General features: G+C 40.3%; 1 protein-coding gene and 1 long non-coding RNA gene across 4 annotated transcripts; one reads left to right on the forward strand and one right to left on the reverse strand.

The window, feature by feature from the left end:
* Positions 1 to 23002: 23002 nt before the first annotated feature.
* On the reverse strand, positions 23003 to 27640 carry LOC132691587 (uncharacterized). Its single transcript, XR_009615878.3, has 3 exons — positions 27503 to 27640; positions 27020 to 27102; positions 23003 to 23170 (listed from the first exon to the last, which is right to left on the reverse strand). It is a non-coding gene; the product is annotated as an uncharacterized LOC132691587 (long non-coding RNA).
* A 133-nt stretch (positions 27641 to 27773) lies between these two features.
* Positions 27774 to 104057, forward strand: SLC7A2 (solute carrier family 7 member 2). Of its 3 annotated transcripts, XM_060653072.3 has the most exons (13): positions 27788 to 27898; positions 71506 to 71592; positions 78850 to 79240; positions 80046 to 80201; positions 83383 to 83548; positions 84956 to 85089; positions 86587 to 86809; positions 88688 to 88827; positions 91673 to 91775; positions 93435 to 93640; positions 94628 to 94794; positions 95538 to 95646; positions 98779 to 104057. In XM_060653072.3, exons 3-13 carry the CDS (start codon positions 78865 to 78867, stop codon positions 98973 to 98975), a joined length of 1977 nt encoding a protein of 658 aa, XP_060509055.2. In that variant the 5' UTR covers positions 27788 to 27898; positions 71506 to 71592; positions 78850 to 78864; the 3' UTR covers positions 98976 to 104057. The 3 variants fall into 3 exon arrangements, with proteins under 3 accessions (XP_060509054.2, XP_060509057.2, XP_060509055.2); XM_060653071.3 differs by lacking the exon at positions 71506 to 71592 and having other exon boundaries at positions 27774 to 27898; XM_060653074.3 differs by lacking the exons at positions 71506 to 71592; positions 88688 to 88827 and adding an exon at positions 89105 to 89241 and having other exon boundaries at positions 27775 to 27898.
* The last annotated feature ends 1254 nt before the right edge of the window (positions 104058 to 105311 follow it).

Raw genomic sequence — 105311 nt, forward strand, 5'->3', positions numbered from 1 at the left:
TTGGATGAACTTCAAGGAAACTGTGAAGAATGAAAAAACCTCTTAAGAATACATATTACAAGACTCCATTTATGTGACATTTGTGAAACAATATAATTATACAGATGGAGAACAGATAAGTAGTCACCATAGGTTAGGGGTGGGGAGGAGAGGTGGGTGTGGGTATAAGAGGGTGGTAGGGAGGAGTCTTGCTGTGACAGTATCGTATCATAATTGTGATGCTGGTTGCATGAAGCTACATGTGTGATAAAATTGCACAGAGTGGGGCGTCCGGGTGGCTTAGACCATTGGGTGTCCGTCTCTTGATTTCAACTCAGGTCATGATCTCAGAGTTGTGGGACTGAGCCCTGAGTTGGACTCGTTCGACGCTGAGTATGGACCTTGCCTAGGATTCTCTCCTTTCCCTCTGCCCCTCCTCTCCTCGTGCACACTCTCTCTCTAAAATAATGTTTAAAAATTGCACCAAGCTAAACACACACACACACACACACACACACACAATGCTCTGTGATTGTACCAATGTCAATTTCCTGGTTTGGATATTATACTTCTATAAAAACTTTCTATACTTATTCATGACGTTACATTGGAAGAGGCAGGGTGAAGGTTGCACAGGACCTCTCCTCACATTTCCTTACAGATGTCTGTGAAGCTATAAATATTTCAAAATAAAAAGTTTTCGAAAAACAAGGTGGTAGACGAGATGGGCAAGAAATAAGTGTAGCTGGTGCTCTCACACCTTTCTAAGGGCACTTCAAAGAGATAGTCTTTGGGGAAAAACCACTTGGCACACATTTTTTTCCAAACTTTTACCTAGAAGTCTCCGTTTTGGGACCTCTGGAGAGAGCATCCTTAATAAGAGAAAAGTATAAACAGGAAGAAATGTTTCATAGTGTTATTTGTAGTAACAAAAAAAATTGGATGCAATATAACTTTCAAGTATCAGTGGGAGGATTACTGACATACAACATGCATCTATCCAGTGAAACACCAGCTGTAATTCAATGTGATGGTTAAAAACACAAAGTAGCAAAATAAAAAGGACAAAATCAGGATGCCAAATAGCTTGGATTACATTTATGCAAAAAGGAGGGAACAAAAATAAGTAAGAATATGTGTGTTGGTATGATGAAAACTTGGGATTGTTTTTGCTCTTCTGCGTTTTCAATGTTTTTTAAATATAATGTTACCTTTTCATACTCAAAACAAACAGAGAAAATCTGCCACCTGCCAAGTTATACATTTATCACTTTGAGCAGACCCAAGTGCATAGCTCCTGGATAACATTATGGCTCTGGGTGTTTGGTGGGAATAGGTAGGAAGGACAAGAAAGAGCACAGATCACACTTGCCTACTTTCAAATTTGGCGTATATCAGCCTTACATCAGGAGGAAGATATTCTCTGCTTTCTATTTTCTATTTCACGCAACCCAGAACTCAACTTAGCACTAACGACAATAATGATTTAGCTATGCTATGGGTAATCTATGGCATGTGAGCTGGTCTGGGCCCCTCTTCATCACTCATTGCATTATTTCTGAATTCTCAGTTGCTGTCAACAAAATTGAAAAGGGCCATTGTACACAGTTGGTAGGAAGTAAATTGGTGGAGCCATTATGGAAAACAGTACAGAGGTTCCCCAACCTCTGTATGGATCGAAATACTGTACGATCCAACAACCCCACTTCGGAATATACATCCGAAGGAGATGAAATAACTCTCTTGAAGAGGTGTCTACATCCCCATATTCATTGCAGCATTATTTACACTAACAAAATATGAAAACAACCTGAAAGTCTATTGACAGATCAATGGATAAAGAAGATGTGGTATACACACACAATAAAATATTATTCAGCCTTAAAAAAAATCCTACCATTTTCAACAACAGAGAGGACATCAAGCTAAGAGAAATAAGTCATAAGAGGACCAATACTGTATAATGCCACTTATAGGAGGTATCCAAAGAGTCAAACTCATAGAAGCAGAGAACAGAAGAATAGAATGGCGGTTGCCAGACAATTGGGGTGGGTCGGGGTGGGATGGGAAGTTGTTCGATGAGTATAAAGTTACGGTTAAAAGAGATGAGTAAATTCTAGAGATCTGCTATACAACATAGTGCCTACGGTTAACGGTACAGTGTTGTGCACTTAAAAATTTGTTAAGAAGATAGATCTTATGTTAAATGCTCTTATCACACACACACAAAAGCAAAGGGGCACAGGAAATCTTTTGGTGATCATGCCTATGATTATTACTTTAATTGGGATGATGGTATCACAGGTGTGTGCATATGTCCAAACCCATCAACACGTATACATTAAATACATGCACTTTTTATATATAGAGTATATCTCAATAAAACTAAAAAAAAAACAACACTGCCTTTTTGGGCAATATAGGCTATCCTTAGGGCAAGCGTATCCATCATGTAGTCTTCTAGGCACAAATCTATTAGTAATTTGGCAGTTTATAATAAACGATGATAGTCTCTATATTGTTTGCATGTGTTCATACATGTCTTATAAACACAAGGATTTAAAACTTTTTTTTAAACGTTTATTTATTTTTGAGAGACAGAGAGTGGCAGAGTATGAGCAGGGGAGGGGCAGAGAGAGAGAGGGAGACACAGAACCCGAAGCAGGCTCCAGGCCCTGAGCTGTCAGCACAGAGCCTGACACGGGGCCCGAACTCACAAACTGCGAGATCATGACCTGAGCCGAAGTCGGACGCTCAACCGACTGAGACACCCAGGTGCCCTGTAAACACAAGTATTTACCCCTCCCTACTTCATAAAAATCGAATAGGACTTGAAAGCATCGCATGTGGCTGCAGCTAGGACCATGAAAATGCATTGGGTGTTATGAATCCTGATATTTGCCTGGAAACAAGCCAGCTGACCAGGAGGTATGTCTGGTAACGGTGCTTACAGATATCTACTGTTCCTTCACAATGTGGTGTAATTTGTAAATACACATTCATTTGTATGAGGTTTTAATGTTTCTCTCTCACTCAGTTGGAAACCCCAAGAGAACACGGTCACGTCCCTTACCTGCACTCCAGGGTTCAAGTGACCCGACAGACTGCCCAGCTTGTAGTTGGTACCTGACAAGAATGCCCTGAAATCATAAATACGCAGGTATAGGTGGTTGTGATGCTCTTTTGAGTGTTGGAATAGACAGGGAAAAAACCTAATATTTTGAAAGTCCATTATGTGCTAGGCACTGTGCATATTTTCTTATATAATTTTCATTAGAGTCCTCAAGCTGGTTATTATAATTGCATTTGAAATAACCGAATTTAAGTTCAAAGAGGTTGAACTATTTCCCCACGGTTACAGTTTCTTTGGGAATCCAGATCTGTCTGACCGTAAATACTTTGTTTTTGTCTACATCTCGCAGGCACCTTAAGCCCTGCTGAGAGGAGAGAATTTAATGGCAAAATTGCCTTTAGACGGCACTGGAAGATAATGGTGGGGCCATGTATGGAATAAGTTTAATGGAGGAAAGGGACCAAACTAGGGCCGAACTCCAGGCACCCCCAGGTGGGTGAAGACGTGGCAGAGAAACCCCCAGCCCTACAAGCACTGTCTTGGGAGAAAAACTTCTCTCTTGGGGTAGCATGGAAAGTCACTGACGCCAGAGTGAAGATATCCTATGGACTTTTTCCTTTTTTTTTTTTGTAACTCTCCTTAATCTCATTTTGGTTATATCACTTCAGCTTTGAAAGGCTGCCTGGGGAATTTTTGATGATATAATGATCTGAGTAGTTGAAGTGTTTTAAATCTTCAGCAAAACCCAGGATCAGAGTTACCGTTATGTCTTTACATTATCTCTGAAGCATGCCTACTATAAATAAATATAGGGCCACTTTTACTCTATCCAAGACCAAAGAACCAAAAGCAGGATGCCAGTCACCTTGACAAAACCAGACATACTCATTCCTTCAACTAATAGTCTTTTGTGTGGATGTAGGAACCAAGGCTGAAGAACACAGTCACTGGTTTCCGGCTTCGTGGCACTAACACTTTAAGTTATTATAAACCATAATCAAATTCTAACCAAAATTCCCTGAACGGAAGTCCAGTGAAGAACAAGAAATGAGAATTACCTGACTCCACAGCTGACAAGCATTATTGCTTACATGAAGAATTAGAGAGGAAAGCAAAGGAATATTTTACGTTGCTTGAGGAGAGAACAGATTTCTCTTTGCAGGCCAAATTCTTTCTGTTTCCCTTTCAAAATAATGCAAGCAAAAAGGCAGTGGGCAGAAGGGATAGTGAGGCTTTATTTGGTTAAACATTTTATACCGCTTGCCTATTTCCAAAAGATAGCATAATAATGTGTATTAAGCCACATGAGTTCAGCAAAATTCCTGAGATGGTTTAAAAATAATTATACAGTTAAATGCAATCCAATTTTGCCTTTGAGTTTTATTTCACAAGGATAAGCATGGTTGAGAAGCTGCTCAGACTTCAAGAAGCTCGCACAAGCACATTTTGATGAGTTGAGTTTCAATGTATCAGAAACATACGGATTTCATTTGCTTTGAAATACATATAAGCCTAAAAATCAAGTAGAACAGTGGTTGTCAAAACATATGCTCTGGGAAAAGCATGGTGCAGTGTTTTCCTCAAGCAGACTCAGTGAAATCCTTTTCATTTGTATCCTTTAATGGATTCTAGTCAAAACTTGGCACACGGTTGAATTTTACTTTTCCTCATTTTAATGTCTCATCTGAGAATAGCTCTTTTTTTTTTTAATTTTAGGCTTTATGGATCACCATTGTATTGCTTATGGATTTCTATTAAAAACATGAAACTAAAAAGGAAAAAAAAAAGTCCTGTGTTCAAATTTACTCATTTAAGTGGATGTGAAGTTAACTGTATTTCTTTCCTTTAGGAGTTAATGAGCCGATATGAGGGGAAAAAATTATTTATTTATTCTTTAAAAATTGTATAAGTTTACTTATTTATTTTGACAGAGAGCAGTGGAGGGGCAGAGAGAGAGGAAGAATGAAAATCCCAAGCAGGCTCTGTGCTGTCAGCACACAGCCTAATGCGGGGCTCGAACTCAACAACTGTGAGATCATGACCTAAGCCGAAACCAAGAGCTGGACACATCACCAACTGAGCCACCCAGGTGCCCTGGAAAACAATTATTTATATAAAGTCAACTATTGTGTTTGAAAGAAGGAGGTTCAGGAATGTGGATCTTGCTATATTATCTGTATTTTGCTGTAATGTTTCATATTTGAATTTTTTTTTCCCTACATGTTGATTTGATTATTATTTTCAACTGAAAGCTCTTGGAAAGTAGACTCTGTAAGTTTTATCTGCTTGTACGGTGTTTTGGGTTTTTTTTAAAGCCCCATATTTCTCTGTGAACCATATGGTGACCAATGCAATTGCCTTAAAGAATTTTCTAAGCATTATAAGACTTCATGATTATTGACAAAGAAACTCAAAACCCCAGTAACTCCTTCTTCCTTTATTACAAAGTTTACTTTTTTAAGTGCCAGGCATATTATCAGTTATACTTCAGAATCACACAGGATTATCTTTTATTTTTTTATTAAGCAAAAGTTTATGTGTACCCCAAAGGAAAAGAAATTGTCTATGTATGTATTCTCTGCCATTTTTAGAAAGGTCTACTTTTTTCCAGAGAAATGTAAAGGCATATTCTTGAAATGATTTTTTTATAACGAACTCTACGGTCACAGCAGATTAGGCATCATTTTTATATTCAAACCCCTGCAGAGGTGTCATAATATTCCCTTTTATGCTCACAAAATCAGGTTACCACTGTGATATATTTCCCTAAAATCATTGTTTCATGTTAGCCCAACCTGTGTTTTCATAATCACATTAAACTACAGTGCATGGGGGACGCCTGGGTGGCTCGGTCGGTTAAGCGTCCCTATTCGGCTCAGGTCATGATCTCACGGTCCGTGAGTTCGAGCCCCGCGTCCGGCTCTGTGCTGATGGCTCAGAGCCTGGAGCCTGTTTCAGATTCTGTGTCTCCCTCTCTCTCTGCCCCTCCCCTGTTCATGCTCTGTCTCTCTCTTGTCTCAAAAATAAATTAACGTTAAAAAAATTAAAAAAAAAAAACAACTACAGTGCGTGGTACAAAGCAAGGACTTTGTCACTGGCGGGTTTCTGAATAAGAAGGCACATGTTGCCTTGCACCGCCCCAGCCTAACCGTCAGCTGAGATGAAATGTATACCATACATGCAGCAAAATCCGATTAGTGTCTGGAACTTCCAGCGGGTGGACATTTACAGTCTGTTTTTCACTGTGTTTGCCTAAGAGCAGAAGCTTGAACTAAGTTATCACAAGAATTGCCCAACATCAAGCTTGTCAGCTGGTTTTTGACACCTACGTCAACACCAGATAGAAAGCAGTGATTGCAGCTCCCCAGCTACACCCCTCCACACACCCCCTCCACACACCCCCTGCTATCACTAATCACAGGGCTGCCAGACGGGACAATAAAATTATTTAGCCTTACTCTATTTTTCCCTAAGTTGTGTTTAAAGCTTTGCCTTTTGTATAATGTTCTCTTTTTAACCTCACCTAACTGTAGAGACCTACCCTAACCTCTCCTGACCATTAAAAAAGACGTAGCTTTAATTCTTGATGAGAAAAATCAAGCAATACATTAGAGATGGATAAAGCAATGTTCGAAAATTAGTATTTTTATAATTACTTACCCCAGGTACTTTGCTTTTTGTATTTGTACGGGCTTGTGGCACGTTTCAACTAGTTGACAAATGGTTTTGACAAATGCCTAGTCATTGTCTCACTGTCTCTCCACCTACATTTCCACTCACATCTCTGTTTGAAATCACAAGGTTAAAGGACAAGTTGTCCTAAGTATTGAAATCCCATATTTGTCTAGTGCTGAAGCATGTTGGAGGCAGGAACCACTCTCCTGCCAACTGCTTCAACCTTGACCCGCAGGACACCTATCATCTTCATTACAAGAGCGGTGATGCGTTGGTGGTGCATCTCCCCTGCCATTTACATTCTTCCCTGGAGTCAAGATATCCAGTGGACTGGAGAAATTCCAGAGAACCGCCCTACCTTACATAGAGGCAATGTCATGCAACTTGCTTTGAGAAGTAAAACGATACTTTGAGAAGCAACAAGATAGCAGAAAAACCATAACATCCACTTTGGGGTTTTTTCCCCTCTACCTTCCTCTACTAACTAGGCTTACAGCCTTGGGAAAGGAAATTTAAATTATCCATGTTTCTACTTTCTTTTGTGACAAATGAGATAGCTGCACAGGGTTAAGCCAGAGCCCCTCCCGCTGCCCCCGCTCCCCATAGCTCTAGCTTTCAAAGGTTCTATGACAACAGCGTGCTTTACCAATGGACAGGAAGAACACCAAACAGCAAGAATACAAATCCAGGTTCTCCACTACCCTACGACGCCTTGGGTTGCAACTTGCTTCATTTTCTTGGAGGTAGTAGTGAACCAAAGCATAAAGAATAATCTTAAGAAGTTACCTAATCCAAGCTTGGTGATATCCACTCCCCTGCTCACATAGGCACATACTTGTTAGAGTATTGAAAATGTTCCACATTTCACTTTTCTATTATCAGGGAAGTTCACGGAAGAGTAGACACCAGAGAAAAATGTGTGTGGGGGGGCTTTTCTTTGATGATTGGATTTCTTTTTATAATCAGTCTTGGTAGTGAAGACACCAAGGACGACACAGGTCATTCCCGACTTTGCTCTCCCTCACAAGAACAACCAACAATTATTCAGGAATGGATCACCACTGAATCCTAGAACATAGGGGTGAGGCCAAACATCTCCTGGACCCCAGAGACCAAGACAGACTGCATTATAAAGAGAAGCAGCTAAATGTGCCAGCATTGTCCTTTCCCCAGGCCAGTCTCATGGAAAGGTCTCTCCTGAGCCTCTGGTTCCCACAGTAGGAAAAGAACACCCAAGGGCTACCACCAGCCCTCTCCAGTATTGTGGGTCACTTTGTGGGAGCCCCTACTCTGATCTCACACCATGGGGATTGCAGAGAAACCTGGGATTTCAACCACTGAAAATCTGACTGTGAAGAAGAAGGAAGGAGGGTCTTGTAACAACCAGCACAAGGATCTTGGCAGATGGAGTTCATACCTGCAGTGCTCAGGTAATGATCCCAACCAGCAGCTTTGTTCCTCTGCACAACTGAGTCAGAGGTTCAATCTGACCAGGGAACTTGGCAAAGTGCATATCTACCTGGTTCAGATTTTCAAACAAGGAATTCTGCTGTCCTTACAGCCAGGTTTTCCCATGCCCAGGCAAGAAGTGAAGTCACAGCCCCACCCACTGTGGAGAGTGTCTTCTGGTCCTTTCGGACCAGAAAGGTTGGTGACAACTATTAGAAGCTGTGCAGCTCAGCAGCGTTCAAGGCTCAAGAAAAGCAGGCAGAGCTGAGAGTTTACAGAGCAAAGTCAGTGACCTTGTTTGGCCAGGGAACTTGGGGTTCAGGTTGGCTTGAGAAAAGACAACAAAGAGCTTTACTAGGTTTAGAGCTGCCTCCCCACTGTGTATGGGCAGGGAATCTAATCCATAGACACTCGAATTACTGAAGATAGCCTTTAGCTTCTCCCACAAGGGAAAATAACCAGAGCACAGGGGCAGCTGTGTAGCCAGTTCAACAGCCCTGTGTGCAGCAACATTTGAACGGAGAGTATATTGCATGGCTTCCCCCATCTGCAGAGCAAAACCAGTGGCCTCACCTGACCAGGGAATTCAGTGCACGCTCTGGTCTGATTCAGGTCCCCAAAAAATGAGTTGTACAGGCCCTGAGTCCTGTCCTGTTGCCCTGCCCAGGCAAGGAAGCTAATGTATAGTCTCATGTAGTCCTGAACCATCTAATAAGCCTAACCAGAGAATCCAACCAACCATGGAGCCCATCTTTCAGCTCACTTGGGTAAGGAATCAAGCTAGCAATCCTAGGCAAGTATTCTTAGCCAGTGGCATTCCCCCCCACCCCCACTCATTCCTGTCCTCAGAGCTCAAACAATTGCCTTGCACAAAAACAGACCATAATAGTAGTTCCATCTCCCCAAGGACATTACCAGTAGACACACCCAGAAATCCAAACTAAGCTGACTGGTGAAGAATGGTCTCTGCTAAAGCAAACCTGTGAAGTATGGAAGAGGAGTCCCATTACCCAAATGTGTATATATCAATATAAGGAATTAAGGAACACACACACACACACACACACACACACACACACGAATCAGATAAATATGTACCCACCAAATGAAATAATGAAGTTCCAATTACTGACCCTAAAAAGTGGGAATTTATGAACTATCAGACAAAGAATTCAGAATAATGCTCTCAAAGAAGTTTTGTGAACTACAAGAAAACACGGACAGATAACTAAACAAAATTAAGAAAACAAAGTATGAACAAAAGAAGTTTGACAAGGAAATAGCAACCATAAAAAAAAAAGAAACAAAGAAAAACAGAAATCCTGGTGTTGGAAAATAACTGAAGAATTCAGTACAGCATTTCAAAAGTAGACTCAATCATGCAGAAGAAAGAACCAGCAACTTGGAGTTGAGGACGCAAGGTGTAATCCAGTCAGAGGAGCAAAAAGAAAAAATAATGAAGAATGAAGAAGGCCTGCGGGGATTATAGGACACAATGAAAAGAAAAGAAACAGTATTCATATTACGGGAATTCCAGAAGAGAAGGGGATGGGAAGTGTATTTAAAGCAATAATGGTTGACAGCTTCCAAAACCTGGGGGGAGAAGTATACATCCAGATCCATGAGGCCCAGAGGATTTCAAATAAGTTGAACCCAGATGGAGCTACACTGAGACACATTATACTTAAATTGTCAAAAGTCAAAGACAAAGAAAGAATTGTAAGAGCAGCAGATAAAAGAGAGAAGTTATATGCAAAGGAACTCCACAAGACAACTGGCAGATTTCTCAACAGAAACTTTTCAGGCCAGGATAAAATGGAACTTCATATTCAAAATATTGAAGGAAAATAACAATCAACCAAATCCGATACCCAGAAAAGCTGTCCTTCAGAAATGAAGGAGGGATACCGACTTTCCCGAGCAAACAAAAGCTGAGGTAGTTCATTACCACCAGAACTGCCTTACAAGAAATGCTAAAGGGAGTTCTTTGAGTGGAAGTAAAATAATGCTAATTAACATAATAAAAAAACAATAAGGTAGTGTAAATCTCACTGGTAATGGTAAATGGATAATCATAGTTAGATTCTGCAATAAGGTAACGGTGTACATAATTCACTTACAACTCTAGTTTAAAACTAAAAAGAAAAAAAAGAATGTAGAAAAACAATGGTACTACAATATTCTGTTAGTAGTTACACAATAAAAAAAGCATGCAAATTGTGACAAAAATAACCTCAAGTGTGAGGAGAAGTACAAGTGTAAAGGTATAAATTCTTTCTGTTAGTTAATCTAAAGTTATGTTATTAGTTTAATCAATCAAAAATAGATTGACAGCCCAAGAATAATTATTAAAAATAAATATTTTGGGGCACCTGGGTGGCTCAGTCGGTTAAGCATCCAACTCAGGTCATGATCTCAGGGTTCAGGGGTTCGAGCCCTGCATCAGGCTCTGTGCTGATGGCTCAGAGCCTGCAGCCTGCTTCGGATTCTGTGTCTCCCTGTCTCTCTGCCCCTCCCTTGCTTATGCTCTCTCTTAATCTCTCTCTCTCTCTCTCTCTCTCAAAAATAAATAAACATTTCAAAATAAATAAATAATATTTTAAACATCTAATTCCAAGTAAAGTCATAACTGCAAATAGAGAACACAGCACATCAGCATGAATATAGAATATTCGTTGCATGAGTTGGGACAAATGAATCTGAAAGATGATTTTGTATAGAAGTAAATAAGAAGAATCTTACAAAAAAAAAAAAGGAGAAGGATCCTGGGAATATCTGAAAACTTTCTTATTACACTGTTCAACCCTGCCACCCATAGTCCCCAGGTCACTGTTTGTTATAAAACTTTGTCAGAATGGCAAAAAGCCATGGAAGCTCTCATATCCTTAAAACAAAAAGTTCAATGACCCCTCTGGTGAACCTATTTCCAGAACGAGTACAAAATAATACCTTCTAGTATAAAATTGATTAGTTTTGTTGCTAAAGATGGAGAAGAGAACAAAATACAAAGATATTCGAAATTGTACTTTGTAGAAGAGACAAAAAATAGGTAAGCCTCACATATGAGTCAATAAAGCTTGGCAAACCAGCTACGAAGTTGAAGGCAAATATTATGCTGAGAGAAAATAGAATTATCTCCTCCCCAAATCTCTACTAAATACCACCGGTGAATGGCAAATATTACAAAGACACTGTCTTATCTAGGGGTTCGGGTTAATAGGTAGCACAAAAGACAAAGCAATAGCATTCCCCTTGAAAATTTCTTGCAATGGTGATGTTGGGATGTCATCGGTCACCACACAAGAGACAAATAATCTCTTACTCATTACAAGACCAGTTTTTCCTCCAACACTGGGACAGATTACTCCTTTTTGGTTGGCACTGCATGAGTTGGACAGATTGCATTTAGAGACCATAGTATACAAAATATATGTACCTTTAAACCACAGAGTCATACTTGGTGGAACTTGCTAATTGAATTGTTCCCCTCTCTCTCACTTTCTGTCTGTAATAAGGTTGAATTTCCCTAAATTAAATGGGCCAGGGACACAACACTTTTGCATCAGTGTGTTTTAATGAAAGAGCAAATCTTGTGCATGTCTTCCTATCTGTCATATTTTGCTTCATACTTCAATAATTATGGTGAAGTTCTTGAAATATATGTGAAAGAAATGTTTTAGACAACTTTGTTATGGGGGAAGACACATTTCATTTTATTTTATTTTTTAAATGTTTATTTTGAGAGAGAGAGAGAGAGTGAGCAGAGGAGGGGCAGAGAGAGGTGGGGCAGAGAGAATTCCAGGCAGGCTCCATACTGTCAGCACAGAGCCCAATGCGGGGCTCATGAACTGTGGGATCACGACCTGAGCCGAAATCAAGAGTTGGGTTCTTAACTAACTGAGCCATTCAGGCACCGCAAAGGAGATAGATTTCAATTAAAGGATATTTAATAAACTAGATATCAGCTGAAAAAACATGTACTGAGATTAGTGCTGATGTTAGCGATGTGTGAAGCAAATTAAAAATCAAAACAAAACAAAAAACATGGCATCTGAATGCCAATCCACTTATTTATTTACAGGGGACAGCAGCCAGCTTGATGCTTATAATGACATTTGACTCAGTCTATAATTCCAAACATTTTCTCAAGTAGCTCATCCCAGTGCCATATTAGTACCTGAACAGACAGAATCTTTCTCTCTTTCTCTGCACCTGTTTCTTTATGTGAATCTACTACAGTTGTCTCAGCCTTGGTGGTGGGGAGCAGTACTGAAAAAAATGAGGGGGAAATTAAGCTGTCCAGGTTCTGGTAAAATAAATTCAAATCAAAAGTGGAGGTGTAGAACCTTAGGTCCAAGTTAATTCACCAATTCAGTTATAATGAATCAAAGATAATATTTTGACCCCAATTTCTATTGGTGTCTATTTCTTGAGTGTCTCAGAACCCTGAGAGAAAATAAATGAGATTAATTCCTGAGCCTGAGCACATGACACATTGGCCAAGAGACCTTGAAAATGAACTGGCAGAACTAACGTAGGGTTATGAAGATACCATAGGGTAGTGGGGCTTTTGGGTTGGCTGTAGCATTTGGTGACTGCAAATGAATGGCTAGCTTTGTAACCAATGTGTATTGCAAAATTTCAGCTCACTAGACTATAAAGAATAGCAGTCCCCCCAACTGTGTTTGTTAACCTACTCCATTTCTGTCTGAGGAAGGACTCAATTCTCTCTCAGGCCAATTCCATAACTTTCCAATACCTTTGATTATTAGATAAGTCTCATTTTAGCTCCTATAGCTACATACAGTTCTTTATTTTTTTCTGCTTTATTGAGGTGTTATTGGCATAGAATGGGTTGCACATGTTTCAGGGGTAAAATTCAATACGTTCTGACACATATAAGCATCTGTGAAACTGTCCCCAAGGTCAAGGTAGTGAATACAACCATCACTCTGTAAAGTTCCCTCTTGCCCCTCAGAAACTCTCACTCCTACCCTTTCCTAACCCCTCCTTCCCTTAAACAGCATGCAGTCATTTTGTTCTCTGGTTTCTTACCCTCAGCCCAAATATTTTGAGGTTTAGCCATGTTGTTGTGTGTACCGATAGTTCATCTCTTTTTCTTGACTCGTTGTATTCAATTATATGGTTATACCACAATTTGTATCTCCGTTTGTATGTTGACGGACATTTGCGTTGTTTCCAGTTTGGGGTTATTACAAATAAAGCTGCTGTGAAAATTTGTGTACAAGTTTTTATATGGGCACCTGTGCTTTTATTTATCATTTTATTTTATTTTATTTTATTTTATTTTATTTTATTTTATTTTATTTTATTTTATTTTAAAGAGACACAGAGAGAGCATGAGCAGGGGAGAGGAGCAAATGGAGAGAGAGCATCTTAAGCAGGCTTCACCCTCAGCACAGAGCCCAATTCAAAGCTGACCCCACGACACTGGAATCATGACCTGTGCTGAAATCAAGAGTCAGACGCTCAGTTGACTGAGCCACCCAGGCGCCCCTTTTTAAATTTAGTTTAATTTAATTTAATTTTATTTTATTTTATTTTATTTTATTAATTTTTCATTGCACCTTTGCTTTTAAAATTTTAGATAAATACCTAATTGAGGAAAGGCTGGGTCATATTATAGGTATTAGCTTAATGTATTTTTTAAAAACTGCCAAATTGTTTTCCAACATATTTGTATAATCCTATCAAAAGGGTTGAGAGTTCCAGTGCCTCCAAGTCCTCCAAGCTAATGTGTGAAATAGTCAATATTTTTGATTTTAGTCATTCTGATAGGAATGTATTGGTATCTCATTTTGGTTTTAATTTGCACTTCCATAATGACCAACAATTTTGAGCATCTCGGCCAAAAGCCCCATCCAGTTCATTTCAAAACTTTAATCTCATATCTATTTCAAAGCTAGCCACCTCTCTTCACCCCAACAGAGGAGCCAGTCTAGGGAACAGAGGGAGGCACGAGATGGACTTCTGACTTTGGAGAATCAGAGACAGACAGACATTTCATTACTATAATCTGCAGGGATACGGTCCCTTTCTGTAGACCATCTCAACTGCCACTCTAGTTCACTGTCTTGGTGGGAATAGTTGAAGACAGATCACTTTGGAGAAACTTCCTTAGTCATTGGTAGCCCCTTTCAAGAGCTGGTCATAACTTCCAGCCAGCTGGTAACCTCGTATCAAGTTGCTCTAATGTGTCCACCTCCTTGTCCCCAACACTGCCACGGTCCTGGCAATGCCGACAATCTACCCTGCAATGCTGTTCTCTGGTCAGTGGGCACATGAAGGTCAAGCTCTGTCCTCTTCTTAAACCAAGAACTCAGTATGGTTTCTGGTGGGATTTTAGCTCCCTGAGCGTCTCAGCCCCACACCAACATTACCTCTTTATTCTCTTACGCCAGCAGCCAATCAGGTCGCCCAGTTTGTTGACCCAATATATGTTAAATAGCGAGCTTCCATGCTAATCTCTCCTTCCCATCTTTAGAAATGATTTTCCTGGGTCATCCCCATCCTTGGCTCTAGAGAAGGTTGGGAATCACTTGTTTCCATGAATGTCACATCCTGCCAAAGCCCACATCTCTCACCCAGGCCCCAACTGCTGGTGTCTCTGAACTTAGAATGTAGGATACTCAGCCCCTGTTTGCCGCAGGCTTGGCTTTAACAGCAATTCTGACAACAAGAAAAATCCCACTTACTATCTGTTACCCTGCCACAGCGGCAGCAGAATTCGAGGCATATGGCTGTTTTTAATAGACATGAGTCCTTGTACGCTCTGATGTGTGAATTCTGCGGCTGAATTTAACCTCACCTGAACTGGGGGGAACTTGCAGTTGTAGATGAGGCAGGTATTATATTTCGAGTAAAATGGTATTTTAGTTGTGTGGACTTTCTAGATTCTTGCTTTTTGCTGCCTATTTATTAGCAAGGAATGTAATTTAGGACATTACATTTCATGGGATATAGAACTTTAATGTCTGACATTTGAGCTCATATTTACCCTAAAACTGCCTTTTTCCTTTATATGGTTTTGATTTTTGTCCAGTTCCATTTCAAGAACTACATGGGGGGTTAACCACTCTGTTTCCTGCGGCTTCTGGAGGATCACTCTGTCACAGGGTCACGTTGGCTCTGGTTTGTTAATTCGATAAGCTCTAATCATATCTATAGATTTCAGGGGCTGAAACAATGAGTTCAGCCACAGAGGAGTGACAGATTTCAACCAGAACTGGATAATAAGAAGTCTTTTTCATTTCTTTGGGCTGAAGAGATTCATCTCAGTTAATTAAAACCCAAAAGCTAAAAAGGAACTACTAAAAAATGAATATAAAACTGTGCCTGGACCACTTGGCTTCTAGAAATTAGGTTGGTTCAATAATCACGATTGGGGCACCTGGGTGGCTCAGTCGGTTAAGCGTCCGACTTCAGCTCAGGTCATGATCTCACAGTTCGTGGGTTTGAGCCCTGCGTAGGGCTCTGTGCTGACAGCTCAGAGCCTGGAGCCTGCTTCGGATTCTGTGTCTCCCTCTCTCTCTGCTCCTCCCTCGATCATGCTCTGCCTCTCTCTGCCTCTCAAAAATAAATAAAAGTTAAAAATTTTTTTTAAAAAATCAGGATTGGATTAAAAATGTCTTGATCTTAGATCAGTACAGAAGCTATGACATAATTAAAGACAAATAATGGCAATTAAGCTTAATTACATTATTTTCCCCAATACTTTTCCTGATTTTATCATGTAAAAATGTGTTAATTATAAAAATTCAAGTAAAATCTAAAGAAAATTAAAATCCCCAAATTCCTATCACCCAGAAATAAAATAGCCAAAATTAAATAGTCAAAAGTAAGTAACTTCCAGCCATCTCTCTCTGCTGAAAGAAAAAAGGAAGGGAAAGAGGAAAAAAATCAAAACAAGTAAACAAACAAAAAAAAACACTAGGATCATGGTGTACATGTAATTTTTTTAAGTCAGTAATGTTTTTATTTGCTTATTTTTTGAGAGAGAATGTACATACTCACACATGGGAGGGGTTGAGGGAGAGGGAAAGGAATCTCAAGCAGGCTCCATGCCCAGCCGGGAAGCCCAACCCAGGGCTTGATCTCACCACCTTGAGATCACAACCTGAGCCAAAATTAAGAGTCAGACGCTTAACCAACTAAGTTACCCAGGCGCCCCCACGTTATTTTTTAATTAACGGTATTCAGTATAACTGTAATTCGACCAAAGAAAAAGTTCGTAATGAAAAACTGATAGAACTGATAAATTTGAGATTAGTCTTTCTTTATTAAAAATATTTCTTAAAAATGTCTCCAAAATCAAGAAAAAATAAAAATCTTTAAGAAGTTGGAATATTCAATATCACAATATTATTATGATCTTATCAGTACCTTTAGATACCTTATTTATTACCCATTTATTATTACTTATTTATTAATACAGAATTCCTTTAGATACCTACAGATAACTTTGGGATGTTTTGAAAGATGATGACCTCAGCACTTACAGTTAGACATTTGCATGTTTCCAGACCCACATACTAGGTTGGATTCATTACATTTTTGTATCATCAAGGTTTACGTCATTCACGTTCTATTCTGTAACCCAAATTCCCACATTGGCCAGTACAAGTTCGTACGTTCTTAAAATGGATACAAAACTCTGCCAGTTCAGCCCGGCAGTTTCTCAACTGGAGTCTGTGGGCTCTCCAATAGTGCCGTGTCCCTCTATGTGATGTAATTTTTTAAAATTATTTAGGGGCGCCTGGGTGGCGCAGTCGGTTAAGCGTCCGACTTCAGCCAGGTCACGATCTCGCGGTCCGTGAGTTCGAGCCCCGCATCAGGCTCTGGGCTGATGGCTCGGAGCCTGGAGCCTGTTTCCGATTCTGTGTCTCCCTCTCTCTCTGCCCCTCCCCCGTTCATGCTCTGTCTCTCTCTGTCCCAAAAATAAAATAAAAAACATTGAAAAAAAAAAAAATTAAAAAAAAAAAAAAAATTATTTATTAATTTTGAGGGAGAGGGAGAGAGTGCATGCACATAAGCAGGGGACAGGCAGAGAGAGAGAGAGAGAGAGAGAGAGAGAGGGAGAGAGAATCTCAAGCAGAGCTGTCAGTGCAGAGCCTGATTTGAGGCTCTGTCCCATGAACCTTGAGATCATCACCTACAGCTGAAATCAAGAGTCAGACACTTAATCAATGGAGCCACTGAGGGGCCCCTTCACCTGTGGTGCACTCCTCTTGATATCACACCTTTTAGCTGTTCCCTTTCCTTCCTCTCTTAATTCCCCATTCCCTTATTCTTCCCAAATAAATTTCTTGCAGTCAAATCCTTGTCTCAAGTGTTTGTTTCTGAGAAATTCCAAGGTAGGATCCTGGAAAATTGTCTTTTCTCTAAAGACATGTCAACAACATTCTTCAAAACACTGTTGAAGATGTCATCAACCATGCACACTTCAATAACCAGTGGGATAATATATATGATAAAACAGTACTCTAATTATTGATATGCTCCTAAGCCTGACCCAAAGGTATAAGATAATTCCTTCTGCATAGTCTCTTTAAGGTTCCAGGGAATTTTACACTAATTTAAAAACTCCATTAAAAATATATTATATGTACATACACCACATATGGGCACTTTAAATTTGGGTACTTAAATGGACAGATTTCTGTTCTGCTGTACCTATGCAGAAGAGCTTACTTAACTCCTGAATCATCCATCAATGAGGCTTCTGTGGCTGAGTAAATTGTACTCCAAATAGAGGGATGGCTTTTACATTGTTGTCCACGTGAATGGCACCTTGTGGGTCTACAACATATAACACGTTGGGTGGGTTTACAACTATACAACATGTAGTTGTAACAGGAATGCTTCCTCTTTTAGATATTACTGCCAAATTACTTAAATATAAAATGACGTGAAACAGTCTGTCAAGTTGAACACCCCCACCCGCAAAGTTAATGTTAAATTATTGATGTCAAATTTCCTTTTATTCAGTGCTCTTTTCATTGTCCTGAGTTGCTTTATCTGATGCCGGAATGTACTCACTGAATCATATTTCAAACCAGTATTCTCTATGATTCTATATGTGCCTCAAAGTATAATCACATTGGAACTAGATAAAGGGGCTCTGTCAAGTTCAATTTAGCCAAGATGACCTCCTCAACAATACTTCAAAGATTTTATTCACATAATTCATAGAGGCGGATTAGAATATGCACTCGGTTAAAAAAGATCACTTTGCTGTTCTGATGATCATGCACAATCTTACTGCTAAAAAACTCTGTTGTAAGTTTCCCACATGAACAAGTGGAGTTTCTCATGGGAAATGTTATGTAACTTTCTGAAAGAAATTTACACTAAACCTTGTATTCATCTAAAAATCAACAACTAAAACAGTACCTTCAATTGAAAACCGTATTAGAATATTACAGAATACTAAATATCCACTAAGCCTGTAGCGAATGGGGTTTAAAAAATAATTTTGGTCAACGATTTCAATTGTCTTCTTGATTATATAAGTAAACCTTAGAGCAGACGTTGAAAATTTGCAGCCCTGAGGTATGATTCAGGCTATATTTGTGTCTTGCTATCTGGCTCAGTGTTCTTCAATTTTTGTTTTGGAATGCTTTATTAGTTCCCTCGTCTTCCTCCCCAACCTCATTATGGTCCGATGCCCGTCTGGATTCACATTTTGGTGTTAGCTGCCTGGCCTCCCTGGAAGGCTGACATGGCAGCTTCTGCCATAGAACTGGGGGCCCCGTAGATTTTTTCGAGAGCCATACTTACATGCACATATTAACAAAATACAGACATCTCTTTGTGTCCTTTCAGAAACTATTACATACCAGCAGGGGCTCTGATATAAAGCTTAAAATATGTACATACACCACATATGGGCACTTAAAATTAAATGAGAGCTTAAAATTAAAATGTTGTCATTTCAAGATTTTTTTCTTCTCTCCTATTTTTCTTCTGCTAGCTGCTTTTTCACGAAGGTGCTCCACATTGTGAGAAGACTAGTAAGAAGGTCTACACAGGGCCAGGAAAAGGGGAAGCAGTGGGGATCAAGAGGTACAAACGTCCACTTATAAAATACATCAGTCATGGGGATGTAACACACAGACGGTGCAAAGAGTCAGGAATAATACTGTATTGTAAACTTGAAAGACGCTGAGAAGGTCAATCTCAAGACTGCCCTTTGCAAGAAAAAGAATTTTGTACCTTTGTACGGTGGCAGATGGTAACTAGACTTATCGTGGTGAGCATTTTGCAGTGGAGACAAATGTTGAATCGCTATGTCATACACATGAAACTAATACAATGTCGTCTGTCAGTTATACTTCAATTTAAAAAAAGAAGAAGGGGGTGAAGCATTACCAGCATGCGGAAGTCCTTTTGGCCAGTCCATGGAGTCACGGGTCATGCTGTGCAGTCACTGCTGCTGACAATGGAAAATGGTGCCAAAGATGGAACCATTGTTGAAGGGCTTATTTGGACAGATTAATTTGGTTTAAAAGGTCAGTTTCTAAAACCCTATTTTATTTGTCTCCATGTAATGTTAAAGATAATGCTACATTACATGCTTTACATGTATAACCTAAGAATTACGAGGTAGATTTTTTGAAATGTTTAGTTTTTTGAGAGAGAGAGAGAGAGAGAGAGAGAGAGAGAGAGAGAGAGAGGCAGAGCATAAGCAGGGGAGGGGCAGAGAGTGGGGGAGACAGAATCCGAAACAGGCTCCAGGCTCCGAGCTGTCAGCACAGAGCCTGATGTGGTGTTGGAACTCATGAACCCTGAGATCATGACCTAAGCCGAAGCGGGACGCTTAGCCAACTGAGCCACCCAGGTGACCCCAGTAGGTTTTTAATTTTAACTCATTTCTGGAACTGAAGTTTAAACTGATGGGGGTATGAAATGATGCAAGAGTAAAACCTCAGTGACTTAACTTGTTCACAGTTTTTGCGTGCCTGTGTATTTCCTCACAATCTTTTGAAGGAGTTAAAGTATTATGATTCCCATTGCTCAGAAAAAAGAAACTGAAAAAATGCAGTTGAGAACTTGTTGTTCAAAATTATACATTTAGTGAAGTCAGCAACCAATAGGATTGATTTGTACTTTTCACTGTACCTCTGTATGCAATTGTATCCTTTTTTAAAAAATTTTTTTAATGCTTATTTTTTGAGAGAGAGAGAGAGAGAGAGAGAGAGAGAGACAGCGCAAGCAGGGAGGGGCAGAGAGAGAGGGGGACACAGAATCTGAAACAGGCTCCAGGCTCTGAGTTGTCAGCACAGAGCCCGACGCGGGGCTCGAACCGACAAACTGTGAGATCATGACCTGAGCCGAAGTTGGACGCTTAACCAACTGAGCCATCCAGGTGCCCCTCAATTGTATCCTTTTATTTCATGATCTTTTGCCACAGGACTAAATTTGGGGAAGGATAAAAATTAACCTAAGCAGAACTGGAGTGCTTTCCAGATTAGGCCAGAATCCTATTCAGGTTTAGCCTGGTTATATAAGAGTTCTCTTGGGGCACCTGGGTGGCTCAGTCAGTTAAGCATCAGGCTCTTGATTTTGGCTCAGGTCATGATCTCACGGTTCATGAGGTCAAGCCCTGCATTGGCCTCTGCACTGACAGTGTGGAATGTGCTTGGGATTCTCTCTCTCCCTCACTCTCTCTCTCTCTGCCCCTCTCCCGCTCACGTGCACGCTCACACTCTCTCTCTCTCTCAAAATAAACCAAAAAAACAAGAGAGAGAGAGAGGGAATTCTCCCTCCAATTCCATGCAAAATCACAAAAGGTCAGGTTTCCTCTTAAGCATCTGGAAAAAAATGCACAGTTGCTCTGCACAGTGTGGTCTGATTTGATAGTTGAGATTAGGGGACAAGCCACTGAGAGTCAGCAGCTCCGACTCTCCCGTATAATTAAGGGAGAATCCCAGGTGTTCTGGCCCTCCCTGAGTGAGCCAGCATTGACTTGTTATGAAGAAGTGTGGTGGACCAGACTGCTCATCGTTAAAGCAGACTTTGCCTCCCTGTCTGGGACACAAAAGGGGGAAAAAAGACTAATGAGCCAAGAGGCATCAGTTCATGCCAATCCAAATATAAAAGCAAAACGGGTGGGATCTTTTGAAATATCCTCTCTGAGGCACGTAGCCCCTGAGGTCTCAGGACACATTACCAACTCGTGGAGCTTTTTAAGGAGTGGATCTTGCGAGTCTAAGCCAGACAGTCAAACACATCAAAGTCATGCTTCGCAGGGAGCCAACTGTCCATCCTTCCCTCTACCACCAGAGGCTCATTTACTTTGCATTGTTTGATCTCAAAGAATTTAAATTTTTTTTTAGGTTTATTTATTTATTGAGAGAAATAGAGAGAAAGAGAGAGAGCAGAGGGAGAGAGAATCCCAAGCAGGCTCCGTGCCAGCACGGAGGCAGACTCGAGGCTGGATCTCACAAACTGTGAGATCTTGACCTGAGCTGAAATCAAGAGTAGGACCCTTCGCCGACTGAGCTACCCAGGTGCCCCTCAAAGAATTTAATTTTTTGACAAGGCTACCAAGAAGCCCTGGAAGGTGCTAGACAGTAACATTTTCCACATGAATATTTTGAGACTTAAGTTTTGCAACTTAGAATTCACAGCCCTGTGCAAGAAGTTGTTGCTAAGTAGAAATTGGAATTTAGATATTTTTTCAGACTGATGCTAGCACTTTGGGGTAGGTGATTCTAAATTTTTTTTTAGTGTTTATTTTATTTTTTTAAATTTTTTTAACGTTTATTTATTATTGAGAGACAGAGAGACACAGAGCATGAGCAGGGGAGGGGGAGAGAGAGGAGAAGACACAATCTGAAGTAGGCTCCAGGCTCTGAGCTGTCAGCTCAGAGCCCGACTCAGGACTCGAACTCACAAACCATGAGATCATGACCTGAGCCGAAGCTGGACACTTAACCGACTGAGCTGCCCAGGCGCCCCTGGGGTGGCTGTTTCTAATACAGCTAGTTTTATGAATCTGTGACATGGGTGGTCAGTTCAGTATCTTAAAAGTTCAAACCCACGGCCTACCCTTTTCATCATCGTGGCTTCATTCCTTTGGACTTAGAAGTTTCTGAACCACGTAACCCTTTTGCTGCCACAACTTAGAATTGAACCTGCTTTTCTGAATTTCTTATCTAGGGGTTTTTCACTTCATTCTGATGCTGTCCCTTAGCTGATAGCCCTTGAGAACAAGAAAAGGACTTACATGAGAAGCATGGCTTCAGAGGTGCAGGAAGTGGTCCCAGGAGGACATGGAACTGACATAGATAATTAGGTTCCAATGACGAGATGAGTCTTGTTGCATGTAGGACTTCTGTTCCCACTTTTTGGAACTGAAATATCTCCCCTGATTTGATTGAGTCTATAACGCCTTTCTTCCTTACACTATGCAGTGACATGTTTTTAAAATGGAAGATGAATGAATTTAATAGGAAGAATGGTGACCCTCTCTCTCCCCCACAGAAATCACAAAACCGAGGTTAAGAAAAAATGTTGTCAAGTCAGCACTGGTGTGGCCAGAGAAAGCAAATTAGCAGGAGGCCAGGGACTAGAAATGAGAAACAAAGTCAGAGCCTGGAATATGGCAGAGTAGGTGAGGTGGACCAACCATCTCAGTTTCTCTGGAAATGGAGGGTTTCCTGAGGCCTAGGACTTTTAGTGCTGAAACTGGAAAAATCCCAGGCAAATCAGAATGGTTGGTTAACCTAGGTAGGTGGCAATTTAAATAAACACTGAGCCCTGTTCTTTACATGGGTGGGACTCTCCATTCAAAGGATTACCTGGTTGAGGAGAATGTTTCCTCAGTGAAAACACCATGCTGTGTCATTGTCCAGGAGCATGCATTTGAAGCACACATTCCAGAAGCTTGGTCAGAAGCAGGGTAAAGATCTGGCTGGCAACGTGCATATACTTTTAGTTTCTAGCTTCAAGTCCGGAGTATGGTACAGTCTGGAAGGAAGCAGTAGGACAGAAGTGGATGGAAAGCAGGCAGAAGTCATTCTGGAGGTGATTGAGTGCATCGAGGCACAGGAGATTGTGTGGACCTGAGTCCCTTTCAGGGCATAGTGCTCATTCCAGACAAATCGGTTGATGAATTTTACCCCAGGCCTACTCGGTGCTTTCTACCTCCTCTCTCTCCAAATGCCTTCCTCTTGCTTGTACAGCTGCAGAAAAGAAATACTATTTACCCTGAAAGGATCTTTTGAAATTCTGCTTCTTCAGAAAAGGTATTTCTGACCAATTCTCTCCTCTAAGCTCCCACAAGGGGAATCCTCTTGCCTCATTTGGTGTCTGCCTTCTGGTTGTATCAATGTCTTATCTCTTCAGCTGGGTTGTGAAAGGTGGGCTGTCTGAACTTTTCTTTCCTTATTAAAAATTGCCTCTGATCTGTTTCACAGTGTCCAGCCCAGAATTGGCTCGCCGATTATCTAAAACAGCACTGTCCAATAGAAACATAAGATGAGCCACGTTTGTAATTTAAAGTTTTCTAGCGGTCGTGTTGACAAAAAAAAAAAAAAAAAAAAAAAAAAAAAAAATTAAAAGAAGCAAGTAAAAATAATTTTAATAATATACATTACTTAGCCCAGGATCTCCCAAACATGATTTCAACATGTAATCAATGGGAAAAAACTCTTAATGAGACAGTTTTACATGATTTTGATTGTCCTAAGTCTTTGAAATTCGGTATGTAGTTAACTCTTCAGCACATCTCAATTTGGACTAGTCACAAATCAAGGGCTCAAGAGCTACATGTGGCCAATGGCTACCATATCAGAGAGCACAGATCTGAATGATAATTTGAGGAAATGTATTGAAGCAGTTGATGGAGACTTCCATGACAGAAGAGTTTAGTTTGGTTTTATCATCAATAAAAAGTTTTTTAAAAGACTACAATAGTATTTCTTAACATGATGAAGATAGAGATTAAGGATACAAATTCATAGAAGTCAAAAGAAAGGAGTGTTTCCGTTATAAAGAATAAACAAACAGAGGAATAGTAGCAGAACTTTGTGGATGACAGAACAAAAATAAATAAAGGAGAGAAACAAGTAAATAATAACTCAAGGTATTAAGCCTAGAGTACCAGGAGAATGGTAAGATGGAAGTCAGAGAGGGAGACGAGTGGAAGAAAGAGAGGGAATTTGTTTTCAACCACATAATTTCAGGCGCTGGGAAATTCACCTCACCAGAGACACAGTTTGGAGCAAGGATGAAAGATGAGGCTTAGTAAAGTAGCTTTTCGGATCAAGGCCATTAAGTTGGTTGCGACTTAGGATCTTACGATTGTGAAGGCAGATAGAGACAAGAGTGATTCAAAAATTTAATCTTAAGAGTTCCATAATTAGCAAGCAGGACAAAAAGTCATAAGAATGGTAGGAAAAAAATGAAGAGATCATGGAAGTCAGGAGGGTGGGGGAGACCACTTCAAAACAGGGACAGCAAGCAGGAGAGAATTTGAGGCAGAATAAGAACAGAGAAAAGTCCATTGGACGTTCTTAGGAAGCCATCTCTGAAGCAATTAGAATCTTGTTCAAGGCTGAAGGAACAAAGAGGATTTACATTAGCTGAGCTCTCTTCCAAACTCCTGGTTTTCAATCCTTAGACCAATAGGCCGACTGAAGACGTTTGGATTGAGAAAGCTGACTTTTTCCAGCAGATACAGTCCCAGCAGGAATCCTGGCAGAAGGAAACAGAGACCAGCACAGAGCGGGTGGAGCTCTGGGTGATTCTTGATTAATGGCCAATGTAAAGAAACCCCAGAAACAAGCCAAGTGACAGGATGCAGGGAAATTCGTAGGGAGAGCAGCACAGGACTGAAAAACCGTTGCGAAACCATTATTTGGTCTTAGTTAAAAGACAAGCAGAAAAATACAAATTTAAAACATAATTTTTAAGGATTTACTGTGGGTTTTTTCCAACCATTTTTTCAATATTTTATTGCTTATCTTCAGGGATGGGCAAACATGGAACGTATCCAGTGGAAAATTGCCTTTAAGTTTTGACACGTTTTTGAAAGGGGAATGGAGAACAACACTAGCCCGAAAAGTCCTGGAAACCCTAGCGGCCTGAAACTCAGATCCAATCCTTTTTGTCTTTCAAGCCAATTCAATTATAACAGTGTCCAGTATCCAAAGATCTAAAAAAAAAAAAAAAAAAAAAAAATGGGGATCTTAGCTTTTTGTCTTAGTTCAACTAGCTTCCAGATAATGGAGTCAAATCAGAACTTACAAGAATCAACTCAGGTCTTGGTAGTTGCAAGTAAGTCCCTCATTCACGGACATGAAATTTACTTTGGTTGTATTTGGCAAGTGTAGGAGTAAAGGGTGTGGAACTTATTGAGCCACAAAAGTCCCTTGAAATCCCCTGCAATTTCATAAAACTTAGCAGTTCCGATATGCACAAATGTTTCTGAAATCTTTGGAAGACAACAACCTAGATCACTCCTGCTGCTGAAAATGACTAAGCTGGGTTTTCTGTTTCATTCCTAAGGAGGAAGGTAGACGGATGAAAGTGAAAAGTGTGAACTCCAGACAGGATGAGCTAGAAGGAGGTGGGTGAAAACAGTATTCAAGGGGGAAGAAGATGCAAATTCCATTCTGGGTAGCAGGAACAGAGCAGTGCAAATGGAAACGCAGATGAAGTCAAAATAGCTTCACCCATTTCAAATGTTTTGTTTCTAACTCTTCTGTTTCCCTTGTCTCTCATAGTCCTTCTTAAAGACTCAAAATAATAGATCTGCGACTGTTCTATTCTTTCTTCATCTGAACACATTTTAAAAGTTGAGAAGTAACCAAAAATGAGATGTGAGATAAATAGTTAATCAATAACTTCAGACAGGAAAAGGAATACCTAAGTCGAACTCTAGTGCGTCAAGAGAGCTATCAAACATTGTGCTTCTTAGAAATGACTTGCTCATTTTTGCTTAGAGATGAAACAGCTTATTATTCATACATATGCACACAATGTGTTCGTGTTTCAGGAAGCACCAAAAGCAGATAGATTACTAGATAAACTCAAAGATTGGTATTCTGACTAAATTGGCAGTTTTTAAATGTCAGGTAGATTAGTTTACCTCAAATCATTGTCATGCAACTTCATCACAGACTGTCCCTTCAGGGTGTTTAGATAAAAACGTGTAGGAAAATAATCTCTTAAATTTAAAATAGCAACCCTTATTTATTGTTTTTAAGAAAACGGGGCAGAAAATTTTATATCAGATCCCTTGCCCTTAGAAATTAGACATACTCTCTTAAGTCTTCTTCACCCCTTGGTGCAATGCCTCCCAACCCTCATGGGATGAGTAAATTTGTGTCAGATTCACCACGTATCTCTTCCTTCTATATCACTAATGATTATTTGCCTGAGAAATCTGTTTTATACTGTAAAACTAAGTTTATATTGACAAAAACTCTTACTTAGGACATTTAACAGAACAGAAAACAAATATCCTTGCAGCCATGGTTCACTTTGGACCTTCTAGCTCTTCAATGGGCTCTGTTGCCTGGCTTCCTGAGTTGCTCAACAATGGAAATAGTCACTGAGCTTTTGTGCATGTAGCATTTTTTGGAGTGAAGCCCCAAATCTTTAATGAGATTCTGTTGGTAACACACGGCCGTCTTAAAGAAGTTAAGAATGATTTAGAACATCACATTAAAAATATGTGCAATGCATCAATATGAACCTGGCACTTCGCCAAAGTTAATAGCATTATTAGGTGAATAAAAAGGATGTTCACCATCACGTCAAACAAAATACGGTGGATCTTGCTCTCAAACAGAAATAATAACATATACTTACTGCTGACTTCAGGCCCATGTTTTGTCCCCTTTTGGGTTAAAACCAGCAGTTTCACATTGTGACTTCAATCTTATCAGAGACTCCTAAAGTAAACAATAGCGCAGTATGAGAAACCTTGATTGTGTAACTTCTGCTCTTTTTTGGAAAAAGCAAGTATCCTTTTCTTATTGCCCACCCTCAAAGTGTCATGACAGCCTATTCACATTACTGGAATTTTCAGAATAGCAGCTGCACATTTTTAGAAACTTTCATGCTTTTTACTGGTGAAGTAGTACTGTTTGACAAAGCATACCCGTCTGGGCTTCTATTTATCATTATCATTAGCATGTTATGATTACTCTTATTTACAAATTCTTCTCTGCAGGACAAGTAAACAGGGGGACAAAAACCCCACTTGGAAGAATTCCCCTTAGAGCTTTGGCAACGCCCCGGAGGTTGGGTCCCCCGAGGGAGGCAGGAATTCACTCTTCCCTGGAGCCAAACCTTGCTTCCCAGACCCGACGCCCCTGGAGCCGGCCGCACGCCCCGCGCCCAGCGGGCGGAGCCCGAGGGAGCGCACGGCCGCGGTGCCCGGGCTCGGGGCTGCAGAGCGCCCCCGCGGCGCTGCGGCCGGACGCCGCCTACCCCGGGGATTGGCCCGCGCGGCCGGGACGGGGGGCGGCCGGCGCGGGGGAGGGAGGAGGCGGCCCCGCCCTGCCCCGCGCCCCGCCCCCTGCACGGCTACACAGAGGGGCGCCCACGTGCCCAGCCCGCCTTCTGCAGCGCAGCGGCCCGGGGCGCTCCTCTCCGCGCGGACCAGCGAGGCGGCGGCCGCTCCTTCAGCCTCCCGGAGCCGCTCGCCCACCACCGCCCCCTCGGCGCGACCCTAGCACCGCCCCAGTAAGTTGCCAAGGGTCCGGTCGCGCGGAGGGACCGCAGGCGAGGGGCGGCCTGGGCTCCGGGGCCGGACGGGAAGGGCCGGGCTGGGGCGCCGAGGGCCCCGAGGCCGCGCCGCCGGGACTCGGAGATGAAGAACCCCGGGGCCGCGGGAGGGGGCTGCCGCCGCAGACCCTCGTCCCTGGGGGCTGCGCCTCGCCCTGGCCAACCCCGCGCGGTCGCGTGTGCCGCGAGGCGTCGGGGTCCGCGGGGACTGCGCGGGTCGCGGGGGCTGGGGACGGCCGGCACGGAGACCCTGCGGGGGCCCTTGAGGCGCTCTTGTCCGGGGCGGGGAGGAGAGGGGCCCTGGGCACCCGTCTCCGGGAGGGCACACTGAGGGGTCCCCGAAGTCGCCTTCCAGAGAGTTTTGATTTAAATATAGAACAGCGCTTGGAGCCCTGGAAGCCTTTCACGTCCTAGACCTGACCGGGACGGGTAGGACAGGTAAAATGGCCCGTCGCGGTGTGTGTTTGAAAGTAAAGGGGTGCCGTTTTAAGCCCGTCGGGGACGGGCTATACTCTTAAAGCCTACTGCCTGGAGTCTTCAGCTTTGAACTCGAAATGCCGTTCTTGATGCTTCGGCAGTCACCTAGCCCATCGCCTCACAATACCCTTCCAGCGGAGAACTTTCCAACACGTGTATCCAGACGATGGAGCAACGTGTTCAAAGACGGTATCTTAAAGGGCCTTAAAAGTACTCTCATGGAGTCCTGTGAGTCTTTATAAGTGGAAACAGTGCCCAGATTTCGGGAGTAAAAAGGTCCAACCTGTTGAGACTTTGAAGTATTCATGCAGAACTGCCTGCAAAAACGTTCAGGGGACTCTTAGGACTGGTAATAAGATTTATCTAGTCGCAAGTACAGAAACATTCATCCTTGAATGAGGGAGGATCGTCAGATTTTAGGAGCGTTCTGAACGTTGGCGGGGGCCTGGCATATCAAGTAAGTGCGTATGTGACCTCTGACTTGATACTTTGGCACTCTTGCAAAACCTCAGTCACCTCTTTCTCCACTGAGCCTTAATAATAATTATCTCCCCAGGAAATCACAAGTATTTGTGTTTGCGCTCTTTTGTCTAAGGGGTGGACAGGATAATAATAGTTTTATATGCTTTCTTATCTTGCTTTTTCCCTTTGTACTATTAAACCCTTTTTTTCTTTTAGTTGCACTGACGCTTGATATGAACTGTTTTAGTGCAGAACAGCATATGCATTTTCTTAATATTTTGCTTTACTACAGAGTTTCTACTTGGCTGCTCTGTGTTAATGCTGAGAGGCCACATTATTTATTAGGATTTTTTCACCTTTCTCCCTTGCCTCTCAGTTGTTTCCACATCATGCCTTGATTGGGGAATGTCATTTACCTTAAAGCATTTTCATCTTTAAGGGTGTGATGTGGCCTTGGAGACCCGAATAAAACTCTGTCTGGTATCTCCTGGGATTCAGTTTGCAGAATCCTCGGCCTCTTCAGCACATCGTCAGCAAAGTCCTTTGGATTCCAAAGTCTCTAAGCATTATCACTGGACTTAGAGTCTGTAAAAGAGCATGGAGGCTGGGAGTGGAAACAAGGTTGAAAAGACAGAATACTCTAACATTTTCCATCTCATATTCTCATATATTTTTGGGTTTTGGACATATGCACCTGAAGAATTTTAAAGTTCTTGCTTTCCACCGGAAGCCGGCTCCCCTTTGCGGAGTGGGAGTGCCTAGGCTCCATTCTACATGGCCCACCTTCTGTTGTCTTCTCATGCTTCCTTGCTGAAGTTGTCATTGCTTCTCTTGGCTCTTCTGGCCAGACCTGGGCCCTCATTCATGGCCATTTCTTCTTCTTTCAGTCCACTTTTCAAATGGGCTTTCTCTCATCATTTTTCTTTGGTGGCTTCTCTACTTAGCCTAGTTTCTGTCTTCTCTTCTGTTTTATTTGTTTGCTATTCCATATACCTTTACTATATACCTATATAAGTATTTTTTTTAAGTGTTCAAGGCCATCTGCTAGTTTTATTTTGATGCCCTTCAGTGACCAACTTTCAGAACAGAATATTGAAAACATCCTACCTTGCTGTGTGTTTTATTATTTTCCCAAACATAATATGAACACATTGATTCTTAAGGACTGGCTTCTTAGAGGTCACTTACTGGATGTTAAGCATTTAAAACAAAAGCCGAATTTTCAGTTGAATCTATTTCTCAACATTCACATGCTTAGTACTGTATGCTTCATTTGAACGTTTTGTCATCCAACTAGTACGGAAAAACTCATTTAACGGTAAGATTTCACTTACGTGAGACCACTCATCTAAATGGTTTGCAAAATCTGTGTGGTTAACCCATACTACACCTTTAATCTGAGTATTCAAAAACATACTGATAAAGCCTTGATTAAAAAAAAAACTTGGGGCGCCTGGGTGGCTCAGTTGGTTGGGCGTCCGACTTCTGCTCAGGTCATGATCTCGCGGTCCGTGAGTTCGAGCCCTGCGTCGGGCTCTGTGCTGACAGCTCAGAGCCTGGAGCCTGTTTGAGATTCTGTGTCTCCCTCTCTCTCTGACCTTCCCCCATTCATGCTCTGTCTCTCTCTGTCTCAAAAATGAATAAACGTTAAAAAAAAAAACACTAATGAGATCATTCTTTTCATCGTCACCTGTTGCAGTAACTTTTCATTCTACTGCCTAACAATGTCTGCACGTGACACATGCTCAATATGTCATTGTTGAATGGATGCCACTGATTTCAATAATTTGAGAAAGGGTGCTATTTATGTCTTTGACTGTATATTCCTTCATTAAGTTTCCTTCACTGAAAATCCCTATTCTGTTCCAGACACTGGACAACCAAAAATTATGTGTAGCTCCAGTTTTGGAAGGATTTTTCAGTTAGTTTTACATTAAGGAAACCTTTCATCGATGGATTTATGAGTAGGTTTTTTTGTTGTAATTTTATACGAAGTAACAATACCTATAAACAGATGACTTGGGTACTGTCTATACCAGAAAGCAAGTAAGGAACACGCTCTCTAATACATGAAAATGATGCTGCTTTCTATTTCATCATCAAAAGTACCTGTGCTTGGCGTTTTTGTTTTATTGGTAGTAACAAATTTGTCTTGGTTCTTCTCATATAGTCTCTTACTTGCCTTTTTGGCTATTGTTTTAGAATTGTTGTCCATGGCTGTGGCAGTGTTGGAGATGCCTTTTATAAAACCAAACCAACAGCTAGGGGTTCATTCTCAGCAGGCTCTAAATAGTTGACCAGGTTCTCAGTAACTTAGTTAAGATAATCAGAGCGTGATTGATCTATTAATTTTTCATGTCCAACTTAATAAACATAATATTAATCTCTGGAAGCAAACAGTGTACTATTGTTTTCTTTGTACTTATGGACTCAAACTTTGCATGTTTGTAGGAAAGCCCTCTGCTGTCATTAGTTAACCTTCTCATTGATAAGTACAAGTTGTATTGACTTTAAGATTTGAGATAAAGTGGTTTTTATTTAAAATGCTGGATTTAAATATGTGGGTTGCATTTCTTCTGTTCCTATTCAGACTTTTACTTTGGAATCTCTGTTCAGAGAAATCCATGGGTATGTATGGACATACATTATTGAAGATCTATTTTTCTGGGTGTGTATGGACATACGTGGTTATAAAACTTGGGGTTTCTTACATCTAAGATGGAATCATCAGGCTACAGTGTCCTATGTGATGATTTCATTCTGCAGATGTCATAAATTTAATATTATGCCTCTCTCCATCCCTCTTCAAGAAATAAAATAAAAATAAAATCCATACCCACCCATTCATTTCCGGTGCTGCATATTAGTACCTCTCTTCAGAATGTGAGCCAATCTGGGATTCTGCAGTGAGGCAGATGGTATAAGAACGTTCCTTAACCTTTCTTCCAGGAGTTAAAAAAAAAAAAGCCCTATGTTGTATTCATTTTTGGAATATTTTGTGAACAATACACAGCAAAGAATTTTTATTTCCCTTGTTGATTCTTGCTAGTTTTTCCCACAGTTCTGGGGAAAATTCTTTTCTTTCTTAACCCAATCTGGCTTCAGGAAGCCTCCCTAGGTCTTTATACAATTATATGTAATACAATGCTGTTTATTGCCTTCAAAGCCTACTTCCTAGTGAACCTAGTGATCATGGTGGATGGAACTCCATGTCATTAAGGATGCTGAATGATACTGTAATTAAGAGTCTCTCATTTGATACTTCTTTTGCCCCCCCCTTTTTTTAGTTAAGATTTTAAGATAAGTGGATCTGTTCTGCTTAAAAACAAATGCTTGTCTCTTCAGAAAATCAAGACAGTACACCTTAAAGCTTCTTTATTTTACTTCTATGTAAAAGATGTTATAGAAGTTGGTACTTTGATCATTAGAAGAATAAAGATTGGTTAGTCAGGATCTTTTCTTGCCTTGGCTGTGGGTATCTAGCTGCCATATTGGTAGATGATGATAATGATGAGAGTCACCAGTGGAATCAGTGGTAGTGGAATTAAGTAGTCTGTATATTGAACCTTAAGGAAAAAATGGGGTCTTTTTGCATGTTCAGTCTTATTTTTTTATGCTCAAATATGAACTCAGGACAGATTTTCAGAATGTAATTCAATTTCTACTTTAAAAAGCACACTAAGGGGCATCTGGTTGGCTCAGTCAGTTGAGCATCTGGCTCTTCATTTCCGCCCAGGTCATGACCTTGAAGTTGGTGAGATCAAGCCCCGCATTGGGCTCAGCACTAATAGCGTGGAGCCTGCTTGGGATTCTCTTTCCCTTTCCCTCTCCCTTGCATGGGCGTGCACCTGTGTGCTCTCTCTGTCTCTCAAAGTAAATAAAAATAAACTTTAAAAAGTCACACTAAAATCTCTAGAACTTTAAAAATATTGGAGTGGTGGGAGTAAGAAGTCCTCTCTGTATCATATGCAGAGTGTATTTCCTGAAGCACGTGACTTATCTTCCACCCTTCTCCCTGTTCATGCTGTCTGGGTTCCAAAAGCAGTTATGCATTTGGTGGAAACTGGGTTTGATTTTTGTGAAACTAGTAGGCAGAATTTACCACAACTCATATGCAAAACTTAGAGTATTTAGCAATTGTATGTGCATCCAAGTTACTTAATACTGTTTTGATCCATTAGGATTCCTGGAATAGGAAATGAGACTTTGTAACTTTGCTTCTAAGAATATCCTATGAGATAACTCTATTTGGAGTCTTCCAAATAGATGAACAGCGGTTAGTTAATCCATTTTGGAGAAATATGTGTTGTATATATTTACTGCCCAGATCTCGAGTCTGTAGAGAAGCAAAAAATAAGTAACTTGTTTCCTGTTCTCTGGGCATTGACCACCCAGTGGAGGGGTTAACGAGGAAACATACAATGGAAGAACAATGATAAAGCTGTCATCCGGGTGGCAAAAAAAGCTGGAGGTATAGGGAAGAGAGATAACAATCTATTCCAAACTTTACTTTAAAAAAAAATATGTGTTGTGTTTCTGACATAGACAAAATGCCCAACCAATTTAGGTATTGTCATCATTATAGTTACTATTACTGCTGCTAAAACTACTCTTTCTTTTCCTCTAGTTGCTTTTTGGTAAAACTTGAGTCACTTGGACTTGAGTTCTGGCTGGGCAGTTATTCACCAAAATATGCATTTGGGAGAGCAATAATACTTACTGTTAATTTGGCAAAATTGTGTATCATTTATTACCCCAGACCTCTAGAAAATTATGTTTTATATATATATATATATATATATATATATATATATGTATATATATATATGTATATGTATATATATATATGTGTGTGTATGTGTATATGTATATATATATGAGAGAGAGCACATACTAGCATGCAGGGCAGGGGCAGAGGGAGAGAGAGGATGGAGCCCGCCATGGAGCTCGATCCCACAATACTGGAATCGTGACCAGAGCTGAAATCAAGAGTCCAGCGCTCAACTAATGGAGCTACTCAGGGACCTCTAGAAAATTACATTTAATTGCAAATTCAAACTATTCTGAAATGTTTTAGAAGAAGAGTTAAAATGCATTAGGAGATTATATTTTAGATGGAAATCGTTTTTTAAATTTTTTTAAAAATGTTTTTATTCATTTTTGAAGGAGAGAGAGAGAGAGACAGAGCCAGAGCCAGAGCATGAGTGGGGGAGGAGCAGAGAGAGAGAGGCAGACACAGAATTTGAAGCAGGCTCCAGGCTCTGAGCTGTCAGCACAGAGCATGATGCAGGGCTCGAACTCACGAACTGTGAGATCATGACCTGAGCCGAAGTCGGATGTTTAACCAACTGAGCCATCCAGGCGCCCCTAGATGGAAGTTTTGAAGAATAAAGCCATTATTAAATTTTTTAAAAATGTTTATTTATTTTTGAAGGAGAGAGACAGAGTATGAGTGGGGCAGGGGCAGAGAGAGACGGAGACAGAATCTGAAGCAGGTTCCAGGCTCTGAGCTGTCAGCACAGAGCCTGACCCAGGGCTCGAACTTACTTACAGCCTGTGAGATCATGACCTGAGCTGAAGTCGGACACTCAACCAACTGAGCCACCCAGGTGCCCCACATTATTAAATTATTAAATTAAGAGAATGAGATTATTTCAATTTCTTTCTTTAACAGTTGGGTTGTTCCATTAAGCAAGGAGGTATATTTACACAAACTTAATGAGTTTGAAATCCATAAAGGGCCTTGTCAAAAATGGAAAGAGGTCTTCATCCATTTTCCCATTATTGCTTCTCCCACAGAACACCCACTGCAGATCAAGAAAGCAGACTCTGTCTACACTTTAGCGTTGGTTGCAATCTTTACTTTCAGCTTGGGATGGACAAAGGACTGATTAGAAATGCTGATAGCTGAAGAGATACTTGTCTATCCCACATTAGAGAGGGAAGGGTTGTTTTGTTAGAAGAAAGCACATTTAGTTTAGTGTCTACCATTGACCTAGTAGAAGAAAAAAATGCTGGTTTTTTTTTTAAGTTTATTTATTTTGAGAGAGTGAGAGGAAGTGTATGAGTGCGGGAGGAGCAGAGAGAGAGAATCCCAAGCAGGCTCCACACTATCAGCACAGAGCCCAATGTGGGACTCGATCTCACAAACCATGGGATCATAACCTGAACAGAAATCAAGAGTTGGATGCTTAACCAGCTGAGCCACCCAGGCGCCCCTCGGGGTGGGGGGTGGGGGACATGTTTTACAAGAGATTATATAACCCAAACTATATTTACTATAGTCTTCAGCTCCTGTCAGACAGCTCCTGTCTTCAGTCCTAAGTCAGGCTTTAAGGTGGTACAAGGAAGGTCTCCATGTAGACAGGGAGCTGGTGCCAGAGCTCCACCTTCCAGGTTTCAGGTTCTTGCGAAAATACCATTAAAAAAAAAAAAAAAAATCCTCCTGAGAGGGGGATGGAGGTGGGAAGGACAGGTAATTAATTTGCATCTTTACTAGACAAATCTTTCCATTTCTACTAGATAAAAATCACTTCACAATGTTTTTGTTTGATGGACCTTAGGTGCTCGAAATTCCATTAATCCTAGTTGTTTGCAGCACATTGGTGTCATGTCATTGCTGATTGGCTCATGTTTGACCAATAAGTATTATTTCCAAGTTCTTGGGTTGGATGGGGTATGGATATTCAATGTATTATTATTTTAGAATAATACATGAATAAACAAAACTTTAAATAAATTTCTCCTAAATAAATCAGCAAATAAAAATCTTTACAAATGTCTTTGTGTTTTTCCTTCAAGTAGAAAACATTTGTATTAAATGAAGTTTTCCCCTTTCATTCAGAAAGACAGTTTTCTTTAGAGTGACTTTTTTTTCCTCCTGAAATTCACTCAGTGTTCACTCCCATGATGTTCCTGGTCTCCTGAAGCAAAGAATACTTAATATTTTGCATAGCCTTCATGGTCTACAAGATGTTTGCAACTTGATAAAAATCTGAATGAAAACTTCACTGATAGTTTGTATCAAATTTAGGTATGAATTCCTCTGGGAAAATTCTTTGTCCGGTAAATTCAGGCTAGTCTGCGTGACCTTTTCTCTGCTTTTAATGATCATATTAAACAACACAATTTTATATTTCTGTTTGAATCCAACAGCAAGTTTCAATTCTGTTTCTTTAATTCAGTTGTTATTTGAGCAATCATTTAGGAGCTGTTTCTTGGAGACCTAGAAGGAGTCAGGGATGAGCTTTGATACTCCATGCTGAGGGCTCATTAACACTCTGGAGTTATCTTGGCCATGTTAGGAATTTAACTCTTTTGTCCAGGCCAGTCAATGCAACAAAATGACTTCAGATTGGCTGTGTTTAATCAAGCAAAATGAAATTGCTGTTTTAATTCTTACGTGTGACATTTTGCACTCATCTAGACTTATATATGAAAGAGTTGACAGAAGAATAAGAAACTTCCTCCAAGTCCAAAACCTACTGAGAGTTCATTTTGTTCACCACGTGAAACAAACAGCACCGCCAAGGTTCTTGGCCAGGTCCTTAGTGAGTTTCTTCGCGAGTTCCGGCGTGCAGTAAAGATTGAGCACCCACTCTGTGCTGTGTGAAGGGTGTGACGTGTAGTGAATCTCCACCCTGGTGGGTCATGGTTTAATCTCTGTGGAATTTGATGGTGTTGAGAGTTACTTCCCTACCAAATCCTCTTCTCTTTGGCTGCTCAATCTATATTACAAATTTACATGAACAGTTTCGGAGGGGAAGGTTATAGAACCATGTTGATATATTAATGAAATTCTCGCGGTCCATGCTGTTTGAGCAGTCTCTGAAATTTAACTGTCCAACTCTTAAAAGATTGGACAAGTGGGGGCGCCTGGGTGGCGCAGTCGGTTAAGCGTCCGACTTCGGCCAGGTCACGATCTCACGGTCCGTGAGTTCGAGCCCCGCGTCAGGCTCTGAGCCCCGCGTCAGGCGCTGGGCTGATGGCTCGGAGCCTGGAGCCTGTTTCCGATTCTGTGTCTCCCTCTCTCTCTCTGCCCCTCCCCCATTCATGCTCTGTCTCTCTCTGTCCCAAAAATAAATAAAAAACGTTGGAAAAAAAAAAAAAAAGATTGGACAAGTGAATCAAATGGGAGAAATTAATTTTTTTGTTTATTTTTGAGAGAGAGAGAGAGCGAGCACGCATAGGGGAGGGGCAGAGAGCGAGAGGGAGACACGGAATCCGAAGCAGGCTCCAGGCTCCAAGCTGTTGGCACAGAGCCCGACGTGGGGCTGGGACCCACGAACTCTGAGACCATGACCTGAGCTGAAGTTGGACACTTAACCAACTGCACTACCCAGGCACCCCGCCCTGTCTTTTCCTTTCTCTTTTCTCTTTTCCTTGCTTTGCTTTTCTTGTTATTTTCAGAGAGAAAGAAAGTGCAAGTCAGGGAGGGGCAGAGAGAGAGAGGAGACAATCCCAAACAAGCTCTACACCTTGAGTGCAGAGCCCAAGGCAGGGCTTGAACTCATGAACCATGAGATCATGACCTGAGCCGAAGTCAGACACTTAACCAACTGAGTCACCCAGGTGCCTGCCCCAACTTACTGTTTTTTCTAATGAAAAGTTTCATGACAAGTTTCCTATAATTTGCATCAACTGTATTTGAACTAATGGTACTTAACAGTTTTTTGATAGAGGAGCGCCTCCTTCTTCTGTCCATTCTGATTATATTTTCATAGAAGGAAGAAGAAACACACATATGCATGAAAAATACAAATGCCCCAGTAGTTTTCTGTAATATATCTGGTGGTAAAAGCTGCCCTGAATTCAGTGATTAGGAACCCAGAATGAGGCCCCTGCAATTCAGAAAGCCCTTTCAACTCCTGGGAAGGGTATCTTAGGAGAGACCGTCTGGGGGCCGGATGGGTCTTCATGGGTCCGACATCCTTTCTTCTTGCTGATGTAAAGCTGCTCGTGGCCCACGGAGGGGCTGAGATCTGGCTCAGAGGTAGGTGTGGCTGTGGGTGGGGGCTGAGCTGAAAGCTGTGACAGTAACACCATGATGCCCTGGGAAGCAGTGGCCTGACATCAAAGGAACACTTTGGACTTACGTTGTTTCCAGAATCACCATCTTTCTCTCTTCCATATTCCCAGATTTCTATGTCTACATATGGACCAGGAAATAAATTTGATTCTAAGCATAGCTGAGATCACTTTAATTGAATAGTTGTAAATATATACATAAATGGGAAGAAAAACATAAGAGATAAGAATAGTCAGTGCCCTCTTTTCTTCTCTAAAATTGGAGCATCTTTGGAATGGCATTTGAAATTCAGCCGTATGGCTCAGTGTCAGTCTGATGTGGATATTCTAGAAATCTCTGGAAGTTAATACACTTCAGTGTGATGGAACTAAAGACGTCATGCAGAACTGAAGAGTGACTGCATCACTGCAGATGCTTAATAATGTGCCTAATGAAAAACAGGCAGAGTGAAGAATTTTAATTTTTTTTTTAAGATTTATTTTTGGGAGACAGAGAGTGCAGGCAGGGGAGGGGCAGAGAGAGAGGAAGACACAGAACATGAAGCAGACTCCAGGCTCCAAGCTCTGAGCTCTGAGCTGTCAGCACAGAGCTGCACAAGGGGCTCGAACCCACGAAGTGTGGGATCATGACCTGGACCAAAGTCAGATGCTTAACTGACTGAGCCACCCAGGTGCCCCAAGAGTGAAGAATTTTGAAGTGGATTTCTCCACTGACATGCTTGTCTTTTGCAAAACTTGCTTTATAAGTGGTTAAGATTTGCACTGTTTTGTTGCAAAGAGCCCTCTTTAAATGCATTACGTTTGTGACATAGTGGTTGTGTAGGTGGCGTAGGACTTTTGTATGCAGTATTCATCAAGAAAAGAACACAAAGCACATTTCCATGCCATTGAGAAGCAATAGTGGGTGTCGATAAAATGTGTAGTACTAGAGTTTTGAAAACATATCTTGGGCTGGTGCCTGTTTTAAACTCTCCTGAAACAGTTTATTTAAAACAAAATCACTTTTTTTTTTTTTTGGTTAGATGGTAACACAGGCATAAGGCTCCGTATCCCAGAAATTTGGTTCTGCCGCTATGAAAATGGGGAGATACTGTTGTGATAACTGGTTTTTCCATGCCAAACCCTACACTTAACAGTGCATTGAAAACTGTCTCGTGGGCGATTTGTGAAGCTTTGAAGTGTTCGCTTCCTGCCTCCCTGGCCGTGGACCATTTCTGAGCTCCTGGCACTGTGTATGTGCCGGCCAAGCACAGTGCTAGACAGGTTTGGAAGACGAGGAGGTAAGCTCCTAAGAATGACAATTTAGGGCTCTCTTTTTATAGGATAAGAAACTGAGATATTAAGAGGTGTAACTTCTCTGAGGTTAGACAGCTAGGGGCAGAGTGAAGACTTGATTTCCAGATTTCGACATAGCAAAAGCACGGATTTATATCAGGCAATTCTGCTTTTGTGAAAGTAAATCATAATCACTTGTAATATATTACTTAGGTGGTAGGAAGTTTATAAACGGGGAATCGAAGTACAGTTTTTAACCTAGGTTTTTAGATTTTAAAATTTCTTAGAAATTAGCATATTTGAATAAGATATTTTCATGTAGTGGCATTCTTAGATTGTGAACTATTTTTTTTTAAATGGCTTGTTTTTACCCCCCACCCACCCCCCAAAAAAGGAAAAATGTAATCTTAACCTAAAAATAAAATGACTTTAATATGGGTTCTAAGCTATCTAAAGTCATTAGGATTTAAACCTCCTAAGTGGTGCTTTTAAGTAAATAAGTTCTGTTTGGAGTGCTATTGTGCTATCTAGAGGAAAAAAAAGGCTCGATTTTTTACTTTTTCTGATTATCGTAGGTAACAGATGGTTTGCACTTAGTTCAGTGAACCAAACAAAGAGCAGACTTTGCATAAAATTTCTGTTGATGGTGCATTTTATCTCACTGAAATGGGTTGTATGGACCTTCTGAATAATGAATAGCATATTTGTGTTATTCTGATCTTTTCTGCTACAGAGTGCCAGATAAATGTGAAGGACAAACGACCTGGCATTGCCACTTTAAAAGTTGTACAGTATCAGGATGCCTGGGTGGCTCAGCCGGTTGAGCGTCTGACTTCTGCTCAGGTCATGATCTCTTAGTTTGTGGGTTCGAGCTCTGCGTCGGTCTCTGTGCTGACAGCTCGGAGCCTGGAGCCCGCTTCGGAATCTGTCTCCTTCTGTCTCTGCCCCTCCCCCATTCGTGCTCTCTCTCTGCCTCTCAAAAATGAATAAACGTTAAAAACAAAACAAAACACACAGGCCAGTCCTGAGCACCTCAGCGCAACAGTCAGAGAGCACGTCTGTGTGTTGTCTCCCCTCCGGGCTCCTGTGGCATTGCTCACCATGCCCCAGGAGCTGGAAGGTGTGGTAACAGGAAGGGGACGGTTCTCATAGCTCCGCCCCAGCACCTGCTGCCATTGGAAGATCAGAACAACTAGAGGCAATCATTTAAACAATGACTGTTCCTTCCAGGGGATCCTGGGTGTCCAACTTCAGCTCAGGACATGATCTCATGGCTCATGGGTTCGAGCCCCACGTCGGGCTGTGTTCTGACAGCTCAGAGCCTGGAGCCTGCTTTGGATTCTCTGTCTCTCCCTCTGCCCCTCCCCTGCTCACACTCTCTCAAAAAATGAATAAACATTAAAAAACAAAAGTTGTACAGAATCTATTTTTTACTCTTACTACCGTGCCAACTCGAGGCATGTTGCAGGCCCTGACTAATTTTACAATTGATAAGTTGCTCCAGTGACTTTGGAAACTGCAGCCACTTTTATCTCCTCGAACTACATTGAAATTGTAGTGACTTGGGGCGCCTGGGTGGCTCAGTCGGTGAAGCATCCGACTTCGGCTCAGGTCATGATCTCACGGTCCGTGAGTTCGAGCCCCGCGTCGGGCTTTGTGCTGACTGCTCAGAGCCTGGAGCCTGTTTCAGATTCTGTGTCTCCCTCTCTCTCTGACCCTTCCCCGTTCATGCTCTGTCTCTCTCTGTCTCAGAAGTGAATAAATGTTAAAAAAAAAAAAAAAAAAAAATTTAAGAAATTGTAGTGACTTAATTTTTGTAAGGATTTTAAACCTGAAACAAAGCCTGGGGAACCCCATCGTACCTCTCTAATCCCCCAGTCTTGAAATTATTTAGTGCAGTTGCTGTCTAATGTTTGACTTTCTGTCGATCCAGCAGCCTGTTCTTAGTTGTCGCTTAACTCTTGTGTGGCGTCAAAAGGTGGAGGTGACCGAGGCGTGAGGCAGGCAGGATGACGTGGCTGCCGGGAGGTCACTTGACCAACCAGGAGTTGCAGACACACCTGCAGTTGGTAATTGAAAGCTCAGTTGAGAACTTTACTTCATCTCACAGATTTTCTTTTTAACTTTTTTAACGTTTATTCATTTTTTGAGACACAGGGCATGAGCGGGGGAGGGGCAGTGAGAGAGGGAGACGCAGAATCCGAAGCAGGTTCCAGGCTGGGAGCTGTCAGCACAGAGCCCGAACCGAGGCTCAAACTCAGGAGCTGTGAGATCATGACGGGAGCTGAAGTCAGGCGCCCCTCAGGCGCCCTTCATCTCACATAATTTTAACGCATTACGTAGCAGACAGGGGAATCGGTAAAGTTGAACTACATATTTTCACTTCTAACTTTGTATGCATGAATCAGAATTCAGGCTGTTTTCAAGAAGTGGAAGAAAAGGAAGATTTGAACCAAGTGTAATTTCCGTTGAGATAAAAGGTGAGAAAAGAATGCAAGGATCCTTATTTTTTTTTCCACCCCCCAGAAAATGATATATGTAGAATAGTGTTTGAAGGCAGAGAAAATAATTTTTCTCTGGGGTTCACTTCCACAGAACTTGCACTGAGATTATTTTCTGAAGCATAATATACAGCATTCCTAGTTTTAATAAATCATGAGATTCTAGGCTCACAAGACACCTGTACATTTCATCCCAAACAGAATCATGCCTCACCATTCCTCACAGGTGTGTGTATTGTGTAAGAGTGAGCTGGAGGTTGTATGTGTGCAGACACATCTGCAGAAAAGTCAACATTTCCTAACTAGTAACATTAACGATAATAGTTTGTATTTAAAGACAATAAAATGTTGGTGATATCTATAGTTGTAGAAAAATCAGCATTTTCTCCTTAACTTCTTAATTCCCAACACTAATTGTCCCAACTCTGATGGTTCCAACTCTGTTTCAGTGCTTAGGAAAAGAAGGGCTTAGGACATCAGAAGATCCCTTAAGCTCCTTTCCTGCTCTAGAAGTAAAATAGCAAGTTCCCTTTTATTATTCCCTAGGTTTTCCTATTATTCCCTAGGCTCCCATCAAGAGCCTCCTGATGTCTTTTGTGACCATGTCAGGTATGATGCACTGAGACGTACCTACTATGTGGCTGGGATGCGCGGGGTGGGGGGTGGTGGACAGTGGCAACTGGTGGCCATTTCAGGTAATTCAGCTTATAATCAAGGAAGCATTTTCAGCGGGCTACGGGTGTCCTCTCTTCCCTCCTACCTCATTTAGTCTCCTGTCCTCTTCTTAGTTCTCCTCCACCCGCCTCTGCCTCCTCCTCCCCCTCCTCCTCTTGGTCCCTTTGTCCTTTTCTTCCTCCTCCTCATCCCCTGGTCCCCCTTTCTTCTGCCTCCTCCTCCTCCTCCCTCCTCTTGCTCCTCCCTTATCATTCTTCTATTTGGAAGTGTGAGGGGGCAAACTGTCTAGATAAACCTGAGCCCAGTGCTCACCAGAGACTCAGCTGTCAAGACTGAGCTCTTCTGTGAACCATGCTCTGGTGTCATCCTTAACTGTCTGCTGTCCTTGGCGCGTGGGGTGTATTTTCTCCTTTGGATGAGGTCAGCCTTGAAGAACATTGTTAACGGGCACTTGGCAGAGGCTCTGGGGAGCGTGCTGGTGAGTGGAGAAGCTGGTGTCAGCATCTGCTTTCCCTCCACTCCCTCATTCTCTTCGTATACTCCCTTTCCCTCAAGCCTGACTCTAAATGCTAACTTCAGGATAATGGGCAACCTTTTCAGAGTATAAAAATCGACAGTGGATGTAGAGAGGTACTTCTGTAATAACTTTTTAAGAAAAATCTGCTTCACTTATAGCATCACATTAACTTTGTGTGGAAGAGGCCCTTGTAGTTACTCTAAAAAAAAAAAAAAAAAAAAAAAAAGGCCAATGCATTTTCTCAAGGAGTCAGCCCCTCTATGAGTCATCGCTTTTAGTTATGGCTTTTCCAAGTAACTTTTAAATGGAGCTAGTTTATGGCTTGAATTAGAGTAATATAGTTACTGCTTTTTGAAATCCTGTTATGACATTTGTTATTATAGAAATTACTCACAGGATAGAATTCAGTGAATTAGATTTCTATTCGAGTAATATTTGTCTTTAAAGCATTAATTATTATATATTTTTAAATTATTGCATTTAAAAGACATCTACTGGCAGAACATATTTTAGATCAGGCTTTTCAAGGATAATAACCATTTTATAAGGACTTGCTGTTATATGGTACTAAATTGGAGGTTGTACAAAGCCCAAACAGCAACCCATCATTGAAGGAATTTCCCATTGAAATACAAATCAAAACCACACTCAGATATCACCTCACACCAGTCAGAGTGGCCAAAATGAACAAATCAGGAGACTATATATGCTGGAGTGGATGTGGAGAAACGGGAACCCTCTTGCACTGTTGGTGGGAATGCAAACTGGTGCAGCCGCTCTGGAAAACGGTGTGGAGGTTCCTCAAAAAATTAAAAATAGATCTACCCTATGACCCAGCAATAGCACTGCTAGGAATTTACCCAAGGGATACAGGAGTGCTGATGCATAGGGGCGCTTGGACCCCAATGTTTATAGCAGCACTCTCAACAATAGCCAAATTGTGGAAAGAGCCTAAATGTCCATCAACTGATGAATGGATAAAGAAATTGTGGTTTATATACACAATGGAGTACTACGTGGCAATGAGAAAGAATGAAATATGGCCCTTTGTAGCAACGTGGACGGAACTGGAGAGTGTGATGCTAAGTGAAATAAGCCATACAGAGAAAGACAGATACCATATGGTTTCACTCTTATGTGGATCCTGAGAAACTTAACAGAAGACCATGGGGGAGGGAAAGAAAAAAAAAGAGGTTAGAGTGGGAGACAGCCAAAGCATAAGAGACTCTTAAAAACTGAGAACAAACTGAGGGTTGCTGGGGGGTGGGAGGGCAGGGAGGGTGGGTGATGGGTATTGAGAAGGGCACCTTTTGGGATGAGCACTGGGTGTTGTATGGAAACCAATTTGACAATAAATTAAAAAAAAAAAAAAAAAGAAAGAAGAAAGAATTTCCCATTTACAACTTAGACTCTGAAAGCTAGAATTTAGAGGGTTTGAACCCATACTAGGGCCACCAGAGTTTATGTTTCTTCACAAGCCACCTCTTGGCAGACTGTGACTATGGAACCAATAATTGCATGGCATTATATGCCATTCTTTAAGGAAATGAAATCTTTGGCTCATTGGCCCAAAGATAAACTTTAAGCTCTTTTATAATTTCATTTTTCTCCTTTAAAAACATATAGCCACTCAGTAGTTCTGGAATGCCCACTAAACGCAGAACTTTTCTGTGTACTTAGATACACACACAAATTTTAAAAAGGATATGTTCTTTGAGCTCTTAGAATTTATACTCTAAGTCAGACTTATTGGTGTCTCTATACCCAGAACAGAGTAACAAACCACATGGCTCTTTTCCTAAGCCCTAGAGACATACAATCCAATATCTATCGTTAAAAAATAGAACCCCAGGTGGTTCTGGAGTAAATAAAAATAGCCTTTCGCAACACTCTTAAAGTCCTTTTTTCTACAAAAAATTTTTTTAATTTTGTTGAAATAAACATAGCATAAAATATACTGCCTTGCCATTTTTTTAAATTAAAGTCTTAACATTTATTTGTTTATTTTTAGAAAGAGACAATGCATGAGCAGGAGAGGGGCAGAGAGAGAGAGGGAGAGGGAGAGAATCCTAAGCAGGCTCCATACCATCACCATGGGAGCCTGACATGGGACTCGAACTCACAAACTGGGAAGTCATGACCTGAACTGAAGCCAAGAGTCGGGCACTTAACCAAGTGAGTGAGCCACCCAGGCACCCCACCTGTCTTAACCGTTTTTAAGTGTACATTTCAGTAGTGTTAGTTTACTTAGTTGTGTAACCAACCTCTAGAACTTTTTCATTTTTTAAAACTAAATTCTGTACCCAGAGGACAACTCCCTTTTTCTCTCTCCTCTCAACCCCAGGCAATCATTCTATGGATTTGACTACTCTAGATACTTTGTATAAGTGCAATTCAACAGTATTTATCTTTTTTGTGCCTGGCTTATTTCACTTAGTGTAATGCCCTCAAGGTTCATTCATGCTGTAACATGTGTCAGAATAGCCTGGTTTTGTTTTTTTGTTTTAACGTTTATTTACTTTTGAGAGAGGGGGAAACCGAGAATCTCAAGCAGGCTCCGCACTGTCAGTACAGAACCCCACATGGGGCTCGAACTCACAAACTGTGAAATCATGACCTGAGATGAAATCAAGAATCAGACACTTAATTGACTAAGCCACCCAGGCACCCTGAATATCCTGTTGCTTAGGGCTGAATAATATTCCAGTGTGTGTATAGACCACATTTTGTGTATCCATTCATTTGTCAGAGAATACTTAGATTGCTTCCACCTTTAGGTATTGTGAATAATGCTGCTGTAAACATGCGTGTGCAAGTATCTTTTTGAGTCCCTGTTTACAGTTATTTTGAATATATACCCAAAAATGGAATTGCTGAATCATATGGTTATTTTAATTTTTTTAAAGAATCAGTATAGGGGTGCATCAGTAGCTCAGTTGGTTAAGTGTCCAACTTCAGCTTACGTCATGGATCTCGTGGTTCGTGGGTTCTAGTCCCACGCTGGGCTCTGTGCCTACAGCTCAGAGCCTGGAGCCTGCTTCAGATGTGTCTCCATCTGTCTCTGTCCTTCCCCCTCTCTCGCTCTCCCCCTCTCTCTCTTTCTTCTCAAAAATGAATAAATGTTTAAAAAAAATTTTAAAGAATCGCTATACTGTTTTCCATAGTGGTTGCACCATTTTACATTCCCACCAATAGTGCACAAGATTTCCAGTCTCTCTACATCCTTGCCAACACTTAGTATTTTCTGTTTTATTTTTTTAAATTAATAATCATCGCAGTAGGTGTTAGAGTGCTTTTATAATTACAAATTTTCTCTAAACTAAATAAATATAAAATCAAATGTTTTACTTTCCTTCACACCAAAAGAAGTTTAAAACATTGCCTTGTTGTTTTTCTAAGATTTAAAAGTTTCCATTTATTCTCAGGGTAAGTTGCCTTTTGTATACAACAGGCAAAAGATATACATAAGTTGCCCTTTGTATAATAGCATCTGTCAGTAAAGAAAGCCCTGAGCTTGTCTCAACACACAAATAGCATGTGAATAAGGATGTACACGCTCCACTCTTACAGGATTGCTTGGGCGTCAAAGCCCCCCTCCACATTCGTGAGGCTTCCCACTGATTTGGTCCCAATTCCTTGGGTCCAGGTATGTAATGCAAATGAATGAAACAAGCGTGTGGTGAACTAGAAAGCAAACTTTTAAAAGTACCACGTGCACTGAAGCATAGTTTGGGAGGTGGGAGTAGTGGCTGATAGAGTCAGCAGAGTCCTGGAAACTGTGGAAAGAGTAGATGTGACTTGAGAATGCAGCCCAGGAAAAAACCCTATTTTTATTCCATCTCTCTTTAAGTATGTCAGAACACGCTATATATAAAGCACTTCCAAATATCTTTTCCCTTAAAAATGCACACAGAAAGGATGAAGCTGAGAGATCTGTAGCTGCAGTTGATGGCAGTTGACTCCTTGCATTTAATTCTGAAATAACTTAAACTTTTAAATTTCCTAGATTTCCCTCTTCTCTGAAAGCTATTCTGAGTGGGAACAAAGCTCAGTCTTGCCTGGATGGAATGACTTTTTCCTGTTTCTCAGCTTCTGTATTCACCTTTTAGGCTAGCTTCACTATCCTTTGTTTCAGCCAAAAATGTTGTCTTATGAAAATGATCACTTAAAACCTCATCTTCCAGAAGATTCTACTTTTTCAAATTGATGGATCACAACTACCTTAAGTCTTAGAAGCATGACAGTAATAAGGATACAGGCAGGAGAGGGTCCGATAAATTTTACTGAAATGAGAAAGACAATCTCCTGTTAGTGTGAGATCTGAATATTCCCAGTGTTGAGTATTATTATAGTCTGGGTTAAGAGAGTAAGAGCTTTTTTTTTCCCCCTGGTCTTGTAGCACATTGGTTTTTGAAGGTACATTGGTAGAGTTGCCATTAAAGGCAGGTGAAGCTTTAAACTTAAGAAAGTTTACCAAGTGGGTATTTATTTAATCTGAATAACAGAAATGTAATGGTGTAATACCCTTTGACACCTTCCCAAAGTCATCAGTGTAATAAGGCCATACCTGGTGGGTTTTTTTTATTTTCTCATCACTGTGGTCTTACAAAGATGGAGACTGCCACTTTCTTGAGAAGGGTAAAGATAAGGATATTGATTGGGGTGGGAGACTTTTTGGCAATATAGACTTTGGTGTAATCTGACTGCTGGTTTATATATATGCAGAGAATCACGAAAAATATACCTTTTCAGCCACAGAAAAATATCATTAAATCAGAGAATCTGAGTTGGTAATTACCTTAGCTAAAACCCTTTTAACTAAACCCAGTTCTGCAGATTTCTGAATCACCTGTCCTCTGTTTAAAATAATGACAGAAATCTGACACCTTTATTGGTGGGCAGCTTCTTTGGGCAGAAACACTCTTTACTGGGGAGGTGTTTATTTTATTGCGTCAATATTTTACTCTTTTTGTATTATGGCCTTTATTTGGAGTTTTGCCTCCTAGTATAACATGGCTAGTGTTACTGTCTTCTTATATGTTGCCATTCACATATTTGTTTTTTTTTTTGTTTGTTTGTTTGTTTTTTATTTTTTTATTTTATTTTTTTTTATTTTTTAATATATGAAATTTACTGTCAAATTGGTTTCCATACAACACCCAGTGCTCATCCCAAAAGGTGCCCTCCTCAATACCCATCACCCACCCTGCCCTCCCTCCCACCCCCCATCAACCCTCAGTTTGTTCTCAGTTTTTAACAGTCTCTTATGCTTTGGCTCTCTCCCACTCTAACCTCTTTTTTTTTTTTTTTTTTTTCCTTCCCCTCCCCCATGGGTTTCTGTTATGTTTCTCAGGATCCACATAAGAGTGAAACCATATGGTATCTGTCTTTCTCTGTATGGCTTATTTCACTTAGCATCACACTCTCCAGTTCCATCCATGTTGCTACAAAAGGCCATATTTCATTTTTTCTCATTGCCACGTAGTATTCCATTGGCCATTCACATATTTGAAGAAAGTTACCGTCTCTAAGTATTTTTCTTCTCCCAAGAGTGAAAAGAAGCAAGAATGTAGAAATAATACCAATTTATTTTTCATAAGTGTTTTGCTTTTGCCAGACACCTTTCTTGTTTATTTAATGCTTGTAGTAGTTCTATTTCAAAGGTGGAAAGATGGAGACTCCAGCAACTTGCCCAGATACATGGCCAATAACTCTCAGTCTTACAGGCTAGGCTCAGAGCAGGGTTCTTCCTAGGCTCCAGCCACACCCCTGCTTTTTATACCCAAACACCTGCTACTGCTCTAATTGTTTAAGTGCTGACATGGTTTCCAGACTCCTCAACCTATCCAGGTTGCTCCTTACTGGACATACTTGGTCAACATTGAAGAAAAAGATGGTGGCCACATACAGCCAAGCAGTCATCCATTCGGGCACTGTTTGAGTGCCTGCTGTGTGCCAGGCACTCTCTGGGGACTTGGAAAACATCAGTGAACAAAGCCATCGAACGGAATCTCTGCCCTTGTGAAGCTTGTGCATCATGAGGGTTTACACTGAAGCTGAGGCCCCTTCCTGCACAGACAACACCCAAGAGGAGTTTGAAACAGGAGACTGAAGGGTTAGAACAGCGGGCTTTGTGCCATTCAGGAGTTAAGTGGGAATTCTCTATAAAACTCCAAATGGTGTATCAAATACGTATCTCACATCTCTGCTCACTTCCCCCTTTTCATCCCTTCAGACAGATTCCTTTTATGGATTAAAAAAATAATGTTGACTTTTACTGAATTCTATCAGTTTATTCCCGGGCACAAAACAAGGCCACAGAAAAAAAGGGAGAGGTGCCTGATGTTATCAGAGGCCATTTGGAATAAAATCTAAGCAAAATGGAAACATGAAAGATGTGATTTGCAGAACCTAAAGACTTCATTTGTTCTGAATCAATGTTTTGAATTTAGAAATATGGGGAGAATTGAGAATATTAGATATTTCAGAACCCAAAACATGGATAAGGAATGAACTAGGTAAATTATAAAATGAGTATAATGTTTCAGAAATGTTGTGTATTTTAGTAAAAGCAGTAAAAGCCTTCATGTTTTTCAATTGCAGGAAGCTTTCTTCTATTAGATCATTGGGGTTTTTTTTAGCTAGAAGAAATGAGTTTTAATATATGTTAAAATTTTAATGTAGACATAAATTATGATGCTCTTAATGTTTTTCCTTCATCACTTATATTTTAATAACGATTACACTTTCAGTCATAGGTGGTAGTGGTTCACGAATTTGAAGGGTGAAACTCTATTGGAAGTAAGGTTTTTAAACCCCAAAGTGTTCCAGTTACATTTTTGGTAACATCGTTTGTTTGTTTTTTTTAATTTTTTAAATGTTTATTTCCTTTTGAGAGACAGAGCACGAGCAGGGGAAGGGCAGAGAGAGAGGCAGACACAGAATCTGAAGCAGGCCCCAAGGCTCTGAGCTGTCAGCACAGAGCCTGATGTGGGGCTTGAACTCATGGACCACGAGATCATGGCCTGAGCTGAAGTCGGATGCTCAACCAGCTGAGCCTCCCAGGTGTCCCCGTTTTTGGTAACATCTTAATGATACTCTTCAAATCGTCTTTCATCATTTGAGTGTTGGGTGGGCTGCCAAAAGCCTGGGAAGAGCTGGAATTCTACATTGTTCTTTGCTTCTAGGTTATGTGACTTAGAGGAATGGGCATGGATATTGGAGCTACACACCCTCAGATTCAAATCTTGCTCTCAGATCTTTTTTTTTAATTAAAAAAAATTTTAATGTTTTATTTATTTTTGAGAGAGAGAGAGACAGAGAGAAAGAGAGAGAGAATGAGCGGGGGAGGGGCAGAGAGGGAGACAGAATCTGAAGCAGGCTCCAGGCTCTGAGCTGTCAGCACAGAGCATGACTTCACTGACTGAGCCACCCATGCACCCCCCATTTTTTTAAATTTTTAACATTTATTTATTTTGAAAGAGAGAGTGCATGTGTGGGCACACAGGGAAGGGGCAAAGAGAGAGGGAGAAGGAGAATCCCAAGCAGGCTCCACACTGTCAGCACAGAGCACAACGCGGGGCTCGATCTCATCAACAGTGAGATCTTGACCTGAGCTGAAATCACGAGTTGAATGCTTAACCAGCTGAGCCACCCAGGGGCCCCTATAGCTCTGAGATCTTAAGCAAGTCTCACAACATCTCTGGGCAGCAGTTGCACCATCTGAAGATGAGACGGTGTTTGCCCCGAGGTGGTTGTAAAGATTAAATAAAGGAATGTATGTCGAGCGCCCAGAACATAATGGGAGAGCTGAGAATGACCCCAACTGATACTTTTTATTTTCATATCTCAAAGCCTGTGGTTAAATGGAACCCCCTTTGAATTGTTTTTCTTTTTTCTCTCTAGTCAATAGTCTCAAATATTTATTCCTTTTTCTTCCTTTCCCCTCCCACACAATATCCAAAAGTAAAGAAACAGTGTCCTGCAACCCCATCAATTCTGAGCTGCTCCTGAGCGTGCTATATTGAGCTAGATGATGTAACCGTTAGCTAACATTGGCTTTTAAGCAGGCTGTGGCAACAAGTTTCTTTCCGTAAGGCACACTCTGGATCGTATTTCTGCTCAGTTTAGAATGTGGACTTCATAACTGGACTATTTATTGGCCGAGAACTGCCTGTGTTTCATTCTGGCATGTGGCAGTTAACACTTTGCTCATCAGACCACTGTTTCCTCAGCGCAGCCCTTGTCCTGGGAAACTTTGAGCTCTGAAAGAAATGTAAATTTCATGCTTGTCTCTTTAGATGGTGCAGTCCAACCCAAAGCTTCAGTGACTGTAATGAAAGAAAACCAAGAAAACCACTAGCAAAGAGAGAAAAAAAGAAGTAGTAGTTTTTTGTTGTTGTTTTAAAATTGTGAGACTGTGACATTGCTTCTGAAAAGCTGATGCTTATGTTATATCTTATTATAGGGAGCCAGGCAGACTTGATTTTGTGTCCTGACTTTGATAGGTACTAGCTAGTGTACCTCTTGGAGCTTTGGTTTTCTCATCTGTAAAGTAAGGATAGTAAGAGTACCTACCTCATAGGAATCTTGGGCAATTTGGGTGGGCCACCAAATTTGATGCACTTAGCCAGCCCCTGAAACCAAGAGTGCCCTTGATAAATGTGAGCCCCAGTGCTAGCAGCAAACGTGAGTCATACAGGTGATATATTTGTATACACATTGTGAACATGTCTCATTCCAGGAACTTACCAGGACCCTTCTTAAATTTTAAATTGATGATTGACTTTTCATTAAGCCCTGTTCATATTCTTGCTGCCATTTTCTTTTCCCAGGATAACAGCAAGCTGCTTGCTCAAAATCCTGTTCGTTCCAGCTCTGTGCCTCCAGGTCAGCCTCCACTAAGGGCATGGTGCTTGTTGCCAATTGCTTGGTGGCTCCCTAAGTTTTGCTTCAAACCCTTTAGAATCTTTCTCTTTTTCCCCAGCTACAGCCTCTTATTTTCTTCATTCACTTCAGAGTCACTTACATACAGAAGATGAGAGTTTCTCCAGGTCTTCTGAGAGAGTGGCCAGGTTCCTCCAACAAATGTTCATTTTCAGCTTGCCAAGCTGACTCTTTCTGATTGCTTAAAGTATTCTCTACTTTGTCCTCTCCATAAAGCCTTCCAGACTGACCCAGGAGGAATACTCTGCTGCTGCTTCTATGAATCCTGTTAATGGATCCAGTCTGCCATCGTTGTCTACCGATTTCATAGAATGAAACATCGTATTCCTCAACAATGAATTGGGGAAATTAAGAGTATTCTATAAGAAGGAATTATGAGTCACCAAAAAAAAAAAAAAAAAAATTATTAGTGATGACCATAGTAAAACACATATATTAAAACTATATTAATTTGAATACTATTTGGCATTGATTTTAGATTTGGAACCATTTTGAAACTTTGATGAGTGACAGATGTTTTAAATCTTAAAACAAGTTATGTGTAACAGATAGCAAATGTGTTTTAGGGAAGAATCACCGAAGGTGGAAAATTTCTTACTATGGCATATGTTCCGTGAAATATTTCAGAGTAGACTCCTATCAAGTTTAGAGATATATGAGAAACATATTTTTGGCTATAATAAAAATGTCGGTACTTCTTCAACACAGAGATAGTTAAAATTTTTTTAAAGAAAATTGTAAACAATTAAAAATATTTTAGTATCTTTTTCAATTCAGGGGATGTGTGGTAAATTCCAAAGGGATTATATGAAGATACATAGAACACAGTTTCTCCCCAGCAGGTTGATACAATGTGTATGTTTTGAGGACAGGGTGATAAGCCGGATACATATGGGACTCTAGTCCAGGGCACAGGTGATGAATACCGTATCCAGAGAGGTGTCAACAGGAAATTAAGGGCTCTTCAAAGAGAGATCACTTCCACTTGAGGGGATCAAGAGGAAGTTTCATGAAGAAGATAGGATTTGAAAATGACCTAGAAAGAGGAAGATATCCAGAAAGGATATCCAATAGTGGAGATGAGGTTAAGAAGACATTTTTGGTACAGAAACAGCATGAGCAAAGGACTGAGAAAAGTATAGGACCTATCGGTAAAATAGCACATAATTCACCTTGACTGAGGTAAGGTGGAAAAGGAGGGAATTGGGGAGAGGGGAGAGGAAGAGGGAAAGAAAAGGAATAATAGTAATACCTCACACTTACTAAGTTTGTACTATGTGCCAGGTACTGTTTTAAGCCTTTACTTGTATTAGCTGTTTAATCATAAGTAGGATAAGGCTAGAAATATAGATTGGGTTCACAATTTTGACTTTGAATGATGAGATAAGGAGCTTGTATTTTGATGGGCGGTGGTGTCTGAATTGTGAAGCAAGGACCATGGGATGAACTAAGACTATAGCAATAAGAACAGTGTTCACTGACACTTTAAATTGAGGTCACTGAGCCTAATTGGGAAGGCCCCATGAACAGTAGTGTTCGTATTTTCATATTTACAAATTCCCAAGTCTTTAAAGAAAGAGGATGTCTTTTTAAATAGAATAGCATGTTTATTTTATATCCCAGAATTATTTGTGACCAGAGACCTGCGATATAAAATGTTAAGTATCTTAAAAGCAAATAAATTGTTACCTGCTTTAAAGTCACTTAAATTTTTTTTTAATTTTATTTTTGAGAGAGAGAGAGAGAGAGAGACAAAGACAGAGCGCAGGTAGGTGAGGGGCAGAGAGAGCAGAAAACACAGAATCGGAAGCAGGCTCCAGGCTCTGAGCTGTCACCACAGAGCCCGACGTGGGGCTTGAACCCACCAACCTTGAGATCATGACCTGAGCTGAAGTTGGATGCTTAACTGACTGAGCCACCCACGCACCCCTCAAGTCACTTAAAATTTTAACCTCAAGCTAAAGTGACCTTTGTGAATCTATGTCAGGATTAGATACGATTTGATTTTGAAAGAAAACATAGGACCATAATGATATTTACTGTCACTGATCTGTTGATATTATTATTTAGGCTAATATATATGTGTCTATGTGAGGTAACTACATCTTTTTTTCCTGTTAGTCTTTTTTATAGTCCTTGAGCCTTTTTAGGGTACTTGTCTTCTAGGAAAAGTATATTTAAAATATGATGTTGTGTATTTTGATAGACGGAGGTCAAAAGACATGTTTACATTTCAGAAAAATGGAGGGAAAGCCTCACAGAATTTAGGCAATGTTTGGCATACTTGTAGCTGTGTTTTTCCCACGCACAGAAAGAAAAGATGGCCTGTGTTTGTTCTTTGTGATTGGTGGGAAGGGGACAGTGTAGGACTGGAAGAATTTACATCAGGTTCACTTGGCAGGGTTCTGATAGGTCCTTGCTAGTTAATTCTAGGCACACTGTTTCTGTCTTGTTAGCGCGTGTGAACTTCTTGGCTAAGGAATTACAGTGGGACAGTTGTGCTGTCTTATGCGTACAGGATTGCCATCCATTGAGGGTCTCCTGCTCCTGGGCCAGACCTTGTTGTACAGACAGCCATGGCAGGACCCAGCCCAGAGGTGATGCCAGGAGCCCCAGAGAGGGGCGCTTCACTGGAAGAAGTAGCTCTGGGCTGTGACCTCTTTTCAGCTTACTGGCAACAGGTCCCTCATTAGCATGGGGTGCTGGGATACACTTGGCTCAGGAGGAAAATCCAAGGCAAAGCCTTGAAGGAAACCCAACTCTTTCCTTGCATGGGTGCCTAGAATGATACATTGTTAGCATGCAGCCCCGGGTTATAAAAGGAAGAAATCAAACCCAAATGTGGAGGCAAGTTTCTTAATGCTTTCATTTCCCACTTGAAAGTTTTCTGTCAAGCAGCTTCCTTAGGGAAATGTGACGCAGTAGGTCATGCCCAGGAAATTGTATTTGGAATTTCTTTTAAGTTTCTTTAACCAAAGCTACAGAATATCAGAGTAAATACAGATGGCTGCAGCAGCACCACCTCTTATAGGCAAGAGGACAGGAATGATCCGGACTGTACTTGAGACCCTAGAGACTGAAAACCCTCCTGGCCCCAGCGAAGCTGAGTGTGTGTCCGGAGACCTGAGCGTGCCACACACTCACCTGCACCACCCTGGTAAACAGCTGACGGGAGAGTGGCCAGGATTCTTTCTTTCTTTCTTTTCTCTTTTGATTCAAGTTAGTTAACATACAGAGTAGTATTGGTTTCAGGAATAGAACCCAGTGATTCATCACTTACATACAACACCCAGTGCTCATCCCAACGAGTGCCCTCCCTAATGCCTGTCACCCGTTTAGCCCATCCTCCCACCCACCTCCCTTCCAGAAACCTTCAGTTTGTTCTCTGTATTTAAGAGTCTCTTATGGTTTGCCTCCCTCTCAGTTTTTATGTTATTTTTCCATCCCTTCCCCTATGTTCCTCTGTTGTGTTCTTAACTATATTTAATCACATTTTCTCAGATGATCTAATAGAGAGTGCTGTTTTTCCTCCACATCTTCCCAGTTTTTACCTGGGTATATACTTAAACACCTGAAATAAAGACAAGGCTCTCAGCCTCCCTTGAAGCATTGGACTAATTCTGCTAATGCCAAGTAAGGAAAAGTGTCTTGTGACTTTTGGGAAGTGTCTTTTTTAGTATATTCACCCCTTCTGTTATGGATTAAAAGTGTCCCCCTGCAGTTTGTATGTTGAGAACCTAACCTCAGGGTGAGGATGTTAGGAAGTAGGGCCTTTGGGTATGATTAGGTCATGAGGTTGGGTCCTTCCTGAATGGAACTAGTGTCCTTATAAAAGAGACCCCTGAGAGCTGTCGTGCCACATGAAGACACAGCCAGAAGATGGCCATTTATGAACCAGGAAGTGGGCTCTCACCAGACACTGAATCTGCTGATGCCTTGATCTTGGACTTCCCAGTCTCATTTGTTGTTTAAGCCACCCTGTCTATGGTGGTTTTGTTTTAGCAGCCCAAACTGAGACACCTTCCTGCTTCCTACTTCTCACTGATTGGGAGGCAGATCTGGGACTGAAGTTTGAAGATCTCCTTTAGACCATGAAGTGAATGCTGTATATTGAGAATGGGCGGGAGAACAAGATAGAAGAAGCCTGTGCCCTTGGTCCAGTGGAGCCCCAGCACATGGCCTCTGGACTTTCCACGACAGCAAAATGAGCCTCTGGTTCAGGCCACTGTTATCTGGGGTTTTCTGTCACTGAGAGCTGAACCTAAATCCTGGTGAATAGAGATTGGGGTAACTAAGTTGAAATGAAGATATGCAAAAGAGGTTTAAGTTTTCAGTATAGGATAATTTTTTAAATAGTGAACAGTTTTTAAAAAAAGACTAGGGGCGCCTGGGTGGCTTGGTCGGTTAAGCGTCTGACTTCGGCTCAGGTCATGATCTCACGGTCCGTGAGTTCGAGCCCCGCGTCGGGCTCTGTGCTGACAGCTCAGAGCCTGGAGCCTGTTTCAGATTCTGTGTCTCCCTCTCTCTCTGCCCCTCCCCTGTTCATGCTCTGTCTCTCTCTGTCTCAAAAATAAATAAACGTTAAAAAAAAAAAATTAAAAAAAAAAAAGAAAAAAAAAGACTAGAAGGAACTGTTAAGCTCTGGGATAAATATATTAGACAATTCAGCCCAGCTATACTAGAGTTGCTTATATGTAGTTCTTTTCATAAAAGTGAGACATGTAAAACTTGGAAGATTTTTCTAAACCTGCAGTTCTCTGAAAGCTATCAAGTTATTCTGAATTTCTTCAGCATTCTCATAAACTTCCAAAACGTCCAAAACTTTGGATTATAAAATGGATTTGTGATTGATAAAATGGATTTGTGATTGATCTAATTGACCGATCTACATTGTGGTCGGATTCATATGATTTGGTTTCCTTTGAAGTTCATTGAGATTTATTTTAAATGGTCTAAAGTTATATCCATTTTTATGTGTGTTTCTCATGGGCTTGCAAAGCATATGGATTCTATAATTGCTAGAGGCAGGTTTCTGTGCGTGTTAATGCTCTACATTTATTTCCATAGTATTGATTGTCTCATCCTCTAGAATGTGATTTCTGTGGGGGTAAGGACTGTGTTTTGTTCACTGCTCTGTTTCTATTACCTAGAATCTATACGGCAGATTCTAATTATTGATTGCAAGTGAACTAAGTCAAATCAACTGTGACATTCAAATTGCCTGTAGCATTGATAATTTTTTCTTTGTTTAACATCAACAATTGAAGGAAGTGGTTGAAATCTCCTACTATGGGCATGCATTTGTCAGTTTTTTTCCATAGTTCTCTCAAATTTTGCTTCATGTATTTTGAGGTTATCTTATTAGTGCATACAAATCTAGAATAATTTCCCCCTAATAAGTTGCATATATTCACATTATGGACTTAATAAGGTTTTTAGTCTTAATGTCTATTGTATTTTATGTTAATATAACTACCTCAGCTTTGATTTTTATTAGTATTTATTTACTTGGTTTTTCTGCGTCTGTTCATTTAGTATGGGAATTTGTCTGGTTGTTTTTTTCTCTATTTCCAGCATTTCCAGGTTCTTTTGACTTGATATTTCTTTTCTCTCTCTCTTTTTTTTTTTAACTTTTTCCCAATGTTTTTATTAAATTTTTGAGAGAGAGAGAGAGAGAGACAGAGAATGAGCGGGGGGAAGGGACAGAGAGAGAGGGAATCTGAAGTAGGCTTCAGGCTCTTGAGCTGTCAGCACAGAACTCGTGAACCACAAGGTCATGACCTGGGCCGAAGTCGGACACTCAACCGACTGAGCCACCCAGGCGGCCCTTGACTTGATATTTATTTGTAATAACAGTAATAACTGGAATTAAAAAAAACCCTATCTGATACTGTGACTTTTAACTGGAAAATGAGTCAATCATATTTAATGAGTGAACTTTTAGACATGTTTCTGTCATCTTATTTTGTGTTTTATGTGTGTTCTATATTTTCTCTCGTGTTTTGCATTTCTTAGATAAATGGAAATTTTTATTGTGAACTCCTTCGTTAAATTTATTTACTGGGGGTCCTGAAGGCCTCAGTGGGATGGGCTTTCCTATGGGGAGAGGATTTGTACTTCTATATACAAATAAGCTAGGAGACGGTTTTAGAAGGTGCACAAAACTGCTACTGGGCTAATCTAACCCCCTTTGTCCTGTCTTAGAATAATAGCCCTGATTTCAGCTGCCTCATCTTGAGGAGGGACTGAGGCTTTGTACTTGCATAGGCATTCATTCCCTTCATATAAACTTAACCACCCACCTTTCTGCTTTCATCTTCCTCGTGGATGTTTATCCTCTGTCTCTCAGTCTGTCTCTTTACCTTGGGAAATTTCCATTTTCTGCTGAGCCCCACCATACTGTGTTGCCATTTATCCAGGATTATGTTATCATTTATCCAGGAGTGAGTGGTTTTTTTGTAGAATAGTGCTTCGGAGTATGCAGCCTCGTCTACTTTTGGAAACAGAAATCCTCATGTACTTCCTAAGAATTAATAGTAGAGGCAGATTTTATAATTTTCAATAAGCAGTTACAATATGTACAAGTTATCCTTCTACCTACAAGATTTAACTCTGATTTTCAGGTCTCCTGATCCTTAGAAGATTGTGTGGTAGAGCCTTCAAGTGACTTTGATCTCAGAATGTTCATGTGTGAGTGCAAGGGAATTTTATGTTAAGAGAGAGAACTTGTGCTTCTCGAACACCAATCAAGGATTTTTTTCCCTCTCCTTAAAATATCTCTACTCTACAATTTGGTTAAGGAGGAGTACACTTGTTTATATGAACTCTCTTTGGGGGGCAAGGGTGGGATGGGGACAAGGAGGGAAAGGGAGCCTACCCCTTTGGTCTTACTGGGGTTCCCCTAAAATGCCTTCAGGGAGCAACTGGAGAACCACTGAGCAGAGGTACAGCATCAGCCACTTACTTAGGAAGTAAGTCCTTTCCTGTCCGAGCATTGCAAGGTGCCACGTTTGGTTGAGGGTGGTGAGAGACAGAATACAGCAGTAAGCCGTATGCCGTCATCAGCCCAGCATGGCGGGAGTGGGGAGCCAGCCTCCTTGGCTGTCTGTCCCTGGCCTCAGTTTTCATCTTGAAAAGTTAGAGTACTAGACTAGCAGGCTATTTCATTCTGAATCTTAATTTCTCCCCATCTATAAATCTTTTGAAATAAAAATAAGTGGCTTTTATAAATGGATTGTATTTGGTGCTCCAAGATGCGAATGTCAAACACATGTCTTCGGTTTATATTATAATAAATAAGTTAACAGCTACTATCTTCCATTGAGTATCTGCTCTGTAGTGGACACTTCACATGTATTTATCTCATTTGACCCTCAGAACTATCTAATGAGAATGAGAAAATGAGGACTGACAGGTAAACACCCATCTATCTGCCTCTAAAACCCTCTCAAGCTTTCCAACACTGGGTTGCTTTTAGGAATCTGCTTTTATCACTTAACTATAGGTTCAAATGAGTGTGGTAATGTTATAATTACAGCTGATACTCATTAGAATTTTCTAGAGGTGTTTAATTTTGCATGAGAGCCATCTTAAATTTTTGTTGGAAGCCTGGAAGGATGGCAATAATTACCGTTTTCTTGTTATTGCCATTGTAAAGGGACAAACAAAAGCGCTTTGCCCACCTTTTCCCCCCTTCCTGCTCAATGCCTGGAATAAGTAAAACAATTGGCTAAAATGTGTATGCATTTATGTACGTAGTTGTGACTTTCACATCTAACTGATTTTTTTTTCTATGTTGTTTGGATTAGGGAAAAATTCAGAGGCACAATATGCTCTTAGGAACAAGTTCTTGGCATAGATGACTAGTTTCTCTTTACTTACGTTCTGTGTAATGATAGCCCTTTAACTTTTGGAAGTAGAGAAATTAACCAACAATTATTGGTTGGGGCAAGAATCAAGAATGAGTCAGAGGTAGTGGAATCTAACATGGAGTCATTTGCCACATTTTTCCCTTAGATTTTTGCTGTATTTGTGTTGGAGTTAGCCTTTCAGCCCAACAGAGAAGTTTGCCTTGACTCTTTAAGTTCAGTAGTATCCTTCACTGAGTATCTTAGATGTGCAAGGCTCTTCGTATGCCCCATTAGAAAGAATATTTTGGTTATGAGCATTTCTCTATTGGAATAAAAAAGGAATTGTTTAGAAGTCGTAAGGGGAAAAAAAAAAAACGAGCTTTAGAATATGAAACAAGAGAGTGGCCAAAAATCATAGTTGTAATTGTTAGTATTGCATTTTTTTCATATTCCTCAATAAATTATCTTTACACTCACAGAAAAATGTCCTGGAAAAAGGACCACAGCTAGGGGTTCGGATGTGTGAACTGTTAGGACTGACAAGTTCTGAGGGAGGCACAAGTGATAAACCGGAAGGATTGGTTTGCCTGGGTTTTAATTTGACAATGAGCTGTGATTCAAAGGATCGCAGTAGAATTCTTTGTGTGCCTCTCTGGTGATGACTGGGTGCGTGTGGGCTCGTGCTCAGAGTACATTAAACAACTCGATGATGCTAGAGCCACAGATGATGAAACTTTGTTTTGTTGCTTGCAAACAAGGACATTCCCGCAAGCAGGATTTGTTGAAACCTTCCTGTGAAAGATTCTTAAACAAACTTGGTCTTTGTTGACATAAGATAAACCACATAGGGAGAGTGAGTATGGAAGTTTAGAAGGTTCAAAGAATTTGCACAAACTATACTTTTTGGTCATATTCATAAAATGTTAGTCTTTTGGTGACAAGGAGGTCATTTGATTGTACCTTAGAACATTCCCTAAATGATCAGCTATTCCTGTTTGGCTTTTGTCTTTACTAGAAGGGTGGTCATCTAAACAGAAGGACAGAACAAATAACTGAAAGCCAAAGCCCAAATTGTTGAGGGGGATCCTAGCTGCTTTAAGCTAGTTCCCAACTGTAGGCCTGGATGAATTATGCCTCGTGATATTAAAATAATTTGTAGATACGAGTGTGGAGTGACCATCTATAATCTTGGAGGTGCCCTGAAGTACAAGAAAGGGGGCAGAAAAAAGGAAAGATCCAGTACCCTTTTTTCAAAATGGAGGCCAGTGTAGATCTTGGAAACCACAGACGAGGGAGCTGGACACAGTTCACCAGCAAAATCTTAGCAGTTTTTGGCATGTAGTGGGAAAAGAAGTGACTGATTTCTAAAAGGCATGAGTTCACCAAGGACAAGTTATGCCTAACAAACTCTGTGTTCTACTTTTACATGGCTGTTAGGCTGGTGGATTTAGGAGTTTAAACATAAAGTATTAGGATTTCAGAAAGCATTCCACGTTATGTGTTGTGATAACCTTGGGATGAGCTGGAGAGAAATGTGGTTTCCTGGTTGGTTGCATGATATACCCAGAGTGTTGACTAATGGGTCGATACCAGCTTGGAGGGACGTTCTTTGTGGCGGGACATGGTACTCTGCCCTTGACCCCGTCAGGTTTAACAGTTCTAATCATTTATCCTTGGATTAAAATGGAACACATGCTTATTAAATTTGCAGCGACATAAAGATGGGTACAGTACTTAGTATATTGATTGGTGGATTTATAATACAACATAATCCTGAGTAATATGAAACTTAGAATTCTGAATTTGACTTTTAAAATAATCACTGAAACAAAATCTAATCTAAACAACCAATCTGTTGATATCTTTGAGAAAAGAAACCTAGGGTTGTAGTTGACTGCAAATCAAGTCTGATTCATTCATTCAGTGAACAAATGTTTATTGTGCCCCTATCCATATCGCTAAGTACATGGGGAATACAAGTGAATAAAATAGAGACCTTGCTTTCAAGAAGCTTCTAGTCTAAAGGAGCACGTTAATTTCCCAGGGGTGCCATAAAGAAGTACCACAAACTGGGTGGCTTAAAAAGACCAGAAATTGTCTCACAGTTCTGGAAACTAGAGGTCCCAAATCAAGGTGGCGGTAGGGCCATGATCCTCTTGAAACCTGTAGGGGAGAGTCCCTCCTTGCTGCTCTGGCTTCTGGTGGTGGCCGTGAGGCTTTGGGGCTCCTTGGCTTGCAACTGTGTCGCTGTAACTTCTGCCTCTGTCATCACATGGCATTCTCCCTCTGTGCGTCATCACATGACATTTTCCTCTTGTAAGCGCACCAATCGTAGTGGATTAGGGCTCACCCTAGTGACCTCATCTTCACTTGATCATACCTGCAAAAAGACCTGTTTCTAAATAATGAACCAGGGTTTAGGACTTCAACATATCTTTTGGGGGAACACCGTTCCACCCATAACAAGGATTAAAAACTATTCGTCCAAGTGGTTGACTGTAATTCTGATAGGAAGAAGTGCCTTTAAAATACAGTGCCATGAGAACAACACGAGCTCGGTTAGCTTGGGGGAGGCCATCCAGGATGATTGGGAGCTGTCCAGGCAAAGAGGAGGAGTCTCTTTCCAGGAAGAAGAAACAACTGTGCTGAAAGCCTGGAGGCAGGCAGAGGCTTGGAGTTCCGAGAAAGTTACAAGGAAACCCAGTGTAGCTCAAGGGTATGAGGGGAAGGCAGAAGATGAGCTAAGGAGACAGCCCGGAGCCAGACCCAGCAGAGCTTTGTACACAGTGTTGAGGTGGCTTGGGGTGGCTACTAAAAACAAACAAAACCAAAAAAGATTAATAGAAGTACACAGGATGGAAGAAGATAATAGGCACACGAGACTGTACTTGTTTGACCACATCTGGAGTGCTTTGTTTTGTTCAGAGTGTCATTTTTTAAGTTAGTGCTTTTCAAAGTGTAGTAGTTGTACTTTGCTTGTTTTTTAAAAAACTTTTAAAAAATGTTTTATTTATTTTTGAGAGAGAGAGACAGAGAGAGAGAGAGAGAGGGGAGAGAGGGAGAGACAATGCAAGTGGGGGAGGGGCAGAGATAGAGGGAGTCACAGAATCTGAAGCAGGCTCCAGGCCTGTCAGCACAGAGCTCGGCACAGGGCTCGAGCTCAGGAACTGTGAGATCATGACCTAGGCTGAAGTCAGACGCCTAACCAACTGAGCCACCCAGGCCCCCTGTAGTTGTGCTTTGAAGTCACGTATTTACCCTAGAGGAGAGAAATCTTGGGATGGCAGCCATTTGGAATTATTTGGGTGAGAAGACTTTTCTGTAGTTGTTCTTGGGGCAGACTTAGACTGATTGGCAGGAGCTACCGGAAAGCTTCTAGAAGTCAGAGCCACACGGAGCCACATGGGAAAGAACAGGGGGATGCCTGGAGAATGAGTCCTTTCTGTGCCTTGGCCATCCATCAGCTCTGAAAGGTGTTCTGCAGTGAAGGTAAGGTGGAGAATGATGTTCTCCAAGGTCCCCCATGAGAAGTATCTGGTAGGTTTTCAAATGTGCCCTTGAGATTTCTAAAATACATTTACCCATACTTTATAATTAAAATGTAAGAGCATTAGAAAGGTTTTAAGATTAAATGTCCATGGGGGATTATGAAACAACTGAATTCTTTAAAAAGCCTTTGTAATACAATGTGGTCTGTCAATCATATCTCCATTCAAAAAATCTTTGCGGAATTATTTCGGTGTGCTGGTCTTTCGCGACACTCTGCTGTGATTGTGGTGGGTGTCCTTCCCCTCCCGTCCTTGGTACAAATACCTCTTTCCTTTTCCTCATGTTCTCTCAGCTGTCCTTATGTGGCTCGTTCTATCAGATTCGTTCCCAGGGATCAGTTGCCAGTCATTTGTGTTAAGCCAAATAATTCCTATTTATAAGTGATGGTATGTAAATGTGTACATCCTTTTTTACACCAAGCAAACAGTTGTACGTTCATTGGGGAAGGAAGAACCAGGAGGATGCACAGTGTAAGTAAAAGTTAGTACTACCCAGGTGCCATGGCACCCAGTCCCTTGCGGGGAGGCCACATTCAAAGAAACACTGCCAAAAGTATACCTAGAAGGAACTTGGACTTTGGCTTGTATCTACTGAAGGAGACAGAGCTCTTATTCCACACCAGCACTTCCCCAAATGCACCCCCACCCCCAGCCCTTTGTTATATAAATCAGCCTGGCTTTTTGGCTTTAATTTCTTTAAGTGTGTGGTGTGTGTTTTTTTACTTCTTTGAGTCAAAAGGAAGCTCCTGAACTACAGCATTCATGTGGAGAGTAGCAAAATGGAAGCTTAGGAAGAGCGCAGGCTGAGCCCCATGGCAGATGGGGTGGTTGTGGAAGTCCAGGCTGCGGTGTTGGGGTTGCTGGAGAAATGGCAGGAGGCAGATTAGATCCAAGTAAGTCAATAATAGATCCAAAGCATTGACGTTCAGCTCATTCTATGCATTTCATCATCCTCTGTTATTTTTGAGTATGCTGATATTTAGAAGCATTTCCAGGCATGTTTTAAAATGACAGACATTAAACTCTCTTTGACCAAAGTAATTCTTTTCAAATCTCTGCACAGCATGGTTTCATAGTTGGTTCCTCTTGCAGGGACCATTTAACGTCAGGGCTGGGAAATAACAGTGCTGGTCTCCTGGACTTAGCTGGAATTCACAGCCCCGCGTTTGATATTTCTCTCTCTGCATGTTGGTGCTAAGAACTGCCAAAACAGCTCTTTGCAAAGAAGCAGCAGTAGTATGAGGATGAAGGGAGTTTATTTATCTTCCTGTTACATTCTTGTTTCCCTACTCCAGGTGTACCATTGCTACATTGTAATACGGAAGCAATATAGAGGCAAGAAGGCCAAGATAATAGTTTTATTTTGGGGTGATACAAAGTGAGTGTTTTTACTTAAAAAATGTTTTTAATGTTTACTTTTATTTTTGAGAGAGAATGTGAGTGGGGGAGGGGCAGAGAGCGAGGGAGACAGGATCCCAGGCAGGCTCCATGCTGTCAGCAGAGAGCCTGACCCAGGGCTTGAACTCACAAACCAGGAGATTATAGCCTGAGCCGAAGCCAGACGCTTAACTGACTGAACCACCCAGGTGCCCCCAAATGAGTGTTTTTAAAAAGAAGTTTGAGAAACTGTGTGAGTAGTACATATATGTGCTCATATATTTTAAATTTCTGCTTAATTGGCAGGTCTTATAATGCTCTATTCTGTTTTTATAAATCCTATTTCCTTGTAGAGCCCACTCTTCACACATTATTTAAATAATTGATTTGTTTAGGGAACTGTTACTGATCAGCCATTACCCCATAGAATTTTTAGAAGATGATGTGATGATAATCTGACTTTTAAATTGTAGTGTTACTTAGGCCACTGCTATTAGAATTTAAGATCAAAATAGATGTTTCCAGGAACTTCTGATTAAGAATTTACAGATATATAATTATTTTAAGGATTTGCTACTATTTATTAGGGAAATAACTTCAGTTGTTATTAAGTATTTATATGAAATTCAGGATCTTTTTCCAGAAAAGGAAATTTTCAAATAAAGTAAGAATGAGGAAAGGTTGAACTTTAAAGTAAGTGATTTTTAGAAGTGGTTGATTATATTAATTGCCAGAATTTCAAAATTAGTTTTTAAAGATTATGGATGCTGCTTTGTTCTGAGGACCAGTTAAACAGTATTAGGCTTTTTTCTTTTTCTTTCTTTTTTTTTTTTTCTTTCAATGACTTCTGGAGTGGAAGAATGCATAAGGTATTCAGATTAGTCATGGCTCCTCCCCCCCCAGGAGTACTTTCTCTAAAGACCCCAGCACCAACCTGAGTCTGAACAGGCTGCTCCCCCCCCAACCCCCCAGACACCTTGTATGTCCCACAGTTACTCTGGACTTCCCTTACCCACAAGCATACTATATGGTAACAGCCATTTATTTTTGTCTTTCTTCCTCTGCCTGTATCTCCTTGCCACTTGGACTTTTCTTTAGAAATTGCATTTATTTATTTATTTTTAAGTTTTTATTTAGATTCCAGTTAGTTAGCATACAGTATAATATTAGTTTTAGGTGTACAATATTGTGATTCAACACTTCCAGCCATCACCCGGTGTTCATCATGACAGTGCATTCCTTAATCCCCATCACCTATTTCCCCCATCCCCTACCCACCTTCCCTCTGGTAACCATCAGTGTGTTCCCTATAGGTAAGAGTCCGTTTTTTGATTTGCCTTTCTCTCTTTTTTTCTCTTTGAGTAAAGGGTTGGTTTCATTTCTTAAATTACACTTATGAGTGAAATCACATGATATTTCTCTGACTTATTACGCTTAGCGTAATACTCTCTAGCTCTATCCACATCATTACAAATGGAAAGAGTTCATTCTTTTTGATGGCTGAGTAATATTCCTTTGTAAGTGTCCATTGATTGATGAATGGATAAAGAAGATACATATTTTTATAATATAAAAATATATATGTATGTAATATAAATATATAAGTTGCATTTAGACTGTTTCCTTTTGTCTTTTTTTCCTTTTATTTATTTGTTTGTTTATTTTTATTTTAGAGAGAGAGCATGAGTGGGAAAGGGGCAAAGGGGAAGAGTGAGAGAGAATCTTTCCCTGCTCAGCATAGAGGCAAACTCAGTGCTTCATCTCATGACCCTGGGATCATTACCTGGGCCAGAATCAAGAGCTGGATGTTCAACTGACTGAGTCACCCGGGTACCCCTCTTTTTGAAATTCCAAGAGTTAATCTTTTAGAGAAATTGAAAGTTCATTTAGCAATCAATAGGTTGAATTCAGTCTATGCAATAATATTCCAAAAATTAAGAAAAAGTTTGGTGAAAATTTAAGTTGGAGAAATTATTTGCAGTCATGGCATATTAATAAGTGGAATATGAATGTGACAAGAATGTCAGACCTCAGTGTTAGGAACATTATTTCAAGTTATTTTAGTTTTAAACTTCTTTGTTTTCATCTTCTGAGCTTAAATTGTAGGCTCTGAATTATGATAATGAAGAACTGGCACTGCTGTAATTACTTTCCCTGAGCACAGAATAGAGATGTTTTATTCAGATTTATTTGAAGCCAGCATGAACTTCAAACCCGTCTCAGCCAATAGTGGTATTTCCACAATCTGCCAAGATGCTAATGATAAAAATCTCTGGAGACACATTGTTTCTGTATTTTAAGAAGTACCAAATCAGAACATGCTTTGCAAAATTGAAAATATAGTTATTCAAACAAAATGACAAAATTTTAAGAAAGGACTTTCCAGTGAAACCTTAAACCATGAATACACTGGGCATAGTATCCATCCAAATTTTGTGAACTTGAACTCAAAATGAATCTGAATTCCGCTTGAATTCCTTTCCTGCCACAGTTTGATAGAAGGAATTTTGCTTAGCACTGAAACAAAAGTGACTGAATTCTAACAATGAATTAAATTAGTTAGCTTTTGGGGGAGGGTGTAGGGTGTAGGGTGGTGACTTGAGAGGGATACTTTGACTCTGTTTGGAAAGAGAATGGCAAGGATGTGGAGAAAGAGGATCTCTTTTGCGCTGATGGGGGCAATGCAAACTGGTACAGCCACTCTGGAAAACAGTATGGAGGTTCCTCAAAAAATTAAAAATAGAACTACCCTACAATCCCACAATTGCACTACTAGGCATTTATCCAAGGGACACAGATGTGCTGTTTCGAAGGGACACATGCACCCCCATGTTTATAGCAGCACTATCAACAATAGCCAAAGTACGGAAAGAGCCCAAATGTGGTCCATCGATGGATGAATGAATAAAGAAGATGTATATCATATACATATATAGGAGTATTACTCGGCAATCAAAAAGAATGAAATCTTGACATTTGCAACTATGTGGATGGAACTGGAGGGTATTATGTTAAGTGAAATTAGTCAGAGAAAGACAAAAATCATATGGCTTCACTCATATGAGGACTTTAAGGGACAAAACAGATGAACATAAGGGAAGGGAAACAAAAATAATAAAAAAACAGGGAGAGGGACAAAAAAGAAGACACTCATAAATATGGAGAACAAACTGAGGGTGGCTGGAGGGGTTGTGGGAGGGGGGATGGGCTAAATGGGTAAGGGGCACTAAGGAATCTACTCCTGAAATCATTGTTACACTATATGCTAACTAATTTGGATGTAAATTTAAAAAAATTAAAAATAAACTTCAGTTATCTAGAAAGCCCATTTATTTAGAATACCTTGTTCCATGAAATGACTGTGCCAAATATTACTGTTTGTTTTCTGAGAATGCAAAGAACTCGACATGGAAGTTTTGACTATAGTCTAGAAGCACATACTTGAAGTCACTATGCATTTATTTTTTTTTAAGTTTAGAATGAGGGTACAAGTTTTCGATGATTAAAACAAAACAAAACAAAACAAAGAAACTTCCATGCACAAAGTTTTACTGAAGTCATTCTGACATTATTTGTTCATTCCCTTTTATTATTTATAAATTACAATTGCCCCTTGAACAACATGGTGGACAGGGGCACCAACCTTTCTCATAGTCAAAAGTCCAAGTATAACTTTTGACTCTCCCCAAACTTTAACTACTAATAGGCTACTGTTGACCAGAAGCCTTATAGGTAATATAAACAGTGAACACATGGTTTGTGTATTGTAACTATTATATACAACATTCTTACTTTAAAGTAAGCTAGAGAAAGGAAAATGTTACTAAGAAATCCTAAGGGAGAGAAAATACGTTTGTGATGCTGTGTGGTATTTACTGAAAATGTGTGTGTAAGTGGGCCTGCGCAGTTCAAGGGCCAACTGCATATGCCACATACAGGAAGGATTTTAGGAGTTCTCAACAGAAAGCTCAGCAGTTACCATCTGGCCTACAGCCTGTCTGCCCCTGCCCTGCCCTGTCCCCCTGGACTCTTAGGGTGTATGTGCCATTTCTTCTACCTGACGCTTCATCCCAGCTTCGGATGTCAGTCTTCCACATCTCAAGAACCTTCTTTATCCTTTCTCCCTTCTCTATGTTTTACCTCTCTCTCTCTCTCTCTCTCTCTCTCCCAGCACTTTCCTCTCAGTGTCTAAACGCAGTAAATTCCTCCTTTATCCAGAGTCCCCCCTCGACTCCATGGCCTCTCATGTCATTTGCTGAAAAAGCCACCTGAACTTGTTTCATTGCCTCACCTCTCATCATTTCTCAGCCCAGTGTACCCGGCTTATACCCCCACCAAGCCACAGGTACTTCCGTTGTCAGGGTCACCAAAGATCTGCTCGTTACTACATACCCACATCATGCTTCTTGCCTTCTTTTCAAGCACTGTCCGACCCGGTTGAGTACTGTTTGCTTCCTCAAAGCCTCACTCCCTTTTTGGGTCAGAACCGCTGGTTCCTTCTACCACTCTTGCCTCTTCTTCTCACCCCTCCATGGGTGGTGGTGGTGGTGGTGGTGGTGGTTGTTGTTATCCCCCTCCTCCTCCTGTTCCCCCACCCCTCCTTCCCATTCCTTAGATGTATGGATCTTTGGTGTTTTGTTCACTTCCCTTCTCGTGTACAGTCTTGTTACTGGGTGACACTGTCCATTTAATGATCATCTCTGTGCTGATAATTCTCATATCTCCTGCCTTCTGTGCTCTCTTGAGCTTTGTTGAGACCACATGACAGTCCTGTACATACCTTAAAATCCGGGTGGTCAAAAAGAACCACCTTTTCTTATTCTTTTTTTTAATTTTTTTAAATGTGTATTTATTTAGTTTGAGAGAGAGAGAGAATGGAGGAGGAGCACAGAGAGAGGGAGAAAGAAAATCCCAAGCAGGCTCCACACTGCCAGCACACAGCCCAGTGGTGGGGCTCAAACTCGCAAAGTGTGAGATCATGACCTGAGCTGAAATCAAGAGTTAGACGCTGAGGGGTGCCTGGGTGGCTCAGTCGGTTAAGCGGCCGACTTCAGCTCAGGTCATGATCTCACAGTTTGTGGGCTCGAGCCCCGCATCGGGCCCAGTGCTGACAGTTCAGAGTCTGCAGCCTGTTTCAGATTCTGTGTCTCCCTCCCCATCTCACACTCTGTCTCTCTCTCTTAAAAATAAATAAACATTAAAAAAAAGTAAAAAAAAAAAAAAAAAAAAAGAGTTAGACACTGAGTGACTGAGCCACCCAGGCACCCTTGTCTCTCTCTCATTCCTTATGTGAAGGACACACAAACCATCTAGAAGCCCTGGGCCTGAATTCCACAGTCATCAGTTTCTGTATCCTTCACCTCCTGAGCAGCTCAGTGGTCCATCCATTCCTTTTCACCCCACTGCCTTCACCCGAGAGCAGGTCTTAGTCCTTGTGTCTTGATTATTCCAGAAGCCTGATTTCCTTTCTTCATAACCCCAGTCTTGATCTTTCTCATCTCTTCCCTTCCCGTATTATAATATAGTCATTCTATCCTGTGTTACGATACAGTCAGAACGATAGTTGTCAAGTTGTAGATCTGGCTTAAAGTCCATCAGTGATTCCCTACAGCTCTCAGGATGAAGTCCAAGCTCTTTGCATGACCCGGGGACCCCTCTGTTTATCGTGCTTCCCTCTAGCTTCTCCTCAAGCCCCTAAGCTCTTGGTATATAAAGCCACTTTCTGTTACTTGCCATTCCCTCCACGCAAAACACCATAATCCCAGCCCCTCCCCTCCCGGACTCCTTCCCACGGCACATGCAGATGGCCAAAACCAGTTCATCCCTCTCTGACTCAGCAAACTCTTAACCTTCTGCAATGTGGTAAAATACTTCCTGTGCTTCCTTAGCTATCCCTCCTTTCATTAAGTGAACAGTTGATTCGTCAATGTAATTCATTGGTGTAAAAAGGTTTTAAATGTCTTTAGTAATTACTGTAGAACCCTTGATTGCTATTCCTGGGATCTTGACTACATGTAGGGTGCATTAAAGAAATAATGTTATCTGGAGCCCAGATTGGATGTATGTATGTCCAAGAAGAAAACGTTTTTTTCTGCCTTATAAAAAGCTGTGTCTTGGGGCGCCTGGATGGCTCAGTCCATTAAGCGTCCGACTTCAGCTCAGGTCATGATCTCACAGTTCCATGAGTTTGAGCCCCGCATCAGGCTCTGTGCTGACATCTCAGAGCCTGGAGCCTGCTTCAAATTCTGTGTCTCCCTTTCTCTCCGCCCCTACCCTATTCTCACTCTGTCTCCCTCTCTCTCAAAAATAAATAACATTTAAAAAATATGTTAAAATTTTTTTAATTAAAAAAAATTAAAAGCTGTGTCTTTCAGGTAGAGGGTGTATATATATATATATATATATATATACATATATATATATATATATATATATATAGGAAAGGCCTTGGGGCGCCTGGGTGGCTCGGTCGGTTAAGCGTCCGACTTTGGCTCAGGTCATGATCTCGTGGTCCGTGAGTTCGAGCCCCGCGTCGGGCTCTGTGCTGACAGCTCAGAGCCTGGAGCCTGTTTCAGATTCTGTGTCTCCCTCTCTCTGTGACCCTCCCCCATTCATGCTCTGTCTCTCTCTGTCCCAAAAATAAATAAACATTAAAAAAAAAATTAAAAAAAATAATAATAAAAAATAAAGGAAAGGCCTTAATGCATGTTAAACTCAATGAGTGCCTTATTAGAAAAAATATCTAAACAAATTCAAGTTAATTCCATGAAGATACCTGCTCTTGGTAAGAAGAGGAATTATCAGGAAATACACCAGAAATGTCAAGAAGTAGCAGCAGTCTCGAAGGGTTGAGATTGCAAGTGGAACCCAGTAGAGTAGGCCCTGCTGATAGCACCTTAATTTTCTTTAGTAGCTTCAGGTTTCAAGGAACAGAGACCATTCAAACTGCGAGGGGCATTGGAGTAATAGTGTTGTCAGGAGTCCCCATTGGTTGGAGGTATGTCCAAGAAGAACAGATTTTTCTCTGCCTTGTAAAAAGCGGTGTCTGTAATATTGCCTTGACTTTCTCTGTCTCAGTGCCTTCAGCTATGCCATGAAATTCATAGCAGTCCTGATCTCATATGGATACTGGGAAGAGTCTTGAAGGAGTAGACTAAAAGGGCTTAGATCAATACCGGGCACAATGGAAATGCTTAATGAATCTTAGCCGGTTTTATTAGCACAGCACTTCCGGAGTTGGGACCTCGCTTTGGAAAGGGCCTCTCCTGATGTTGGATGTGGCAGGTATAGGGTGACTGGGCCCAGCAGAGGACACCTCCCTCGGTAGCTGCCAGGGGAGAGGGAACAGGTGGCACCCTCTGGCATTCAGAGTGATTTATTAGCCAGAGATCGCTAAAACCTAACGGGAACGGGGTTCTGTCTGTGCCGAAGATGCCACCAAGATCCTTGAGCGTGAAAGTGGGGCGCTGACTGGGCAGATACTCCGGTTACCAAGGTACTGGGGGCTCTGGTTTCTTTTCCTTCTTTCTTTCTTTCTTCCTTCCTTTCTTTCTTTCTTTCTTTCTTCCTTTCTTTCTTCTTTTTTTTTCTTCCTTTCTTCTCCAACCCTAAAAATTGAAACTGGAAAACTTAATGTTTTTTTAATTGCTCTGCATCTATCTAAATGAGGCAGCTGGGGATGCCTTAGTCCTGTATTTTTGCCTTTGCTAAATAAAGCTAAATGGGTCACATTTTATTTTTATTTTTTAAATTTTTTTAAATGTTTATTTTTAAAAAATTTTTAAGTTTACTTGTTTATTTTGAGAGAGACAGAGCAAGTGGGGCAGGGGCAGAGAGAGAGAGAGAGAGAGAGAGAGAATCCCAAGCACACGTCGCACTGTCAGTGTGGAGCCCAACGTGGGGCTCGAACTCACAAACTGTGAGATCATGACCTCAGCTGAAACCAAGAGTTGGACGCTCAACTGACTGAGCCACCCAAGCGCCCCTGTTTATTTATTTTTTGAGAGAGACAGAGAGCAGGAGCTGGGGAGGGAGAGACAGGAGGGGACAGAGGATCTGAAGCAGGCTCTGCACTGACAGCAGAGAGCCTGATACGGTGCTCGAACCCACGAGCTATGAGATCATGATCTGAGCCAAAGGCAGACACTTCACCCACTGGGCCATCCAGGCGCCCCTAAATGGGTTCACATTTTAAAGCATCAGCCAAGTACCTTTGCAAACTCTATCAGCTGTTTGTTTGTTGCACGTCCTTAGAAAAAATGCTTGTCTCTGGATTTTGTGTCAGAAATTTTGAAATAGTTTACCATCCTTGTACTGATTTCGTATAAAAGGGCCCAAAATACAAATGTGATTGCTACAATGGTTATTGACTTTGTGTTGGCCTGAATTGAGTCATCGATTTCTATTTATTTCTACATTTGCATTCACCTAGCTGCAGAAAGCTTTGGAGGAACTTTTGAGAAATTTGTTCAGAAAACTTGCTTTGAAGGAAAGATAAGCTTTGGAACAAAATATAAGTGAAATATATATGAAAAAGTACTTTTGTTTTCCAGAAAAAAGAAAAGTTTTGAGTTTGAATGAAAACGTTTGTTGTTTTTGTCTTTTATCCTGCACTATACTTTTGATGTATTGTTTGAGAAATTAATCTCTTAAAAGTAAGTGAAAAGTGAAAAAAAAAGTCAATAATCTCATGGTATTATGTCCATATCCCTTTTCTCCTTTTCACTAAATTATTTAACCTACAATATAATTTGAAAATAAGGTTTTGAAATTTAAACTTTTAGAACTGTATTTGATGCTGAACTTGGAGATTGCAAACCCCAAAGGCCTACGTCAGACAAGAGAAAAACAGAGTGGGGCAGGGATCCCAATTCTGTGTGGTTTAATTCCTTTCCCCCTGTCAGTCCAGAAACAGAAAGTACAGATTGTTTCACCATGAAACTAGCAACTCAAATGAGGCAGGAAGAATTGGTTACAATTCTGACCACCTAATTTGTTGAGGATTTGTTGGAAGGCCCACCCCTCTGTCTTGCTGCAGCTGCTTTTTCCTGTAAGATTTATTGTCAGGGCCTGTGACACTGGCACAGAGTATTAAGTTTGAAATTTCACTTTATTTAGGGAAGGAGGGGAAAGATCCATTTCTATGACACTAAACACTACATCAAAGTTTTGATTGACTTTTGACTGTACGTAGCAGATTCTGGAAGCTTTCTGTGGTTAGTTGAAAGTCTGCTCTATGGTAGTGTCCTATCATCGGATCTAAGAATTTACTTGACCTAAAATTCTGTACTGTCGTTTGCAATCTGGATTGGAGAAGTTTGAGAAGGAGGTGATTCCCAGCTGCTGAGGAAGTACTTTAGTTTTCTGGCAAGAATCAATAGGGCTCCTTCACAGAGTTAGGTGTCTTGAAACAGTTATACTTCAGGGTTGGGGCAGGGGGCTGAGGATGATCTAATTGTAGCATTAGTCTCATTAAATGTATTCAGAGACTTCTCTGTTGCAGAGTCTGTCGAAAATCCCTTCTAGCCCTCTGTTGGCTAATAGCATTTTCAGATCTAAGCTAAGGTGTGTTTATTTTCCCTCCTCAATAGAGAGGCTGCTATCTTAGCAATTAGTAAAATAACTGTTGAAGAAAGATACGTATCTGTTTCTGCTATTACCAGAATCATTTGTGACTTTGGGAATGTTGATTGGAGCTTTTATATTCTAAGGCTAAGGCCATGAGGTAATCAGTGTTGTGTGGGCCTCTCCCAAAAGTCTAGATGGTCATCCTTTACTACATTTCTGGAGGTTTGGTTTTAAATACCAGTCCTTGGTCACAACAGCAGTGGATATGATGGTGTGGATTGTTGTCTGCTCTTGGAAAAACTGTCTGTGCACCCTAGACCAATAGAACCACCTTCAAAATCCCTGCATATTCTCCCTGCATAGTTGTGTGTTGATGAGACAGCACACAGGAGCCCAGGCAAGGACAGTGGATACAGACCTGACTCAAAGGAGAGGTATGAGTGGATTTTTTTCAGAAAAGAAAATCACTTGGAGAAGTATGATAAAGTTATCCTATCTCACATAAGGAGCATATCTTTTTTTTTATGGATTTATTTATTTATTTATTTATTTATTTATTTATTTATTTATTTTTGAGACAGAGAGAGAGTGTGAGCAGGGGAGGGGCAGAGAGAGAGGGAGACACAGAATCTGAAGCAGGCTCCAGGCTCTGAGCTGTCAGCACAAAAGCCCATGCTGGGGCTGGAACTCACGAACTATAAGATCATGACCTGAGCTGAAGTCGGACGCTCAACCGACTGAGCCACCCAGGCGCCCCAGGAGCATATCTTTTTTAAATGTTTTAAAAGGAAAAATTATAAAAACTATGTAAATACCAAATTATATCACTGATAGAAAGCACAAATATCTTTTATTTTTCTTATTCCCCTGTTACTATTCTACTTCCATGTATTAGGTGGTCTCCACAAAAACCTACTTTACAAAAGCACAGTTCTTTTTTCTTTATTGACTAAAATCTACAGGATTGAATACATGTTTGTTGAATAATGGTTCATTAAATGGACCCCGTATGTTTTTACATTGCTTTTCTCTCATCCCATTATATTTCTGCAAAATTGGTTTTGTGTCATAGCGTCTGCAATCAGTGTTTTATCAGATAGGTGTGCGTAGTTGAGATTGTTTGTGAGGGACATTGTGTAACCTGTTGGTTCTGAGAAGAGTTTCTGACGTATGTGTTTCTGTTACTCAAAGAAAATGAATGCTTGACAAATGGCAGCTTTGTCTTATTTCCTCAGGGCAACAGAGAAAATACTTTCCATTTTTAATACAAAAGAGGTAGTAGATCTTACCTGATTAAAACTATACATTTCTGCAAAACCATTTTGCTTCCTATGTAATCTGGAGGAAATGAAATTCACTTTTCTGTTGACAAGATGACGGTCACTCATGTATTCATTTTGGATAAATGTTAAGAGTTTTTGCTGTTTTTAACATTTCAGAGAGGTTTGTAGTATTGGTTGGCTTGCTTAGCCCCTTTAATTTTTATGCTGCATTTTCTGTGTGTGTGGTTTTTTGTTTTTTGTCTTTTTATTTTTTAGAAATTTCACAAAGAACATTGTTACTCTATTACCAGAAAAAAAGAATTAAAAAAATAAGAGCCCACCCAGAATCCCGCCACTTTCTTTTTAGTTTGCTTTGCTTCCTTCTAGATGCTTTCCCTTTAATTAGAAATAGTTGCAATAGTTGCAGAATTTGCTTCTTTTATTCATGAAAACTGGGGTTAATCCAGTATTTTATCAAGAGTGTTTCACTTAGTTCAGTGAGGAACAGATATGCCTCATTTTGCCTATCACTTGTTTCCTAAAGTCGTAGGCGACGTGTCCCATTTTCACATGATCTTAAATCATTACTAAAATTCAGTGGATTTGGGCGCCTGGGTGGCTCAGTTTGTAAAGTGTCTGACTTTGGCTCAGGTTATGATCTCAGGGTTCTTGAGTTCAAGTCCCACATTGGGCTCTATGCTGACAGCTTAGAGCGTGGATGGAGCCTGCTTTGGATTCTGTGTCTCTCTCTCCCTGCCCCTCTCCTGCTTCTGCTCTGTCTCTCTCTCTCTCTCTCAAAAATAAATAAACATTAAAAAAAATTTTAACTCCATTCTTCTTCATTGCTGAGCACTTTTCAGCTGGCAGTGATCCCTACTCCTTGCTCTTTGCACATCTCTGTGTGAAAACACTTCGGTGTTATGGAAGGTGAGTGTAGTAAACCCCTTCACTTCCTCTCACTTGGCCTTTTATATAACTTCACCTTTTCAAGTCTTCATTCTTTTTTAAGCAGATCACTTTCTTACCTTATCTTCTAGCTGTGTTATCTGAGAAATAGCTACTTAGGGCTAGGTAGGGGTAGAAACTGATACACATTTGATTTATAGAAGTATTCGGTTTTGACTTTGGAAGCTAGAATATGTTGGCAACATTGGAGAGGTCACATGTATTTGCAGATTTTTTCAACAAGTATTTGTGAAGGGCCGTGCTGGGCACTAGGTCAGGGGGTGTGGACAGTACTGATACGTAAAACTTTAGGGGCACCTGGGTGGCTCAGTCAGTTAAGCATCCGACTCTCGATCTTGGCTCAGGTCATGATCTCACAGTCTGTACTATCGAGCCCTGCGTTAGGCTCCTGCTATCAGCACAGAGCCTGCTTGGAATTCCCTCTCATTCCCTCATTCCCTTCCTCTCTGTCTCTCTCTCTCTCTCTCTCTCTCTCTCTCTCTCTCAATAAATAAATAAATAAATAAACATTTAAAAAATGTTTATTTTCACTGTCAAGGAACTTTTCACTCATTTTACTATTTCTGCAGGGTTTTTCTCTACCTTCTTTTGAACTAGCTGTTCTTGAAATCAAGGACTTGCACTTACATTGATACATGAATTCTGTTCAGGGAGTGAGCTTTGTCTGCTAGGTTTAGTGTAAAACTGGATGATGCATATCCCAGAAATGTCTGTGTCTCTTCTGAGCACCAAGTCGTTTACATTTAACATAGAATGTTCATCTTATTTATTGTTTTTAAATAATTTTAATAATAGCTGTCTTTTATAGATATGAAGGTTGAGAAATGTTTGAGGGGTTATTTTATAAGATAGAAAGCTCTGGGTTCTTCAGAGAAGGTGGCAAAGCTGTGATCTTATGAGTTTAGAGAATTGATAATGGAATGCGATTGAAGGAGGCCGCACGCAATCTCTGCATCATTGTGCAGAAGTGGCGAACAGGACTTGGAACTTCTGAAAGTTAAATACATTTAATTTTGCTGACTGATAAGCTGCATATGCTATTATATTCCCCGTTCCTTAGTTATTTCCTAGTCTGCTGAGTTATATGTCTCTGTATACAAGGCCATGTAGGGCTTTTTAATTTTAATATGTATTTTGCGTATAAGGTGTATATGTCTACTAGAGATAATTTAGAAATATATATTAGCAATATAATACATATTCTATGAAATACGTGGAAGTAGAAATTAGCTTCTACCCAGAGATCATCATGGTTAGTATTTTGGTATATTTTACTTCAGACTTTTTACTGTAATATGTATACATTTTTTTTCCTTACTAAGATCCATACTTTATTTTATAGCCTGATAATTTTTTGCAGTGTTAGGTTGTTTGGGCCTATAGAGTATGGGGAGTAAGTCTTTCTGTCTACCTTATTCGTACCATTTTAAAAAGAACACAGCATATTTGGCATGGACTTTGGGCTTATTTATTTATTTATTTAGAAATCTCAAGTCATTGTAAATGAGCGTGTATATTTTACTACAAATTCATACTCAAACTATCACTGAATAACAATTTTATTTAGATAAATTCAAGTGTGTTTGGGGAGGAATTTTTTTTATTCTAAAATGTTCAAATGGCTTCACATTAAAAGAGACTGAAATGAAAACAGAGCTCACATGTATTTGATAAAGCTGTAAAATACATAATAATGGTTTTTTTTTACCAGCTTTTAGACAATAAGTAGACTGCAAGCCCCATAAAATTGGAGACTGTGAATACATACCACCCCATTCTAGACATGTTTCTTTTTTTTTTTTTAAGTTTATTTCTTTATTTTGAGAGAAAATGTGTGCATGCATTCATGGAAGGGAGACGCATGGAGAGGGGAAGAGAATCCCAAGCGGGTCAGTGCAGAGCCCGACAGAGGACTCGAACTCACAGACTGTGAGATCATGACCTGAGCCAAGATCAAGAGTCAGATGCTTAACTAACTGAGCCACCCAGGTGCTCTGTTTCTTAGCACAATCCCTAGCATTCAATAAGGCATAAAAAACATGAGTTGAATGAATGATTGAAGAAAAGAAAGATGAGGTAATTCATCTCCTTGCTTGTAGTGAGGACAAAGGAGCCTTGTCCCGGAAGAGATTTCTATCAGCATATCTTTAAAAATTGTAGCAGCACAAATGAACAAAAATGGCAAATCTTTTTAACCACCCAAAGCTTCTATTCCTGTGTTCCCCAGAGAAGCCATTTGTTGTAGTCTCTTAGAAAAGGCCATGTATTAGTGGACTCTAAGAAATTCACAACTTTGACTTTTTCAGCCCTCTTTCTGATTGCTCTACACTGTGTTTCTAGTAAAAGTCAAACAGAAACAAAAATAACATGGTGCCATAATTGTGTTGAGAAGCTAGGCCAATAGTTGGAAGGATGATGATTCCAGCTCCACCTCTAACCTCCTCTCTTCTCTTCCTCAGGCTACTTTCTTCAGAATGATTCCCTGCAGAGCCGTGCTGTCTTTTGCCCGATGTCTGATCCGGAGAAAAATCGTCACTCTGGACAGTCTAGAAGATTCCAAATTATGCCGATGTTTATCCACCATGGACCTCATCGCCCTGGGGGTTGGAAGCACTCTTGGTGCTGGGGTTTACGTCCTGGCTGGGGAGGTGGCCAAAGCAGATTCTGGTCCCAGCATCGTGGTTTCCTTCCTCATTGCTGCCCTTGCTTCCGTGATGGCAGGCCTTTGCTATGCTGAATTTGGGGCCCGAGTTCCCAAGACTGGGTCTGCGTATTTATACACATATGTCACTGTTGGAGAGCTGTGGGCATTCATCACTGGCTGGAATCTCATTTTATCTTATGTGATAGGTACGTTTCAAAAAAAAATCAATCTAGTTTTGTGAAATGGTAGAAATAGCACTGAAGTGGAGGCCTTGGCCTATCTTTGTAGGTCTTCATTAGTTAGTGACCATGTGATCGTGAGTGACTCACTTGATCCCTGTATGTCCCATTTATCTCACCTCTAAAATGTCTCCCTAATTGCAAAATCCAATGATTCTGCTTCGTCTCTGAATATGCTTCTTAGTGGGTTTGGAGACCTGCTTTCTGAAAAACTATGGTTCCATGGGGTGCCTAGCTCAGTTGGTTGAGCGCCTGACTCGATTTCAGCTCAGGTCATGATCCCAAGGTCATGGGATGGAGCCCTGCATCAGGCTCTGTGCTGAGTATGGAGCTTGCTTGGGATTCTTACTCTCTCTCTCTCTCTCTCTCTCTCTCCCTCTGTCCCTCTCTCCCACTCTTGCCCTCTCTCTAAAATAAAATAAAATAAAATAAAATAAAATAAAATAAAATAAAATAAAATAAAATAATAGAATAAATAACCATAGTTCTTTAATGCAAATAAAGTTAGCTGATTCCACAGTTATATACTTGAGCATTTGGTTACCAATGTATAATTATAAAATTATCATATATATATATATATATATATATATGTTATATGTAATAATATATATATTCTATATAAAACTATCAGGGTAATTTTATATGTGATTGAAACTTTGAGTTCTGTCTGAACTAACCCACGTTCCTTCTAGAATAGAGTAGCGAATGGTGTTATGTTAATCTTCTCCCAGTGACCTCGTATTCTCCGTATGTTCTTTATTTTGGGAAGGTACATCAAGTGTTGCAAGAGCATGGAGTGGCACCTTTGATGAACTTCTCAGCAAACAGATTGGTCAGTTTTTCAGGACCTACTTCAAAATGAATTATACCGGCCTTGCAGAGTATCCTGACTTTTTTGCTGTGTGTCTTATATTACTTCTAGCAGGTAAGAAGACCAATCACACTCCTCCCTGAGATGAGCCAGACTAATCATCCCGGCAAAATAAGTTACCACTGGATTTCGGGCCTGAGTTCCCAAGATGAGATGGCATATTTATGTGTTTAGGTTACTGTTGGGTACCCATGGGCCTCATCACTGGCTAGAATCACATTTTTTCTTATGTGACAGACATGTTTTAAAAAGAAATCCAAATTGTGTGGAAGGGGAGAAAAGGCACTTCTAAGTAAATGGTACTTGGAATGCACTGAAGAATAGGATAAGACACATCATTATAGTAGCAATTGGAGATTTGCAGGGATGAAGTTTCAACAAGGAGGAATGTACACTTTTTGGCATTATTTTATCTTGTTGGCTGCAATAAGCATATTGGCAAACATACGGTTTCTAGAAGAATTTCTGTCTATTCATGCCTTCATCTATGTAATGTAGGTATCTAGCTGAAAAAGAAGCATATTCAAACCACCTGTCATTTTTTAATACAGATATTATGTGGCCAAACATACTTGAGGCTAGAATTTTCCCATGTTTATCAGTCATGTAGCATAGTGATTTAGAAAGGCACAGGAATTAGAATCAGAACAACGAGATTTTCAGCCCTACTTTGCCACTCACTATCTTTGGACCATTGAATGACATAATCTTTCTGTGACTCAGTTTGTTCATCCATAAAATGGGGATATCAGTGTCTGTCTTGTACAGACTTCTTGCCTGGTTCATAGGAAGCACTTAGATGGCAGACAGTTTTATTTTGTAGGCATACTTAATCCCTGTTGCCACATTATATTTGTTTTGATTATTTGAACATTTTCTATTTCAACTGTCATCCTCACTTGCACTCCTGCTTAAACCAATCAAGGATTTTACTAAGAATAAAATCTATGTTCTCACTTCCTACCTGATGTACCCTGGATAGCTGCCCCTTATTTTCCTGTCCAACCTTCTCTCCATCTACTCTCTCCCATGCTTACAAAGGTGTGACAGAAATATCTTTTTATAATGAACGTTTTACTTATACAATTATACAATTTAAAAAAATTGTATCTTTAAAAAAGTCCTTTATTAAATATTTTATGTAGGGTTAAGGACATGAACAAAATTTATAGCTCAAAACTATTTGACATTTTACCTGTAATGTCAAGAAAAATTGCAACAATTGTTCTCAACAGGTGAGAGATTTCATTTGTTTTGGTTTCTAAATAGCCTAGCTAACATTAAATTAGTTACATCATATTTTATTTAGGGATGGTTTCAATGATCTTAACGTATTCAGCTTTAATCTCTAAGCGATGAGAAACATGTAGCTGTGACAAGGTTAGAATCATGAAAGTCCATGGCAGGACTCAGACCTTGGCCTGTATCATTGTCCTGTGTCATTGACCAGTATGTTTTTACTTTATATATAGGCTAAGCTCACATGATAACTTTGTCCTTAGAATATCTGAAGATCAGAACCTCTGAATATAAGTTTCGATTCATATTGTAATACCAGATGTCTTGTCAGCTGAAGCTTTTGCTTTATTAAAGACACAGGGAAGTAAGTGTATACAGTATTTAGAGGAGATATTCATTGGTCTCTAATCTATTGGCAGGAGGTAGGGATCTCAGGATAGAGCATGCACAAGGGGTATTGGGAAACTCTAATAAAACATGACAGTGGCTTTATTTTTTTCCAAATGGATAGGGGTGCAGCGTATAGAGTGTATTTCCAAAGAGTGTAGGTTTATACAGGTTTCTAGTGTGAAAGAGCCAATAATTATACCATTCATGCAGTTCCCTTTTTTTCATTATAGTTACATTATCATAAAATTCTGGGAATTATATAGGTAGCAGAATGAAACCCAGCCTCCCTCTTCTTTACTTGGGTAATTTTGCTTATTCAATCCTGGGTGGTATGGATTTGTGGAAGAAGCAAGTAGTTACGTGACATAATCCCTTCATCACCATCCTCTCCCTAGCAGGAACAAGTAAACTTTCTTTCGTCCATAATTCGTATGTTAACATAAGATGGATTAAAAATAAAAATATGATAAATACAGTCATGATAGAAGGAAACAAAGGTAAACGTTTGGGGTTAACCTTGGGGAGACTCTTTCTAAAGGTAGAGAAACTAAAGAGGAAAAATTTATGTTCTAAAACTTTCACATATGTATATATAATCAGCACTAAGAATAAAAGTAAATGATAAACTGGGAAAAACATGCAATACATGACAGGAAGACAGCTCCTTGCATTATTATATAAATAAATCTAACAAATCAATATAAATAGAATAACCTAATAGAAAAAATGGGCAGCTTCAATTGGGCCACACTTTCTGGAGAATATTTCTGATAATGTGAACCGAAAGCCTTGTATGAAAGGACATACCTTTGATGTGGTATTACCTTATATAACATTATTATAAAGGAATAATTAGAAAATGTACAAAGATATTTATAAAAGGATGATGATGTGATGTCAGTACTATTTATAGTTGTAAGAAACTAAGAGCTACCTGTCAGTCTATAAATAAGGGATTATAGTGTCTTCATATTGTGGGAGAGTATGTGGCTGTTAAAAATGAGGTTCTCTGTTTGTCAACATGAAAATGTGTGTGTGTGCATGCGTACGTGCTCACGCCCAGAATTCTGGAGAAGAGATTATACTTGATCTTTATTTCCTTCATATTTTTTCTGTATCTTCAAATTACTTGAATAGGAAATTGATTACTTTTACAGTAAGAATATAAAATAAAGCTATTAAAATGAGAATCGACTTTTAAAAATATCCTTTTGGTGTAACAGTTGAAGAATTATTTTGTTGTATGTATTATTTGTTGTATGTATGTTGAGATGGCTTTTTTAGACGAGCATTTCATTGAAATTCAGTTACTTTACCTCTGTCTGTCTATTGGTGATAATAGCCAAAGTCACTAGACCTATTGATTTCTTGAAGTGTGGCGTCTCCTGGCTATGAGCACAGCCGTCCTTCTAAAACCAAGTTGGTTGTGTTTAGGAGACATTGTTACACAGTTAAATGAGTCAAAACGGGCGATAGAAAGGGATAAATGTAAGTTAAATATATGAATCCTGGTGAAATAATATCCTAAACCGTGTAACAGCCTCAAAATGCCATTGCTTTTGCTAAAACTTGGGTAAAAATTAAAATACCCTTTCTTTTTCCGTAGGTCTTTTATCTTTTGGAGTAAAAGAATCAGCTTGGGTGAATAAAATCTTCACAGCTATTAACATCCTGGTCCTTCTTTTTGTTATGGTTGCTGGGTTTGTGAAAGGCAATGTGGCAAACTGGAAGATTAGTGAAGAGTTTCTCAAAAATATATCATCAAGTGCCAGGTATAATATTTGGGTTTTTCCCTTCTTATTTTGAGTGCTTTCTCCACCACCACCACCCCCCCCCCACCCCCGCCAATTTTCCTGCTTTTGTCTTATGTTACATTTTCCTTTCCCAACAGTGGTTCTCAATTTTTGTGCTTAGGAGAGATTTCTGAGGGTCTGTTCTCTTCCGAGACCCTTCTTCCCAGTGTCCCCCCACCCCCACACAAATGCATACGTGTGCTCACTATTGAGCAGCCGTTGGAAGGCCTGCAGCGGCTCCTTCTCAGCTTCAAGCTCTGCGGTTGGTATAGGAGTAGAGCGAAGTGAGATCCTAACTGGAGGAAGGATGCTCCTTCCCCACAAAGGTTTGCCCCCTTTTACAAACAATGGGTGTTCTGGAGACTTGAATTCCTTAGTGCTTCCGTTGGGGAACACTGTTTGGTTTCGTTGCATTCTTGCAGCCTTGTAGTGCTTTTCAGGCCTTGATTTTTGGAAAATGTTGTTGGTTGCAAAAGCAGAATTGTCTGTGCATTTTACTTTAAACCTGATAGGCTCAAAAATTGAATTCGTAATAATTATATACAGAAGGTTTCAGCCCAAGATTTATATTAATATTCCTATGTGTAAATAAAATAAGGTTACAGAAATATCTGTTACATGAAGTGAGGTGTAACTACATGGTTTTCTTTATGTATGTTGTTTATAGTCATTATTTTGAGGCAAAAAATTAATATCCTCTGGTTTTATACAATTTTGAAAAAATGTTTATTTATTTTTTAGAGAGTATGAGTGGGGGAGGGGTAGAAAAAGAGGGAGACAGAGAATCCCAGGCTGTCAGCAAGGAGCCTGATGCAGAGCTCCAACTCACGAGTTGTGTGATCATGACCCGAATCTAAACTGAGTGTCAGATGCTTAACCAACTGGGTCATCCAGGTGCCCCTGGTTTTATACAATTTTTACCATGTAATAAAATACTCAACTTCAATATTAGTAATCAAGCCTAGAGAATTTGATCACCTTTTCAAATGCCTTATTAGGAAAATTTTTAAGTGTGCAGCCTGCCCAACTATCCATGAGAAGAGGAAGTGTCATGTCTTTGTTTCAAGGCATGGCTCATATATAGCGTCTCTGCTCTCACAATCCTGCCTGGCTGTGAGTTCCAGCCAGAGTGGATCTGGACTTTGTGCTTATGCTATTGATCAGCCTCCAGATGAGTGTTAGCAACCCAGGAGGATGCCATTGTTGGAAACACCACTACATTCTCTAGGACAGGGTGAGAAAAGTAGGATTTACTCTTAATTTTATATATGTAAGTTTCAAAGAGCTGGTGAACACAATAGCTTTCCAAAGAGGTAGTTTGAGACAAATCACTAGAAGAAGTTTTCTATGAAAATAACTTTCCCTTGTGCTTGTTTTCCGCCTTAGAGAGCTGCCTTCTGAAAATGGAACAAGTATCTATGGGGCTGGTGGCTTTATGCCGTATGGCTTTGCAGGGACTTTGGCTGGGGCTGCCACCTGCTTCTATGCCTTCGTGGGATTTGACTGCATTGCAACAACTGGTAAGGGAAGAATCTTGGTTCTCTGTGGAAGGAAAGGTGTTCCTTGTTGTACACAAGTACCCATGGGTGGCAGCAGAAGGTCAAGGAAAGAGTGAGATTTGGGGTAATCAGGGCTGGTTCTGGACCCAGCTGTGGTGCCTACTGTATGTGATAAAAAAGAAACTTAGTAAAATGCTCTGAGCCTTGGTTTCCACTTTGGTAAAATTGGGAGAGCCAGTACCTATCCCTCATGTTAACCCCTCATGTTATGAAGGTTACTTAAGATATAATACACATGAGGGGCATCTGGGTGGCTCGGTCGGTTAAGCGTCCGACTTCAGCTCAGGTCATGATCTCACAGTCTGTGAGTTTGAGCCCCACATCGTGTTCTGTGTTGACAGCTTGGAGCCTGGAGCCTACTTCGGATTCTGTGTCTCCCTCTCTCTCTGCCCTTCCCCCGCTCGCACTCTGTCTCTCTCAATAAACATTAAAAAAATTTTTTTTTAAATATAATACACTTGAAAAATACTTTGCAAGCTGTCAAATATTTTATAAATGTTAGTCATAATTACTGTCCTTAACCTTCAGCCTGGAAGTAACCTTCAGTACTATCACAATGAGTAACAAATGATGACCATGCTCTTAAGTTGTCTCTTTTTTAGTAAGATAAAATATATTGTGGTAATTCTTTTCTCTTTATCTTATGCAACAAAGCCATCATGTCAGAATCACTCTCTTACGTGCTTCTTCTGGGTTTCAGATTACTGTATGGCCGTGTGATTGACCATTTTGAGGCATTGCAAATGCCAACTCTTACTAGAAAGATTCAAAGCACTATTTTTGTTGTTATTGAAACTGCAGCTTAATATAAATTGGCACACTGGGTAGAAAAAGTTTACCTTCATATTTATGGAAGCCTTCCTATGTAAGAGCCCACAGAATGCCATGGCAGTCATTTAATTTCTGTGGATGAATCATTTTCCAAATGATTAAGACTGCTATGCTATCCCAAAAAATTTAATATGCTGGTATACCATGTTTTCTTTCTAGAAATGGGAAACTGACCTGCATGATATCTTGCTTTCTCTTCTTGCCTCTGGGAATTGGAATTTTGTGTAATAACGGAGTACGCTTAAAATTTTTTTTAACATTTATTTACTATTGAGAGACAGAGAGACACAGAGCATGAGCAGGGACGGAGCAGAGAGAGGGGGAGACACAGAATCCGAAGCAGGCTCCAGGCTCTGAGCTGTCAGCACAGAGCCCATCGCGGGGCTCGAACTCACAAACTGTGAGATCGTGACCTGAGCTGAAGTCAGACGCTTAACCTACTGAGCCACCCAGACACCCCAGAGTACGCTTAAGAAGAGAGGAAATTTCATGCAGAATAGATGGATCAAGCTAAGAAAACAGAAGGGACAAAAGCAGACTGAAATTACCATGAAGGAGAAGAAGAATCCGTGTTTTATCTATTAATGTTTTAGTAAATATGCAAATATTTTGTTTATATCTCCTTAGGTGAAGAAGTCCGGAATCCTCAGAAAGCGATTCCTATTGGAATTGTGACTTCTTTGCTTGTTTGCTTTATGGCCTATTTTGGGGTCTCTGCAGCTTTAACACTTATGATGCCATACTACCTCCTGGATGAGAAAAGCCCTCTTCCAGTAGCATTTGAATATGTTGGATGGGGTCCTGCCAAATACGTTGTCGCAGCTGGCTCCCTCTGTGCTTTGTCAACAAGGTATATTGCATTGCCTGTGAGGCAGGGGCTGTGGGTGTTACTGCAGAGGAGTCATTGTTTAAAGAATTGCTTCAGTAGGTTTTAAAAATACTCCTAGTATAAGGTATATGTTATGCAACTACATATTCTCTGAATAGTTTGACCAGAACCTTCCATATGAAAGTCTTAAGTGACAAAACGTTTTTCACCCATCAGTTAAAAGTCAGTTTTTCAAGATAATGGTGGTCCAAGCTTCAGTAGAAATGTATGTATACGGCATTGATACACGTGGACACATACACACACACGTATGCCACACGTATTCATATGTGTATATATTATAAAACTCTAGGACACTTATACCAGCATGTTTCCCTGCTGGCTTCGGTATTACTTGTAGTGTTACAGACCACTGAGACCTGGTGTGCAGACTTGATGTTCTCTGTTGTCTTTTAAAATAATATCAAGTCTCTGTGACTGGGAGCTGTATGCTGTGACATTGTCCAATGTGATATGCTTTTTACTGTGAAACACTGAGACTTTCTCTTAGTACTGATCGGAGTGAACTTGGTCTAGAAATAGAAATTACTGTTTTGAAATTGATGCTGAAAGTTCATATAATGTCTATGTGGAAAGAAAAAGGTAGTTGAATCTCAACTGCCCAGATTTTCAGGGGCTACTTGTTTTCGTACTTGAGAATCCATTTCTCAGGCTCCCTGAGCTATTCACGTTTCAAATTAACATATGATTATAAGATATTTCATTCTAGTTTATATCATGGGATACTGTATAAAATTCTTACAAAGAGAAAATTAATCTCTTTGCCTGATTACTAATTTTTTTAAGTGAAAATAAGTTGTTAAAAGTCCGAATTAGAAAAAAAATCTTTTCATATAATTCATCAGCCTAGCTTTTCATCGCTCTCAAAAAATCCTATTTATTTTCTATTCAGGATAATATTTAGTAGCAAGTAGAAATTGCCCCCATTGGTTTCTCAGCCATCTGCTAATGTTGAGGTTTATTCTGAATAGTTTGAAAAAATCTGAACTATGAAGACATCATGCCATCATGGTCTTAGAAGATAGACAAAGATTTATCCATGGCCAAGTCAGCCCAGCTTTATCAAAAGATAAAATGAATATTTAAAACAAAATATTTTACATACTTTCTTTCAAATGGTTATTTTTTTTATAACTAAGTCATGTATGGATTCGTGCAGCCAGTAAACACACAAGAAATTTGAAACATCTAAAGCAAAGAGCATTTTCTTAAAACTTTGCTGTTCCTGACTTTTAATCGTGGCTACTTCTGTGTACTAAATTTACAGTAAGTTGGTGTATTTTTGTGGTTTTTTTTTACCCTTTCTCTCTTGATTATCTTGTGATGCTGGGTATTATTACTAATATGATCAAATACCAAGCAATATGAGGAAAAATAATGGTAAAATAAATACAAGAAGTACATAATCATTGAATAAATGAAGTGACTATACTATGAATTCAAATTACTTAATCTCTAATTTCATATCTGTTTAGAAATTTTGTTTTCTGAGTTATTGCCACTAAAAATGTCTTAATGCTATGATTGGTTTTGGTTTTCTTAAGTCTTAATTACTTAGTTTTAATTCAGTAATAATTGCGGGCATGCACAAATTACTTGCACTATTGTTCTTAGTGTGGTGAGTGTGCGGGGCAAATATCTATAACAGAATAATAGGTAGCACAATGGTCAATATTGGCAAGTATTTTTAAATGCCCAATCATAACACATTTAAAAATAACAAGACGTCATAATCATGGTTGTGATGCTGAGTTTTATAGGAGTCGCTTAATTTCAGTTCTGAGATGTCATCTTGCATGAATGTATTTGCCATCCTGCATGTGTTTGCTTTTTATTCAGTCTTCTTGGATCCATTTTCCCAATGCCGCGGGTAATCTATGCTATGGCGGAGGATGGGTTGCTTTTCAAATGTCTAGCTCAAATCAATTCCAAAACGAAGACACCAGTAATTGCTACTTTATCATCGGGTGCGGTGGCAGGTGAGAGTTGACTTTTGTTAAGAAAAGGGGGATCTTTTTTCTCATCAAGGATTCTGAAGAGAAATGCAGTTAGGTAGTTTTCTGTTTTGATCTAAATAAAGGTCAGTAACTTTTTTTGTGAATGTTTCCTTTTTTGATGTTTTTTTTTGGTTTGTTTTTCTGGGTTTTTTTGGCCTAGGTTCTGCATTTTAGTGTGTCCGGTCTTTACCTGTGTATGCCTGTCTAGAGTAATACTTCACAATAACTCACATGCGGATTATGAATTTTTCTGTTCTAGTCTTCTGGGCTCTATGTTTCCTTTACCCCGAATTCTATTTGCCATGGCCCGAGACGGTTTACTGTTTAGATTTCTTGGCAGAGTGAGTAAGAGGCAGTCACCAGTTGCCGCCACGTTGACGGCAGGGGTCATTTCTGGTAAGCTTTTCAAACATAGGATTCTTCAGCATTGGCCTTAAACGTTTTATGCGCATGCATGGACTTATAAAGAGGGTCTGCTTGCTGTGCATGTAAGTTAAGAAAAAAAAAATCACTGATCAATTAGGTTATGAACATTGAGATCTGAAAATTGTGGTGGTGGTGGTCTACTGAAATTCATTCTTAACTGACCCTTGGGGATTTTTTACCATTTCATTATTTTAATTTTTGGGGCACCTAACAAATGTGCAAAGGGTTATAATGGGTCTTCACCGTATTTTTACTCATTTTTAATTAAGTATAAGAAATGTCAGGGTAATTTATACTTGCTGTGGTAATTACCCACCCTCAGAGTGGGAGATATCTGCACTGCCTGGACCACCATGGTTCTCTAAGACTTACTAACAACTGTTTCCTCTTAAACCCCATTTGGATTCTATTTTTGCTCTCAACTGTTTTGGTGTTTAACTCATATTAAAAAAAACTTGCAGATGCCTATCTTTGGGGATGCCATAATATCTCTGTAAAATGCCGTTGGCCAGATTCTTATTTATTCCATGAAGAAATTTTCAAGGAGATTCATACAGACTGAGAGAACGGCCTTAAAGGTCCTGTTCTAGGAAGCAAGAGAGAGACTTCAGCAAGCTTTATAAAGCTGTTTTAGTAGGAAAAATTCAAACCAAAACTGGTAACTTGATTGAGGCTCTGAATTGGGGGGAAATTACAGAATGCTAATGCTTAAATTATGCATGAAATAGTATTTTTTCAGAGTCAGAAAATATTTGCCTAAACAACTTCACATTGTAAATGTTTTTTAATAAATTTGGCACTTTATTAGATATACATTGGAAGGCCAAGTCACTTATTTTCTTAATGGGGGCTTAGATTTCTGCCCCCATAAAATGAAGGTTGCACTAGATGATCTATAGCCCATTTTGTTACTAAACAGTACATTATGCTAGTGAAAAGAATTTATAAATCTTGACAAAGGATCATACATTTTATTTATTCCATAAAAATGTTTATTTTTTCCCAGTGAAATCTTGCCCAGTAATACTTTATTTTGTATTCAGAGTTTTACAAAATATATCCTTCTTTCTTCAGAAGGAATTTAATTTGGCAGTATAACATATTGACATTAATAACAAAAGAAGATAATTAGAGCAGAAGGCTTTTTTTTAAATGTTCTGAAATACTATATTTTTGTTATTCTACTCCCACACCTTACTGTGCTTGTTTTTAGCTTAGATTAGAGAGCTTATCTGGATAATTAATCATCTTCCTCTTTCTTAGCTACTTATTTTGCTATTTGTAATTCTTACAAAATATACTGAAACTGTAATAATCTAATATATAAGTATACTAGCAACGGAAGGTTTTCAAAGTAAGGCATGAGGTGCATTTAAAGAAATGATGTATCATGGAAGGAACATGAGGAAGCAGGGTAGAAGTAGAGTTTACATGGAATTCTATTGCCACCAGTTATAACCTTGCCAAATTAGCCTGTCTATAAAATGAGGATCATTATCTTATCAGGTCAAACCATGTGAAATTGCTGGTTTGGAGGTCAAAAACAGTCAGATTCTGGCCACTGCATATAGTTAAGCCTATATAATTTCCCTGTCTCATAGGATTATTGGATTAAAGATAAATTGAGATCATAGAGATATAAAGCTTGCTAAGAGACGTCTGGTAAACCATGGGAATAGAATGTGGTGTTTCTACTTAACAATGATAGAGACAACTATGCGGTCAAGTCAAGTTAGTATTGTCGGTATTTGATGTTTCAATGGAGAAAAAAATTGCCAAGTGCAAGTTAACTATTCAGCTAGAAAGTATATTTTGCCTCATAACATTACTGCAATTTGAGTGTAGGACATAGATTCATCCCTCAAATTTAGTCCCATCTTCTCAGAGTGAGGAGTTTTAACCAGCATGGAATTTCACCTATACCAGAAATGTAATTTAATTGGAAATTACTTTCTTTCATATATGCATAATTCAAGATGCAGATGGAAATGCAAACGATTATGGAATTTCTGTAATGAAAGTTCTTCCATTTCAATTTTTTAATGGTTGTTTCACAAGAGCTAGTTCCTATTTCTGAGCAATGTTTTTCTTTTGAAACATCAAAGGAGAGTGTTCTGTCATATGATATTTTCACTCTTTGTCAGGCCAATATTTTTTAAATAATCAAAGTAGATGTGTTTTATACTTGATAGATAGCTAAGGGGTTTGGAAGTTTCACCAGCAGTTTGTATGACCTAAGGAACACTTTTTTAACTGAGAGAACTATATTTTCTATAGTTTGTTTGATTTATCATTGGTCCTGGAACCATAAAATGACAACTGTCCCTGACCTGAAAGTTATCAACTGTATGGAGTTACATGAGAGGCCATTTTCTTTACCATTCTGCTCTCTCCCCAATAGCTGTGATGGCATTTCTTTTTGACCTGAAGGCCCTTGTGGACATGATGTCCATTGGCACTCTTCTGGCCTACTCTCTGGTTGCAGCATGTGTTCTCATCCTCAGGTGAGTGTCCTCATTGGTCCCGAATGCTGCATGTCACATGGAGCCCAGGGAATAAAGAAAATCAGGACTCACCATCCTTGCTTTCAAGGAGCTACTGGTCTCACGAGGCAAGAGGTCATGGGCAGAAAAACATCACTATAAAGTATAATAAACATACTTAGTCCTTAGCAAAGAATTAATGTTTATTTTTGAGAGAGATCGAGAGAGCTCCAGTGGGGGTGGGCAGAAAGAGAGGGAGATACGGAATCCAAAGCAGGCCTCAGGCTGCAGGCTGTCAGCACAGAGCCCGACACGGGGCTCAAACCCACAAACCACGAGATCATGACCTAAGCCAAAGTCGGATGCTTAGCTGACTGAGCCACCCAGGTGCCCCGGTCCTTACTTAGCAAAGAATTAAACACAGTTGATAATTAGCAGTAAGTTGGCCTAATCTATATGAACCACAAGTTCTTATAATGTATAAAAACACTTAAAAATATTCTATCTTTTGTCCCAGTATTTCAGCTGCTAAGATTTTATAATAAAGATTTTAATCAAAGAGGCACACACAGATATATATAAATATAGAGAAAGGTATCTATATAGATTTATAAAGGATGTTTATGAAAAAGGCAATTTGCAAAAGTGAAAAAAATTAAACTGACTTGCATATCAATAGCAGAACGGTGAAACAAATGAGGATACCCTTTTTCTTCTACAAAAGAGGTAAACGCTTTTTCTTCTACAGCAAATAATATAATTATATGGATAAATGTATCTGATTCAGCAAAGCTGTATTAACATCTGAATTTATTTAAATAATACCATAGATTTACATGAAGAAATCATTTTTACGATTTCACTTTAATGCATCTTTTATGATCTCTTTAATGCATGTCATATATATGCATTTCTGTTTGGCTGAAATTGCCTCAAAACACTGGGTGGTTTTGATTCTCTTCTGTGTATTTTGTGAATTTTTTCCCTCAGTGAGCATATTTCTTCTTTAGATTGAGGTCAAATGTTACTTTTACATTTAAGGAAAGGCTGCTCAGAGGGAAGGAGACCACACTGAGGAGACAGGGGCAGATCCTAGGAGGTGAAGTAGGCTGGTATCCTGACGCAGGCTGGAGAGCAAGGGGATAAATTGATCAAGAGACTTGGCATACATGGGGTTGGGAAGCATGGCGGGTGGAGCTCATCTGGATTAAACTGGAGGACTGGGAGAGGAAGGTTGAGGAAGATGAGGCCAGAGAGGCAGATGGCCAGCGGCAGTTGAATGCCAACCTGAAGACTGGATGTCCCTCTGCAGCTGACGCTTAAGCAGAATTTCTGTGCTGTTTTCTTGAAACGCATTTCCTTTGGACCCGGATATTTTCAGGATAATCCTCCTCTAGTCACAGTCGCCTCCCTTGGAAAACGTAACTCTCTTCCGCATCTACTGTGTCACTTTGTAATGAAACGGCTGTCAGAGGAAATTCTGACAGAGTTGCTGCAGATGTTTTATTGAGCAGGTTTGTGGCCTGGCTCAGCAAGCTCTGGGGCGGAGTCATGAAAAGTGTCAGTTTACTGCACAAGCTGGGACCCTGCAAGGGGTCTCACTTAGAGTTTACGGTGTTCGTTTCATTTGGGCCAAGTGTCTGTTGGAGAATGAAGACACGGACGTTTATTTGGCAACAGGTACCAGCCCGGCTTATCTTACGAGCAGCCCAAATGCTGTCCTGAAAAAGAAGCGCTGGGATCATGTGCCAGCGCGGCCTCGAAAAGCGAGTCCCAAGTCACCATGCTGCAGGGGCAGGGTTTCAGCCTGCGGATTCTCTTCAGCCCCTCGGCTCTGCCTACGCAACAGTCATCTTCTCTCGTGAGCTTTCTGGTGGGCTTCCTCGGTAAGTCCGCCGTGCCGCTCCCAGAGCACAGGCCCCCAGGGGTGTGTAGCTGGAGCGGGTATGTGGACGCGGACAAAAGGCCTTACCTTGCCTTAGACTAAGTTTGCCGCTGCCCTGGGCCCTGAAGGTTCTGCCCAATGGATCACTGGTAGTTGAGAGCATGTATTAGTGGGATAGATTTATCATGTAATTGGAGAAGAAAGGAAGACATTCCCTAGGGTGTGAGTGGCAGCTGTACAAAGCTGGTACATCTCAGTGGCCGTCCGGGGGTCCCAGGAACACCTGCCAGTAACACACTGGGACGCAGTAGAGAAAGTCTTGTTTGCTCACCTGCCGTTATGTCATGGGTGATATTTTCAGCAACATTTACCAAGCACTGGCAACGTGCCAAGAGCTCTGCTGGGCACCTGGGACAGCAGGAAGAATGGCCCCTGCTCTCGGGGGGCTGAAAGGAACAGGATTATTGGTGGCAAGCTGAGGGAAGTACAGACTTCTCCAGAGCACAGAGGAGGGACGTGATGGTCAGAGATAGGGTGGGCGCGTGGTGACATCACCTTCTGAAATAGGGGGAAAAGACACAGATCATGTATTATTTGTTTGCATTAACAATCACTGTTTACAACCGTGGACAGTGGACAGACCTGCCATCTCCCATTTGAGAACAGAGAAATCTCCAGCCCAGACAGCATCCCATCAACCCATGTGATACAGTCAGAGGATGTCACGAAGGGGGACCCAGAGGACGCATGGGGAGGGGGAGCAAGATGGTAGTCCCAGGAGGGGAGGAGGAGACCGTCAGGAGGAGGCGAGTGGAGGTTAAGTCAGTGGGATCAGCCATGTCTTCCCCTAATGGAAATGAAGAATCTTAGTATTTGGCAAAGTAGATCCGGAAAGAACTTGATATCTTATCAAAATAGACGGCTTGAGCTGAGGGAATGAGTGACGTGCGCGTGCTGATTTTGTTTTCCATACATGTCACCTTTACAGCATTTCTGGTTCTGGGTCTGAGCATCCTGACCACTTACGGAGTCCACGCAATTGCCCGGCTGGAGGCGTGGAGTCTCGCTCTCCTTGTGCTCTTCCTCGTTCTCTGCATCGTCGTCGTGCTCACCATTTGGAGGCAGCCCCAGAATCAGCAAAAAGTAGCCTTCATGGTACGAATTGTGAACATTAGAGATCCTAAATATTTCGCACATTTTCTCTTATGGGTTAGTTTTATAAGTTTAAAAAAAGTCACTTCTGATGACGTTAACCAGGGAACTAGAGTGTCACGATTCTTGGAGATGATACTTTTTGTCATAAGTATTCTCCCTACGTGGCTTTTCAAAACCCTGAATATGCTCCTATCACATTATTATGTATAACAGTAAACAGATTTCTTGTCAAGTAATCTATGGAATCAAGGAATAAAGAAATTTTATTTTAGAGATTCGGTACTCTCTCAAGAAGATTATTCCCACTAAAAGCCCTTCTGCTATAATTGTCCTGTTGGATTTGAACTAAGAGCAGGTTTGGGCTTGAAGAGAGCTTCCTGGAAGGATCCCTCTGAGATGCCAAATGTATCCAGACTTCCAGAGGCATGCCTGCTGATATCTGAACTAAACCAGTAAACCCTAAACTGAACCAAACCCTAAAACCCATTGCATCTTGGTGATGATGTAGATGTTAGCAGGCTGGATAAATCCCTGTTGCTCTGGGCTGCACGTAAATAGTGTAAAATGGGACGTTGCCTTTAGTATACTCTACAGGAATGATTTTTCTCCAGGTTGTTCTTTCTGTAAGAATATAAGCTTACTGACACAGTGTGAAAGTACACATGTCAAGTTAGTGTTGACACAGTTTGGGGAATGTGCTTTCCAAATCTGAGTCTAGTTAAGAAGATATTTTTCTCCCTTAGGTTCCATTCTTACCATTCTTGCCAGCCTTCAGCATCCTGGTGAATATTTACTTGATGGTCCAATTGAGTGCAGACACATGGATCCGATTTAGCATTTGGATGGCACTTGGTAGGTCTTTTAATGTTTTAGCTTTCTGAACCTTGGCTCTGTTTCTCCAGTTTTCATGCTCTGTGATTAGACAAATTCATCCCCTCCCCCTTCCTGGAAATAAAGGGTTTTGTTGTTTTGTTTTTTTTTTTTTCAGTTTCTTCCTTTCCCAATTTTAGATCATCAGCATGCTTACTTTTCCAAATATTTTCAGATACCTTTTTTTTAAATTTTTTTTTAATGTTTATTTTTATTTTTGGGAGAGACAGAGACAGAATGCGAGTGGGTTAGGGGCAGAGAGAGAGGGAGACACAGAATCCGAAGCAGGCTCCAGGCTCTGAGCTGTCAGCACAGAGCCCGATGTGGGGCTCGAACTCACGAGCTGTGAGATCATGACCTGAGCCGAAGTCGGACACTCAACCGACTGAGCCACCCAGGCGCCCCCCTTTTTTTTTAAATTACATTTTCCCAGTAACTCTGTAGAGTCTGTAAATTCTGCTTTCTCCAATTAATGGGTGAGAAAAAAAAGAAGCCCCAAAAAGTCCAGGGATCAAATTTGTGAATGGCATTGTTAAGACTTTGATTCCAAAGCCCGTTCTTGTCAGTGTATACCAGTAGACTTCTGAAGATATTTGGGGTTTTGTTTTGTTTTGTTTTTTAATTTTTTAAAATGTTTATTTATTTTTGAGAGAGAGCGTGAGTGAGAGGGGGCAGAGAGAAGACACAGAACTCAAAGCAGGCTCCAGGCTTCACGCTGTCAGCACAGAGCCTGAGGCGGGGCTTGAACCAACAAACTCTGAGATCATGACCTGAGCTAAAGTCAGATGCTTAACCGACCGAGCCACCCAGGTGCCCCTGAAGACATTTTGAGTGAGCTGATAGCAAGAAATTTCTGTTACCTAAAGTTCTTACTGTTTGAACCTTGGGATTTAGCATTAAATGACGTCAGTATGCTTATTTATATCTATACTATACTGTTTTTCATTATGATTTCTTTCCTATGTGAAAAATTGAGTTATAAAATAAAAGTTTGCATTTGTTGTAACTAAAGCCCTGAGCACTTGTCTTAAAAATGTGAGGAGAGGGGCGCCTGGATGGCTCAATCAGTCGACCGACCGACTCCTGCTCAGGTCGTGATCTCACAGTTGGCGAGTTCGAGCCCCACATCTGGCTGGGTGCATTCAGCACAGAGCCCTCTTCAGATCCTCTGTCTCCCTCCCTCTCTCTACTCCTCCCCTGGTGCCGCTGTCTCTGTCAAACACAGATAAACATTTTTAAAGAAAATGTGAGGAGAAATGTCTGTAAGGTGAAGCAGAGAGAAACAAGAGCTAAATCTGCATTGTTTGGGTTGCCCGAGCGGTTGAAGAGTGTGTTTTTTGTCAGTCTTCCCATTGGCTTAGCAAGAATGAACCTGATTCACTCTTGTGTATGTAATTGTTTGCTTTGGCTAGAAATTAACTTCATTTCAGTTTCAAGCCACCAACCCACTTGAGTTGATGGGAGATCTGACCTCTGTCAGTTTTGCTCATCTCCCCACACCCACACTAGGGCTTTGCCCATACTTTGGGGACCTCACACTGTGCCAGGGAACGGGGGTGCTGGTGCCTCGGGTCACAGGTTATCCATTCACACAGGTTACAACCAGCTTGTCCTCTCTTCCTATCACTGTGGCCACTTCTGGTAGGTGCTTCTGTTGCTTCAGGGCCAGGATCCTGACAGGAATCCCCTGCCGGTCAGCCCCACCCTCAGGGATGTAGCAACACAGCCATTCCTTTGGGGTCCTGTGTACATGCTGCCAGGGAGCGGAGCCCAAAACCCCCAGGGCACAGGACTCTAGAACTCTCTCCCTTCCTCTGAGCCCAGAAGACTCTCTTTGAAATCTGGCAGAGAACTTCAGCATGCTTCCTACCTTTCCATGAGCCCTTGCTTCTTTCCTCAAACATAGTCCACTCTAGTTTAATGTACTTGATCTTAGTTAAGAGCATCGACTATGGAGCCAGATTCTCTGTGTTTGAATCTACATCTGCCATTTATTCACTGTGTGGCCGAGGCCAAGTTACCTCTCTGCTTTTGTGCCTGTTTCTTTGTAAAATGGTGATCATAAAAAAGATAAATAAATAAATAAAAAATAAAATGGTGATCATAGTACCTTTATGTGAGGACAGGGAGGGCTGGGTCTTTAAACCATTGAGGTATGAGAGGAAGTAGAATCATTCGTCAACATACCTGCCAAAATGCTAATTGGTAGCCTGCTTCCTGTTATTTTAGATGGGAAGATTATTTTTTTTTAATTTTTTTATTTTTTAACGTTTAGTTATTTTTGAGACAGAGAGAGACAGAGCATGAACGGGGGAGGGGCAGAGAGAGAGGGAGACACAGAATCGGAAGCAGGCTCCAGGCTCTGAGCCATCAGCCCAGAGCCCGATGCGGGACTCGAACTCACAGACCGCGAGATCGACCTGAGCTGAAGTCGGACGCTTAACCGACTGAGCCACCCAGGCGCCCCTAGATGGGAAGATTATAATGCATTTCACATCAACCCCAAACTCTCAACCAATGTTTAAATATATAACTCAAAGCAAAATGCCTACATGTAAGTAATAAACTATCTAGTGGGGATACTTAAAACCTTTGCTTCTAATTCCCAGCCAGCGTAGCTGTTAATAACTAGTTGCTTTGTACATGATTGTTTGGCCTCTCCTGGTGACAGTAACATGTTTACACATGCCCCCTTTGTTTACATAGGGCATGCTTTCCAAAATATCTCACTGTGAGTCTGACACCCCACCACTTGTGTTTGGGATGTCATTTGAGATCTTACCCCCCCCCCCCATATCCTTTTGTTTAGAGTTTAGTATTGAGTTTTGAGAAAATCAGTGTATTTTTTTTGACCTAGATGTCTGAAAACACTTCTTGAGAGAAACATAAGTTCTATAAAGATTGGGTGTTAACAATGGACAAACACATTGTGCTGAGAAAGCATCCATCAGGGACCTTCTGCAGGGGAATCCTCTTGCCTTGTGTTCTAAAATAGACCAGAAAGAGAAGGCAGAAAACTCTATTAAGTTCTATATTAAATTTCCCATGTTCAAACTGTCATTTTCTGATATACTTAAAACATTGATTTTTTTTTTTTTCTTTTCCCTCCAAAAGGTTTCCTGATCTACTTCGCTTATGGCATTAGACACAGCCTGGAGGGTAATCCAAGAGATGAAGAAGATGAAGAAGAGACTTACTCAGACAACATTCATGCAACAACAGAAGAAAAATCTGCCATTCAAGCCAATGACCATCACCAAAGAAACCTGAGTTTGCCTTTCATATTCCACGAAAAGACAAGCGAATGCTAACGCTTAAGGAGCTGAGTTGGGCCACAGTCTTAACATACCTATCCTCCGTGGAGTAAACCGTGACAGGGTGTCAGCATCGCGCTAGGTTGCTGTGGGTTTGCTGCAAACATAGTTCACCCTAACTTATGCTTACCTGAACAGCACCTCCTCAGATGGTGAATTATGTACCTGGGGAGACCTCCCAAGCCCTCTCCTCAGTGGCGAATACCCCCCAAATAGCAGGAGCGTGTGTGTGTGTGTGTGTGTGTGTGTGTGTGTGTTGGGGTATATGAATGTGGAAAGTTGGTTGTGTTTTACTACTACCATATTACATTTTTCCGGTGTTGTCATTAATTGGTGGCTTATAGCACATGCTGAAATGGAGGCAATCACTGAATAGAAGTGTTTTGTATGTGCCTGGTGCGTTTGGGGAAATACCTGTTGCTTTTCCTTATTAGGTGTCATTAATGTCAATTAGAACATGCTAAAAATGCACTTACCCATCTTGGTGTCTGTCATTGGTCAGGAGCAAGAGGAGGGGATAAGAAATGAGCCTTTTCTATAACTTATAAATGCCAGCAGTGGGTTTAGTAGAGATTTGTATTCTATGAAGGATGGCACTTTGCCCAAACTTCAGCCGCCACGGGGATTTGTACCTGCGATATACCACATGGGGCAAAAGTGGTGTTCCGTGTCACCCAATGGGGCCTCTTTCAACCGCTGTCTTTTTTAAGAGATGTGCTCTTTACATATGAAGACTTCACCTCCTGTGAGTGCTGTATATCCCTCAGTCCAGTCAGGGATTTGAGAGCAGTATGTGTGATCTACATGGGGCCCTTTATGCTAGAAAGTGAAGCTGGTCCCCATGGCTGGAAAGCTTGCGTGAGTGGCAGTGACGAGGGTATATTTGAAAATCAGAGTTAGACATAAGCTTGGAAAAGTAGACACTAAGCATCCTTGTGTTTAAAGTCACTTAAAATAAGCCAGTAGAATCTTCTAGGTCACACAGTTGGTAGAACGATTCATACTTTTTTCTATTACTTAATAACTAATCACAGTTCAGTTTTTCTAAACCTCCTCAGGTACAGATTTCACTCCTTTGTTTCTATTATTTTGTCTTGTCCTAGACATGAGGGGCTACAGTAGCAAATTATGTCTTTATTACGTGCCAAAGAGGAGAACTGAAGGGATACGAGAAGAAAAAATTGCCCTGTTTTGAGTTTAAAGTGCCTATTCAGATATTAAATTGCATTTGACCGAGTTTGAGGGGTTTGGATCTAATTTGCCTTTGTTGTTTCATTTGGAAACATTGAAGGATGTTTTTCTTCCCCCAATCCCATAAATTGTTTGGCACTTTTTATCTCATTTATTTTTAATTGACCACACTAAATCTATTAATAAAAACTCTAGTAACCCAACAGTGTTTGGGGAATAAAATATTTTAGTTAAATACGTGATTTTTAAAACCTCCAACTGAAAAAATGTAACCTAATTAAATTAAAGCTATATAAACACAGTAACGTTTATATAAGTAAATGATTTGTTTTTACATGTGAGATTCTCTAATTACTATATTTTACTGGATAGCGTTCTCTAGTAGTGGACTGTTTATCTGCAGTGTGCTTTGCTTCTAATGAATTGTTTTTCTTACAAATAATTACATGGTTTACTAGGTGAGGCTAGAGGCTAAAAACTTATATATATGGGTTACATTCCCAGGATAAATGTTATCAAGCACACCAGTTGACCAGCTTAATCGAAAGGCAAGGAAAACATTTGTTTTCTGACAGCACTTCCAAGAGATTAGTTATTTCACTGATACCATTAAAAAGCAAGTTGTGATTGTTTTGTTGAACCAAGAGTTTATTGTGAGTAAATATCAGGTAAACAGGTAGAAAGCCTGGGTTTCTGGCTGCTATTGTTGAAGCATCCCTGACCTAGAACTCAGTCCTGACATTCCACAGTTTCCAGGCTGCACAGGGTAAAATCTGAAGCCCAGAATTCTCTTTTAAGCATGTTTTTCTAGAGAGGAAGAGTTGGATATGCAAGGGGTAAAATATTTCTGTAAGGACTTTAGGTATGATCACAAGTCCTTGCTGTTAGAGTAATACACTGAGAACACCCTTTTATTCTATAATCAATCTAGAATAGGCCCTTAACACAGGGAACATAAGGAATTTCCTACATAAATATTTAGGTCTTTTACTGTAACAAAAGAAATTTATTTAGAATGTGATAGGCAGCTAAAACTATTATGCCCACTGTGTTCAATTAGGAGAAGAATTTAGTTAAAAATTATTTTTCCACATTAAAACACTTTGCAAACACAAGTATCTATGAAAAGATGCTTCGTCGGTGACTGTGCTTTTTTTCTGTGAAGACTCAAATATGTATGAGTCATATCCCTGTATGAGTGTGTGTATATATATATGTATATGTCTGTGTATTTCAAATAGTGTATAAGTCGGTTGGGTTTATGATGGGCTTTGGAAACAATACCATTATATGGATTTAAAAAAAAAACCCAATTGATGTGGAGAAAAAATAATGTTTTATATTGATAGGTATGCTTATACAAAATTTTTAGGTTTTAAACTATTTTGCAATATACAGCAATTTTATATGTATGATATTTTCTATAGATTCTTTAAGAAAGATATATTTATAATGTAATATGGAATCAGTAAACTCTATTATAACAGGTGCTTTATAATCTGAAATGGAGTAGGGGTAGGAGCTATTAGGGTATTTCTGTTTACTTGTTTCTGTGGCCCCTTTTCTGACATCTCTGTCTTGCTCTGTGTTTATTAGTAAAAGCCTGTACTACTGGCTCTTTTACCAGCCTCCCGTATCTACATCTGAATTCATAACCTTAAGAACAAAATATTGCTTTTACTTTCTTAGGATTACCAAAATGTTTTATATAGATTTGACTAGTAGTCAGTCACACTTATACAAACTCCTCTCCAGGAATGAAAAAATACATACCACACAATCTCTTAATTGTGACTGAGTAAAAACAGTTTAAATTACTTTTCTTTCCTGCACTAGGAAATATGCTGTATTAACATTTTCAGTGAGAAACTTACAATAACACCATTATTTTAAGCTCTTGAGAAAAGGGAAAAGATGACTTATGAATAACCATATAAAGGCAATATGCCTACCCTCTATTTAAAAAGGTAGCTATACAAATGCAAGTTTAAAACCTATTTATGAGAAAACTTATGTTAGAACTTTTGATCAATACCGAGATACAGATTATTGCTTACCCACATTTTCCCCAGAGATAAACATCAAGAAAACTTCCTAAGACCAAAAACATCTTTTGGGATATATACATTAGAGGAAAAACTAACCTTGATATATGTAAAACTTTACTGTTACCATCCATAGTTAATAGAAAGTATCTGTTTGAGAATTATTTTCCTTTAAAATCCAAAAGCCTGTCTTTCAATTTTACGAATAAAGGATTTTAAACTTTTTTTTTTTTTAATTTTAGAAACTAGCCAGCTTATTTGCTAAGTCCTGGTGGTTGTTAACCATATTTTGAATCAGAGTCTGTATTTACTGAGTTATTTTCTAAATTAATGGGAATGCTTAGCAGGGGGAATGAGGAGGTTTATTGCCCTGCAATACTGATAATGCCAGAGGAGTATATTACTCTTCTTTCTTTGTAAATCAGGGCATATTCTGAGATGACAAACCACGTGATAACATGCCAAGATTCCAACTCTGCCTCGTGATGTGGCTGCCTGATTTCCTCCTGATGCCCTTCAAGCAACTGCTACTTAAGACACAAACTACAGTTTGCACAGCATTTTAAAGGATTGGGTTTAGAGTGTATATCACAGCGTATTAAAATCCACATGATTAGTGTGAATGGGGGGGGGGGGTGGGGAGAGGGGATTAACTTTTTTTTTTTTTTTGCTAGTGCCAAAATACTGCCTTCTCTGTACATTTTCTGCTTACAGTCTCTGACATGTCCTAAAATATCAAGGGGAAAAAAGTACCAAAGTTCAAGTAGTAAATAATGCCAGCACAGGTCATTTTTCAGTCATGTAGATTTGCAGATAAGGTTGCTTAGCTTTGTTGTTTAGCTGAGATTTTTTTTTTTCTCTTTGTATAATTATATTTAAACATTTTTAAATGGATTTCTGGTTTCTGGATTTTGAGAGGCCTGCTCTGTTTTTGTGGTTGTTGGTTTTTGTAACATTCATTATCGTTTGTATGTACACAGTTTAGTCTCACTGATTCCAGACGTGTCTTGTGATGGCTCGAGTCTCGTGACAGCCTTGTTGAGAGTAGTACTTAGCTTTTCTTCACCCTGGCTGAAGCCGCTGCCATTATCTGGCCCTAAAGACCCTTTGCTGACCACTGGTGCCCCATGGGGATCATGACCAGGAGCCTGGGCTGGATCTAGAGTCAGGCAGCCCGTAGAGCGTAAGCATCTAGAGCTAGCCTTGTTGGGTGGGGTCTTGGGATGATAGGGTGGGATACGAAGTGAAAGCCTTCACATGAAAGTAAGGAGTGTGGGGTCCAAATATCCCATCAACACATCACGTAAATGATAGGGACTAAGGAAGGTCTGTGACTCATAAGAAGGATGGCTGCTTCCTGAAACTGGTCCCATGGGGTCGGGCCCACTACAGTCCCCGTACTGCACCGACAGCCTTGAGGTGGAAAGTGCACGGGCCCAGGCTCAGCTGGTACTTCCAACAGGGTGGGTTTCACTGGCCCAGGCCCGGGTAGGGGGCCTTTCGTCTTTGGTGTCCACTAGGCTGCCCCATTGTTTTATTGCTCTATTTTGTTGTCATTGTACTTAACAGAAACTGTTGATAGGGCCCAAAACCCTACAGAAATTCTATGTCTGTAAAAAACCAACAGGTTCACAGGACTTGTCTGATCTGAATGTAAAGACTTTCTGTTGAGTAGGTAATTTCAAATTTAAATGTTTTAAATGATAATCAGAGTTCCTTTTTACTTATAACATTAGATTATGTTTTAGAAGTGTAATAAATAAAAACTATTGCTGCTTTACCACTGTAAAATATGCTTTCTAATGTGACCATGTACTTTTTAAATAAATTGTAATATGACTTATGATAATATAATATGCATATGTATCACACACCCCAAAAGCATACATGTCACACACTTATCTAATGTAACCTTTTTTTTTTTTTTTTTAATTTGGGAACTTTTAAAACTCAGAAATATGGTGCAATCTAAATTGAAATGATTTTATTGTCAAGAATACTCACCTGGCAGCCTGAGGACTACCCAGTCCTGTAAGATAAAAGACATGTTTTCACAAAGCCTCAGTCCTCCTGGCACATTCTAAAAAATAGCACTGGGTCCTAAAGCATGCCGTCCCAGGACCAAAGAGCTGAGATCTTACCACTTCAACTGCCGGTCTTTTCATTGCTTTTATCTGTAAGAAACTCCTTTCTCAATGTTCTCCTCAGCAAATCATAGCCTTTAATAATTGGCAATCAGTTATGTACAACTAACAAATTTTTTACAATATAGTAAAGCATTCTTACCAACTTCAACCCTCTGGGAGAAAGGATTCAAAGAGCGTTCTGGACATGGCTCAAAGTTATTTAAAATTGCAAATCTCTTGAATTAATTAATTTTGAAATGTCTTTGTGTATATACTTAATTCCCACTGATTTTACTAAATTGGAGGGAACGCCATATTGAAGTAAGAAAACAGTAGTTATCACTTTAGCCAGCATGGAAAACCAAGCTGAAACAGAAAAGTATTTGCCAAGTAGAAGCCTAAAACCTAATTTATCTGATTGTTGGCTATTAGGATTGTTACTAGGTTTTGATGACCCACATCTGCCCTGGTACCATATGGTCACATGCAGGCAATAATCCGCCAGGAACTGTGTCTGGGCTGTGGGTCCAGCCAGGAACCCTTGGCGGTAAGAATGCCATCTCCTTTGTGTTCTTTAAAGAAGGCCACGGGTAGCCTTCCTTTTCAGGCAAAGGGCCCAAAGCCCATGGATTGCTAAGAGATTGTACTCAGAAATCCCTATCTCTGTGGAAAAAATGATTCATTTCATCCCATAAAATATCTCCAAAAAAAAATCCCAAAGACATACAAAAATAACCTATTATCACATTATCTCAGCTTGTTTAGAGTAGGTCAAAAAAGAGATGAACTGTCCAGAAAGAAACTCAGCTCCATACTGATCTACTTACTTGAACTTTTCTAGTCAAAGCTAAGTAAAGAATCCTTGCTCTCTCCTAAAAATGGAACAGCCACCATGAAGAGGAAAACAAGATCAGCTATTCTGCCCAGGAGTACTCTATAGCCTAAGGTGGGCCTGTATCTCCATGATGATG

This window comes from Panthera onca, chromosome B1 (genome assembly GCF_046562875.1).
Source record: "Panthera onca isolate mPanOnc1 chromosome B1, mPanOnc1 haplotype 2, whole genome shotgun sequence".
Lineage (NCBI taxonomy): Eukaryota > Metazoa > Chordata > Mammalia > Carnivora > Felidae > Panthera > Panthera onca.

Excerpts from the sequence above, each read along its gene's own strand:
- SLC7A2 (XM_060653071.3), top strand. The coding sequence starts at position 78,865 with ATGATTCCCTGCAGAGCCGTGCTGTCTTTTGCCCGATGTCTGATCCGG. Across the intron at positions 79,241-80,045 it reads CATTTTATCTTATGTGATAG|GTACATCAAGTGTTGCAAGA; the intron begins GTACGTTTCAAA and ends TATTTTGGGAAG. Across the intron at positions 95,647-98,778 it reads TAGCATTTGGATGGCACTTG|GTTTCCTGATCTACTTCGCT; the intron begins GTAGGTCTTTTA and ends TCCCTCCAAAAG.